Source organism: Lactuca virosa, chromosome 7 (assembly GCF_052849685.1).
Source record: "Lactuca virosa cultivar CGN04683 chromosome 7, Lactuca_virosa_CGN04683_v6, whole genome shotgun sequence".
Lineage (NCBI taxonomy): Eukaryota > Viridiplantae > Streptophyta > Magnoliopsida > Asterales > Asteraceae > Lactuca > Lactuca virosa.
Window position 1 is genome coordinate 240,354,958 of NC_136432.1, and position 144,179 is coordinate 240,499,136.

The window sequence follows — 144,179 nt, forward strand, 5'->3', positions numbered from 1 at the left end:
TCCAGAATCTGGAAGTGAAACGCACATCTCGATCTGAGACGATCGAGATCGGCACTCCATGTCGTGATACCACCTCCCTCACGTACAACTCTGCCAACCTCTCAGCGGAAAAGCTCTCACTCATAGCAAGGAAGTGAGCGCTCTTCGTCAACCTGTCCACAATCACCCAAATTGCATCGACGCCCCTAGCAGTCCTCGGCAATTTGGTGATAAAATCCATGGTAATCTGTTCCCATTTCCATTCGGGAACCTCCAACGGCTGCAATTTACCATGCGGTCTCTGGTGCTCGGCCTTAACTCTGCGACAGGTCAAGCACCTCTCTACGAACCATGCAACATCCCTCTTCATACAGGGCCACCAATACTCTCTCTTCAGGTCCAAATACATCTTAGTGGCCCCGGGATGGATCGAGAACCTCGATCTATGCGCCTCCTCCATCAAGATGGTACGCGTTCCACCCACGAACGGTACCCAAATCCGACCCTGAAAGGTCATAAGTCCTCGACCATCGGTAACGAACTCCGATACCTGTCCGATAACCCGCTCTCTCTTCCGGTTCTCCGGCCTAATGTCCTCAGCCTGCGCCCCTCGAATGGTGTCCAACACCGGAGTCATCACTGTCAATCTCATATAAACATCTCGTATCGGGGCACTCTCCGCCCTGCGACTCAGGGCATCGGCTACAACATTAGCTTTTCCCGGGTGGTACAGGATCTCGCAATCATAGTCCTTCACCACATCCAACCATCTCCTCTGACGCATGTTCAGGTTGGGCTGATCCATCAAATACTTCAAGCTCTTATGGTCCGTGTATATGGTACACCGAACCCCGTACATGTAGTGACGCCAGATCTTGAGGGCGAACACTACTGCCCCCAGCTCCAGATCGTGGGTGGGATACCTCGCCTCGTGAGGCTTCAGCTGTCTCGATGCGTATTCTATCACATGCCCTCTCTACATTAGCACCGCTCCCAGCCCCGATATCGATGCGTCACAATACACCACAAAGTCCTCCATTCCCTCCGGAAGGGCTAACATCGGGGCTTCGCACAGTCTCTGGCGAAGTGTCTCGAAGGAGGCCTGCTGCTCTGGGCCCCATGAAAAAGCAACACCCTTCCGGGTCAATCTGGTGAGTGGCACGGCGATCTTGGAGAAATCCCTGATAAATCTCCTATAATAGCCGGCCAACCCGAGGAAACTCCTGATCTCGGTGGGGGATCTTGGCACCTCCCAACTCATCACTGCCTCAATCTTGGCCGGATCGACCAAAATCCCATTCTGGTTAACGAGGTGCCCTAGGAACCGGACCTCTCGTAACCAGAAATCACACTTGGAGAATTTGGCATAAAGCCTCTCCGATCTCAAAACTCCAAGTAACTCTCTCAAATGCTCCTCATGCTGCTCTCTGGATCTCGAATACACCAATATGTCATCGATGAACACGATCACCGAACGATCCAACATCGGTCTGCATACTCTGTTCATGAGATCCATGAATGCCGCCGGTGCATTGGTGAGCCCGAAAGGCATCGCCACGAAGTCGTAATGCCCGTAACGAGTCCTGAATGCTGTCTTCTGGATATCCTCATCTCGTACTCTCATCTGATGATATCCAGACCTCAAGTCGATCTTGGAAAACCAAGACGCTCCCTGCAACTGATCGAATAAATCGTCGATCCTCGGTAAGGGGTAACGGTTTTTGACCGTCAGTTTGTTCAGTTCCCGGTAATCAATGCACATCCGGTGTGAACCATCCTTTTTCTTGACAAAAAGGATCGGCGCTCCCCACGGCGAGCTACTCGGCCGTATAAACCCCTTCCCCAGCAGCTCCTGAAGCTGCGAGGATAACTCCTGCATCTCTGGTGGCGCAAGGCGATAGGGCGCCTTGGCGATAGGCGTTGCCCCCGGAACCAAGTCAATACGGAACTCTACCTGCCTCTCGGGAGGTACACCCGGCAACTCCTCGGGGAAAACATCCGGGAACTCACGCACTATCGGAACCTCATCGACCGACCTCGGTCTCTCTGCATCTACTCTCGTATCCACCACATAAGCCACAAACCCACTACAGCCCTGCTGTAGACTCTGCCTCGCTCTAGCGGCCGAACAAAATGCTGAGCCAGAACGGGTACCCTCGCCGTACACCGTAAGTACTCCCCCACTGGGGTCTCGTATCGTCACCAACTGTCGCTCGCAGTCTATCACAGCCCCAAATCGGCTCAACCAATCCATGCCTACTATGACACATACGTCCCCCATAGCAATCGGGACCAGATCTATCGGGAACTCGACACCGAAGATCTCGAGTACACATCCTCGAATCACATCAGTAGCATACACTGCTCGCTTGTCGGCTATAGAAACTCGTAGAGGTCGACTCAACGCCTCTCGCTGAACACTGATGTGTCGACTAAACGCTATCGACACAAATGACCGACTCGCACCCGAGTCAAACAACACCAAAGCAGGTACAGAACACACAAGAAATGTACCTATGCATACCTCAAAATAAGCATAATATCACAAACTCAATATAAACCGAGGAAAGAATACATACCAGCTACCACATCGGGTGCTGCGCGGACCTCCTCCGCTGTCAACTGGAAGGCTCTCCCGCGAGCCTTTGGCGCCTCGGCCTTCGCCGGCCGACTCTCTGTAGCTCGAACAGCAGGCGCAGATCCCTGCGCTGATCTCTTCAGTAGCTGTGGGCACTCGGCCTTCCGATGGCCGGTCTGGTTGCAATGAAAGCAAACCGTGAATCCCTTGGCGCAGTCCCTCGCATAATGCCCCTCCTTCCCACACTTATAACACACCCCAGCTCTGCATGTCCCCTCGTGGCTCTTGCCGCACTTTCCACAAGTGCGGCCCTTCGGACCCCCAGATCTCGAATCAGCGGGCTTTTCCCGCTTGGCTGCCGGCTGAGACTGTGCCGGTCGCCGATCCACCCTCTGAGACTCGGCCTCCTCCCTGGCCTGCGTCTCCAGCTCAATCTCCCTCTTCCGGGCATTTGCCTGGAGCTCAGCAAATTTCCGATAAGTCGAGTTCGACACGAACTCCCGTATATCCCTCCTCAAAACACCCAAGTACCGGCTCATACGTGCATGCTCAGTAGACACCTGCTCAGGGCAGAACATCGCCCTCTCATGAAACTTCCGGGTAACCACAGTAACCGAATCAGTACCCTGTTTGAGGGTCAAGAACTCCTGAGCCAATCGCTCCCTCTCCACCGGAGGAACATACTCATCTCGAAACATCATGGTGAACCTCTCCCAGGTCACCGCAGTCAGCTCTGCAGTAGTGAAGTCTGCCGTCACAAACTTCCACCAGTCCTTCGCTCCCAAGCGAAGCTGGTTCAGCGCAAACCGAACCCTCAGATGCTCTGGACACGAGCAGGTATAGAAACAACCCTCAACATCGGTAATCCATCTCATAGCAGCAATCGGATCATGCGTCCCATCAAACTCTGGTGGCTTCGTGTTGCTGAACTCTCTGTACAGCAACGAGTCACCCCCCTGCGGCCTGGCAGCAGCAACGGCTGCGGTGGCCGCAACAACAGCTGCATCAGTAAGAGCGGCGTACCGCTCATCAAAAGCCTCCATCATCGTGGTCTTGATAGACCCGAACATCTCTGGAATCTCAGTGCGGATGGCAGCAGCCACCTCATCATGAATCATCTGGCGGAGCTCCTCATCGCTCACAACCCCCTCGCTAGTCCATGGCCGGTGGCGCGTCCCAACCATGATGTCTCTCTGAAATACAACACAAGATATCAGAGACTCGTTCGAGTATACTCGCACTCGATAACTCAACCCTACTTGCTCCTTAGTACCCAATGGATTCTTACTTAGGGTGCACACTGCTCCGGTGTCTTCAGTAGTACGGGCCCTATACTACCGTCCACACCGCATCAGCATTCACTCTAAGTCCTCCTCCTTGGATTCCAGATCACAAGTACACTACATCTCACTGGCATAGGCTACCCTTCGGTTGGCCTCCCAACAGCTCCTCACTGCTACCTATTCGCTCTCAAGCATCATATAGCAGCAAAATCATTCCTAGGCTAAGGCATCACAGATCAGGCCACTCTAGTCCTAATATGATCACCTAGCCTACTCTAGCATGCATAATATCTCATAATATCTCATAACACATAAGGTAAGGGTATTTTGGGAAATCATCGTTCGGGCGCTGGCTGATCGTACACACTGCTTCCTTCTGCCTTTCTCAAAATCTTTTATTCTTTTAGAAAAATTGTTTATTTTATGAAAACTTTCTCATCTCCTCAGTTTGAGTTCGGATTCATCCGAAGATGCACCCGAATCCCTCAAACCAAGGCTCTGATACCAACTTGTAACACCCAAATTTTCAAAACAATTTTTCATTTCAAAACATACTTTCCACCACATAAAAATCACAAAATCATAATAAATCTCTGTATCATCACAAAACATGTCCCAAGATCTCATATAAATAAATCCTCTCTCGTGTGTACGAATCATGCCGGCGCCTTCCCGCGATCCTCACTAGTACCTGAAACACATCATACAACAACTGTAAGCATAAAAGCTTAGTGAGTTCCCCAATATACCACATACAACACATACGCCACTCGAGGCTACAATACGACCCTCCGGTCCGATGTGTCTCAGCGGGACCCTCCAGTCCCGTAGCTCGTTGGACCCTCTGGTCCGGTCATAGCTCGTTGGACCCTTCGGTCCGGTCTGTATCGTTGGACCCTTCGGTCCGGTCTATATCGTTGGACCCTTCGGTACGGTCTATATCGTTGGACCCTTCGGTCCGGTCTATATCGTTGGACCCTTCGGTCCGGTCTATACAAAACATAGCATACATATAACACAATGCACATAATCTCATACATACACATAGCATACAAGACCCTCTGGTCTACACATAAATACCACTCTAGGTAATGTATAGTGAGAAGACTCACCTCGGATGTCTCGGATAATATCCCGCCCGTGTATATACTGATCTAGCCTCTGCCTATACACATAACATAATCATCTCAATCAATCACGACTCTCTAGGCTAGACTAGACTCTCACATGTCCTCTAAGAAGGCTAAAAGGCTATTTTACCCTTCAAACAATCCACAAGTTCCATTGTTGACCAAACCCAAAAAGTCAACAAAAGTCAACGGTCAACCCTTGACCAGACTCGCCGAGTGCACAAATGTGACTCGGCGAGTTCAGTCGTGAACTCGAATCCTCTATCCCCCTTCTGACTCACTGAGTCATTCCCCCAATTCGGCAAGTCACTCAACGTGTGATTCACAGGAAACCCTAACCCTACTCGCCGAGTCTGCCCTTGGACTCGGCGAGTTCATGTCATGCACAAACTCAATTGACCTCCTGAGGTCAGATCTGTTCCTTAGAACCATAGATCTGACCTTCCCAAGCCTGATAATCACGTAAAGCTTGGATCTTGACACTCATGTGACGCCTAGGAGGCTTTACTTGGTGATTTAGCCCCAAAAACAACAACCTGAGCTCATTGCCTCCATAGCTTAACATAAAGCAAGCTGGAATAAGCTCTTTAGACCACTATGGGTCCAGATCCGAAGTCTCAAAGTGAATAGGGGCCATATTCTCACAACTGCTTCCAATAAAAGACATAAAAACTCTACATCTATGGATTCCTGCAACAAAACAGATAAAGGGGCGACATAATACCTCAAAGATGAAGTCTTTTGCTCGAAATCCCCAGATGCACAACCTCCTTGGTCCTCTCCAAGCTGGAATCACCTCCTTCTTGTAAGAATCAATCACAAAGATCAAGAAATGGCTCCTTTCCTCTCACAAACGCTCTAGCTCTTTTAGGGTCTATCTCTGGGGTTTGGTAGCCGCAAGTGACGGCCCTAAGGGCCTTTAAATAGGTCCCAAACCCAAGAAATTAGGGTTTCATTAAACAGCGTGGACTCGCCGAGTCCACGTATGGACTCGCCGAGTCCACGTATGGACTCGCCGAGTCCAGTCATTAATCCAGTCCAACAATGCGCGGCTCTACTCGGCGAGTCTAAGCGCCTACTCGCCGAGTCCCTCTCCAAAACTCAAAAATAATTAGATAAATACAGTACCTAGAAATCCGGATGTTACACCAATCACACGAAAAGCCTTCGTTTTTCATTGCTTTGATTCAATAGCAACAGTTCCTTCTCCTGATACGAAAGTCGATAAAGCCTTAATTGACTTTTATCTCGCTTATGCCAAGCCTCAATATCTGACCTGGAGTGCTCAGAAGTTAACAACAGTCAAAGTCACAGGACCGATCGCTACAGGAAGTTTTTTGAATGCGAAGTTCAAGGCAACAAGAGGCTCATCAAATGTTATGCATGAATTCACTCTTGCTGATTTGCCAAATCTTAATCCTCATGATTGAATTCTGTTGCTCAACCTCCTGCTGACTGAAGAGCAAAAGTATGAACCCATTCTGGCTCACCTAAAGCGAATGTTGGTTTCATATATATATATATATATATATATATATATATATATATATATATATATATATATATATATATATATATGACGTGGCGAAGCTCGATGTTGACATTGCTGGTGTGCTGAAACGAAAGCCTACTGTCAAACCGATTGGAAAAGCCAGCGATATGAGTGAAATTCGTATGGCTAAGATTGATACAGACCACATGACTGTGATGTTTCAGCGTGGGACTGATACTCCTGGAGCTTACCAAAACTACCTCTTTGCTTTACCAGACAAACACTTGTTCTCCACCATCTGCTTAGAACACATTTTGGAGATCGTTAACAAGTGTAGCTTAAATGATGTTGCTGCGAAGAAGAACTTCAACGATATGATTCGGTGGTATATCGCCTTTCGCAGAACTCTTCTCGCTGTGATACCCAAACTCTTCAAGACAATTAAGAAGAACCAGCAGTGAAGCATCCCTCGCCTCAATTGACGCAAAGGGGGAGATTGTTGGGTATTAGGTGTTGCGTCATTGGGCTTACAATATTTAGTCCAATATGTACACGGTTTTGGGCCTGTCCAGCCGTCTCATTTATTAGGGTTTATGTATATATAGTGCATGCATGCACCGTAGGTCGTTAACGCTTTTGATCTTAAGTAATAATTTGTAAACCCTAATCACGCCTCTACAGTAGAAGTTCTTTGTCGAGCTCTTCTGAGGCTGTGAAGCTTAATCATTCAACTCATTTGAATCATTGTCGTGTTCTTATTTACATATTGTTTTTGAATCTTGTCGATCTTAAAGGATTTAATCCTATCACCTTTGCATGGATCCGTAAGGCACAAATCCGAACCCTAAGTACAAAGAATACTCTAACTCCCAAAATCTTATGCATGGATGAATGGGGTGTCCAAGCTCCCATATTTATGACTTTATAAGCTCAAAATGATCAGAAAAGACACTCAAGACAATTTGGAAGAACCCAAGCCTCAAAAGTCCAAATCTTGGGACCAAAAGAATAACATAACATGGTCCAAATCTAGATCTTGAAAAAAGAAACATAAAGGTACATGCTTTATACCTCTAGAAGCTTGCAAGGATGATGAAAGTTCTAGATCTATGAGCTTGAGCTTCTCCAAGCATCAATGATGGACTTCTTCTTCTTCTAAGAGCACCAAAAACCCACAAAACAACTCAAAGATATCAAACTTCACTAATTATGGCTAGGGTTTCGAATATTAGCTTTGGGGTGAAAGGAGGCTGAGCATGAAGAGGCCACAAGGGGAATAAGGTGTTTAAATAAGGGCCAAACCCTAAAAATTAGGGTTTGAAGTTCACACGAGTACGTTCGATGTACCTCCACATACGCCCAGCGTACGAGCCAAGATCTACATCCAAAATAAAAGAGTTACGCAAGGCGTAGCTCCCACTTACACCATGCGTAGGGACTGAAAATGTAACCTTTTTGGATTTTAAGTTTAAACTGAAAAGTGCCTGAAAGTGAATGTTACAATGATTTTGGGACACTCTAATTCATGATTTTGATTTTGGATACTATATTATTGTATAACTTATGGATTTTGGGATGGGTTTAAAAATGAAAATTTTTGTCATGATTTTTGGGATGTTACAACAATTATGCTCCCACCAGCTTTGACATGTACCCAGAAATTAAATGGACTTCTAGAAACCAATACCCTTTGATTTTCGTACATAAGTGCATATTTCTGTTACGTGATGCTTCGTTAATTCTCTGATTAGACTTCGTAATCTTATACACCTTATTTGGATATTGTGTGTTTTTGTGTGTGTGTGTGTGTGTGTTTAAACCCTTCATGATTGATAAATATATCTCTTGAAAGTTCAAACAATTCTTTGCCATTCCACATAATCTGAAATATGATGAGGGATATCGTAAGCATATTGTAAATAAGAGAATTCCATTAATATAACCAATATCCGTATCGATCTTTATCAGATTTTTAAAATCTATTAGCGAAAATATTTCCTCATAATAATTTTCATGAATTAGAGAGAAAACTTTTGCCCCTTAAATTTGAAGGTGCATACGTTCCAATCCATGTGAACCTTTCATTTCCAACCTACAGTCATAAGACTACGTTTAGGACAAACCAAACTTAAACTTATTTTTCCTTCATGGACTGAACTTCGCTATTCTAAATTCCTTATTTTTTAGTAGCTCAAGGCCTACCAGTGCTTTCGTGTCGTTAGCAGCCCACCCATATTGATTAGTGTACTTTCACTAACCAACGCGCTTTGCTTCTGCAGTTAGATGAAAAACATAGAGCTCATAAGAGTTGTCAACTTAACTGGAAGTGCACAAAAATAAGAATATGTTAATTAAAACACAACAGGTCATTTAACCTCAGGTCGCGTGCTAGTGATAACTAAAATGATCATTGTCTGTTAACTCTTGCAACTCTCAAGATCAATATGACTACCACTGACTTCTTGAAATATGATTTTTATCTCAAGGAACATTTCTTGATGAGCTAAAACAAATATTCAAAAGTTTGTGCAGATTTCCAACAAGAAAATAGAATTGGGCTTAGTTTATCTTTTGTTTCTCAATCAATGAAAACATCGCAAGTCGAACTCTAAATGTGCTACAGTAAGGAAAGCATTCTTACTCCACATATTACGAGATGTTATCAACCTTCTTAGTTTGGAATGAGTTTCAAGATACAATTTATAGTAACTAGAGCACAGCTCTAAAATGTGATGTGGAATGAAACATGACTCCTCTATTATCGAACCATCTGCAACAATATTCGATTCCTCTTCTTAGTCATACAATTGCATTAAGATGTTCTTTGAGGATTAATTGTGATACAATTCCAGATGATCATAAAACATGATACTAAAGTAGTCTCATTTCCTTTTAGATTGGAGAATCTTTTATCTTTCTGCCTAATAGATTCTTTTCTTTGTTCTGATACTCTTTGAATCTTTTCAAAAGCATCAGAATTCTACTTAATCTTATAAACAAAATATATATACTAAAGCATCAGTAAATCATGACGAATAGAGTTATCATTCCTTGTGGTGGATCTAAAAGGTCTATATCAATATATACTAGATCAATCAATCCTTCACTTGTTTCACATAAACATATGAACAAGGATGTAGTCATGATTTTTCTAATGAACAAAATTCTCATGCATCATGCAATTTGAATCGTATGACTCCAAGTTTCTGTCCAGTTGAAACTTGGTGATGAGATTTCTTTTCACTTGGTTAAATATGATAGTAACACAAGCATGAACTCATAAGAATCAAATCTACAATTAATATTGCTATTATTAGAAACGTGATCAACACATTCATTAATGTCATTGCAAGGAAACTTGGACACGGGATTTAAATGATCTACGCAGGGCGTATATCAAGGTGCGCAGGCGGTAGGAGCCCAGAACCAAAACCCTAATTCTTGGGGTTGTGAGCCTTATTTAAAGGCTCTAACCCCTTAAGGCATCATCCATGCTCAGCCTCCCCCCCCCCCCCCTCCTCTTTAAGTAGCCACCTCGAAACCCTAACCTTCTTGTGTGAGTTTTGGTGACCTTTAAGTGTTTTGTGTGCATCTTTGAAGGAAGAACTCTATTGGAAAGCATTTGAGAAGCTCCAAGCTTTGTAGATCTGGAACTTGCATCACATAATCATCCTCCATGAGGTATAAAGTTCTTACCTTGATGATGTTCATGATTAGATCTAGTTACATTTGAGATTTCTATGCTTTTGTCCTCATAACCTTGGCCTTTGTGAGTATAAGCTACTCTAGGTCCTATTAAATGTCATTTCCAGTTGTTCTTGGGGTTGCCAAGTCATAAAAATGAGAGCTTGTTTACTCTCATTCATCCATGCAAAGGCCTTTGAGCAATAAAAGGCTTTTTGGACCTAGGGTTTGGATTAGTGCTCTTTGTATGCATGTAAATGGATAAAGTCAGAGACGTTATCCATTAAGACGTCCATCTAGTATAGATTTGGAAGTTTGGAGGGTTAACTTTCTTTATTAAGCACTTAATATGAAAAGTTAGACAACAAGGTACTATGCAATGCGCAGTTTTAGCTACGTTACGCATAGCTCCTTTTGTGCTCGTTTTACCTCCTTGAGCTCTACGTAATGCGTAGAGCTTCATGTACACGGGGCGTAAATTGTCTGGAAGTTGACCATTGACTTTTTGACTATTGACCATTGACTTTGACCAAGTTGCCCAACATTATTCATAATTACGATAAATATGGGTAAATCATGGCACTAATTGCACAACCGCTATTTCATAGATGACTGCTAAACACTATAGCATGCGATTAACCGCACAAATCATGTAATGTAAATTTTTTCGAGTCCTTTGAACCCCACACAATCATCTTGACAAATGCCCAACATTCAATCAACCCATTAAAGAAGTTGATATTAATTTCATTGTCAGACTTATTAATACCAGTTCTAATCAGTTTAAAACGATTAGACCATCCATACCAATACAATCTCACTAATCTTTCAAACTTGTCACATCATCATTTGCAATAATCTCTACATTAAGGCATAAACCAACTTTCAAAAATGGTCCCCACATCAACAAATATTTTTTATTTTTAACTAATATCTCTATTATTAAAAACTAATAATCATATAATAATAACTTAACATATACATGAATCATATTTACATATTTATTTTTATTGATTTGTACTAAAATTGTTTTATTTCTATTATAATAATTGAACATATATATATATATATATATATATATATATATATATATATATTTTTGTTATTTTAAAAAAGCCCGCCGATTAATATTTGCAAGCCTGCAATTGAAAGGGAAAATTGGCGTGGCTTTCAATAAGGGGGAAGAAAGTTGTAGCATGTTTATCATGTTGTCACACCACATAAGCTACATAAGCTAGGAAGAACGTTAGCATCCAAGTTGTAAAAAGATAGAGAGTGTTAGTGTCTAAGTTTAATAGGTTTAAAAAGAAAAAAAAAATAGGAAAACCAACATCCAAGTTTTTCTCTCCTCTCTTTCTCGTGCTGTGCCCATAGCGAGCATTCCTTGGCAGCACCTCTAGCGCCTTTGATGGGGGGTGGTGTGCAACGCTAGAAGCGCTCTAGTGCTGCCTTGGCGAGTGCACCACGAAGCCCACTTTCCAAAGCTTAATATCCAATTGCAATATCCACATGGCAATTTTATTTGAAAGAACCATTGTAGGTGGTCTTACAATGTTAATCAAATACATTCCTTGGTAACTCTAGTTCGCTTTTGAGATCATCGAAAAGCAATACAAAGAACTTGAAACAAAAGTAAACTGATCAATAAATCAAACATAAATTTCAATGAAACAAAACGAATAACAAAAATAAGCAAATCATATCATTGTTAGCTCTGATACCAATTTGATATTCCCACAATTAATCAATGACAAGAAACGAGGAACGAAATAGAATTATCAAGAATAGATATGAACACAAAACTAAACAAATACAAGTTGAACACAATAATATACCAAAAAATATGCTATTCAATATTATATCTCCCATTTTATCAAAAGTCAAAATCAAAAAATATATATATCATATTCATATATGCCAGCCTACTAGCCCAGCTGTATGTTACTTACTCATGAACTTTTCATTTTTCTTTTTTGTTTTTTTTTTCTTCCACGCAACATTAAACTAAAAAATATGCAGGAAATTGTGCCACCAAACTGAGTTATAATTTTTTTTTTCTACAAGTCTTGACCTGGCATTGCAAATTGGATTGCAAAGTTCTCAACTTGAGCTCCAAGATCGATAATATCTTTGTTGTTTTCAAGTCCTTTGATGAAAGATTTCACCATTTTTCCATGTTCCCTTTGAACTGAACTTGTGATTTGAGCTGCTCTACATAGAAAGTCTGCCATTGTCTCAAAATCTGGTTCCAAACAACCTCGTGATGTCATTGCAGGAGTACCTGAACATGTTTGATAATTAATATCACTTTCAATCTACTTTTCTTATTATTATTATATAATTTTTTTTAACTTACCAATCCTCACTCCACCAGGAATTAGAGTCCCATTATCATCAAATATGGCAATTTTGTTAACAGTGATATGACACATCTCACATACTTTCTCTAAGTTTTTACCTGAAATAAAAACCATGAGTATTAGTGTATTACTATTTCTATAAACCACCAAATTCATATTAAAAATAAAATTTATACCTGTTAATCCAAGATTTCTAAGATCCCAAAGTAACAAATGATTATCAGTGCCTCCAGTAACAAGTCTGCAATTTCTTCTCAACAAAGCAGAAGCTAATGCTTGAGCATTTTTCTTCACTTGTTGCATGTAATCTTTGTACTCTGGAGTGGCTAATTGTTTCAGGGCAATTGCAAGGGCAGCAATGTGATTATTGTGGGGCCCACCTTGAAGTGCGGGACATACAGCAAAATTTATCTTTTCCTCAAACTCATATTTGTCACTTCCATCAACTTGATTCAGAAGCATTCCTCTTTTCCTAGGTTTTGGACCTTTTTTGTAAAATATTATACCCCCTCGTGGGCCTCTAAGACTTTTGTGAGTAGTTGAAGTCACAATGTCACAAAATTCAAAAGGGCTAGCACATTCCTGTTAATCATTCACCATAAAGATAAATTTAGATGAAAATTAAAAGAAACAATTAAAGTTATTGTTGAAAAACGATAACTTTTTCAAAAAAAGACTACAAGCAAGATGATAACAATAATAAATCGAATTAAAGTTATGAGAATAGTCGGTTTTAGAAAAGCCCTCACATGTTGTTTTAAAAGAAGCCCCTAAAATCGGCTAATGTTTCTTTACATGATAAATTACAAAAGTTTCTTTATTCACAAAAAAGTAAGACTTTTTTTAGGAAAAAAGGGTCTAAAGCTAAAAGCTTTTCAAACAATAACTCAAAAAGCTAATGCCAATTTTTCATAAGTAATAGCTGTCACATAAACAAGATATTATGGCAAACTTAAAGCACAAAATGAATCTCAAATAGTGATCAAAAGCACAATTTGGCAATTAGCAAAAGAATGTACCTTGGCAGCAATAAGACCACTGATTTGAGCCATGTCACACATCAAGACTGCACCACATTTGTCAGCAATCTGTCTAAATTTAGAATAATCCCATTCACGAGGATATGAACTCCCACCACAAATAAGAATCTTTGGGCGAAAATCCAGGGCCCTTTCTTCAAGCTTCTCAAAATCTATAATACCCGTTTGTGGATTAACCTTGTAAGAAAGACTTTCAAAGAAAATTGAAGCCCCTGAAACTTTCTTTCCATTAGGTGTATAGTACCCATGACTTGTATTCCCTCCAGAAGGGGTATCCAACCCCATAATTCTATCACCAGGCGACAGCAAACCAGTATACACTGCAAAATTGGCAGATGTACAAGAATAGGGTTGAACATTTACTCCCCAGCTCTCTGAATCAAGACCAAATGCAACTAAAGCTCGTTGGCAACAAAGAGTTTCAATCTCATCTATGTATTGGTTTCCAGTATAGTATCTAGCTCCTGGCATGCCTTCAGAATACTTGTTTGTGACATGACTCCCCAAAGCTTCCATAACTGCTTTACAAACAAAATTTTCAGAGGCTATTAGTTCAATCCCTTTGTATTGTCTATGCTTCTCTTTTTCCAATATGTCAAATATATCAGGGTCAGCAGCTTGAAGGGACTGGTTCCCCCATGCTCGAACAGCTTGTCTACGCGACTCAAGACTTTGAGGATGCCTGTTTTGCTCTGTATGACACCGTTTTGACAACGTCTGAGATGAAGCTGAATCAGTGGTGGCGCAGCTGGGGGTATTGTTATCCCTTCGCCTTTTTAAACACATAGAATGCCCCAAAATCCGAAACTCCTCAACATCTCTCTCGCCGTCGTCTTCACCTCCATCTTTGCTCTCCTCATTCAAATCCATGCTCCCCGTGTTCGTTTGCTGGTGCTTCTCATTCAAATCGACGTTTTTGCTCTCGGTTGTGGTCTGTTGCTCCATCAATTGAAGAGGAACACCGGAAACAAGGTGGTTGGAAGGATTTTGAAAACTCGTATCGATCTGGAAGGATACAGTGTCGTTGGCTATTTGATTACTATGCGAAGAGTGAGGTACAAACCCTAACGATAGGTTTGATTGGTGAGCTCGGGTCAAATCCATTGATTTGTAACAAGACAACGTGGAAATGAAGTTTGTTTACCAAATCCTAACAGTGACAACAAGAAGAGCGGCAACAAGAGTCAAGACCTAAGAAGCGATTGCAGTAATGGAGAAAGTAACCAGTGATTGTGTGTTCCATCAAATTACAATCAAAAACCCTAATCCCCAATGATTTGAAATCGACGTTGCGTACGGCGTACCTTCCGGAGACCAATCGAAGCGTGATGATGATGGACGAAAATGAAACGGTTTCGATGAATTTTGCTTGCACACGGCGAAGGGTTGAGAGAGAGAGAGAGAGAGAAGATGAGGGAGGATTGATGGAATGGCGTTGGTTTGACGAAGCAGGCACAGAGGGGATGTATCTGGACACGTCGCACGCTGCAGTTGGGTTTGTCGAATCGGGTGTAGGTGGATATATGAACCTTGGAATACCCTTTGTGGTTTATTTCATTTATTAAAAGATCAAATTAGAAGAAATATAAAAATGGAAATCGAGTACCCATACCATATAAGGTAAACCGGTATTTTAATAATAATAATCAATCTTATTTTATTTTTGAATCATTTTGTTCGGAATATAGCATTCCACGGCAAAGGTAATCATTCCAGAGCTTAGGTCTGTTCGTACATTCCGGACTAACATTTTGGAGTATCCCTTGAAACAGGAATCTTTGTACAATTGTCAGGTTATTACTTTAAAGTGATAATACGTTGTCACAGACACGCTCGGAACAGTTGTTCCAGATTATAAAACATCAATTTTCATCTCGTATATATAATTGTTACCGCATGTAGTTAGACGTTTACTTGTGATCATCCGTAATTATCTCGTATAACTCCTTCAAGATGAGTTTCTCAGAAAGTGAACACGAAAAAAGTTTTACCAACCTATCTGTTTACCTACACAACATTAGTCGGACCAACCCTCATAGTTACGTGAACATCAAAACTAATGTCATGGATCGTTTCCAAGTCTATTTTGCGGCTATTGGATGTGTGGTAAATTTTGTTGTTCCATACTTATAGTATTTCTTTAAAATTTATATCGTTTGTATACTTAAAGCATCGTGGTTTGTTTTTCCAAAAAAAATATAGCTATAGGCATTCATAGATTGCTTGTTGTTTGTCATCTTTATAGGTAGTGTGCGTCTAAGAGGCGACTACCTAAACACAATGTGCGTAGCGGTTGCTATGGACGGGAACAAACAGACCCTACCTATAGCGCTTGGTCTGGGCGTGGCAAATAATGTCGACCCTTGTACCTGGTTCCTGATGAGGTTGAAGGAAGCTCTCAAAAAGGGTAGGGAAGTATCGTTCATAACCAATATAAACAACATCATTAGTTCTTGCATATGTCAGGTATTCCCTGATCCTTATCATGGGTATACTTGTAAAAGTGTGTTCAAGTATATGCGCAGAAGAGTTAGTGGAAACGGAACATTGGAACCTTTGTTCTGGATGACATCCAACTCATATAGTATGTATGATTTTGAGCAAAACTTAAGTTGGCTAACCTATGATGCACATGAAGTGCTTGTAGGGATGGCAAAAAAATCCGAACCCGACGGGGAAACCCGATTCCCGAATATTTCGGGTCGATTCGGGTCGCTCTTATCGGGTATCGGGTATTTTTTTCGGGTTCGGGGCAGGGAGTGGGATGTGTCTGCCCCACCCCGCCCCGAATATATATATATATATATATATATATATATATATATATATATATATATATATATATATATATATATATAGGGGCGGAACACAAGCGCAATAAATAGGGGGGCCGTAATCAAAATTTCAAAATATATATAACAATATTGACAAGAAAATTTTGTTCAAAATTATGCACTCTAAAAAATAAAACTTATATCTATAGCGTAGTATTCCTTATTGATGTGGAACTCGTCGATTTAAAATCTTACAAAAAAAAATTTCTAAACTAATTTTTTCAACAAATTGTCTTTCAAAATACCAAAAACCAAAAAATCATCCCAAGGCTAGCTATTATATTTTATTCTTTAACCTTTTTGAAATTATAAGACTCATACTAAAACTAAATAACATATACATATTCTGATTTTAAATAAGATATACATAACCCATACATAGATACATATTATGATGATTCTAACTTTTTATTTCACTTACGGATATAATATATAATTTCAAAGTAAACAATAAATAAATTTAAATTATAGATAATAGTTCTCCTTCTACAAGTCTAACCTACTACCTACATCACACTCTACTACCTACATCACACTTCACGAGTCTGCATTCACGAGTCTGCAAGTTACGGTCTAAAGATATTTCATATCTATTAACTCAAAGATAAAACTTTTGGTGGGAGAAGAGAAAGAGAAAAGATAGTACCCTCTTTGGTCTCATATGGAGAGGAGAGAAGGAGACGAAAAGATGGAAATAAGATCTTCTTAACCTCAGGTTTTCTTAAACTCCGGCAGAGGGCACTGATCAATGGAAATCAGGCGAAAAGCTGTAATCGGCGGGGATTTTTTTAAACTCAAGGTTTGAGTCAAGAATTGTATAAATATGGTTAGAATTTTGATTAGTTTTTATAGGGTTTTAGTTTCCTAATTTTCTTTTTCCTAATGAAACAATATCTCTTTTAAATTTAGCAGTGATTTTCGGATCTTTTTGCGTATATCATGGTTATTTTGTTTACACTTTTTGATAATAATTAAGTTTTTTCATTGATTGAAAAACAGGGGCCAAATTAATAATTTTTTTTACTGTTGGATAACTTTATAAATATATTATACATATCTGGGTATTAAGAAGCTCAAAACCGGGGGGGCCATGGCCTCCCCCAGCCCCTCTTACAATCCGCCACTGTGTGTATATATATATATATATATATATATATATATATATATATATATATATAACACTTCAGCCCCTGGAAGACTAACCCTAAAATCACGCTTCTCTTCCAGCCGTCATTGACTCATTTCCTCTATACTCAAATGAATATTCTAAATTGACAAAATCAAATTTTCGAGTACACCATCGTCCATCAATAGCAAGTTGCGACCATCGTCCAGCAAGCAGCGACTAGCAAGGCAGTAACCATGTTTGGCCCATCGCATCGATTGATCGATACAGCTTCTGTTGATTCTTTCGTCGGTTCTTGTTTGGTCCATCAATAGTACCAGCGACCCTTGCGTCCTATCGTCGGTTCTTCCTTCTATTGTTTCAAAAAATCACAGGCCCAAAAATTAAATTGATACAGCTCTTCTTTCTCTTCGATCGACGCCACACACAAGAAAAAATCACAAGTAATGGTATCAATATTAAACTCGAAATTGGACCTCTTATCTTCTTTAATCGATCGCATCCTTCTTTCTTTCTTGAAAATGACCATAGGTTCTGTTGATAAAGAGTGAAATAACAAGCCACTAGTTGACTTTTCACCCTTTAAATGCATTGTTGAAACTGATTTCTTATTTTCTGATTTTGAATTTGAGCTTGTTTGAACTGTTAATCTGATTTTGTACTAATTTGTACTCTTGAAACCGATTTTTGATTTTCTGATTTCGAATTTCAGCTTATTTGAACTGTTAGAATCTGACTTTTTGCTAATTTGTACTCTTGAAACCGATTTTAGATTTTCTGATTTAGAATTTGTGCTTATATGAACTGTTGAATCTGATTTTTGTGTTGTTGAAACCTGATCTGTTTAGAATTATTGAATGTAATACTACATTGGTTTTTATTTTTCAGGAAATATGAATTCAAACAATCAAAATAATGCTCCAACTGCAAGTAGTCAAGATGTGAGAGGTTCGGGTTCTAATCAACAAAATATTGATTATGTGGATCAACAAGATGGGACAAATATTAATGATACATTTTTTGATGAGGATGGAGATGAAGTGGTTGGTTCGAAAAGGGCAACACTTTCACCAGCATGGCCCCATTTTAAAAAATTTAAATTGAATGATGAGGTTAAAGCAAAATGTAAATATTGCTCTAAAGTATTGGGTGCAGATAGCAATAATGGCACAAAACATTTACTTGCACATTATAAATGTTGTATACACAAACCTTTTACAGATATTCGCCAATCTATCTTGGTGTAAGAAAAAAAGGTAGATGGTACTACAATGCATGTCTCAAATTATACATTTAATATTGATACTTCAACGAAGGATTTGGCTGAAATGATTATTGTGCACGAGTATCTGCTTTCGATTGTAGAGCGTCGTGGATTTAGGAAGTTTGTGGGAGGTCTTCAACCTTTGTATAAGGTTCCTTGTCGAAACACCATCAAGGGCGACATCAAAAGTATTTATGATTACGAAAGGGATAAAACTATGAGTTTGTTCGCAAAGAACAAAAGCAGAATTGCAGTTACTACCGATATGTGGACATCTAATCATAAAAAAAGGGTTTATGGCAATCACAGCACATTTTGTAGATCAAAATTGGAACTTGCAAAGCAGAATTATGAGGTATATTATACTTATTTAACTACAATTTATACATACTTATTATTTATATGTTAATATTAACATATATATATATATATATATATATATATATATATATATATATATATATATATATATATTCTTAAACAGGTTTATTTACGTGCCTTGTCCGCATACATCTGATGTTCTTGCAGACATACTTTATGTTACTTTGTGTGATTGGAATCTTGATAGGAAAGTGTCAACTCTTAGTGTGGATACCTGCACCACAAATGATGCAATTATCAGGATATTATTATTAGAAGCTTCCTCTAAAATCACTAATGATGAACGGTGATTTGTTTCATATGCGTTGTTGTACACATATTCTAAATCTTATTGTCCAAGATGGCTTATCTCTCATTAAATTTGAGATTGAGATAATTAGAGAGAGTGTTGCATTTTGTTCTGCATCACCAAAGACGGAGCAAAATTTTCAGACAGCAGCAGAACAGTTGGGAATACCATACTCAAAGAAGTTGATACTTGACTGCAAGATGCGGTGGAAATCTACATTCTTGATGTTGAGTGTTGCTATAAGTTACAAAGAGGTTTCGATCGGGTAAAGACAATAGACCCGAAGTATACATGTTTTCCTACAGACCAGGATTGGGAGTTGGCTAGTGAGATTTGTGAAAGATTACAACTTTTTTATGAGGTGACTGTTATGTTCACTGGTTCAAAGTATCCTACAACTAATGTTTTTTTTCCTTTGATATGTGAGATTGGGTATTCTTTGCATGAGTGGACGAAATATCCTATTAAGGAGATTAGGGAGATGGCTAACCAAATGGTTTCTAAGTTCAATAGGTATTGGTCTGTAGTTCATGGGATAATGGGAATGGCAGTGTAGTGGTGTTGATTATGATGGCATGTGCGGAATAAGAAAAGATCTAGTGAATCATCATACAAACTCAAGAACACATGGAGTAAATAAATCTTTTTAAGCTCATATTAGATCTAGAAAGAATATACAAAGTGAGTCTTGTACAAACTCTCTCTCTAGTCTAACACTCCAAATGATTCATTACATAATGGGAGTCACTCACTTCCTATTTATAGGAAAGACTCAACCCATTTACACATACAAGAGGGTAAGCCTAACAATCCACATCCAAGCGTGACTTTGCACCCTAACATTCTCCCCCTTAAAGTTAGGATTGGATGTCCCGACTTTAATATCCAACGAGCTCGCACGATCAAGACCAAACTCCCCCTCGAAGTAACACCGGTCTTCAAATCCGCAAATGAATATCCAAAAAACCCAAGAAGCTTCGAATACCCACTCTTCATTCTCCCCCTTTTATTATCAAAAAATGATTATAAAACCCATTAAGGGTGAGAAGCTCCCGATGATTATTCTTAACAATACTCCCCATTGATGTGTACCAAAAATGAAACACCGAAAAACTTGCACGGAAAAACAATCACGAAAAAGCCTAAAAAATTTTCCAATTTGTGAAAAAAATTTACTTTTGGGTGTGAGTTGCAAGATTTTCCAAAATCCGGGTAAAAACTGTCAATAACAGAATTCTACAAGGATCCGTTGCGCCAAAAACAGCTTAAGATGTGAAACACTCCCCCATTTGCGAAACTGGGCATAAAGTGTAAGTTCGCACCAACTGCAGGGACTGAACATGAAACTTCTTCAATTTCTCAGCTTTGTTAGCCCATGTTCGAAATTGGATCTTTTCTGCCAAAAATTTTGAAACTGCAGGGACCAACTTCGAAACTTCTTCCCATTCCTTTTAATTATCGAAATTATACCCAAAAATCGAAACTGAGTATAATGCGTAACATTCGATAAAAGTGCAGGGACTGATTGCGAAAATCTATTTTCACTTCACAAACATAGCGAAAACACCCATTCTGTCGAAACTGGTTGAAAGATGCAACTTTGTAGAATTAACAGGAACCAATGTCGAAATATTCTATCATCTTCCCCGTTTTAACGAAAGTAAACACAGATAGCGAAACATCACCCCTTCACTACTCAACCTCAAATTTTCGTTAACAAAACCCATCGATTATTTGTTAATCAAACCTTTATTAGTCACTATTCGTTTTTTGTTTTACAACCCTTAGACCATCCACACTTCGTTAACAAAACCCAGCAAGCCTTCGCGTTTTGATTGAAACCAAAATTGATATTACTTCACAGTCCAACCTTTCGAAATCAAAACATCGACCCTTTTCCCAAATTGAGTTCAATTCCAAGCACAGGGACCCTTCGCTTTATCTATCACAAGTACCCCAAAAGCAAATACCCTCATTCGTTACTTATCAGACCTTCGATTCTTAAGGTCTTCCCAAACAATCAACAACCAACATCAACAAACTTAAACCCATCTTCGACCATCGATCCTTCATTTTTCATTCACCAAAAACACATCAACCGCAAACTTCCAAAATCGAATAACCCCAGTCGATATTAGTTCATCTCCAAACCATCGACTTCGCTTGTTATCAGTTTCTTCTTCCCAACACAATCCAAAACATTCGATTCCCAGAATTCTTAATCGATTCAAACATCTTCGCTAACAGAAGACGGAAATCCAATCAAATTTCGATTTTGTTGTCAATTTCCCAATTCCTTGTATCGACATCAAGTCGTTATCGAATCTGACCATCGAACTACTTTAGTCAATTTCAATACTCGATCCTAATTCATCTTCCTGATACTTCGATCTCTCAATCCTAATTCATTTTTCGTTCCATTCCATTCACTGACCCACACTCGCAAATCCGAAATCAATAATCAAATCAACCCAAACCTTCGAAATCTTCCATTAACAGATTGTCATAAACCATTTATCAGTCTTTTGAATAAAAATCAATTTCCCATCTATTCTCATCAAAATCGAACCTTTGACCAGCAACTGCTTTCGTGACCATAGCATCAACTACAAATCGATTATCATCCTTCGATTATTTGACCGGTGATGCCCAAGATCGAACTCATACTCCATAAAACTTCAATTTCGATTAATAATTTTGACCCTCGATTTTAACTTAGACCAATCGACATCCAAAATCGATTCCTAACTCCTTCAATTCAAAATCAATCATTCCTGATGTCCAAAAGTGAACCTTCCAAAGAATTACAAATACAAAATCGAGATCTGAAACAGAAATTCAATATCCAAGCTACGAGAATTTCAGTTGCGAAACCTCCAAAAAAAATAAAACGACTTCCATGCTGCAGTAAGAAGCGAAAACTTGTTCAGTGACTTTCCAATTTTGACTTTCAACGGATTTGTATTGTTGAACAATAAGGAGTTAATAGATTGGGCTCGAATTGATGAATAGTAAATGATTTAATTGGTTGGGCTCAATCTCATAAAAATATGAACAATAACAATTCCAATTGTGAACAAAAAATTTTGATTTCAAATGTAAAAAGAAATTGTAAGAGTATGATTTTGATTTTGGTTTGATTTTGATCTAAACAAAAATAATTGTATCAATCAATGGGGTTGAAAAGAATTTGATCCAATGAGGCAAATTGATCAAAAATGAAAAACGAAAATCACGAATAGAAATCATGGACGTTTTGGAATCCATTTGAGAATTTGTGATACCTTTTTGACGAATCGAGATCCATTTTCAACGAACGAATCAAATTTAGAAGATCTTGGTTCTTTTGTTGGAACGAGAAAATCTCCAATTTGAACATTATACCACCCACGATGCATGATGTACAACTCATTCTTCGTGTTCTTCAACGATCCAAGAACATCTTCATAAGAACCACCAACACTTTTGGGTTTTGACTTCAAATTCAATGCAACTTTTGGAGATTGTTGCTTTGGAACCCAAATTTGCTTCACAGATTTCGGCTTCACAACATTTGATGATTTTTGTGAGTAAACCCGCTTGTTTTTGATATTTTTTCTTCTTCTTCTTTTTCTTTCTCATCTTTTTTGCATCTTGAAGATTTGATTTCATTAACAAACCCACTTTCCACAGCTTCAACTTTGTGAGTTTGAATCAAATCTTTTGGAGTTTGATACTTGTGAATTTCTTGAATCGTCGGCTTCCGATAAGGAATCATTCCTTCAAATGAATCACAAGAACACAAAATATCATCGGTTTGAACTGCAATGAGCAAAAAACTTTTTCATCTTCATGAGAATCAACTTGAATCTTATTGTCATGAACTTCAAGAACATCAAGAACACGATGATCATCATCAAGAACATGTTCCCGAGCTTCATGATAATTTGCATAAATTCAAGTTTATTGCTTCCATATTTACATTCAGCAAGAGAAATTCCTTTTATGACTTCACCTTCTTTCCTATTTCTTCGTCTCTCTTGATACGTTGTAACCAATCAATCAAACAAATCTTTGGTTTGATGAATTAGACAACTAATTAATTCTCCAACTTCATTCTTTTCTCCATTTAAAACGAGTTCATCTTCACTTTTCAATCCAACAGCCAAGCAATAAAGAAGAGATTCAAAAGTGTATTCACCTAGAAAGGTTTCATTATGTATCAACCATTTCTCCATAATTGCTTATTTCCTTTCGAATCAAACAATTTGAACTTGGGTTTTCTAGAGAGAGAAAGTGAAAATCTAGGAGATCTCTAGAGAAAGAAAGTGAATATGAACCAAATTCTAGTGAGAGAAAGTGGTACAAACAAGTATTCTAGAGAGAGAAAATTGAATTATGGATCAAATCAAGGAAAAATTCGATTTCTAGAACAGAAAACACTCTCTAATCATGAAGATCAATAAGAACATGAAGAATCACCAAATCTAGAATGTCATCATGGATAAATTCTTGATCGAATCAAGAACACCCGCTCTGATACCAATTGTAGTGGTGTTGATTATGATGACATGTGCGAAATAAGAAAAGATCTAGTGAATCATCATACAAACTCAAGAACACATGGAGTAAATAAATCTTTTTAAGTTCATATTAGATCTAGAAAGAGTATACAAAGTGGGTCTTGTATAAATTCTCTCTCTAGTCTAACACTCCAAATGATTCCTTACATAATGGGAGTCACTCACTTCCTATTTGTAGGAAAGACTCAACCCATTTACACATACAAGAGGGTAATCCTATCAATCCACATCCAAGCGTGACTTTGCACCCTAACAGGCAGCAGTTTTAGATCCACGATACAAGTTAAAGTTTGTGGAGTTACTTTTTTCTGTGCTTTATGGAGAAGAAAAGGAAAAGATTGAATTTCAAAATCTAGAGGGGTTTGTCAAAACTTTGTTTCAAGAGTACGAGTCAAGTAATGCATCTAAAAAAGCAACAGTCAAGGTATTGTATTCTTCTTATTGTTTATATAATAAGTAGAACATTATCTTAAGTTATTAACATTTTTATACTAAACATTAGGTGTTTATGGTGTTTCAGTTCCTAGTTCATCTTCATTTGGTTCTAGTATGTCTTCCGGTCATCGTGTTGGATTCAAAAAGCTCTTATCGGATATTGCTTCTATTACTAGAGATGATGATGAATCAGGAGGTATGAGTGAGTTGGATAACTAGTTGAAGGATAAATTCTTTCCTAAAGACATGGAGCTTGATTTGTTGGCACGATGGAAAACAAATGGGATTAAGTACCGACACTACAAAGGATAGCTAAAGATATATTAGCTATTCCTGTTTCCACTGTTGCCTCGGAATCAGCTTTCAACACTAGTGGAAGATTAGTAAGTCCTCATCATAGTCGACTTCATCCGAAGACATTGGAGGCTTTAATGTGTGCTCAAAGTTGGTTGTTGAATGAAATTTGAGGTTGTATACTATTTTATATTAATTATATGAAATTATGAATCTTTTTTGCATATTAATAATATTTTTGTTAAATTGCTTTTATATTTTCTTATATACAACAACTTGTTCTGAAGAGACCGAGGCATATTGTTGTTCTATTGAATTTGATTATGATGTGGAAGAGATAAAACGATACTTCTAAGAATATTAATTTTATATAGTTTCTATGATTTGGTTTGATTTTGAGTTTCTTTAATATTTTGTAGGAAAACACTAAAGAAAGCGGGACAACAAGTTTGGATGATTTTTTTTTATTTTGAGTTTGTTTTAATGCTAAGTGGTAATGTATTATAGTGATGCATTAGTTTTTCATATTTTGTACTTTGGTGTTTTGGTTGGTTGGTTGTTGTTACAATATTAGACTATTAGTAATTTCTATTTGGTTAAATGATTTAAGAACTTATTTGGTATTTTAAGCTTATGCAACGTCTTAATTTCTCATTCTGTAATTGTAGTTTTTCCATTTTTTTCTAACATATTTCGGGTTTTTGGGTCGGGTTTCGGGTTTAGGGTCGGGTTCGGGGAAAGTTTTATCCCCGACGGGGCGCCCCGATAAGAAACCCATTGGGTATCGGGTCGGGGTCGGGGACACATTTAGAAATCGGGTTTGGGTTTGGGAAACCATGCCTCGCCCCGATGCCATTTCTAGGTGCTTGTCAACATCATTCATGCGAAATGGGCAAGAGCCTATACTCAACATTGATATTCCAGAATTTATGTTGGCATTATCGGTTAATCAACGTAATGTACCGATAATAACGTTTAGTAAGGCAATTCGTGACTATATTCAATAGATCTTTGTTGAATGCGGTTTCATGGGAGGTAAAATACCGTAAAGTATTGAATTTTTTTTACCTATACAATAACTATAATTGTTAATATTTACTTTTAGCATACTAACCCAGTATGTAGAGATGGTGCTTTAGATGAGGATGCAAAAGTCTGTCTGGTGGCAAGCAACAAAGATCTGACCCAAGATCCCGTCTCCATTCCAGTCCGACATTTTCTGTGTTTTTTATTTTAAAACAACTTGTGTTGTAGATTTGAACCGTCATACCTGTTTATGTAGGAAATGGCGAAGTCTGGGTATATCATGCGGTCATGCTATTACAGCATCACATTATTCAAACATCACTGAATTATCTAATATGGTTCACATATATTGTTGGGTTGATGTGTTTCGAACTACCTACCACCCAAAATGTGCAACCCCCCCCCCCTCTGAATGGTAAATACCAGACCCATTTGTAACATCCCAAAATTCAAGACCAAAAATTTCAAAATTTGAATTTAATAATTCAAAAAACAGATTATTGAAAACATCATTAAGTTATCTCATATCATAAAAACCCATAAGTCATATGTCTCAAAAACATGTCATAATATAATAATGTCAGAGTACAAATGCCAAGAACATCATAGTGTGGAAAATCGTGGTGTGATGCGCTGCAGTCATGCCGACTCCTTTCCCTGCGAAGAAGAAGTACCTGAAACCAAAACTGTAAACTGTAAGCACGAAGCTTAGTGAGTTACCCCATCATACCACAAAAACACATACTATCAGGCATATCTGCGTGCCCGATCTACCCTGCTGAGCATACCTGAGTGCTCAACCTACCCATGTTAGGCATACCGGGGTGCCCAACCTACGCCTATCAGACATACCGGGGTGTTCGACCTACCCCTGTCAGGCATATCTGGGTGCCCGACCTACCCTTCAGTTTATCTCAACTGGTTATGGGGACTATTTCACCCCTACCACTACCACATAATAACATATCATGAACATACTGCTAGGCATATATTGGTACTATCTACCCCTTCGGTCTCTTTCAACCGGTAACCGGGGACTATTTCACCCATCCTACCACTATCACATAATATCATAGCATCCTAGCACATAAAGCATAACAGATAGTGACATACTAGACAATTATCATGAAGACAATCATACCTACTATAAACACCTACTAGTGGGCCGATATTGGTTCCTTAGACCCACTTCTACTGGAAGGTAACTCACCTCGCAAAGCTGAATCTCACGGATAATCCCCTGGCTGCTAGCTGGAAAATTCCCAAACTGTTGATCCTTCGTCTCCCCGAGCTGCCAGTCATCATATAAACTAATTAAGTTCGGGACTCTCTTAACTTAACCATAAGTCCTCACTGGGCAAAAAGACCATTCTACCCCTCACATACTCTTGTCCAAAGATGGACTCTACTCAACCCTTGGCATAAAAAAGTAACACTCTTACAAGGCCCAATATATGGCCCAATTTCCAATTGGGCCCAATCCCTTCACATGGGCCTTAGCCAAAGGCCCACTAATGCTTCTCTAGTCCAACTGTTCAATTCCAGATGGCCCACTAAGGGCCAAGGTAGCAAAGTCTAAAGAATGGCCCAAACCGAGGCCCACTAGCTCAAAACCCACTCTGACTGAGTACGCGTGGAGTACTCAGCTGTACGCAGGGTGTACTGGGCCCGTGACATGTACGATGCGCGTACCAACTTGTACGCCAACGTACTCCTTTGTTAAGCTCTTTTTGCTATTAAGCACTTAATGCTTCTAGTCAATGGTCCAAATCACAGATCTGAGTTCCTCTTAACATATAAATCAATAAAGTCACGGACTTGGTGACTTTGCATGTCCCACATAAGCTCAAACTCCAAAAAGGGTAATCTACTTCCATGAAAATGGTCTTCACTCTTGCATGAACCCATTAAGACCTTAAAGATGACAACTTTCTGTCTTAGGGACTCATTTAGCACTGAGAGTGGCAACTCTAAGCCGAGGAATCGGATTTGAACCATAAAGCTCCATCCTTGGGACCAAAAAGGTCTAAAAACCTCAACATAATAGATCTAAGCATGCAAGAGGCAAGTTCAAGACTTTATACCTCAAGATGGTCTGAAATGAAGCAACAATCTCGGATCTACAACTTCTCCTTTGAACCACCACCTTGCTTTGCTCTTCGCTTGCTTGGAAAATGGATCAGCAACACCAAAATGATCTCTAATGGCCTTCTAAGGTCCAAGAACACTCAAATAAGGATTAGGGTTTCGTGGTGGTTGTCTAAGGGTGAGAGGGATGCTAATATCTAGGGAATTATGTTCTTTATATAGTGCTTAGCCCTAAAATTAGGGTTTAGGGACTCTGAACGTACGTTGGGCGTACTTCTCGTATGTTGGGCGTACGCCTTCAACACCCGCGTCCATTTACTCATCTACATTGGGCGTACCACCATCTTACGGTGGTCGTACTTCTGCGCTGGCCACCTTGCATGCATGGTATCTCCTTGCCACTTTTCTCCATTAAGGACTAATATTGCCAATAATTTCAAAGTGTCATATCTTCCTCATCTGAAGTCCGTTCCCAACGAACCTTATATCCACGAAAAGGTGGCGAGAAGCCCTACTCCCCTAACAACACGCCCAAGCCTTACAAACTTCCGAATAAAACCCAAAACCCATAAATAACTCGAACTGCCACTTTACCGATATACCCTTTGGCTTCAAGACACAACCCAGCTCCCGGATCACCTCATTTACTTTATCCATACTTAAATGGGTTTAGATATCTCTTTTCTAAAGGCCCCAAGCCTTATGATAACCTATCCTCATGCCACATTCCCAAATTAGGAAAGCGATTCGGAAGATGACGTTACAACTCTCACCTACTTAAATTAGATTTCATCCTCGAAATCATTCCTTACCATTCCTTACAAGCCATACAACTTGAACGACATGGCCACAATCCCGAGCATAACCCCAGCCTTCCCAAGGCAATCAAAACAAGCCCTCACAGGGTTCTATAACCCGAAGAAACGAACTCCTAGCTTCGGTAAACCACTTTTGCCTTCCCAAAGTCTTAATTCCATAATGGTCTGTCTCCCTGACCGACCGCCTACACTGCAATGTTACATGCTCAAACCTCATCGAACAACTGATCAACCACAGAACTTCCAACTCTGATGACTTTGATGCAACCTTCGAAAACAAAGTCCTTAACCATAACCCTGCTGTAGAATTCTTATACTTGACAGAAGGCTCAGATAATCCTTCGAGTAGAAGATTCATCCCTGCAACGGTTAGACTCATACGAGAGCTGCACAACAGGATCAATTCAACAACTCTGAGATTATTTAATCCCACTGCGAGTGACTCATCACTTCCCAATCAATTAGTCGCTCCGTCCGTACATGACATCCTATAACACAATTACCGCTTGAGACACTGAAGCTGCCCGAAGCACCGAACTGCCTGTAACACTGAACTGCCTGAAACAACATGCTGCCTCCCGGCTACTTTCCAAACTCCACCAAGACCTCCCTGGTCTCAATTCGTCTGTCAGTCATCTGAAATACTGGGTTCCGACCCAGTTGCTGAGCCAAAAGACTCCCACACAATCGCCCCACATGACTTCCGAACGAAATCCTCGTCTGATAATAGTTGCCACTAGTTATCTTGTCACTTTGGCTCTAACGACCTCCTGATCCAACCGATCGGGTCCATACGTCGAATCCTGACGTCACCAAACCCAAAGCTAAAAGTGAATGCATCATGACTAAAATAACATTATATCACAAACGACCTTATGCGGTTCATCGCCTCCTTGATCCCATGACTGTCGTGGTGTTCCCACGGTTTTATCACTGGCTCAACCAGATCTAACCCATCTGGGTAATTCCGTAACCAAATATGTGGATTTTCCATTTCCTCACTACTGCACCCGAACTGGTGGGTACTACTGTTCCTTCCGTGTTCTAACAACACTACCATGCCATCTACCAACCTAGTGAATGTTACGGCTACACCCGCAGTCTTACAACACTCTAACACTATCTTCCAACCTTGTGAAGGCTACGGCTACACCCGCAGACTTATAACACTCTAGCACCATCTGACAACCTCGTGAATGCTACGGCTTCACCCACAGACTTACAACACTCTAGCACTATCTACAAACCTCGTGAATGCTACGACTACACCCGCGGACTTACAACACTCTAGCACTATCTGCCAGCCTTGTGAATGCTACGGCTACACCCACAGACTTATAATACTCTAACACTATTTTCTAACCTTGGTCCTACCACCAATCCATCTATACCCATCCTAAGTCAAACACGCACTCGACCTAACACTCAACTGGACCCGGGTCCTCACTGGACGCCTAACCTGTTTTTTGAAGCCTGCTATCCGATGCTAAGGGAAAGTGTGGACCAAATGTTGGAACATTTTACGAACTCCCAACTCTCATAATTCTCAACCTAGACGGCACTTGACTGCCTCCTTCCTGATGGGGATGCGAAACTCATCCTAGATTCATTCCCATTTCTGCTCCTGAATACTTGATCGATTCTCCTCCACTTAGATTCTACTAAGCCTTAACGGTACGTGAGAATTGAAGGATTCCCAATCCTTCTTACTTTCTGAAATCCAATTTTATCGGATGTCCCCGAAGGGACATTGTGACAACCCAAAATTTCTATCTTGTAAAGCCATTCAATTCAATCAGAAGTCAGACTTGTTTCTGCTATCTTCTAGCATTGTTAAGGGCCTGTTTGAGTGTTATAAGCCTAGTACATTCAAGGTTTAAGTGTTAGGAAGTATCTACTAGAGTTCGTTGTGCAACATTCAAGCCGGAAAACTCCATTACTTGGAGTTTACGGCCGTAAACTAGAGATTACGACCGTAATCTCTTGGTTGGCCATGAACTCCACCCTTAAGGGTGATATTCCTTTTTCTTTTCATCACTTTTCACACTTCTAAGTCAAGAACACTCATTTTCTCTCTCAAGTATCATCAAGAACGCTTCTATTTCTCATCAAAATTATAAGTGATTTTTACGTATTAGTTGATATCCGTGAATACAACCCCTTGATTTCATCCGTGAATACATCTCTTTGGGTTAGATCTTCAAGAACACCAAGAACACACACTAGTTCTTTGGACCGTATTCACCTCTATTAGCTTCCAAATCATAAGTATCATTTCCTATACGTGATATTCATTAGAAGTTCTTGATTAACATCTTAAAATCAACCATTTCATCAAGAACATCAAGAGTTTACGGCCATTGATCCTCCCTTGGCCATAAACCCTTTCATGGCCGTGAACTTCTTCAGGTCTTGGCCATAAACTCAATCCATTTCATGTGTTGGCCATGAACATTTTGGGCCGTGAACACCCATGGCCGTAAACACATTAGCCATAAACACCATTGGTCGTAAACACACCCTTGTGTGTGGCCGTAAACACCTTCAGTGCAATCATGTGTGATTGTAACACTTCATTCCAAGTGTTTCCTAGTCCCTAAGGTTGTTCCCTATCAAGATTAGTTGTTATATACACTAATTATATCCATATATGTGTCATTATATGCTTATTAGGATCTGTTTGTGCTCAGGACTTCACCTGACACTTAGCATCCTATATCGATCTTACATTCGAATCACTCACTACAGGTGAGTTCATACCCCTAACTTACCTTTAAAATGATTTTAAATGCTTTTATGGGGGGAATACAAGTAGAAAACATTATAGTTATTGTATCAATCACATGTGATTAATAACTATCAAACAAGTGGATTCCTTATATTTCAAAACTGTGTTATCAAACAAACTACTTCAAATCGTTTTATAAACTCTTTTATATGTTAAACTCTTTATCATTTTACAAAAATCTTTTTAAACTTATATATTGTCACAATCATGTCTATATAGATATAGTTATATAAATAAGGTTGAAAGGGCTTAGGACTGATAACTCGCCTTATTTCCTGTTCCTTGTTTGGTTGTGGACTTAGGGTACCGGTTGTTTATCCGATTGTCATTTGAATATTAGTTATATATTATGTATATGTGTACAGATATAAAAGTTCTTACATCAGTTCAATAGCTTTGGTTAGCAAAGGTGTACAACCATGATTCAGTCATACAAACAACATCACTAGTAAACTATAATAGGTATAGTTTAGAGGATTACTACACACTATTTCTAGAACAATGAAACATACAAGAGTCAGTTCATACATGAGTCAATTCAAACATACTATAATGAGAAACAGAGAGAACATACTATACAGTAGAACAGAGAGAACATACTATACACTAGAGAACATAGTATACACTATAACAGAGAGAACATACTACACTAATACAATAACAAAGATAACATTAATGTGAGCCACTACTTCATGGCACGACAATATACTGTTGTGTCACGTTTTGTAACCAGAGTCTCCAGGAGGGAGAGCGTGAATTTGTGTATAGATCTATACGGTATTGACCATCCTACACCTTGCTGCTAGCTACAGTGGGACCTGTAGGTCTACGGGTGTAACGCCCGTAGATCCGGGCTAGTCAATTTAGAGACGATAAGCATCAAAAATGACTTTTTGATGGAAGATTATTTAGAAGGATTAATCTCAACTAAGTTGTATTATATTTTACAAGGATTCCGTACATATAAGGAACGCCGAAATCCGAGTTATAATGAAGAATATGACCTGTCGAAGTTTCGCGACAGAACCGGCACGACACAGCGCGACGTAAAGAGTGAATTTACGATAGAGCGATATTTTGATTTAGCGATCTAAACGAAAGTCGTAGAATACGTTAAACCGAGAGCGTGCATGAAAAGAACGCCCAAATCTGACATCGTATGAGGAAGTTATGATTTTTCGAAGTTTCGGCTTAGCAGTGTACGACCCGAAGTTCGAATATGAGATCGAGCGATGTTTAGCCGAAACAATCTAAACGAGAATTGAAGATCTCGGCGATAGTAGTCCAACGGTGAAAAGACAGACGAAAACGGACGTCAGACGAAGGAGTTATGGCCTACTAAAAATAATATAATAAAAATAAATTCAAAATTAGCCGACGAAGTCTAAACAAGAGTTGTAGAGCATAATCTGACCTTCGCGTCGATATAAAGAACGTCGAAAACGGAGTTTGTATGCAAAATTCTGAAGTTCGGGGCGCGAAACCCCAAAACTGTCAGAGACCACGACGTGAAATGTCTTCTGACGCCTCCTGGAGTCTGCCAGACCCAACTTGCGATGACGCATGCAGTGACGATCAAGCCCACGACATGAAATAAGGGTTCACGACGTGAAAATCGAAAAATCAGCCCTATAAATAGAAATCGAAGGCAGCCGGTTTTGGTTGCTAATTTCTCAACCTCTCTCCTACTCTACTCATCTTTAGGCCATATTTTAGCCCCCCGAAGCCCCGGTATCATCCCCGATACCCGAAGCGAGTCCCGACACTCCGAAGATCCCGAGAAAAAGAGTTTCAAGCCGAAGCTCTGCCCACAAGAAGCCTAGTGTGTGAAGATATCCCGGTTTCATAGAAGAACTTCTATTTGAAGAGCCGTAGTGCTGTCCGACAATCATCTTAACAAGTGAGTGTATAGTTACTTTCTTCTAACACATAGATATGAAGTATTTGCTATGAAATACGTGTTATGTGTTTATATATTGTTTGTTTATTTGAGATGGATGTTGGATGAATGTTTTATACAGGTTTGTATATGATTTAAACTATATATGTAATTTATATCTACAAATATGTTGGGTAGAACACGGGTAGATGAAATAAGTTGGTGAGTGATGAAAGATTTGTTTGAGGGTGAGACGAAAGGTGATATAGATCATGAGATGAGGGTGACAGGTGAAAAATGAGTGAAACCTTTACCCAAACGATGGCCCCCATCATTCAGCAGAGTAGGGATGACAACCACGAACTATTCTAGACAGTCCTGTGGAACACTAGCAAGCTCGCAACTTGTAGGTGTTGTGAACGATGTGTTCACCGGTGTACTCTTAAAACCCTGGCAGATATGGACTTAGTGCCTTATATAAATACAATGGTAGCTATGGATTTAGTACTGTGTAGATGAACCTTTGTAGCTATGGATTTAGTACTGTGTAGATGAACCTTGGTAGCTATGGATTTAGTACTGTGTAGATGAACCTCGGGCAACAATGGACTTTGTGCCAATTCCTTAGGTCAATCCTTAGGAACGAATGAATGAAGGATAGTGGATTCTTAGGGTAAGACCTTAAGAAATAAAGAAGATAATGGGGATGGGTAATTGGATTGATTGTTTGATGATTAAATATAATAATTATATTATTGTGGGTTAAAAACCCTATATGCTCACTAGGCTCCCAAGTCTGACCCAATCAGTTTTCTTTGTATCACAGGTAGTGGCACAAGAGCATAAGTTAGTTGACATGACGAGAGATTTTGGATTATAGATCAGTAGTTATAAATAACTGTTGTAAGGTCTATTTTATATTGTTTATGCTTTTGGTCTGTATCGGAACATGACATCCCGAGATTTTATTATTTAATGAAAAGTACATTCTCTTTGAGAAATGATTTGATAAAGTTTTATCATATCTTGTTTGGGAACAAATTCCGCAACCGTTTTTCTTTAAAAGATTACTCTGATTTTTTTTTTTTAAAAAGCATAAACGAAATCGGTGTTTTCTGGCCGTGAAATTGGGGATGTCACAGTTGGTATCAGAGCATTAGTTTAAGCGAACTAGGAATTTGTAGGATTTCTAGACTTAAACTTAGAATGCTAAGTGATGATCGTGAGATGAGTGTCTACCATATTTTAGACACGAGCACTAGTATATTTTAGGAAAGATGCCTAAAATGCTTTTATGTGCTAAATGTTATATGATTGCCATATATGATATTATTTGTTCGGATCTATGGTCTGTTGCCGATCGGATCTGGAAATTTTATGTGCTCAGGTTTCTAAACGTTTAATTACGATATTAGAACTGGCATGTAATTTTTCGAAGTAATGAGGAGGAATATGCGTCTAAACCTTCCTCTATCTATATTCTAGTCTCGATACATCGAACGACTGCTTTGGTGTGCAGAACATTATGGTGAAGACTCGTAGATGATTGAGAAAATGGAGGAAATGAAAAGGCTTATGATGGTGAACGACACCTATCGGAAGATATCGTAAGAGTGGTATCTTGCCTTTAGAATATGTATTATAAAATAACAGTACGTTTAGAGGAGTACGGTACATCTGAAGTACACCTTCGATTGGCAGGATGAAGGAACGATTGGTGTAATTCTTGAAGTTGTCTCATCATCTGGTATTTCCATCACCAATCGAGTTGAAGTAGAATTGATGATTGAAGATACGCAATGAAGAAGTCCTAGTAGAGTCTAGGGAAATTTTTATGATTATTTGGACACATTCGTATGTGTTAAATTGTTTTGTGAATTTAGGACTTGGGGACTGCGAGACAATACTTGGGACGAGTATGAGTAGGTGTGAAAGGTAGTAGATGCATATACTACCGGAAGCACAGGACTCGCACTTGGATCAGGGAAAGTCACAAGGTTACCAAGAAACTAGTAATTGATTTCGTTTTATTCAGGTATGTCATTACCTATGTTTTGGTAATGACTAGTAGGATGATTGTTATTCCGACCCTAGTGGTCATATCAAATTGAGTCCGACTACGATGAGTTTGTTATGTGGTTCCGAGAACCGAGTTCGATGTAGCATTTGACTGAATTCAGAAGATTGAAATCAATGTGATCATTGGTAACGCGCTCATTATTATTGAAGTTTGTAGCTGGAAATGCTACATGTTAAAATGTGGTTATATCGCATTAGAATATGAAGGAAGGTATATTCCATTCTGGAATTTAACTCTAAAAAAGACCTGAGTCTAAGCGTTGCATCATGCGATGAGAGGTCATTAGAGCATGGCCCATCGGTCTGTTACAATAGATAAAGGAAAGTATTTATCCTAAGAAGAAGAAGGAGTCCACAATAAGGACTTATTTTGTAACTCGAATGTTGCGATTGAAAGTCCAACATAATACGAAAAGCGATGCAAGATTGGGCATCGTCTGCAGTCAGGAAGCCCTAGAGTTACATACTCTTTCGAGGAAACATAGAAGCTACGATTATTACCTAGGATGAAGAGATAACGTATGGAATCATTATGCAAGCCCTATTTCGTTGATGATTCTGGGACGTAATCATCCTAAGGAGGAGATAATTGTAACGCCCGTAGATCCGGGCTAGTCAATTTAGAGACGATAAGCATCAAAAATGACTTTTTGATGGAAGATTATTTAGAAGGATTAATCTCAACTAAGTTGTAGTATATGTTACAAGGATTCCGTACATATAAGGAACGCCGAAATCTGAGTTATAACGAAGAAGTTATGACTTGTCGAAGTTTCGCGACAGAACCGGCACGACACAACGCGACGTAAATAGTGAATTTACGATAGAGCGATATTTGGATTTAGCGATCTAAACAAAAGTCGTAGAATACGTTAAACCGAGAGCGTGCATGAAAAGAACGCCCAAATCTGACTTCGTATGAGGAAGTTATGATTTTTCGAAGTTTTGGCTTAGCAGTGTACAGCCCGAAGTTCGAATATGAGATCGAGCGATATTTAGCCGAAACAATCTAAACGAGAATTGAACATCTCGTCGATAGTAGTCCAACGGTGAAAAGGCAGACGGAAACGGACGTCAGACGAAGGAGTTATGATTTTCTAACGGAGTTTTCCTGTCCCGGCCTACAAAAAATAATATAAGTAAAATATAAGTAAAATAAAGTCAAAATTAGCCGACGAATTCTAAACGAGAGTTGCAGAGCATAATCTGACCTTCGCGTCGATATAAAGAACGTCGAAAACGGAGTTCGTATGCGAAAGTTATGAATTTTTGAAGTTCGGGGCGCGAAACCCCAAAACTGTCAGAGACCACGACGTGAAATCAGTGTTCACGACGTGAAATGTCTTCTGACGCCTCCTGGAGTCTGCCAGACCCAACTTGCGATGACGCATGCAGTAACGATCCAGCCCACGACGTGAAATAAGGGTTCACGACGTGAAAATCGAAAAATCAGCCCTATAAATAGAAATCGAAGGCAGCCGGTTTTGGTTGCTAATTTCTCAACCTCTCTCCTACTCTACTCATCTTTAAGCCATCTTTTAGCCCCCCGAAGCCCCGGTATCATCCCCGATAGCCGAAGCGATTCCCGACGCTCCGAAGATCCCGAGAAAAAGAGTTTCAAGCCGAAGCTCTGCCCACAAGAAGCCCAGTGTGTGAAGAGATCCCGGTTTCATAGAAGAACTTCTATTTGAAGAGCTGTAGTGTTGTCCGGCAATCATCTTAACAAGTGAGTGTATAGTTACTTTCTTCTAACACATAGATATGAAGTATTTGCTATGAAATACGTGTTATGTGTTTATATATTGTTTGTTTATTTGAGATGGATGTTGGATGAATGTTTTATTCAGGTTTGTATATGATTTAAACTATATATATGTAATTTATATCTAGAAATATGTTGGGTAGAACATGGCTAGATGAAATAGTTAGTGAGTGATGAAAGATTTGTTTGAGGGTGAGACGAAAGGTGATATAGATCATGAGATGAGGGTGACAGGTGAAAAATGAGTGAAACCTTTACCCAAACGATGGCCCCCGTCATTCAACAGAGTAGGGATGACAACCACGGACTATTCTAGACAGTCATGTGGAACACTAACAAGCTCGCAACTTGTAGGTGTTGTGAACGATGTGTTCACCGGTGTACTCTTAAAACCCTGGCAGATATGGACTTAGTGCCTTATATAAATACAATGGTAGCTATGGATTTAGTACTGTGTAGATGAACCTTGGTAGCTATGGATTTAGTACTGTGTAGATGAACCTTGGTAGCTATGGATTTAGTACTGTGTAGATGAACCTCAGGCAGCAATGGACTTTGTGCCAATTCCTTAGGTCAATCCTTAGGAACGAATGAATGAAGGATAGTGGATTCTTAGGGTAAGACCTTAAGAAATAAAGAAGATAATGGGGATGGGTAATTGGATTGATTGTTTGATGATTAAATATAATAATTATATTATTGTGGGTTAAAAACCCTATATGCTCTATAAATAAAAACCCTATATGCTCTATAAATAGAAATCAGTGTTCACGACGTGAAATGTCTTCTGACGCCTCCTGGAGTCTGCCAGACCCAACTTGCGATGACGCATGCAGTAACGATCCAGCCCACGACGTGAAATAAGGGTTCACGACGTGAAAATCGAAAAATCAGCCCTATAAATAGAAATCGAAGGCAGCCGGTTTTGGTTGCTAATTTCTCAACCTCTCTCCTACTCTACTCATCTTTAAGCCATCTTTTAGCCCCCCGAAGCCCCGGTATCATCCCCGATACCCGAAGCAATTCCCGACGCTCCGAAGATCCCGAGAAAAAGAGTTTCAAGCCGAAGCTCTGCCCACAAGAAGCCCAATGTGTGAAGATATCCCGGTTTCATAGAAGAACTTCTATTTGAAGAGTCGTAGTGCTGTCCGACAATCATCTTAACAAGTGAGTGTATAGTTACTTTCTTCTAACACATAGATATGAAGTATTTGCTATGAAATACGTGTTATGTGTTTATATATTGTTTGTTTATTTGAGATGGATGTTGGATTAATGTTTTATTCAGGTTTGTATATGATTTAAACTATATATATGTAATTTATATCTACAAATATGTTGGGTAGAACATGGCTAGATGAAATAGTTGGTGAGTGATGAAAGATTTGTTTGAGGGTGAGACCAAAAGGTGATATAGATCATGAGATGAGGGTGACAGGTGAAAAATGAGTGAAACCTTTACCCAAACGATGACCCCCGTCATTCAGCAGAGTAGGGATGACAACCACGGACTATTCTAGACAGTCCTGTGGAACACTAGCAAGCTCGCAACTTGTAGGTGTTGTGAACGATGTGTTCACCGGTGTACTCTGAAAACCCTGGCATATATGGACTTAGTGCCTTATATAAATACAATGGTAGCTATGGATTTAGTACTGTGTAGATGAACCTTGGTAGCTATGGATTTAGTACTGTGTAGATGAACCTTGGTAGCTATGGATTTAGTACTGTGTAGATGAACCTCAGGCAGCAATGGACTTTGTGCCAATTCCTTAGGTCAATCCTTAGGAACGAATGAATGAAGGATAGTGGATTCTTAGGGTAAGACCTTAAGAAATAAAGAAGATAATGGGGATGGGTAATTGGATTGATTGTTTGATGATTAAATATAATAATTATATTATTGTGGGTTAAAAACCTTATATGCTCACTAGGCTCCCAAGTCTGACCCAATCAGTTTTCTTTGTATCACAGGTAGTGGCACAAGAGCATAAGTTGGTTGACATGACGAGAGATTTTGGATTATAGATCAGTAGTTATAAATAACTGTTGTAAGGTCTATTTTATATTGTTTATGCTTTTGGTCTGTATCGGAACATGACATCCCGAGATTTTATTATTTAATGAAAAGTACATTCTCTTTGAGAAATGATTTGATAAAGTTTTATCATATCTTGTTTGGGAACAAATTCGGCAACCGTTTTCTTTAAAAGATTACTCTGATTTTTTTTTTTTTAAAAAGCATAAACGAAATCGGTCTTTTCTGGCCGTGAAATTGGGGATGTCACAACGGGTGACGAATGTGATACCATTTCAACGTCTCCGAACGTCGTGTTTTACTAGTCAATCGAGTATGGTTACAATCTTATCACATTGTACCACAATTAAACAAACTGGTTTAAGGTAGTTAGTACATTGGTAGTTACTTATATATAAAACTACATTACTTCTTTATTTTCACATTTCATTCACATTGTGATCTTCTCACATAAACGGTAATGAAAATGATATTTTGGTAACGATAGTCATACTTGGGAAAAACACTCACGTTTACAAAAGAACAAACATACAAAACAGTCGAGTCTTGGTAGAAGGCTACTTTAGTAGAAAATATAGGATTTTCTAGGAAGTATACAAACATTTACATTCAAACACTTACAAATATTTACATTAAACATTTACAAACACTTTCACCAAACTTATACAAACAATGACACTAAAATACTTATGAACTCACCAGCTTTAATGCTGATCTACGCTTTCAAAATAACTTGTATTCTCAGGTCACCAGTAGACAGGTACCGATGACCAGGTTTTAAGAAGACGGAGCACGTTCAAGACTCGTCTTTTATTTTGATTCTTATTTTTGGTGTCTTTCAAACTATACAGAACACACTTGTATTAAAATTATATTATTAATGTAATGGATGATGTTGTTACTTGTTTTACTATTATGCATTGTTATGATACTGTACATGACGTCCTCTGCCCCCGAACGTTTCCACCGTTCTGGTTTGGGGGTGTGACAGATTGGTATCAGAGCATTATTTATAGTGAATTGAGTATATCAACCCATAAAAGATATACAACTATAAACACATCGGGATTAAAACACTCTGACCAAGAGTTAATACTTTTAAATAATAAAATATTTAACTAAAGTATTCATACAAGCATTCATACTAGGATCAGTGTCATACTAGAACAGAACAAAAGTATTGCGGTTGTTGGACAACACAATTAGGCTTGGGAAAATATGATCAGTTATGGGAGTGATATAGCCTGATCAACTATATATTTCCGAGAAGTGATTAGCATGTGCCTGGGAATGACTGTAGTGTTGCAGCAAGTCTAAAAACTTACCAACACTACTACAATGAGAACTTTAGAACAAAACATAAACATAAAATACTATAGGAGTATTTTGTGTTACTATAATTACTTATGTGCAAACTGAAAAGGTCTTTACTAGTATGTCAATAGTTGTTGAGTGGATACGCTAAGGTTATATGTGACTAGGGTGTCATAGACTTAGAATCTGTGATCTTTGCTTTACTTCCTGTTCCTTGTTTGGTTGTGGACTTAGAGTTAGGGTCACTTATTCGAAGGTCTATTCTATCTTGGTTACATATGATTGGTATGCACTACACAAATATTGGAGAAACTGGTAAGAATCATCTTATAATTATCTATAGCAGTACGTCTATTAACTATCTCTTTTACCCCTATTCTCGCGTAGATATCATGGCGGGATTTCATCCTCATGGAGATCCTTACTTTCCCTACCAAGGAAATGGTGGATGGCTCGATTCAGAGCTAGAAGAGAATCAGGCAATTCCTTTAGATGATGACTTCGCAGAGAACTTCCCGGAGGATTCTGACTCCGAGCCGGAAGTCAATGATCTACCCCTGGTAGCTCCAATCCCAAATCCTAACCCTCGTCTGGCTTTTCAAGGCCCGACGCCTCTGTGGGCGGAAAACTTGGAAACATGGAGTCAAGAGTAGGGTCAACCCATGCCATACAACGGAGACAAAAGCTTCTATAACCTGATCGAGGGAGGCTCAGCAGACAGAGTCCTGCCAATTCTGGTCCGCAGGGTTGCTCAAAATGAAGTGCAGGGTAGGACAACCATCAACCGAATCATGGAAGTTGATGCCAATGCGGGAATTAATACAGTCCGCATTCGCCGTCTTGAAGATGCTCGCGAGAGAGCTACGAGAGACAATGAGGCTCTGCTGCAAGAATTAGCTGCAACTCGGGCTGAAGTCATAGAGCTCCAAGCACGCCAAAGAGTATACGAGCGACACCTTCTTGATGTGGAGTGTCAGCTGGTTGATTTAAGGGTTCGTCCGAGGGGTGCCCGTCGCCAGTAGGAGATGCTCTGCTCATCCTTTCTTTTGATTAAAGGAATAGCCTTCTTATCTATGCTCTAAGTAGCACTTTTCCCTGTAATTTCCTGTTTATCTTAAGGCCTTGAACTTTCAGTCTATTAGGTCTTTATGCTCTAAGTAGCACTTTTCCCTGTAATTTCCTGTTTATCTTAAGGCCTTGAACTTTCAGTCTATTAGGTCTTTATGCTGTCAAAATTTTCTTATTCTGGTTTGATGTAAGACCTACTCCTAGGTCATTTTCCTGAACTTGTTACATCTTTAGTACCAGTATTATTGACAGATATCTAATCTCATGGGAAATCTTTATCCAATTGCTTTCATCTTTCTATTACTAGATATCTATTTCAATCATACTGTCATCTGTTTTGTTGGGCTATGGAGAGTTAGTCCATGATTCTCTCTCATTGTACTTACTATTGAATTCTTACTGGTATCTTCATCCTTGTGATCTTATAGCTACAAGATACCTCCACGTCGATCAGCGAGACGCACTACTTCGATAACTCCAAATCAAACACAACCACTTCCTCCACAATACAATCCAACAGCTATCCAAGCTGCAGTAAATGCGGCTGTTAAGGTAGCCCTAGCTCAATTCAACTCCTTTGGTACTAGCGGGAGTGGAACAAATGTGCATTCCACTCAAGGTGATGCTCCAGTACGCTCTAGAGAGTGCTCGTATAAGGACTTCACTAACTGCAAGCCACAGGACCTTCAACGGGACTGGCGAAATCATTGCCCTCTCGCAATGGTTCAAGAAAACAGAGTCGATCTTCGAGATCTGCTCCAGTTCGGAAGGGAGCAAAGTTAAATTTGTTGCATGCACCTTCGCGGACAGAGCCCTGACGTGGTGGAATAGCCATGTCAAGTCACTAACTCTAAAAAAGGCTAATGATATAGGCTGGGAAGCTCTGAAGGAGCTCATGATTGAGGAATACTGCCCGAGGGGTGAGGTTCAGAAACTTGAACAGGAACTCTGGAGCCTAACCATGAAGGGCTCCGACATAGTCTCCTACACTGCCAGATTCAGCGATCTGGTGGAACTATGTCCAGGAATGGTGCCTACTGAGGGAAAGAAGATAGAGAGGTATATATAGGGACTGGTGCCTCCATTTCAGGGGAATGTATTAGCTTCAAACCCCACTACCTTCGACAGTGCCAAGCGATTGGCACATCGGATCATTGATCATGGAGTCCGTGCCCCGACAACGACAACAACCTTGGCCATCCCAGAACCCTCCAAAGCCACTGACAACAAGCGGAAGTTCTGGGATAACAAGAAGAAGAACACGGCACAGAACGCTGCCAAAAAGCAACAGGTTGTAGCTGTTCATGCTGCAATAATACCTATTGCTACTGCGCCGATGAAGCAGCATGCTGGGAGCTTGACCAAGTGCAACAAGTGCAGCTTCCACCATAACGGACCCTGCCGGGAAATACAGTGCTCTAACTGCAACAGGAAAGTGATGGGTTTCGAGCAATACATCATTCCTATGGTGTACATGCAAACCCTAATACCTTTTGGATCTAGTTTGTCTAATGAACATGAAATTGAATATCCAAAGTTATAAACCCTAGATCTAATAAACTATAACTGAAATTTGGGTTTAGATCTTACCTTTGATTGTTATATAGCAATAACAATCAATCCTTGCTTTGATTGGCTTCAGAAAGCTTAGTGCCTCAAGTGTTGCACCTCTAATGGAGTCACAAACACCACTAAGCAATTTGGATGAAGAGGGAGGAGAAAGGAGAGGCACAAAACGGCTGGAAACCCTAATACAAGTGTTAGCCACGTTTTTGGTGCCCAAGGGTTCCTTATATACTTAGGCTATTAGGGTTATCCAACAAGGAAACCCTAATTTGACTGCTTAAGCCCTAAGCAGCCCATGGACCCCTTCTGGAACATGCCTTGGACGATTTCTAATGGGCTTCCCCATAAAATTCGTCCAACCTATTATTCCAAAGTGATCCATAGCCCAATTGCAATTATCCTATAATTACAATTCCAGTCCCCTAAGTTTAATTAATCTCTTTTAGTCACAAAATTAATTCTTAATTAATTCTTGACTAATATTAATTAAACAATATGATTTCTCCTTTAATATATTATTCTTATAATATATTAATAAATCATAATTAAACCTTTCTCTCCTTAATTCATCCTACATATTGCTATGGTGAAGGCAACCCAAAAGGACCATGCTCATAATCGGGTCAAGTACATACCAAAATAATTATGGACTTAGACACTAATCCAACAGTCTCCCACTTGGATAAGTCTAATAACTATTTTGCATAACTTCAGAACCTGATCAGCAATCGTAGCTTTCAAAATCCGCTGTCAACTCTGATCTTATCAGATACGCGTGTCCTTTAGATAAGGGATCATATATTCCTCCATTCTCAAGATATCGTATAGACACGAGACATGGATTTAAATCATTCTCTCTGTCTATGTATTGTTTCCCGACATCTGATTTATGACGACTGACAACAGACTACAATTGAACACATCAACTTAGTACCGGCTTGGCCAAGCGCTTAGGGTGTCATCACTAAATCATCGAGGGGCCCACAGATATCGCTTTTATCCCACTTTGGGTAAAAGGAATGGATAAACTTCGACTCAAATTCTTGCTTGCACCTACTAATCGAATCACACACAACAATAAATTTTATAACACCAAGTTACTGGTGCGTTTACTTATCATCAATGTGTAACCGACCATCAAATAACAACTCACACATCTCGGTTTCAAGAATATACAATGTTATCGTCTCACTAATCACCCGTGATAAATCCATGAAGTGATTCAAGTGAGCATGGGTTTAATCCAATACTTTAATCTTATCAAAGCACTCATGAACTCTACAGCAAAGTAGTGCTATGTCTAAACACTTTAGACAATCTACAGACAGATTCATGACAGTCTTCCTTCATACCTACTTCCAACGTATGACTGACTGTGGAGGTTTGAATAACCCAGTTATTCTGGAAGTCAAAACATGCAAAGTGAAACGCAATAATAATATTAATCCTATATGGCCCCAAAACTTTTGAGCGTAAATAAAAACACTTCTATTTAAACACCATATTGATTACTCATTATTCATTGCTTATTGTTTCAGAAAATCAACTTATTACTCGAATTATAACCACAATTGTCCCATGCTCCAAGCATGCGCACTTTGGTTTCCTATGATTCATACTTTGTGAAATAGATCAATTGAAAACTTTTCCAATGAAACTCATTTCACAATCCCCAATCCTTATTATTAGTATAAGAATACCAAATTCTTGCCACTTTTAGAATATGTCAGATTCTAACATTTTATGCAATGATTCTTTCGTAATGTCATAGCACAAAAGTCACCAAGACCCGGCTAATGAAATTACAAGGTATTCTATCGGAAATTGTTACAAGACAATTCCATAGACGTGAAGTCTCACATTCAAAGTACATTCCTTTGAACATCCTTCTCGCATAAAAGTTTCTAATCTAGACATATTTCTTAATATCCAACTACCATTAATGGAAACATTTCCATATTTGCCATATGACAACTCATTCTTAATAGAATCTTATCTATTCATAATAATGTCAATATGGTCCATCCAGTACTATACTTCTAACTATTCACAAGCGACTAATCCTCAGTGAACCTCAGATCATTCTTTGATAGTTGTTTAATTATTTTAGTCAAAACTAGTTCTAGACCTTTTCCCTCTTAATGCCCTAGACATTTGGAAAATTTTAGAATGGTCAAATATTATAGCATATGCAATCGATCCTATACCCGAAGCGTATTGGACACGATGCATAATGTCTCACATAAAGACGTGATACTTTATCATCCTTCTGCCATAATATTTTATGTGCCATGTTCCCACTATTCGAACTATGAAGAGGGATGCCGTAATCATAATCGAATTTTGAGAATGCACTATGTATCCTTGACTAAATTTATTAACATTTCTCGATCTAAGCTTTAGAATTTTGAAACAAAGTATAATATTCTCTCCCTTAATTATAGCAAAACAACTTTTCAACCCTTGCAACTTTGCAAGGTGAATCTTTGTTTTCTATAATTAATATTGCTAACTTGCAATACTTACCATAATAATCATGCTCCCACTAACATGATGATTATTTTCTTACCAGCATAACACTTATGCTCCCACTAGCTTTGACATGTATTCAGAAAACAATTGAACTTCCAGAAAACAATGCTTATTGAATTCCTTAAGTTCATATTTCTAATACCTAATGCTTTGATAAGCCTTTATCTAAGCTTTTTAAGCTCATACACCTTTGCCTCAGATAGCTCACATGTGTGTCTAGACAATTCAGAATTTATGTTACTAAGTCCCAAATGTTCAGACCAATTGCCAAATCTCACAATTCGAACTATGAAAAGGGATGCCGTAATCATAATCAAATTTGAGAATACAATTTTCACAATTGCTATCTTCTTAAAAACTCTCTTAGTGAAAGCATTTCCTCACAATCATTTTCGTGAAGGAGGGAAACCTTATGTCACTTAGACTTTATGGTGTATGTGTTCCTATCCATGTGAATTTGTCAAAACGAAGGTTTGCGACAAATCCAAAACCATATGGACTGAACTTGTTCAATCTTGATTTCTTGCCTCATGGTAACATGAGTGCCCATCATGTCTTCCAAACAACTCACCCCTACATATCAATGTACTTTTCATTGATCAAGGTGCTTTGTCTTTGTGCATTCAAATGAGAACTCATAGAACTCACATGCACATTTAACTCAACTGGAATGGTACAGAAACAAGATAACGTCAACACGATAGGTTATATACCTCAAGTCATGTGCTAGTGATGATCAATTAGGTTTATTCTTGATTTGTTCTTGAAACTTTTCAAGTCCATTAAGACTCCCATTGACTCCTTGACATATGAGGTTCTCTTGTCAAGAAACATTTCTTGACAAACAAATATTCAAGAGTTAGTGTAGCCTTTTAACACTTCACACAATTGGTCTTGGTTGGTCTTTGTCTTATCCAAGACATCACAACTAACCAATTTCAAATGTGCAAGAATAAGAAAACTTTTCCAAATTCCACATTTGACGAGTGTTATAAACCTACTTAAGACTTGTCACTCAAGTCACAATCTTGGAGTATGACTCTTAAGACTTGATATTGGAACGAAGTATGATTGACTTATTGATTTAACTATTTCCATAATTCTCGATTCCTCTTCTTAGACATGCAAATGCACTAAGACTCACTTAGAGGACCAATTGAGAAATAGTTCTTAATGATTAAGACCTATCATAAAACACAATAAAAGGTACTCTCCCTTCTTCTTAGAATAGAGAAACTTTTATCTTTCTGCCTACTCGATTCTTCTTATTCGTTCTGCTATTGATTGAAACTCTTTCGATCAACTCAGAATTATACTTAATCTTATAAGTATAACCATATTTACTAAACTTTAGTAAATCATGACAAATATCTTTATCACTCTTGTGGTGGACTTGATCAACGCACAACCTAGTGTACTCGATCTCCTAGTCCTTCTCTTGACACTTTGTCAAAGATTTACTCTAATTTACAAATATGAAGTTTCTCATTCATCACGCAACCAAGTTGTATGATTCCAAGTTTCTGTCCAATTGAAACTTGGGCGATGAGAATCTTCCCTTATTTGGCAAATTCTCGACATTTCCACAAATAACATAATTAAGAATCAAATCCATTATTGCTAATAATAGAAAAAATTAAACATCAATTTTTCATTCACACCATTGCAAGGATAAATAAATAAGACAAAATCAAAATTTATTTTATTGCGGAAAAATTTGTCCTTACAATGCAATTCAACTGAAAAGCTATGCTATTACATATTTCTAATCAATCTATCCTAGCTCTAGAGCAGCAGCTCAAAAATCTGATCTTCAAATCCATGCGATCGAAATCCATTTCTTCATGATCAGATTCAGCACACTTCTTCCTTAAGCTTCCTCTCTTTTCTTCGATCCTGCAAAACATCAAAATGTAATCTTATCACATCATGTATCAAGAATCAAAAAATAGGAACTTACAGAGTTAGATAATGGATTTTACCTGAAGTAGAGCCATATTCCTTGAATCTCCCATCTCTTAGATCTCTCAGGTAGTTTGGGCAGCTTCGTCTCCAATGCCCCTTCTCTAGGCAATAAAAGCAAATGGACTCCTTTGGCAGAGCACATGGGACAATCTCATGCTTAGTCCTTTCTGGACTTCCAATGTTGCTCGTGTCCATTGAAGTTTGGGAGTTTGATTCACCAGACAAATTTGCTGGACCAGCATGCCAAATCATTGCTGATTCAGCAGCTATAAGCAAATAGGTGAGATCAATGAGGGTCACGTCGTGGTCCATCATATGGTACTCTCTAACGAACTCACTATATGATTCAGGAAGCGACTGAAGAACCCAGTCAACAGCCAACATCTCTGAGATATCGACACCCATCATCCTTAACCTATCAATGTGTGACTTTATCTCCATGACGTGTGCACACACAGGTTTCCCATCTTCGTGTTTACTTGCCAATAGGGCTTGAGTGAGCTTGAACTTTTCAAGCCTTTGAACTTGTGGGTTAGGGAGAATAATTGGAGGAGGTGGAGGAAGTGAAGCATGACTCTCATTTCCTTGATCGTATCGTGGAACGTCATCTTCATTTGGAAAGCTTGTTCCAAGGGACTTGGGAAGACCATTGTAAGATTTAGACATCTTCAAAACGGGAGAAAATTCAAGTTAGTTGATAAGAATCCTTGATGTAACACCCAAAAGAAACATCAAGGCTAGGATCCAACACAATACTCTACAACCTAGAAGAGGGATGCCGTAATCTAGTTGCAGAATATTTGAAGGTAGGTAAATGACGATTTACCAATTTCCACCATGAAAAACGAAAAAGAAATTTAAGTTTTAAATGAATTGAAACCCCTAGATCTTTTGAGATTCATTGAACTTTTCAATGGCGTGTTTAATCTCGATTATGCCCTTCAGGTTTGCGACTGGGATGCCGAGGATCACAAACAAGGTGTGAATAACCGTGCGAATCACGTGGTGCACCCAATGTTACTATCACCTAATCAATGTGTCGGTTAGCCACACACGCTCCATTGATCTACGATAAACACTGAGCCACCCTTCGCCACCAATGTCAATCCCAAATTAGTGTGCCGGTTAACCACACACGCTCCACTAACGTTTGACAAGGGTACGAAGTGTAATTCCATGGATTAGCATACAATTTCACATTTTGCCTAAAGTAACTAGAATTTTGGGAATTTGTAACAACATGTAGTTACTTTGTACTTCATTATACTTATAATGGAAGGTTTCGTCCTATCCTACCCGTTTGGCTAACGACCCTCCACCAGTCAAGAGTGCGGTGGGTAAGAGTGGATACCTATTCAATCGCCATTTTATAGGCAATTTCCTTAAACACCCCTTATAGACCAGCTTCGTGAATGAGGCCTACTAACGGTAAGACTGACTGTTTACTCATACATATATAATATTAGACTTTTAATGTCATATATACATAGTATAGGGTGTATTTTAAACTTTTAAAATACTAGATGGTCTAATTTAATTAATTATACTTTTAATTTAATTAAATGTAAACCAAAAACTTTATGGATTTATTAACTCTCTTTTAATTATACACTTTAATTAATTAACAAAACCATAAGGGTGTAATTTGAACTTTTTCAAAATACGAGGGTTCTAGAATTTAACATTTCAAAATTAAACTTTTAATCAACTTTTAAATTCCAAAACTTGAGGGCAAGTTTTTGAAACTTTTCAAAACATTTGGGATTAGAATTTAAATATTTCAAAATTAACTTTTAATCAAAAATTTAAATTCCAAAACTTGAGGGCAAGTTTTGAAACTTTTCAAAACATTAGGGTTTAACTATTCAAATTTCAAAAACAAAACTTTTTAGTTCAAATTTAAATTATAAAACCTAAAGGGGAAAATTGAAACTTTTTCACAAGATAATCCAAATCTAAATTACAAATAATCAATCTTTATCTAATAAAACAAAAGATTATCTAAATTTTGACAATTATCTTCTATTTTGGCAAGGATAATCTCCAAATATTGATAAAAATCGGATTTTATTAATAAAAAACGTTTTAGGCAATTATACATAGCCAAAACAGGTCAAAATCCCGAAATCTGCTCCATCTGCGACTCTGACTCGTCGAGTCTAGCTTGGACTCGACGAGTTCACTATGGACTCGGCGAGTTCAGCCATGGACTCGGCGATTCCAGCCCCCATAAACCAAAAAAAATCGATTTTAAGCATGAATAATCAACTATAGCATCAAATACATCAAACAAACAGTCCTAGGCTCTGATACCACTGATGGGTTTCGAGCAATACATCATTCCTATGGTGTACATGCAAACCCTAATAGCTTTTGGATCTAGTTTGTGTCATGAACATGCAATTGAATATCCAAAGCTATAAACCCTAGATCTAATAAACTATAACTAAAATTTGGGTTTAGATCTTACCTTTGATTGTTATATAGCAATAACAATCAATCCTTGCTTTGATTGGCTTCAGAAAGCTTAGTGCCTCAAGTGTTGCACCTCTAATGGAGTCACAAACACCACTAAGCAATTTGGATGAAGAGGGAGGAGAGAGGAGAGGCACAAAACGGCTGGAAACCCTAATCCAAGTGTTAGCCACGTTTTTGGTGCCCAAGGGTTCCTTATATACTTAGGCTATTAGGGTTATCCAACAAGGAAACCCTAATTTGACTGCTTAAGCCCTAAGCAGCCCATGGACCCCTTCTGGAACATGCCTTGGACGATTTCTAATGGGCTTCCCCATAGAATTCGTCCAACCTATTATTCCAAGGTGATCCATAGCCCAATTGCAATTATCCTATAATTACAATTCCAGTCCCCTAAGTTTAATTAATCTCTTTTAGTCACAAAATTAATTCTTAATTAATTCTTGACTAATATTAATTAAACAATATGATTTCTCCTTTAATATATTATTCTTATAATATATTAATAAATCATAATTAAACCTTTCTCTCCTTAATTCATCCTATATATTGCTATGGTGAAGGCAACCCAAAAGGACCATGCTCATAATCGGGTCAAGTACATACCAAAATAGTTATGGACTTAGACACTAATCCAACAGAAATGACACACTACCCGATTCTGCAAGGCTCCGAAGAGGCCAATCACCCAGGTCCCCGACGTTGGTGTGGGCCAGGCTTGCTACGGATGTGGCGAGGTGGGCCACTACAAGAGAAACTTCCGGAAGGCAGGAAACGCGGGCGGAGTGGGAAGAGTTTTGGCTATAGGTTACGAGGAAGCAGTAGCCGACCCTACAGTGGTAACTAGTACGTTTCTCCTCGATAACTCTTACGCATGCATACTGTTTGATAGTGGAGCGGAGAGGAGTTTTGTGAACCAGAAATTTGCTCACTTACTTAAACAAAAACCACGTGCACTTAAAGAACCGTTCACTGTAGAAATGGCTAATGGAAAGACAGAGATCACTAGCTGCATATACATAGGATGTACACTAACTATAGATAGCCATTCATTTCCAATCGACCTCATTCCGGTCTCAATTAAAAGTTTCGACGTCATTATCGGCATGGATTGGTTGAGTTCTCATCGTGCCGACATCATGTGTTATGAGAAAGTCGTTCGTCTAAATCTACCGTCTAACGAAACCCTAGTGATCTACGGCGAAAAACCAGGCACGAACCTTCGTATCATCTCGAGCATACAAGCCCAGAAGTACTTACAAAAGGAATGTCATGCATTCCTGGCTCATGTTGTCGATATGAGCCAAGAGATGAAAGACATAAAGAACATCCCAGAAGTACGCGACTTTCCCGACATCTTTCCAGAAGAATTACCAGAATTACCTCCACAATGTCAAGTCGAGTTCAGGATCGACTTAGTTCCAGGGGCTACCCCAGTAGCCAAATCGCCCAATCGTCTAGCACCAGCTGAGATGCAGGAGCTATCTGGTCAACTTAACGAACTGCTCAGCAAGGGCTTTATTAGGCCAAGCTTCTCACCCTGGGGAGCACCGATCTTGTTCATCAAGAAGAAAGACGGATCGTTCCGTATGTGCATCGACTACCGGGAACTAAACAAACTGATCGTCAAGAATCGTTACCTTCTACCTCGCATAGACGACTTGTTCGACCAACTGCAAGGGGCGAATTATTTTTCAAAGATAGACCTGAGATCCGGGTATCACAATTTACGAGTGTTAGAGGAGGATGTTCCGAAGACAGCCTTCCGAACTCGTTATGGACACTACGAGTTTGTAGTGATGCTGTTCGGATTGACCAATGCGCCCACAGTATTCATGGACTTAATGAATAGGGTGTGCCGTCTTTACTTGGATCAGTTCGTCATTGTATTCATCGATGACATACTTATCTACTCTCGTAGTAAGGAGGAGCATAGTCAACATCTGCGTCAGGTCTTAGAAACACTGCGATTAGAGAAACTTTATGTGAAGTTATCTAAATGCGAATTTTGGATTCGAAGAGTCAAATTCTTGGGTCACGTGGTTAGCGAAAAGGGAATTCACATGGACCCTTCCAAAATAAAGGCCATTGAGAACTGGTCAGCACTGAAGACGCCTACAGAAATTCGTTAATTTCTAGGCCTCGCTGGCTACTATCGCAGGTTCATTCAAAACTTCTCTCGGATTGCGAAACCGCTTACAACATTGACCCAGAAGAGCGTGGCCTTTGACAGGAAGAGAAACAAGAAAAGGTGTTCCAAACGCTAAAGCGAGCCTTATGCAGCGCACCGATACTATCCCTCCCCGAAGGGATAGAAGACTTCGTGGTTTATTGCGATGCATCCAACCAAGGGCTTGGTTGTGTTCTGATACAACGAGGTAAGGTCATCGCCTATGCCTCAAGACAGCTAAAGACACACGAAGTCAACTACACCACATATGATTTTGAGTTAGGAGCAGTGGTATTTGCTCTGAAGATCTGGAGACACTACCTATATGATACGAAAAGCACTATCTTTACATACCACAAAAGCCTTCAACATATATTCGACCAGAAGGAACTCAACATGAGGCAACGACGGTGGGTCGAGCTACTCAGTGATTACGAATGTGAAGTTCGTTATTATCCCGGTAAAGCCAACGTAGTAGCTGACGCCCTAAGTCGGAAAGAATACTCTGGTCGTAGAGTCAAATCATTGACTATGACTATCCATTCATATCTGTCCACACAAATAAAGGAGGCTCAGCGGGAAGCCTTGAAACCTGAAAATATGGTGGGTGAATCCCTGAGAGGGATGGATAAAAACTTGGAAGTGAAGGGTGGCGGAGCCTTATATCTCATGGATCGGATATGGACACCGAGGCACGGTGGTTTCAGAGACTTGGTCATGACCGAAGCGCATAACACTCGATATTCCGTCCACCCAGGTTCAGATAAAATGTATCTAGATCTTAAAAAGTTATACTGGTGCCCTAACATGAAAGCAGAGATTGCTACCTTCGTGAACAAGTGTCTTACTTGCGCCAAGGTTAAGGTCGAATACCAGAAACACTCAGGTTTACTTCAACAACCAGAGATACCTGAATGGAAGTGGGAGCGGATTAAGATGGACTTCATAACCAAGTTGCCCAAGACATCAGGTGGTCTCGATACCATTTGGGTGATCGTAGACAGGTTAACAAAGTCCGCACACTTCCTGCCTATCAAAGAGACTGACAAGATGGAGAGGCTAACAAGAACCTAAATTAGGGAGATTGTACGACTGCATGGTGTTCCCATATCCATTATCTCTGATAAAGATAGAATATTCACTTCAAGGTTTTGGCAGTCGCTACAAAGTTCCCTGGGAACTAGGCTGGACATGAGTACAACCTACCATCCGCAAACCGACGGACAAAGTGAGAGGACTATTCAAACTTTGGAAGATATGTTGCGATCCTGTGTGATAGACTTTGGGAAGGCATGGGATACTCATTTACTCCTTGTCGAGTTCTCCTACAATAACAGTTATCACACGAGCATAAAGGCTGCTCCATTTGAAGCCCTCTCTGGCCGAAAGTGCAGATCCCCTCTGTGCTGGGCTGAGGTGGGTGACACACAGTTAGATAAAGGATGAGTTCCTGACCGCACTCTCACAGGTTCGGAAATCATTCGGGAAACGACAGAGAAGATAGTTCAGATTCGTGAACGATTGAATGCCTCTAGAGACCGACAGAAAAGCTACGCAGACAAGAGAAGGAAACCTTTGGAATTCCAGGTTGGCGACCGTGTTCTATTGAAGGTCTCACCCTGGAAGGGCTTGATATGCTTCGGAAAGCGTGGAAAGCTAAATCTAAGATACGTAGGGCCTTCCGAGATTCTTGCTAGAATCGTCCATGTAGCTTACAAACTCAAACTACCTCACGAGCTTAGTAACGTACACCCTACTTTCCACATTCCGAACTTGAAAAAGTGTCTGTCCGACGAGACTCTTGTAATACCACTCGATGAGATCGAGATCAATGAGAGCCTCAACTTCGTGGAAGAACCAGTAGAGATCATGGACCGAGAGGTCAAGCAAACGAAGAAAAGTCGTATCCTGATAGTGAAGGTTCGCTGGAATGCCAAGCGAGGACCTGAATTCACTTGGGAGCGCGAAGATCAAATGAAACTAAAATATCCTCATATTTTTACTTAGTTATTTGTAATTGCTTAAACTCTAATTCTGGGACGAAATTCTCTCTAATGGGGGGATGATGTGACAACCCGAAATTTCTATCTTGTAAAGCCATTCAATTCAATCAAAAGTCAGACTTGTTTCTGCTATCTTCTAGCATTGTTAAGGGCCTGTTTGAGTGTTCTAAGCCTAGTACATTCAAGGTTTAAGTGTTAGGAAGTATCTACTAGAGTTCTTTGTGCTACATTCAAGCCGGAAAACTCCATTACTTGGAGTTTACGGCCGTAAACTAGAGATTACGGTCGTAATCTCTTCTTTGGCCGTGAACTCCACCCTTAAGGGTGATATTCCTTCACTTTTCATCACTTTTCACACTTCCAAGTCAAGAACACTCATTTTCTCTCTCAAGTATCATCAAGAACGCTTCTATTTCTCGTCAAAATTGTAAGTGGTTCTTTCGTATTAGTTGATATCCTTCTTAATCTAGTACAACCCCTTGATTTCATCCGTGAATTCATCTCTTTAGGTTAGATCTTCAAGAACACCAAGAACACACACTAGTTCTTTGGACCGTATTCACCTCTTTTAGCTTCCAAATCGTAAGTATCATTTCCTATACTTGATATTCATTAGAAGTTCTTGATTAACATCTTAAAATCAACCATTTCATCAAGAACATCAAGAGTTTACGACCATTGATTCTCCCTTGGCTGTAAACCCTTGCATGGCCATGAACTTATTCAAGTCTTGGCCGTAAACTCAAGCCATTTCATGTGTTGGCCGTGAACATTTTGGGTCGTGAACACCCATGGCCGTAAACACACCCTTGTGTGTGTCCGTAAACACCTTAAGTGCAATCATGTGTGATTGTAACACTTCATTCCAAGTGTTTCCTAGTCCCTAAGGTTGTTCCCTATCAAGATTAGTTGTTATATACACTAATTATATCCATATATGTGTCATTATATGCTTATTAGGATCTGTTTGTGCTCGGGACTTCACCTGACACTTAGCATCCTATATCGATCTTACATTCGAATCACTCACTACAGGTGAGTTCATACCCCTAACTTACCTTTTAAATGATTTTAAATGCTTTTATGGGGGGGGGGGATACAAGTAAAAAACATTATATTTATAGTATCAATCACATGTGATTAATAACTATCAAACAAGTGGATTCCTTATATTTCAAAATTGTGTTATCAAACAAACTGCTTCAAATCGTTTTATAAACTCTTTTATATGTTAAAATCTTTATCATTTTCCAAAACTCTTTTTAAACTTATATATTGTCACAATCATGTCTATATAGATATAGTTATATAAATAAGGTTGAAAGGGCTTAGGACTGAGAACTCGCCTTATTTCCTGTTCCTTGTTGGTTGTGGACTTAGGGTACCGGTTGTTTGTTCGAGTGTCGTTTGAATCTTAGTTATTTATTATGTATATGTGTATAGATATAAAAGTTCTTACATCAGTTCAATACCTTTGGTTAGCAAAGGTGTACAAGCATGATTCAGTCATACAAACAACATCACTAGTAAACTATAATAGGTATAGTTTAGAGGATTACTACACACTATTTCTAGAACAATGAAACATACAAGAGTCAGTTCATACATGAGTCAGTTCAAACATACTATAATGAGAAACAGAGAGAACATGCTATACACTAGAACAGAGAGAACATACTATACACCAGAGAACATACTATACACTAGAACAGAGAGAACATACTACACTAATACAATAATAAAGATAACATTAATGTAAGCCACTACTTCATGGCACAACAATATACTGTTGTGTCACGTTTTGTAGCCAGAGTCTCATGGAAGGAGAGCGTTAATTTGTGTATAGATCTATACGGGATTGACTCCTACACCTTGCTGCTAGCTACAGTGGGACTTGCAGGTCTACGGGTGACGAATGTCATACCATTTCGACGTCTCCGAACGTCGTGTTTTACTAGTCAATCGAGTATGGTTACAATCTTATCACATTTTACCTTAATTAAACAAACTAGTTTAAGGTAGTTAGTACATTGGTAGTTACTTATATATAAAACTACAGTACTTCTTTATTTTCCCATTTCATTCACATTGTGATCTTCTCACATAAACGGTAATGAAAACGATATTTTGGTAACGATAGTCATACTTGGGAAAAACACTCAAATTTACAAAAGAACAAACATACAAAACAGTCGAGTCTTGGTAGAAGGCTACTTTAGTAGAAAATATAGAATTTTCTAGGAAGTATTCAAACATTTACATTCAAACACTTACAAACATTTACATTAAACATTTACAAACACTTTCATCAAACTTATACAAACAATGACACTAAAATACTTATGAACTCACCAGCTTTAATGCTGATCTACGCTTTCAAAATAACTTGTATTCTCAGGTCACCAGTAGACAGGCACCGATGACCAGGTTTTAAGAAGACGGAGCACGTTCAAGACTCGTCTTTTATTTTGATTCTTATTTTTGGTGTCTTTCAAACTATACACAACACACTTGTATTAAAATTATATTATTAATGTAATGGATGATGTTGTTGCTTTTTTTACTATTATGCATTGTTATGATACTATACATGACGTCCTCCGCCCCCAAACGTTTCCGTCGTTGTGGTTTCGGGGTGTGACTGACATGAGCGCTTACCAGTGCTAACGATCGATTACCAGTCAGCCCTAAGATCGCCCATCCTCTGAAATCTTGAAGAGTACTCTTGAAATCTGGTCCAGTCTGATGCCTCAATCCTCCTTCCATGATACTATACCACTCCTTGAGTTCCCATGCTGGCGACTAGAAACCTTAAACTTTACTCTGGATGACGAATCCTCGCAGAACCACTGACCTTTAATCAAACGCGACCCATGCGAAAAATACAATTCCCTTGGAACATCCAATGGTCAAACAACCCATGCGACTAACACTCGATCCTTCTGCTACCACTCCTCTCCTAGTGACGGTAGTGCTGGAATCCAGAAGCTCTCCCATATGCCTCCACCGCTCATACCAGAACAGATGATGAAATCACTATATCCCATCGATACAGGTGGACTAGGTCGATGAAGCAAACCACAGGCCTTCCACATAATACCCCTGACCGATTTCTATTACGAACCGAGAGAACACTAAACACCTTGATCTAGCCAAAGGGAAATGACATTTCTCTAACTACTAGTAATTCACGGTATGCAATTCGCATATGAAATTTCTTAAAAATATAATCCAAACACAAGCAGGATACACTTACTCAAATCCGATGCAAGAAAACAACCACAAAAAACGGATAGAACTGATAAGAGAAAAAGGTACATACCCGCAATGTCGCCTATTGTAATCCTGATTTCTCCTGCATGTCACTGAAAAGTACGAATCCTCTTTGCTGGGGCTCCTGCTCTACCCTCTCGTTCTTCAGTGATCCTCAAGGTGTCTGGGGCAGGCGTGCTCACTAATCCTCCCCTCGTTGTCGGACAGTTGGCCTTCTAGTGACCCACCCGATTGCAGTGAAAGCATAATGGGCTTGTCCCCTGAGGACAATCCCTACTGACGTGACCAACCCTGCCACACTTGTAGCAGCCCAAACCCTTGGAGCGACACACTCCCATGTGTACCTTACCGCATGTGCTGCACTGACTCCGACCCTGTTGGCCTTTCACCCGATGATCAGAAGTCTTGGGTCTCTTCTCTGGGCCCTCTACTATATGCACTTGCCATGACCCTCTCTTCCCAATGTGCTCCAAATCGATCTCGCACCCTCAGACTCTGGAAGTCATATCCTTCAAGGTCTGACACCTTGTCATGCTCACTAACTCACTTGCTAACGGATGAACTGCAACAGCTGGAACATCCTCTGCCCCAAACCAGGTCACAAACTCCTCCCAATACTTTTTATCCAATTCAGAAAGCATAACAAATCGCGCAATCAATTCCCTGCAGCTCCTTGCCGCCCGATACAAGACATCCAAGGCGAACCAAACCTTGGCTCCTACAGGGCAGGGACTAGTGCGGAAAACACCTTCCATCTCCTCAATCCAATGAGAACTCAAAATCTTGGCATTCCTTCCCTCAACTGGCTCACCACCTGAGCCGAGACCTAATCCTGAACCAGAATCGCCTCCCTGAGTGCTCATCTCCAAACTGGAAAACCACAGATCAAAACATACTCAATGATTCTCCTGCCCGAAGCTTCTCAGATTCTCCAAGAATCTCACCGATTCGAGTATAGATCATGCGCTTTTAATAGTATGGGCCCAATACTACCTTCCACACCTATCCATACTTTCCTCAGCAATCCTCCCAAATCCTCCAAGTCACTTCCTCAACTGATGCACCCAAGTCTCACTAAACTTCACTACTAACCCACTGAAGCATATCCTAGGATTTCCTAGGTTCCCAAGCCCACCTAGTCCTCAACTGCTAAAAGATTCCCAGCAATGTCAACTAGCTACCTTATGAATATAGCCACATGCAACAGAGATTAGATAATCCTTCGAGTAAAAGACTCAATCCTAGAACGGTTAGACTCAGACAAGAGCTGTGTAATAGGGACAAGTCCATCACTCTAAGATTACCCGGCCTGTGCCACATGTGACTTAGCATATTCACTTAGTAGCTAGCTCACATTGCTAAGAGTCCCACAAAGCACAAAGCAAGCAACATTCAGACAATGGAAATTCTAACCAACATACTCCAATCAGACCATTCTATCCTCTTATCAGGAATCTATACTGGCATGAGATTCTAAGGCTCATGTAATCAGGTATAAACTAAACAGGCCATCCTATCACTAACTGATCCGTACTAGAACGCATGTCTACAAGCACATACAATAGGCATATAAGGCATCCTTCCTAGATCCTTAGCCCTAATCTAGCATGTAGTTCCCATACTCATACAGTAGGCATATAAGGCATCCTTCCTAGATCCTTAGCCCTAATCTAGCATAAAGTGCTCATAATCATATCATATATCATAACAACATATATGGGTATATTGGAGAAAAATTACTTGAGCTCGGACGATTGCACGCATCACACTCCTTGTTCTTTCTCAAAAACCTTAATTTTTAATTTTAGAAAAATTATTTTCTTGTAAAAATCTTTCAAACCCTCGATTTGAGTCTAGACACCCCCGAAGGTGTGTCCGAATCCCTCAAACCAAGGCTCTGATACCAACTTGTAACATCCCAAAATCCAAGACCAAAAATTTCATTTTGAATTTAATAATTCATAAAACAGATTATTGAAAACATCATTAAGTTATATCATATCATAAAAACCCATAAGTCATATGTCTCAAAAACATGTCATAAGATAATAATGTCAGAGTATAAATCCCAAGAACATCATAGTGCGGAAAATCATGGTGTGATGCGCTGCAGTCATGCCGACTCCTTTCCCTCCGAAGAAGAAGTACCTGAAACCAAAACTGTAAACCGTAAGCACGAAGCTTAGTGAGTTACCCCATCATACCACATAAACACATACTGTCAGGCATATCTGGGTGCCCGCCCTACCCTGCTGAGCATACTTGGGTGCTCAACCTACCCATGTTAGGAATACCGGGGTGCCCAACCTACCCCTGTCAGACATACCGGGGTGTCCGACCTACCCATGTCAGGCATATCTGGGTGCCCGACCTACCCTTCGGTTTATCTCAACCGGTTATGGGGACTATTTCACCCCTACCACTACCACATAATAACATATCATGAACATACTTCTAGGCATATATTGGTACTGTCTACCCCTTCGGTCTCTTTCAACCGGTAACCGGGGACTATTGCACCCCTCCTACCACTATCACATAATATCATAGTATCCTAGCACATAAAGCATAACAGATAGTGACATACCAGACAATTATCATGAAGACAATCATCCCTACTATAAACACCTACTAGTGGGCATGCATTAGTGCCTTAAACCCACTTCTACTGGAAGGTAACTCACCTCGCAAAGCTGAATCTCACGGATAATCCCCTGGCTGCTAGCTGGCAAATTCCCGAACTGCTGATCCTTCGGCTCCCCGAGCTGTCAGTCATCATATAAACTAATTAAGTTCGGGACTCTCTTAACTTAACCATAAGGCCTCACTGGGCAAAAAAACCATTCTACCCCTCACATACTCTTGTCTAAAGATGGACTATACTCAACCCTTGGCCTAAAAAGGTAACACTCTTACAAGGCCCAATATATGGCCTAATTTCCAATTGGGCCCAATTCCTTTCACATGGGCCTTAGCCAAAGGCCCACTAATGCTTCTCTAGTCCAACTGTTCAGTTCCAGATGGCCCACTAAGGGCCAAGGTAGCAAAGTCCAAACAATGGTCCAAACCGAGGCCCACTAGCTTAAAACCCACTCTGACTGAGTACGTGGTGCATACTCAACTATACGCAGGGCGTACTGGGCTCGTGACATGTACGATGTGCGTACCAACTTGTACGCCCAACGTACTCCCTTGTTAAGCTCTTTTTGCTATTAAGCACTTAATGCTTACAGTCAATGGTCCAAATCACAGATCTGAGTTCCTCTTAATGTATAAATCAATAAAGTCACGGACTTGGTGACTTTGCATGTCCCACATAAGCTTAAACTCCAAAAATGGTAATCTACTTCCATGAAAATGGTCTTAACTCTTGCATGAACCCATTAAGACCTTAAAGATGACAACTTTCTGTCTTAGGGACTCATTTAGCACTGAGAGTGGCAACTCTATGCCTAGGAATCGGATTTGAACCATAAAGCTCCATCCTTGGGACCAAAAAGGTCTAAAAACCTCAACATAATAGATCTAAGCATGCAAGAGGCAAGTTCAAGACTTTATACCTTAAGATGGTCTGAAATGAAGCAACAATCTCGGATCTACAACTTCTTCTTTGAACCACCACCTTTCTTTGCTCTTCACTTGCTTGGAAAATGGATCAACAACACCAAAAGGCTCTCTAATTGCCTTCTAAGCTCCAAGAACACTCAAATAAGGATTAGGGTTTCGTGGTGGCTGTCTAAGGGTGAGAGGGAGGCTGATATCTAGGGAATTATATTCTTTATATATGTTGGTTCAAAAATATTGGTTTATACTTTACTTTTCTAGGCTTTAATATTTTACAGTCCATGTAGTGTTTGCGGCTGGGTGTGTTCATGGCCAGGTGGTGTTCACGGCCGTGAACCTGTTCACGGCTGGTTGTTCCATATAAATAGATGTTAGGTGGGTGAGGAGTGTACGACTAGAAAAGGAGAGCATATTGTAGAGAGAGAAAGTTAGAGAGAAGAAGAGTGTGTGTGAGAGAATCTTATGTGTTGGAGCATCAATATTATTGAATACATCATAGATTCATCATCTTCTTCTTCTCCTTCTTCTCTATTTTGATCTAGCATCATCCAATTGATTGGGATTCCGCACCATCAATTGGATCTGATTGATACACAAGCAGATTTGGGACTTACAAGTGGTATCAGAGCTTGGATTGTGTCAATCAATTTTTGCAGATCTGGAGCGTATTTGATCTTATTTTTGAAGGATTTTTGCATTTTTGGATAGATCTTGGCAAAATAGGGGGGTTTGTTCTTCGTGTTTTTGATAAAAACGAGTTTTTGATCGAGTTTTGGAGCTACAAAGTCGAAAAAACGATGTTTTTGGTCGTAACCAGCGAGGGGGTGGTGGCGTGTACGGCCAGCAGCTAGGGTTTCCGAAGCATTTGCGGCCGGAAACGATTTGCGGTCTGAGGGTTTACGGTCCGAGGTCTCACGAGTTTACGGTCTGAAGACACGTGTTCGATCAGGCGGGTTTACGGCTTAGGAGTTCACGACCTTCGGAGTTTACGGCAGAGTTCACGGCTTAGCCTCGTTTGCGGTTGATCCTCGTCCTCGCATCACAATCTCGGCCAGCAGGAGTCTTCGCATCAACTTCTTATTATTTTTTTTTAGGGTGCCGGGGATCGAACCCGGGTCTTCTACTTCTTCAACTCAGCGCCTTACCAGTTGAACTACCAACCCACTTTTAATTTAACACTTTTAACCCAAAAATCAAATTCCTTTTATTTTTAAATTCCATTTTCAACCCAAAAATTTTAGTTTTTAATTTTTTACTTTTTACTTAAAATTTTGACTTTGACTTTCAAGTTTGACTTTTGACTTTAAACTTTGACTTTTTCGTTTAACTTTCAAAGTTTCAAATTTAATTTTGCGGTTTGACTTTTAAGTTTGACTCTTCAAGTTTGACTTTTAAGTTTGACTTTTTAAACTTGATTTTTAAGGTTGACTTTTGAGGTTTCAAGTCAAAGGGTATTTTTGGTAAACAATGAGTTCTTCAAACACCAAAGTCAATAAAATTTCTTGTTCTCAAACATGCATTGATAATGTTAAAAATTTACTTGAGCATATCGAATTATTATGTAGAGAGAACGAGGACCTAAAATACGAAGGATATCAACTCAGGAAAGGACAGAAACCTCTAAAAGCACAACTAGAAGCCAAAACAAAAGATTTTAGGAAACTTCAGGAAGAGTATAGCAATAAATGTGCAAACTATAGATTTGTGACAGAACAACTTGCTGAGTTAACTGCTGAACTTGACACATTGAAAAATAAGTTTAAAAATGCAGATTTTAATTTCAGAAAATTTGATGTGTCAAGTGAAGTAGTTGCGTCCATGATAGAACATAGTTTAAAATTCAAAGATAACCAGCAAAAGGGTCTAGGGTATGATAAAGTGCTTCCTCCTTTTAATCACACCTATCAGTATAACCCTTTGACCACAGAAGAAATGGACAGAGAGGCACATCTCAAATATGGCAAACCTGTTGTATTTGTGTCGGCAAGTGGTCCTCAGATTGAAAATACTAATGCTTCTACTTCCTATGCAGATCCACCACTAAGTCATTGCAAGCAAGCAGCTGAAGAGAGTGTGTCTGACAATAAAATTGTTTCAGAATCTGAGGTTTTTGTTTCAAACGATGCTACTCTTGTTTCTAACTCTAAAACTAATGGTTTGTCTTGTGCTGATTCTGTGTCAAAGTCTAATGACTCAAATTTTTTCGATATATTTGATGATATCTTTGATAATTCTGCCGTGGTTGTGCCAGAAAGTGTTGAGCTGAATGATTTTAATGCTTCTACTTCTTGTACAGGTAAATTAGTGGAAGATGAGAATAAGGAGAACACTATTAAACAAACAAATGACTCCTTGAACTTTGAATCTGTTGCTTCCAACTCAGTTACTTCTGACAAACCTGTTGTTGGAAAATACATGCCACCAAAAAAATCAAATCAGAGTGCCCGTCGCAAGTGTGCTTGTGGGAACAATAAGAGACAAGGCATGGACACGCCACCAGGGGCAGGAAGAAACAACTCCTTAGTGAAGAAAAGGACATGTTTTCACTGTGGAACACCTGGACACATTGCCCGAAATTGTCCTAATAGCGCATATGTTCCCTACTACGCACATGGCTGGCAGAACGCACCAAGAGGGAGATTTTCCAAAATAAATCCCTCAAGGTCACGTTCAGACATTGGCGACTGGAATGCCACGAAGGGCAAGAGTTTAACTCATAAGGCCAAGAATCCAAATCCCAAAGTCAAGAAGGGAATGTTAGCCAAGAAGTCCAATCCAAGAGATGCTCCAGTGAAACAAAGACCGGTTAGGTCAAAGTCATCTCGGCGGCCGACTTCAAGTTCCAAAGCCAATGCTAAGGCACCCAACCGAGCGAGCAACAAATGGGTTAAACCCGACTACAGATGGTTTCCGAAGGTTTACTCTCCCAAATCACCCAATGACTCTAATATTTCTTCATCTTCTGTTTGTGATAAACAGGATATGTCATGGGAGAGAGTACCGTGCAAGGATGACAAAGGTCAACCCAGTTTCAAAATGGATTGGGTTCCAAAGACCAACTGATCCCGCTCTGTGCTGGAGCAGCTATGGAGGCATATCATCAGACTTCACTTTGTTGATAGTGGCTGTTCCAGGCACATGATAGGAGGCATCTCTCAACTGTACAACACTCATAACTTTGTTTGAGAGTATGTGTCATTTGCAGGAAAGGAAGAAAGGAGAGGATCACATGGGGTTTTGTGCTTAACGATGTGAAGAAATTTCGGATCTGTTCTGAGATTATGCATGTTGTTCTCAGACCTTCTGGATGCAAATTCAATCGGTGACTTACGGTTTGCGCTTTCTTCTATATACTCCTGAGTTTATCTTAAACTGATTCGTTTTGAAGACAAATTTTATTTTCTTATAGTTTTTCGTTAGAAGGTATTGTTTGGGAAATGATATCAAGAAAGTGATGACAAACAGTCTAAACATGTGTAAGGGACTGAATTTGAATTGTCTAGACTCTGTGTTCAATGTGCTAGTAGGCACGAAGGATTTGACAGTGTGGATTTAGATAGGATTCTTTGGACTGACCATACGGCGCTCAGGTAGATTGAGCAGTGATATAAACACGGGAACCTGCGGGATACACTAAATTAATACACATCTAGAACTGTGGTTCAACTTTTCCTTGATGTACAGACTTATGTCCTTAATTCTGGTTCTGATGGGGCAACTGAGGGGTTCTGATAAAGTAGGTCTGTAGGAAATTATTTTCTTGCTTTCTATCTGTCAGTCATATGTTGCTTCCTCTGCGTGATTGGAAGAGATCCGACCTGGAATGCAACATATGCAACTCTAATTCTACGCACCTCCTTATCTATGAAATTCTTTCTATCCTTTAGCCATATGCTGTCCCCTCTGCGTGATCGGAAGATCCGACCTGGGACATAGCATATGCAACATTCTACCTCTCAATCCCTCTATCTCTGTTAGTCATATGTTGTCCCCTCTGCGTGATTGAATGAGATCCGACCTAGGACACAACATATGCACCTATTTCTAAATCTGACTTCCTCCTTAATAATTGTTTACTCACCTAAAGTAAGAAGTTCTTTGGAAGTTCTTGATAACCAGGGTATATCGGGAAGTGGGGAACATGTTCTAGTGCAACTAAAATTGAACCATTTAATAGGTTGTTTGTAGATCTCGCTGCTTAATTTAAGTGGACAATAATACCTGTAGTCGTCGTCAGCTAAATGGTTTATTTAGAAAAGTTTGTAAATATTCTTCGTGTTTAAGTGGATCACAATATCGGCAATTGACCAGATCTATTCATGAAGGTGAAGGTACTGATAAACAAAGTTAAGACTGTCTAAAAACTTTGATCCCAAATATTTTTGTTTTTGTTAAATTTGTTCATGGTTTTCCTCTATGCACAAATTTAGGGGGAGAATTAAAAAAATTTCAAAAATCAAACAAAAATCAGAAAATTAAAAATCCAAAAATAGTGTTATTTCTGTTTTATTTCTTGTTCAGAAAAAATCAAAATTCCAAAAAATATTTTTGTTTCTGTTTTAATTTTCAGAAAATATGAAAAATACAAAAATATTGTGTGCTAAGTTTTTCTTTTAGTTTTGTTTTGTCTTGCAAAATGAATTCAGATGTAGATGAAACTCATGGAGTCTGTATCGAGATTTTCTGAGCCAAGGATTCGTCCGTAATCATCGAAGAATTCTCATTCGAAGGAGCAAGAAATGAAGACTATTCTTTCAACTTTCAATCTTTCAACCCTAGAAGCAAGGTGAAGCTGACTTGAAGATTATGTGACAAGTTGCATTGAAGCCTCCTCAATCAATTTCCTGCTATCTTGTACCTGCTGAAGTGATCCAGAAGATTAGTTCTCTCTGATATTCTCTCTGAAGATTCTCAAGCTGAAAGCACCATCTTTCAAGAATCTTTTCAAGAAGTCTCCTCACCCAACGTGCGTTCAAAGCCAAATTCTGAAGAAAAGCCCAAGTGCTCAAGATGAAGTCATTTATTGAATATTCATCAAGTTCATCTTGAAGCTGTGAAGAATTTGAAGATTAATGCTGAAGCCAAGCTCCCGATGAAGATTAACAAGAAAAGCCAGCTACCTTTTTAGGGGGAGTTTGTTGGGTCAGTTAGAAAAGAAAGCTATAAACCAAGGGGGAGATTGTTGGGTCAAAAATATTGGTTTATACTTTACCTTTCTAGGCTTTAATATTTTACAATCCATGTAGTGTTTGGGGCTGGGTGTGTTCACGGCCGTGAACTTGTTCACGGCTGGTTGTTCCATATAAATAGATGTTAGGTAGGTGAGGAGTGTACGGCTAGAAAAGGAGAGCATATTGCAGAGAGAGAAAGTTAGAGAGAAGAAGAGTGTGTGTGTGAGAATCTTATATGTTGGAGCATCAATCTTATTGAATACATCATAGATTCACCATCATCTTCTTCTCCTTCTTCTCTATTTTGATCTAGCATCATCCAATTGATTGGGATTCCGCACCATCAATTGGATCTGATTGATACAGAAGCAGATTTGGGACTTACAATATAGTGCGTAGCCCTAAAATTAGGATTTAGGGACTCTGAACGTACGCTGGGCATACTTCTCGTATGTTGGGCGTACGCCTTCAACACCCGCGTCCATTTACTCATCTACGTTGGGCATACCCCCATCTTACGGTGGGCGTACTTCCGCGCTGGCCACCTTGCATGCATGGTATCTCCTTGCCACTTTTCTCCATTAAGGACTAATATTTCCAATAATTTAAAAGTGTCATATCTTCCTCATCTGAAGTCTGTTCCCAACGAACCTTATATCTACGAAAAGGTGGCGAGAAGCCCTACGCCCCTAACAACATGCCCAAGCCTTACAGCCTTCCGAATAAAACCTAAAACCCATAAAGAACTCGAACTGCCACTTTACCGATATACCCTTTGGCTTCAAGACACAACCCAGCTCCCGGATCACCTCATTTACTTTATCCATACTCAAATGGGTTTAGATCTCTCTTTTACAAAGGCCCCAAGCCTTATGATAACCTATCCTCAGGCCACAGTCCCGAACTAGGAAAGCGATTCGGAACAGGGTGTTACACCATTGATGGTCGTTTTATTGTCTATGTAATCTCAATTAATTATGTTTGTAATCCATTTGGAGTGATTAAATGAAAAATATTATTATTGTCGTAAAATTCGTTAGATAATACGAAGTTAGAAAAAAAAACATAATCTAGAACTACCATAACCTTATTAAACATAAAAGTAACAAAATACATAATTTAAAAATACGATACATCTTTTAAGATATCCCAAGCATGTTCGTATGGAAAATCAACCCTGTTATTTTTCTATCTGTATTCCACCCGTGACAGCTGCAAAATTACTTATTCATCTTCATCAAATAATTCGTTGTCGATCTTGTGATACATTTTGATAAAATTCTTCACCTTTGACCGTATGTCTAGAAACTTAGCCTTTACTTATTCTTCACTTCGATAATGTGCAACAAATAACTCAAAGTGAAGCATATTCTTCAAGCGTTTCCATCGTGATTCATATATTAGATGTGACAGCATGAGGACAAGCAAATCATCCTCAATTATTATCCAAGACTAAACAAGTGTGATCTCTTCTTGTATAGTCAACGGTCAGGGTTAATTTACTGTCATTCCAGAGTTCTAAAGGTTCTACCATTACAGATATCTAAAGTTTCTAGAATTCCACTCTCTTATTTTTAGTGGTTCATTCCGAATTCCCTAGAATTTCGGAGTTCAAATGTAACATCCAGATTCTTGGAGGTTTTAGATTCTAATTTTCATTTGAACTTTGGAAGTGACCACGCCGTGGTGAAGGCATCCCACAACGTGGCAATGCTGAAAGATTCGCATATCATTTAATGATCACCAAGACGTGGCATCTATTGGCCACGGTGTGGCGACCCAGTGTCGTTATAACCCTATTTTTGGATATTTAAAGGAAAGTGGGGAGGCTAGGGTTGTCCATCTTCAGCCTCCATCACTCTCAAACCCAGAAACCCTAACATTAACTCTCGTTTAGATTGTTTTGGCTAAAATTCAACTGATCTGAAATTCGATATTTGGGTTGTCTACTGTTATGTTGAATCTTAGAAAAATTATAACTTCCTCTATTGAAGTCAGATTTGGACGTTCTCTATATGTACTCTCTCGGTTTAACGACTACTATGACTTTTGTTTAGACCACTAAGGCTAATAAGTAATCAAATAAAAATTTACAATTTACGATACACGTTGTCGAATCGGGTCGAATTGCGAAACTTCAACTGACCATAATTTCTTCGTTATAAGTCTGAGATAATCGCTACTTATATCCCCGTAATCCTTGTCACGACTACTTCAACTTTCATTAATGGTATTCGGCCTAATTTTTATTCTATTTTAGACGTGTATTTTATTCTTATTTTATTATATTGCCGTAAGTATGTATACTACAAATAAATAAACATAAACCACATAATGATCAAATAATTTCCCTTTATCATATCACATAAGTTACAATTGTTGACCCTAATTATTTTGTTAATGCCTAGCAAGAAATGTGGGCGTTACAACATTGGTGTGCCCAAACGGTCTCACCACAAACTCGTAATGACCATAATGAGTCCGAAACGTTGTCTTGTAACGCCCCGATTCTCAGGTATTGATTTTGTTATAAGATCTCTTTGAATTCAAGGTCTACTCGACGAGTCGGTTGCCTTGACTCGTCGAGTAGCAGCGGGTTGGTCCACGTGTTTAAGTGACCTACTCGCCGAGTCCGAGGAGGGACTCGACGAGTAGGAGCTGGAGGATGAAACCCTAATTTCCGGGGTTTTTCACCCTATTTAAAGGATCATTTGGCCTCCTCATCCTCCCCTCTACAGTCCCTTGTCATCTCAAACCCTAACTTCGTGTGAGTGTGCTTTCTTGGTGTGATAAGCTTAAAGAAGGATTTTGGTGGGAAAACACTTGACGAAAACAAGTAAGCTGAAGCAAGGAATTCGTGGACAATCAGAGAACTACTTCTGTGAGTACTCTTTTGAAGATATCCAACTGTTCTATGGCTCATTTCTTCTTAGATCCCTTTTGGATGTTTATTAGGAAGCTATCCGGGCGTTGGAGCTAAGATCTGAAGTTGCAAACTTCAGATCTGAACTTTCTTTGGTCTCTAAGGCCATAAAGTTGCCAGCTTTGACAAGTATGGACCTCCCCTCAAGTGTTAGACCTCATTGCAAACTTAGTTTTGTCATTTTAGAGCTTTAAAGCTTTGCATGCACGTAAAGTTTGCAACTTTACGTGATAATCATGCCTTAGGAGCTTAGATCTGCAATATGGAGCCTTTGCATGACTTAAAAAGCATCTGTATGGTTGAAGGATTAAAGGGACTCGGCGAGTCATATGAAGATATTCATGTACTCGACGAGTTGGATGAACAACTCGGCGAGTCAGATGAAGATTGCCTTGGGCTCGGCGAGTCAGCCGCATGACTCGACGAGTCGGCTAGGGTTTTTCCCCAACCCTTTGATACGCGTGAACTCGGCGAGTTGTGAGGAAATTCGACGAGTCAACCAATAACTTCACGACACCTCGAGTTCAGGAAGGACTCGACGAGTCGGTAAACTGCACTCGACGAGTCGGGTCAACATGGACTGTTGACCTTGACTGTTGGCTTTAGTATTGACCAGGGATTGACCAGTTGACCTCTGGGGGGTATTTTGGTAATTGGAAATTTATGAAAAAGGGTTTTATGGTAACAATTGGTGGTGGAGTTCGTTTCGGTGATCCGAGAGGTTGAGCTTATCTTCCGAATCGACAGTTGCGAGGTGAGTTCTCCTCACTATATCAACAGGGTCTAAGGCACCAAGGCCGGCCCTTTATGGAATTGTATCCGGATTATTGCATGATATGTTTATTGATTTACATCCTGGTAGTTAGGATGGTGTTATGTTTATGCTTAGTGACCTGGTTAGGTCGGTATCCTGGTATATAGGATAATGCTATATTAGTGACCGGTTAGGTCGGTATCCTGGTTATAGGATGTTGCTATGCTATTTGATCTGTTAGATCGGTTGACTGTTATATATGCTAGCGTATGATATCTATGTGCACGTGTTTGATTAATTGGGGGTTTGGGTTGAGGCGGTCCTACTTTGTGCTGAAGGCCAACATATCTAGGGCGGTCCGGATAGACTACAGACCCAGTAGGGTATAACAGTCAGACCGAAGGACCGGAGAGCGGTCTGGATAGGCTGAAGGCCCTGCGAGGCGGTCCAGACGTGCCGAAGGCTCGGAGAGCGGTCCAGATAGACTGAAGGCCTGCGAGGCGGTCCAGTCAGGCTGAAGGCCCATTATGCATATTGTTCTGTATTTTTTTATATGATATGATTATGGTTATGAGGTTGGTATTTTGGGGGTAACTCACTAAGCCTTCGAGCGTACATCTATTGATTATTGTCTCAGGTACTTCTGGCGACCGCGGGAAGGTGAAGGCATGATCGTACCGCTCCTCCTGTCATTATGATTTCATGATTTGATACTGGGATACTCTGATATTTTTTATTTTGAAAACAAATTTGGTAAATGTTAAATGTTTAAATGTTTTGAAAAAGTTTAAATTGGTTATGATTTTTATGGATGTTACAAGTTGGTATCAGAGCCTTGGTTTGAGTGAATTGGAGGAACATTCGTGTGAATCCAGTCTCAAATCAAGGAAAGGTTTTCAAAATAGTTTTAGGTGGTTTTCAAAATAAGTGAAGGAGGATGCAGGGGGTACGATCAGCCGGAGCCAGTAAGTAGACCCCAAAAATACCATACAATATGTTATTATGTGATATGTTAGAACAACATGCTAGTGCTAGGCTAGGGATCTTCAGGAATTGCATGATAGATTTGCCTGATTTCATGATGCCTGCTAGCCTAGGGATTTCTTTTATATGAGATTGACATTATTACTATAGCTGCTTAGTGTACGCACCACAATTATACATAATTAAGATCTTATAGCCTGAGAATGTTTGATTTGGCCTTATGTTCTGTACTTGTTTGATTGGGAGCTTAGGGTAGGATTGGATATTCGAAAGTCTATAGGGTCCAGCGTTATGTATGGCCAGCATACTTTAGTGTTGCAGGGTTGGTGGAAGTTTCATGGATGGGTGGGTTGTGAGAGGTCGTAAGGCCAAGCATGAGATATCCAGTATTCCTCTAGGAGTGAGGATTGAGCGCTCGCTATGTTTATGCATGTTGTTAGGGCGTTGTGGTGATACTTGAGACAAATATGGGTAGGTGTGGAAGGTAGTATGATCCCGTACTACTGAAAGAACAGGACCCATACGCGTACCAAGGAAGTCACAACCCCTAGGGTTAGTCGGGAGTTGGCTCCCAGTTATTTATGTGAATTATCTGATGTCTTGTGGTATGTTTTAGAATGGTGATGACGAGACGCTTTGTGGCTGGATCCGGTTCGGAATCAAGATCAGGAGACAAAGGCCAGGAGAGGCCAACAACACCTGAGCCGGTGGCGCAGATGGGTACGGACGAGTTGGATGCTAGGATTCGAGTGATCCTGCATGATGAGGTTGCCGCTATGTTCCGGGCACAACTACCGGAGATGTTTGGGTCGATTAAGACCGACATGGTTGAGTACTTTGATGAGCGCTACGCGGCTCTTGCAGAGACAGCTGCCGCAGCAGCTGCATCAGCTGTATTCGCGGCATGGGGAGGAGTCAATAGGGGCTTCCAGTACCGGGACTTCGATAACACGAAGCCCCCGACATTTGACGGTACCCAGGATCCTATTCGTGCCATGAGGTGGTTATCTGACGTGGAGGGTTGTTTCTTCACGTGTTCATGTCCTACTGACCAGAAGGTCAGATGCGCCCTGAACATGCTGAGGCTCGGGGACAAGGACTGGTGGAGGCTGACGACAGGGTCATACACGGATGAGCAGAGAGCTGCTGTTACTTGGGAGCAGTTACGGGACATGTTCCGCGCCCGTTACATTTCGCGGGTCGAGCGGGAACATTTGGCACAGGAGTTTTTGAGTCTGAGACAGGATGGAGAGTCGGTGACGGAGATCACCCGCATGTTCACTGAGAGGGCGATGTTCTGCCCGGAATTTGCGTCTGAGCAGGCCCAGATGACACGTTATCTGAGCATGCTAAAGACTGACATTCGACAGTTTGTTGCCACACAGCGATGTGATACTCTACTGGAGTTACAGGAGGCCGCTAGGCGGCGTGAGTTGGAGATTGAGCTGCAGTTGAGGGAGTAGCGGCCGGCCCCGACACAGTCGCAGTCGGCGCCGAAGCGGTCTAAGACCGCTGATTCTAGGACCGGGGGTCATCAGAGCCGCACTTGTGGAAAGTGCGGCAAGGGTCATTCTGGGGCTTGTCGAGCTAGTAGCGGGTGCCACAGGTGTGGAAAGGAGGGGCATTTTGCTAGGGATTGTCGTCAGTCTGCCCATGCCTCGGGTATGAGGATATGCTATCATTGTCATCAGGTTGGTCACGTGAAGACCAACTGTCCACAGCTCACGGCCAAGCCGACACAGGCTCCAGCGCTGACTGGGGGAGGCAGGGTAGGGTAGAGCCTCCGAAGGCTCAGGGACGTGCCTTTCAGCTTACGGCCGAGGAGGCCAAGGCAGCGCCAGATGTGGTTGCTGGTATGTTTCTATTCATTACCTCATTTATTAATTGTGTTATACTTATCTGTTGTACCTGTATTTAGGTACGTTTTTAGTGAACTCCTTGCCTGCATTGGTTTTATTTGACTCTGGGGCGAGTCGGTCATTTGTATCTCAGACATTTAGTAGGGAGTTCAGAGTGCCAGTAGGCAAGCTAGAGTGTCCGTTGCAAGTTTCTATCGCCAACGAACACAAGTTTTCTGCTTCTTCGATCTACCGAAGGTGCGAGATGGAGATCTTCGGGGTACCTTTTCCGATAGACTTGATTCTGATCCCTATGGGGGATGTATACGTGATTGTGGGGATGGACTGGCTCAGTCGTTTCGGTGCCATGATTAATTGTGAGGGTCAGCGGGTAGTGGTTCGAACCCCAAGTGGGGGAGAGTTGATTATATATGGCGGGCACCAGAGCGGGATCAGGGTTTTGTTTGGCTGCCAGGGCTCAACAGTACATTCAGCACGGGTGTGCTGGTTATTTAGCATATGTGATGGATATGCGGGACAGGGATCAAACTCCAGTTTCAGAGATCCCCATGGTTAGAGAGTTTGCTGATGTGTTCCCGGAGGAATTACCCAGAGTACCTCCGGAGAGGCAGGTCGAGTTCAGGATCGACCTGGTGCCAGGTGCGGCCCCTATCGCTAAGGCGTCGTACCGATTGGCACCACCACAGATGCAGGAGCTGTCGTCACAGCTAGAGGAACTGCTGGGCAAGCAGTTCATTCGACCTAGCAGTTCTCCATGGGGAGCACCGATTCTTTTTGTCCAGAAGAAGGACGGTTCGCACCAGATGTGCATTGATTACCGGGAGTTGAATAAGTTAACGGTGTGTGGGAGTTGCATTGATTATAGGGCGCATCATGGTTTTCCAAGATCGATTTGAGGTCTGGGTATCATCAGGTCAGGGTCAGAGAGGAGGACGTGGAGAAGACCGCGTTTCGAACCCGTTATGGACATTACGAGTTTGTGGTGATGCCGTTTGGGCTCACTAACGCGCCAGCGGTATTCATGGTTACCCACTCCCGAGGATAGATGATCTCTTCGATCAGTTACAGGGCGCATCTTGGTTTGCCAAGATCGATTTGAGGTCTAGGTATCATCAGGTCAGGGTCAGAGAGGAGGACGTGGAGAAGACCGCGTTTCGAACCCGTTATGGACATTACGAGTTCGTGGTGATGCCGTTTGGGCTCACCAACGCGCCAGCGGTATTCATGGACCTGATAAATCGGGTCTGTAGACCGATGCTGGATCGCTCGGTCATCATGTTTATAGATGATATCTTGGTGTATTCCAAGACCCGAGAGCAGCATGAGGAGCATCTACGGGATTTATTAGGACTTTTGAGATGAGAACGGCTGTATGCCAAGTTCTCAAAGTGTGAGTTTTGGCTACGAGAGGTCCAGTTCCTCGGACATCTCGTTAACCAGGAGGGGATTTTGGTCGATCCGGCCAAAATCGAGGCGGTTATGCTGTGGGAGGTTCCGAAATCTCCCTCAGACATCAGGAGCTTTTTGGGATTGGCAGGGTACTACCAGAGATTCATACAGGATTTCTCCAAGAAGGCAGTACCCCTCACTCATCTGATGAGGAAGGGGGTGGATTTCTGGTGGGGCTCTGAGCAGCAGAGGGCGTTCGAGACCCTCTGACAGTGGTTGTGTGAGGCTCCAGTTTTAACACTCGCGGAAGGAGTTGAGAACTTTGTGGTGTTCTGTGATGCATCCATCACAGGTCTAGGGGTACTCCTCATGCAGAGGGGACGAGTGATAGCTTATGCGTCGCGGCAGTTGAAGTCGCATGAGACGCGATACCCTACACACGATTTGGAGCTGGGAGCGGTGGTGTTCGCCCTCAAGATATGGAGGCATTACCTTTATGGGGTCCGTTGTACCATATACACGGATCACAAGAGCTCGAGACATATCATGGATCAGCCGAACCTGAACATGAGGCAGCGCAGGTGGCTGGATGTAGTCAAGGACTACGATTGCGAGATCCTTTACCACCATGGTAAAGCGAATGTGGTTGTGGATGTTTTGAGCCGCAAGTCAGCTGGTTCTTCCACCCCAACGGTATATATGAGGATAACGGTGGATTCTCCGCTTGTGAGTTTGATCAGAGATTTCCAGGTTGAGGGCATGCGACCGCAGAATTGGAAGCTGGAGAGGATCAAGGGTGAGAATACCCGGTTTGTGCAGGATAGTCGGGGATTATTGACCTGATGCGGTCGGGTCTGGGTTCCGATGTTTGGTGGGGTCAGGCAGACGGTCATGGAGGAGGCTCATAAGTCTCATTTTTCTATTCACCTGGGGCCACCAAGATGTATATAGACTTGAGTTTGAGTTACTGGTGGCCATGTATGAAGCGAGAAATCGCTTGGTATGTCGAGAGGTGCTTGACCTGCAGGATGGTCAAGGCCGAACATCAGAGGCCGCATGGTAAGCAGCAGCCTCTAGAGATTCCCATGTAGAAATGGGAACAGATCACGATGGATTTCATTACCAAGTTGCCGAGGACGGCGAAGGTATTTGATGCTATATTGGTCATCGTGGATCGATTGACCAAGAGTTCCCATTTCTTGGCTATTCGGGAGAGTTCGTCGGCCGAGAAGTTGGCCGAAATGTATGTTCGAGAGATCGTGTCTCGCCATGGGGTTCCCGTCTCCATTGTCTCCGACCGAGATGTTAGGCTTACCTCCTGTTTCTGGCAGAAGTTTCACGAGGAGCTGGGCACGCGGTTGCACTTCAGCACAGCCTTCCATCCGCAGACTGAAGGTCAGAGCGAGCGGAGCATTCAGACCCTCGAGGACATGTTGAGGGTGTGTGTCATTGACTTTGGTGGGAGCTGGTATTCCCACCTACCGCTTGCAGAGTTCGCCTACAACAACAGCTATCATTCCAGCATTGGCGCCCCGCCTTTCGAGCTGTTGTATGGACGGAGATGTCGCACCCCGGTTTGTTGAGGTGAGGTGGGACAAAAGGTGATGGGGCAGACGGAGGTAGTCTTGCAGACTACTGAGAAGATTCAGCAGATTAGACAGCGGCTGCAGACCGCTCAGAGTCGGCAGAGGAGTTACACCGACCGGCGCCGATCCGAGATAGAATTTCAGGTCGGTGATATGGTACTCCTGAAGGTCTCACCCTGGAAGGGTGTGATCCGCTTCAGGAAGAGGGGAAAATTGGGCCCCCGGTATATTGGGCCATTCAGGATCATCGCCAGGGTTGGCAAGGTGGCATATAGGCTAGAGCTACCGGAGGAGCTTAGTCGGATTCACAGCACTTTCCATGTCTCGTAGTTGCGAAAGTGCATTATGGATTAGGAGGCAATGGTGTCATTGGATGATATTCAGGTCGATGAGCGCCTGAATTACGTGGAGAGGCCTGTGGCCACACTGGAAAAGAAGATAAAGATTCTTCGGAACAAGGAGATACCTTTGGTAAAGGTACAGTGGGAGCACCTAATAGGGTCCGAGTGGACGTGGGAGCCGGAGGTAGACATGCGGGAGCACTATCCGGAGATGTTCACCGCGACAGACTTCGAGGACGAAGTCTAGTTCAAGTGGGGGAGAATGGTAATGCCCCGATTCTCAGGTATTGATTTTGTTATAAGATCTCTTTGAATTCAAGGTCTACTCGACGAGTCGGTTGCCTTGACTCGTCGAGTAGCAGCGGGTTGGTCCACGTGTTTAAGTGACCTACTCGCCGAGTCCGAGGAGGGACTCCATGTGTTTAAGCGGGTTGGTCCACGTGTTTAAGTGAACTACTTCTGTGAGTACTCTTTTGAAGATATCCAACTGTTCTATGGGTCATTTCTTCTTAGATCCCTTTTGGATGTTTATTAGGAAGCTATCCGGGCGTTGGAGCTAAGATCTGAAGTTGCAAACTTCAGATCTGAACTTTCTTTGGTCTCTAAGGCCATAAAGTTGCCAGCTTTGACAAGTATGGACCTCCCCTCAAGTGTTAGACCTCATTGCAAACTTGGTTTTGTCATTTTAGAGCTTTAAAGCTTTGCATGCACGTAAAGTTTGCAACTTTACGTGATAATCATGCCTTAGGAGCTTAGATCTGCAATATGGAGCTTTTGCATGACTTAAAAAGCATCTGTATGGTTGAAGGATTAAAGGTACTCGGCGAGTCATATGAAGATATTCATGTACTCGACGAGTTGGATGAACAACTCGGCGAGTCAGATGAAGATTGCCTTGGGCTCGGCGAGTCAGCCGCATGACTCGGCGAGTCGGCTAGGGTTTTTCCCCAACCCTTTGATACGCGTGAACTCGGCGAGTTGTGAGGAAATTCGACGAGTCAACCAAGAATTTCACGACATCTCGAGTTCAGGAAGGACTCGACGAGTCGGTAAACTGCACTCGACGAGTCGGGTCAACATGGACTGTTGACCTTGATTGTTGGCTTTAGTATTGACCAGGGATTGACCAGTTGACCTCTGGGGGGTATTTTGGTAATTGGAAATTTATGAAAAAAGGTTTTATGGTAACTATAGGTGGTGGAGTTCGTGTCGGTGATCCGAGAGGTTGAGCTTATCTTCCGAATCGACAGTTGCGAGGTGAGTTCTCCTCACTATATCAAGAGGGTCTAAGGCACCAAGGTCGGCCCTTTATGGAATTGTATCCAGATTATTGCATGATATGTTTATTGATTTACATCCTGGTAGTTAGGATGGTGATATGCTTATGCTTAGTGACCTGGTTAGGTCAGTATCCTGGTATATAGGATAATGCTATATTAGTGACCGGTTAGGTCGGTATCCTGGTTATAGAATGTTGTTATGCTATTTGATCTGTTAGATCGGTTGACTGTTATATATGCTAGCGTATGATATGTATGTGCACATGTTTGATTGATTGGGGGTTTGGGTTGAGGCGGTCCTGCTTTGTGCTGAAGGCCAACATACCCAGGGCGGTCCGGATAGACTACAGACCCAGTAGGGTATAATAGTCAGACCGAAGGCCCGACGAGCGGTCCGGATAGGGTGAAGGCCCTGCGGGGCGGTCCAGATGTGCTGAAGGCTCAGAGAGCGGTCCAGATAGACTAAAGGCCTACGAGGCAGTCCAGTCAAGTTGAAGGCCCATTATGCATATTGTTCTGTGTTTTTTTATGTAATATGATTATGGTTATGAGGTTGGTATTTTGGGGGTAACTCACTAAGCCTTCGAGCTTACATCTATCGATTATTGTTTCAGGTACTTCTAGCGACCGCGGGAAGGCGAAGGCATGATCGTACCGCTCCTTCTGTCATTATGATTTCATGATTTGATACTGGGATACTCTGATATTTATTATTTTGAAAACAAATTTGGTAAATTTTAAATGTTTAAATGTTTTGAAAAAGTTTAAATTGGGTATGATTTTTATGGATGTTACATGTCTTCTCCACATCCTCCTCTCTAACTCTCATCTGATGATACCTTGACCTCAAATCGATCTTGGAGAACCAAGATACACCCTGCAGCTTATCGAAAAGGTCATTAATCCACGGAACTGGGTGACAGTTCTTCATCGTTAACATGTTTAAATCCTGATAATCAATACACATGCGGTGAGACCCATCCTTCTTCTTCACAAACAAGATCGGTGCTCCCCAAGGTGAAATGCTCGGTATGATATTGTAACATCTCAAAAATCACAGCAAATTTAAACTATTCAAAACAACCCATTTACTAAAAAGAAGTGTTTACATAACAATTGTTTCCAAAAACATTATTCAAAATCAGAGTCTCTCAAGATCAACAACATAAAACCAAGGATGTGTACGGTCACGCCTTCGCCTTGTCACGGTCCTTAGAAGTACCTGAAACAAAACTAAAATTGTAAGCCAACGCTTAGTGAGTTCCCACAATGTACCATCACATAAACATAACAAACAACAACATGCATACAGAGCCTTCAGCATGACTGGACCACCTCACCAGGCCTACAACCTATCTGGACCGCTCTTAGCGCCTTCGGCCTGACTGGTCCGCCTCGTAGGCCTTCAGTCTATCCGAACCGCCCTGGGTATCTTGGCCTTCAGTCTATCCACTGGTCCACCTCAACCCAGTAAACCATAACATATCAATGCATAACATTATCAATCAATAGTAGATAACACATGTAATCCTACAGATCTACCAGTCTAATCACATAACCAGTACCACATAACTTCGCATAACAACATACAACAAATCAGGATATCTAATCCAATGGGTCGGCCTTGATGCCTTCGACCCATACGTATAGTGAGGAAAACTCACCTCACAGTCTGACGAAAGTTGAACAATACACTGCTCCAAATACCGGCTTTACATGTCACCTATTCAATAGATATAGACCAAGACTTAACTATAGCTCAAAATACCCAAAATACCCTTAAGTCAAACTTGGTCAACCATGGTCAAAGTCAAAGTCAACGGGTCAAGGAGTCAACTTGCTCCATTCAGCCAAGTACACGAGGCATACTCGAGCTTTAACCAGATTCGAGGGATTGAGCACGTACATGTAACGTATGCTCAGAACCTCATTTCCTCAATAAGAGCTTAATGCATTAAGCTCTCACGTCCAACTTTCAGATCCAAGGCCAAAATACCACTAAGAAGCATAAATTTTCCAACTTTATGACTTTGCATGTCCATTAAGTGCCTAATACACAAAATCTCAACATCTTAATGCCTTAAGACCTTCTATAGCATGAATGGAGCAAAAATAATCATCAAAACCACAATTTTATGACTCAAGACCCCTCATAAGGTCTGAAAGGATGAATTATTTGGTTAAGAGCATGCCATGCTCATATTTGGGACCAAAAACGCCCTAAATGAAGAAATAGCTAGATCTACAAGATATGATGATCAATCAAGTATCTTTTTACCTTTTAGAGGTAGCTAACAAGTGAAGAATCCCATATCCAAGCTTCTCCCCAAGCTCCAAGTCCTTGTACCGAATTCTTCTTCTTCAAGAATACCACCAAAGCACACAAATGAGCTCAAAATGCACTCTTCTCACTTAGGGTTTGCTAGAGGGACGTTTTCTCAGATGGAGGTTGATGAGGGAATCATAAATGAGGTTATAATGATGCTTATATATGGACCAAACACTACAAATTAGGGTTTGAGGTTTCTCCACGTACGCCCTGCATACGCGGTGTACGCTTAGCGTACTAAGGTCCGCCCTAGTACGCTCCGCGTACACAACTTACGCCCAGCGTACTAGGCCTTTGGCCAAAATCACCAAAATGCCACTATAGGCCATTCTTGCAAAATTTTCAAGTCCAAGGGGTCTAAATAGGATATTTCTTTATACATAGGGATAAAATTGAAAATACCTCATCATCGGGATGTTACAGATAAACTGCTTGCCCAACAGCTCCTGAAGCTGAGAGGACAACTCTTGCATCTCTGGCGGTGCTAATCGGTACGATGCCTTAGCATTTGGGGCCGCACCGGGGACCAAATCAATCCTGAACTCCACCTGCATCTCAAGAGGCACACCAGGTAATTCCCCCGGAAACACATCTGGGAACTCCCTAACTACGGGCACATCCAAAAAAGAGACTTCCCTCTCACCCCAAGTGTTAACCACATATGCGAGGTAGCCCATTTACCCATGTTGTTAATATTGTCGATCCCTGGCAGTAGAACAAAAGGCAGATCCAACTCTGGTACCTCTCCATAGATAACAATTTCTCCCCCACTTGGGGTTCGAACTACCATCCGCTGACCCTCACAGTCAATCATCACACCAAACCTGATCAACCAGTCCATCCCTACTATCACGCACACATCCCTTATATTTATAGGGATCAAATCGATCGGGTAAGACACCCTGAATATATCCAACAACCAATCCCGAAAAATTCTCGAAGCAGAAACCTCGTGCTCGTTGGCGATGGAAACTCGCTACGGGCACTCCACATCTTCAAGAGACATGTCAAAACTCATACTTAAAGACTGAGACACAAAGCACCGACTCGCACCCGATTGAAAAAGTACAAGAGCAGTCAATGAGTTCACTAAGACGGTACCTAGCATAATCATAATCATAAGCATACAATAAAATAATCTGATGGAATAATAAATGAAAACATACCAGTAACGACGTCTGACGCCGTCCTGGCCTCCTTTGTTGTGAGCTGGAACGCACGACCTCGAGCCTTCGGGGGCCCCGTCCTTCCCTCGTGCCGATCCGTGATTCTCAAAGTAGTTGGTGCTAGAGCATGCACCAGTATCGTTGGGAGCAAGGGGTAGTTGGCCTTCACATGGCCAACCTGATCACATTGATAGCAAATCCTGGTGTTCGGTACTGGGGTCTGCTCACGATAATCCCTAGCAATATGGACCTCCCTACCACATTTGAGGCACTCCGAAGAAAACCGACAAGCACCCGCATGAACCTTTCCGTACTTGCCACAAGTATGACCTCTCTGTCCCCCAAATCGTGAATCAGTGGGCTTGAACCGCTTCGCTGCAGGCTGTGACTAAACGAGATCCTGACACTGCTCCCTCGTCTAGGTCTCTATGTCAATCTATTGCCTCCTCACGACATCCTGAAGCTCGGTGAGGGTACTTTAAAACTAGGTAGACACAAACTGTTGAATATCAGTCTTGAGCATGATTAAGCATCGATTCATATGGGCTTGCTCCGATGCAACAAACTCGGGACATAATAGAGCCCTATCAGTAAACATCTTGGTGATCTCCGTCATCGTCTCTGTCGTCTGCCTCAAATCCTAATACTCATAGGCCAACCTCTCCCTCTCCACCAGGGGGCATACCTCGGGCGAAACATCTCAAAGAACTGCTCCCACGTAACAACAATCCTCTGTTCAGGAGTATAGGAACCGGTCACCAGGTTTCACTAATCCTTTGTGCCCAATCGAAGGAGGTATGGGCACCTGACCTTCCAGTCCTCCGGACAAGAATAGGTAAAGAAGCAGCCCTCCATGTCAGAAATTCATCTCATAGCCACAATCGGGTCCTTGACCCCAGGGGCTTCGTATTGCTGAAGTCTTGGTAGTGAAATAAACCTCCTCCTCGGCCTCTCGCAGCAGCGACGACTGCAGCAGCAGCCTCAGCCACGGCGGCGTACCGCTCATCAATAACTCAATCATAGAGGTCTTGATAGACGCAAAAACCTCAAGGATCGCACCCGGACAGCAGCAGCTACCTCAGTAGCGATTAACTCACGGATGTCATCATCTATCAATCTCGCCCTATCCTGGCCACCAACTCCAGAACTAGATCCTATCGTGAACACCATACTAAAAATGAACCAAAATATATCAGAAATGCCACAATTCATACTATGACAATCATCACAGAGAACTAAACCCTCGAGGTTTGAGACTTACTTGCTACACGTACGGGTCCTATGCTTTCAGTAATATGGGCCCATACTACCTTCCACACCTACCCATATTCGTCTCAATGGATCATCACAAACTACCCGAATATAAACCCATAACTAGGATACAAATACATCATATACTCACTCTCTCGAGAGTGGCTAATCATTCCTCATCTGACCGGCTACTCACATACTCACTCATGAAACTTCCACCAACCCTGCAGCCGCTCGTGCATGCTAATCATATATAACGTTGGATTCCATAGACAGTCGAATACTTGATTCTACCCTAAGCCTACAACCAAACAAGGAATAAGAAATAAGGCTAAACCAAACATTCTCAAACTATAGAATCTTAGTCATGTACAACTATGATGCACACACTAAGCAACTACAATAATCATGTCAATTGCATCTAATCTATAAGAAGTCTCCTAGGCTATCAGGCATCATACATCAGACAATTCTATCATGCAATTCATGAAGATCCCTAGCCTATAACTAGCATGTAGTTCTATCATTATCATCATAAACAAATAATAGTATGGGTAATTTACGATATACTTTCTTGCTCAGGCTGATCGTACACATCTCATCCTTCCTTCGTTACTTTTAAAGACAATTTATTTTTGAAAACCATTTTTGGGAAAATCATTTTGAAAATTCTAACAGATCCTTAGTTTGAGTCTGGATTCACACGAATGATTTGTTGGGTTATGAGCATAACATCAATCCTATGGTGTTCATGCAGCCCTAATTGCTTTGATCTAGGTTTTCTACTATGAAAATAACAACATTGAATACCAAAGCAATGATCCTAAGAACCGGCATACAACAATCAAATTGACATATAAACTAGGGTTTAGATCTTACCTTTCTTGTTATGTAGTAATAACAAGTTCTCCTTAAATATCCTTGACCTTTAAAAGCTTAGTGCCTCAAACGTTGCACCTCTAATGCAGTTACAAACACCACTAGCAACAAGATGACTTGGGAGAGGGAGGAGGAGGGACAAAATTCGTCCAAGGTACTCTTGGGAAGCATATGGTCGAATTTTGGGAGCCTTAGGGTTCCTTTTATAGGTGAGCTGTTAGGGTTTCAGTCAAAACCCTAATTGGATTACTTAGCCACCAAGAAGCCCTTTAGATCCTTCCAGAATCAAGGCCTGGATGATTTCTAAGTGGGGCTTCCACCTTGAATTCATCCACCTTATTCCTAAGGGATCTACAGCCCAAAATCCAATTATCTTATAATTGCAATTCCAGTCCCCTAAGTTTAATTAATCTCTTTTGACCACAAAATTAATTCTAAATTAATTCTTGATCAATATTAATTAAACAATATGATTTCTCTTTTAATATATTATTAACATAATATATTAATAAATCATAATTAATCCTTTTTCTCCTTAATTCATCCTATCAGTTGCTATGGTGAAGGCAACCCAAAAGGACCATGCTCATAATCGGGTCAAGTACATACCAAAATAGTTATGGGCTTAGACACCTAATCCAACAGTCTCCCACTTGGATAAGTCTAATAACTATTTTGCAAGTACGACTTCAAAACCTGATTAGCAATCGTAGCTTTCAAAAGCCGCTGTCAACTCTAATCTTATCAGAAGCGCGTCCTTTAGATAAGGGATCATATATTCCTCCATTCTAGATATTGCATGAACTGAGACATGGATTTTAATCATACTCTTTGTTGATGTTTTGTTTCCCGATTTCCGATTTATGACGACTGACAACAGACTACAATTGAACACATCAACTTAGTCCAGGATTGGCCAAGCGCTTAGGGTGTCATCACTAAATCATCGAGGGGCCCACATATATCGCTTTTATCCCACATTGGGTAAAAGGAACAGATAAACTTCGACTCAAATGCTCGCTTGTATTTACTCATCAAATCACACACAACAATATGTTTTATAACACCAAGTTACTGGTGTTGGGTTTTGAGCATTCTAACACTCCTATGGTGTACATGCAACCCTACAAACCTTAGATCTATGTTTTCTCTATTATACATGCAAATATTAACTATTCCAAGGTTTCATCCTAACTAGCATATTATGAAGTACCTATACTACAAAGTTCTAGTTAGATGCCATACCTTTTGATGTAGCTTGATGTCTTCAAGCTTTAAGAGCTTAGCCCAAATAGTGTGGAAGCCTCAAATGGAATCACAAATCACCAAAACACCTTGGAAGAACTTGAGAGAATATGTATGCACACTAAAATCGGCCCACTCTTATTTTCACACACTTGTTCCAATTTTGTGAGCCAAGGACCCCTTTATATATTATGGAGGATTAGGGTTACATCCATGTAAACCCTAATACCCATGACCTTTCATTTACATAGGATCCATGGGTTAAAAGCTCCATGGACCATCCATGAAAGCTTAGCCCAACCTAAATGAACTTGGCCCATTCCATATATATATAAGAGTCCATATTTAATTAGTTCTTTTTTATCACTTAATTAATTCTAAATTAATTCTTGATCAATACTAATTAAATAATATGATTCCATATTAATATATTAGAACTTATAATATATTAATATAAATTATAAATATACTATTCTCAAAAGACTATCCATATAAATTGTGCCGGTGAAGTGCAACCTAAATGGACCATGCCGGGTCGGGTCAAGTACATACCAAATATAGTTATGGACTTAGACATTAATCCAACAGTCTCCCACTTGGATAAGTCTAAAACTATTATTGAGTATGACTTCAAAACCTAACTGGCAATCGTAGCTCTTAAAGCCGCTGTCGAACTCTGACCTTGTCAATGACTTGTCCATTAGATAAGGGATCATATATTCCTCCATTCTAGATATCATATGGACTGAGACATGGATTATAATCATTCTCTCTGTCCATTTGTTGTTTCCCGATTTTCGATTTATGATGACTGACTGATTGAACAAATCAAATCAGTCCTGGCTTGGCCAAGCACTCACATGTGTCATCGCAAAATCATCGAGGGGCCCACAGATATTGCTTTTATCCCGAAGGTAAAAGGAATGGATAAACTTCGACTCATATGGCTTGTTCTACTACTTGTTAAATCATACACAAAGGCACGTTTTATAACATCGAGTTACCAATGCGTTTTCGTGCAATCAATGTATAACCAACTCATAGTAACAACTCATATCTCTAGGTTTTAAGAATATAAGATATTATCGTCTCATGATCACTCGTGATAAAATCCATGAAGTGATTCAAATGAGCGTGGGTTGAATCCAATACTCAGAACTTATGAGCACTCATGAGTGTTGTAGCACCACTTTGTCCACCAACTTGGACCTCTACAAACCAACCCATGACAGTCTTGATTCATATCTACTTCCAACATATGACCGACTGTGGATGGTTTGAATAACTTAATCATTCAGGAAGAGCGACTTAGTTATTCTGGAAGTCAAAACATGCAAAGTGAAACACAAGAATAAATGAATCAAATATGGTATCAAACCCTATGAATATAAATAAACACTTTTATTTATCACCATACTAATTACTTATTATTCATTGTTTCGGTTTTATCAACTTTATACTTGAATTAAAAACACTAGTTGTCCCATGCTCCAAGCATGTACACTATGTTTTTCTTAAACAATAGCTTTGCCATACACCAAGTATGCACTCTATGTTTGTCTATGATCCTTACTTTGTGAAATAAACCAATTGAACATAATTTCAATGATTCTAATTTCACACTCCCAAATCCTTATCAAAAAATGTGAGAATTTTCAAATTCTTATCATTTATCGAAATCTGTTTAGATTTTAAACTTATATGCACTGACCCTCCTGTAATGAATATGTATAAAGTCACAAAGACTTGTCAACAGTCATTATAAGGTATTCCAATGGAGATCAACTCCATGGAAACTAAGTCTCATATTCAAAGTACGTTGCTTTGGACATGCTTCTTGCATTAAGTTTTCTAATCTTACACAGATAACTTCCACCTATGGAGACAACTCCATATTCTCATTTTGACTATCACTTCTGAATAAGAGATGCCTCTTTTCAGAATATGTCAATATGGTCCTTCCAAAATTAGCATTATACTTCCAACTGTCCCTGAGCAACCAATCTTTGGTAAACCTCATATTGTCCTCGACAATTGCTTAATCATTTTAGTCATATCCAATTCTAGACCTTTTCCCTTCTTAATGCCTCTGGGCATTTGGAAAAATTTAGAAATGACAAATATTATAGCACATGCAATCGATCCTGTACCCAAAGCAAATGGTACACGATTCATGATGTCTCACATAAAGACATGATTCTAGACCAGTCTTTTGCTACAACATTTTTATTTGCCATGTTTTCAAAATTTGACTATGAAGAGGGATGCCGTAATCATAATCGAATTTTGAGAACGCAATATATAGAATTTCCTTAAGTTGAACCAATCCAACATGAAATTCATATATATATTCTTGACTAAAGATGATTAAGGTCTCAATCTAATCCTTTAGAACTGAAATGAAGTATATCCTCTCCCTTAATTATAGCAAAACAACTTTTTCAATCCCTGCAGCCTCACGAATTGAAACTTTTGTTTTCTATAATTAACATTGCTAACTTGCAACACTAACAATAATTATCATGCTCCCACTTACATGATGATTATTAGCATAACACTTATGCTCCCACTAGCTTTGACATGTACTCATAAATCAGTTGGACTTCTAGAAATCAATACTTTATTGACTTTCTTACCAAAGTTCAGATTTCTGATACGAGATGCTTTGATAAAACTTTATCAAAATCATACACCTTTCCTTAGATAGCATGCATGTGTGTCTAAACAATTTCAGAACTATGAAAAGGGATGCCGTAATCATAGTCTCAATTGTTTAGACCTTTTGCCATCTGCTTCAAATCTACTTGGTGGAAGTGTTTCCTCACCATCATTTTCATGAATCGGAGAGAAACCTTATGACCCTTAGATTTTATGGTGTATGTGTTCTTATCCATGTGAATCGTCAAAACCATAGTCACAAGACAAGGATAATGACAAATCCAAACTCATATGGACTGAACTTATGCAATCTTAACTTCTTGCCACCTGGCAGTACAGGGTCTGCCATTGCTTCCAAGTTGTTATGCAACCAATTGAGAACTTTCAGAACTCCTATGCAAAGCCAACTTTAACTGGAATGGGCACAGAATATGTCAACACGATAGGTTATAAACCTCAAGTCATGTGCTAGTGAAGAACCTCAGGTTTTATTCTTGATTATTTCTTGAAATTCTTTTTAGGATCTTTAAGACTCCCACAATCCTCTTGACATATAAGACTATCTTGCCAAATATTCAAGAGATAGTGTGGATTCTTTATCAAGACAAACACTTCACACAATTGGCCTTAGTTGGTCTTTGTTTTATCCAAAACATCACAACTTACCAATTTCAAATGTACAAGAGTAGGACACTTTTACTCTTACATTTGACAAGTGTTTTAAACCTTTATTTAAGATATGTCACTCAAGTTACAATCTTGGAGTATGACTCTAAGAATTGTTTTGGAACGAAGTATGACTCATCTACCTGATCTAACCATTTCAACAATTCATGACTCCTCTTCTTAGTCATAAGAATGCACTAAGAAGACCTTTAGAGGACTAATTGTGATATGATTTCTAAATCGTTAAGATGATCACCAACATGATACTAAAGTACTCTCCCATCTTTTCAAATTTTAGAAACTTTTATCTTTCTGCCTAATTTGATTCTTCCCATTCGTTCTGCCATACATTGAGACTTTTCCAATGTTTCAGAATTATACTTAAACTTGTAAGTATAACCATATTTACTAAACTTTAGTAAATCAAATAGTCTTAACGAGCTTTGTGGTGGACATGACCAATGCACAAGAATGTGTACTCGATACCTTTAGTCCTTCACTTGACTCACACATCCATGTGAACAAGTAATTAGTCTTGATTTTCCAATGCTTGAAAGTTCTCATTCATCATACTATTCAACTTGCATGATTCCAAGTTTCGGTCCAATTGAAACTTGGGTGATGAGGAACTTTCCTGATTTGGTAAATTTAGACACTACCACAAATGAAAGAATCAAATCCATTTTCCAATATTGCTGTCAGTGGAATTATATAAGCAACAATTTTCCACAAATGTCATTGTAAGGATACTTCAAATAAATAAAATTAAACAATTTTCTTTTATTTTAAAACTTTGCGGAAAAACTTATCCTTACAATCCACATGGAAAATTGTTGTTATCTATTCCTTAGCAATATATCATAACTTCTTAAGCAACTGCTCAAAATTCTGATGCGATCGAAATCCACCTTCGCGATCAGAATCAGCATATACTTCCTTTAAGATTTCTCTCTATTCTTTGATTCTTAAAACATCAACATGTGACCCAGTCACATCATGTAATGAGGATCTCAGAATAGAACTTAACAGAGTTAGATAATGGGCTCTACCTGATGTAGAGTCAAACTTATTGACTTTAACATCCTTAGGTAAATTTGGCAGCTTTGCAATCAACGCCCCTTCCTTTGGTAAAATAAACATATGGACCCTTTGGTAATGGGACTATCTCAGACTTAGCCTTTCTCTTTACCATTTGGTCAACCGAGTTGACTATGGCCAATCCCTTTCCATTGGGAAGAGAATGCTTTTTCTGGATTTCCAGTGTCACCATTGTCACTGTCCATAAGGTTTTTGGGAAGTTGATCTTCTAATCAAATTTGCTTCACTATCGTTCCAAATCATTGCTGATTCAGCAGCACCAAACAAATAGATATGATCATTAAGGTTCATGTCATAGTCTGTTTCATAGTAGTCCCAAAGGAACTCACTATGTGACTTAGAAAGTGATTGAACATCCAACTTTCTCAAGACTTTGACACCCAACTCTCCCGGCTTGTCAATATGTGACTTCATCTCTAAGATGTGATCACACATAGACCTTGCTTGCCATTAGGGCTTGAGTGACCTTGAACTTGTGGGTTAGGGAGAATAATTGGAGGAGGTGGAGGAAGAGAAGTATGACTTCCATGAGCCAAACTCGGGAAGTCATATTCATTAGGAAAGCTTGGTTTGGGAAGATCATTGTTGTCTAAACCAGACATCAACAATGGGAGAAATTCACGCAAAGTTGATTTAAGTCCTTAATCTAACACCCAATATGATATATTAAGGCTAGGACCCAACAAACTATTTTATAACTTGGAAGAGGGATGTCGTAATCCAAGCTATAAAATATTTGAAGGTAGGTGAATGACGATTCACCAATTTCCACCAAGATAAACGAAATGTATTATTAGGTTTTAATTGGTTTTGAAACTCCTAGATTCTTTTGAGATTCATTGAACTTTTCAATGGCATGTTTCAATCTCGAGTGTGCCCTTCAGGTTTTGTGACTGGGATGCCGAGGATCACAAAACAAGGTGTGAAGTAACCATGCAAATATACTTGGTACCCTTAATATTTACCCCTCAATCGATGTGCCGGTTAACCACACACGCTCCAACGATACTATGATAAACATTAAGTTACCCTTTTCCTACCTTGTTAAGTCCAGGTTAGTGTGCCGGTTAACCACACACGCTCCACTAACTTACTTAAGCAAAGTGCAAAGTGTAATTTCATGGGTTAGCACCAAATTCACATTTTCCTAAGTAACTAAGACTGGATATTATTAAGAGTTTAGTTACTTAGTATTTATCATTAATACTTTTAATAAAGGGAGAATTATAGTCCTTGTCCTACCCGTTCGGCTAACGACCCTCCACCGGTCAAGGAAGCGGTGGGTGAGAGTAGACACCCATTAAACTGCCATTTTATAGGCAGTAACCTTATACCCCCCTTATAGACCGGCTTCGTGAATGAGGCCTACTAATGGTAAGACGACTTGCTCTTATACATATAATATATTAAACTTTTAATATTATAATAGTATAAGGGTGTATTTTAGACATTTAAAATACTTGGTGGTTTAATCTATTAATTAAACTAGACTTTTAATTTAATTAAACTCAAACCATATATTTATGGATTAATAATACTCTTTTAATTAAACGTTTTAATTAACTATTAATAAAGTCCATAAGAGTTAATTTGAACTATTCAACAAAACATCATAATTCCAATTATTAAACTCAAAATTAAAACCATTTAATTAATTGTTTAAGTTATGAACCCAAGAGTTTTAGAATTCAATTCTTTTTTTCATAAAAAACTTTTCTCAAATTCCAAAACTTGAGGGCAAGTTTTGTAATTCTTGAAAACCTTTGGATTCCATAACTTATAGAATTAATTGTGTTTTATGATGAAACTTTCCATGTTCCATAACTTAAGAACAAGTGATGGAATTCTTTAAAACATTAACACCAAATTTTGTAACTCCATAAAAACTTTGAATCAAATTTTTTTTTAAAAAAAAACTTTCATATCCATAACTTATGGAGGTTTCAAAAACCCTTAAGATCACAACTTTAAAAAAAACTTTTGAGCTCCAAAATTTTATGACAAAATATGTAACTCCTTAAAACATTTAGATCAAACTTTTAAAACTAATAAAATAATCATATCATTTTATCTTTTACTAAATTTGACCTAATTCAACTATTGTAGTAAAGTGACTCAAATTTTATAAATAATTAGTTTTTCATAAAATCAAGTAATTATCATAAAATTTGACAAACTTCATGTTTTTTTTTCTTTTTTTTTCCTTCAACTTGAAAAAAAATACATTTACATCAATATAACAGAAAACAACCTGGCTCTGATACCACTGTTGGGTTTTGAGCATTCTAACACTCCTATGGTGTACATGCAACCCTATAAACCTTGGATCTATGTTTTCTCTATTATACATGCAAATATTAACTATTCCAAGGTTTCATCCTAACTAGCATATTATGAACCACCTATACTACAAAGTTCTAGTTAGATGACATACCTTTTGATGTAGCTTGATGTCTTCAAGCTTTAAGAGCTTAGCCCCAATAGTGTGGAAGCCTCAAATGGAATCACAAATCACCAAAACACCTTGGAAGAACTTGAGAGAATATGTATGCACACTAAAATCGGCCCACTCTTATTTTCACACACTTGTTCCAATTTTGTGAGCCAAGGACCCCTTTATATATTATGGAGGATTAGGGTTACATCCATGTAAACCCTAATACCCATGACCTTTCATTTACATAGGATCCATGGGTTAAAAGCTCCATGGACCATCCATGAAAGCTTAGCCCAACCTAAATGAACTTGGTCCATTCCATATATATATAAGAGTCCATATTTAATTAGTTCTTTTTGATCACTTAATTAATTCTAAATTAATTCTTGATCAATACTAATTAAATAATATGATTCCATATTAATATATTAGAACTTATAATATATTAATATAAATCATAAATATAGTATTCTCAAAAGACTATCCATATAAATTGTGCCGGTGAAGTGCAACCCAAATGGACCATGCCGGGTCGGGTCAAGTACATACCAAATATAGTTATGGACTTAGACATTAATCCAACAACTGGTGCATTTACATATGATCAATGTGCAACCGACTTGTAAATTACAACTCACACGTCTTGGTTTCAAGAATATAAGATATTACCGTCTCACTAATCACCCGTGATAAAATCCATGAAGTGATTCAAGTGAGCGTGGGTTTAATCCAATACTCAAATCTTATTTCAGGAGTACTCATGAACACTGCAGCAGACTTTTGCTAGTTCTAAACGCTTTAGACAATCTACAGTCGGATTCATGACAGTCTAGCTTCAATACCTACTTCCAAAGTATTTATCGACTGTGGATGGTTTAAATAATCTTATTATTTTGGAATTCAAAACATGCAAAGTGAAACACAAGAATAATCGAATCCAATATGGCCCCAAACTTTTGAGTATAAATAAAACACATTTTATTTAGTCACCATATTGATTACACATTATTCATTGTATAATGTTTCGGATAATCAACTTATTACTTAAATTATAACAACAGTTGTCCCATGCTCCAAGCATGCATACAATGTTTACCTATGGTCCTTACTTTGTGAAATAGATCAATTGAACACATTTCCAACGATACTCATTTCACAACTCCTAATCCTTATCATTAGTGTAAGAATACCAAATTCTTGCCATTATTAGAATTTGTTGGATTCTAACATTTTATGCAACGATCCTTTCGTAATGTCACAACACCAAAGCCACCAAGACTTTGCCAATGATATTACAAAGTGTTGTATTTGAGATTGTTACAAGGCAATTCCATAGATATGAAGTCTCACATTCAAAGTACATTCCTTTGAACATCCTTTTTGCATAAAAGTTTCTAATCTAGACATAGATTCTTGATATCCAACTCCCATTTATGGAAACATTTCCATATTTGCCATATAACAACACATTCTAAATATAATCCTATCTATTCATAATAATGTCAATATGGTCCATCCATTACTATACTTCCAACTACCACAAGGACCAACCCTTAGCGAACCTTAGATTGTCCTTGATAGTTGTTTAATTATTTTAGTCATTCCGGTTCCAGTCATTTTTCCCTCTTAATGCCCTAGGCATTTGGAAAATCAAAACGGACGAATATTACAGCATATGCAATCGATCCTATACCCAAAGCATATGGAATATGATACGCAATGGAAACGTGATACTTTACCAGTCTCTTGCCATAATATTGTCATATATAGAATTTCCTTATGTTGAATCTTTTCAACATATCATTCATATATGTCTTTTGACTAAATTTGATTAAAAATTTTGCGTTCTAAGCTTTTAGATTTTTGAAATGAAGTATAATATTCTCTCCCTTAATTATAGCAAAACAACTTTTCAACCCCTGCAACTTTGCGAATTGAAACTTTTGTTTTCTATAATTAATATTGCTAACTTGCAACACTTAAAATAATAATCATGCTCCCACTAACATGATGATTATATCCATGCCAGCATAACTTTTATGCTCCCACTAGCTTTGACATGTATCCATAAATTAGCTGAACTTCAAGAAAACAATACTTATTGAATTTCTTAACGAAAGTTCATATTTCTGATACGAGATACTTTGATAAGCTTTTATCTAAGCTTCTCAAACTCATACACCTTTCCTTAGATAGCTCATATGTGTATCTAAACAATTTCAGCACCTATAGCAATAAGTCTTAAATGTTTACACTAATTGTCAAATCTCACAATTCGAACCATGAAGAGGGATTCCGTAATCATGATCAGATTTGAGAATGCAATTATCACAATTGCTATCTCCTTAAAATCTTCCTAGTGAAAGCGTTTCCTCACAATCATTTTCATGAAGGAGAGAAACCTTATGACACTTAGATTTTATGGTGTATGTACTCCTATCTGTGTGAATTTGTCATAACCATAATCATAACATAATTTTTGTGCCAAATCCAAACACTTATGGACAAAAGTTGTTCATTCTTAATTTCTTGCCATCAAGGGTCCCACCATTGCTTCCAGGTCTTTGAGCAGCTCACCCCTACCTATCAATGTACTTTCCATTGATCAGGGTGCCTTGCCTCTATGCAATCAATTGAGAACTCATATGCATAGTTGATTTAACTGGAATGGCACAGAAACAAAACTATGTCAACACGATAGGTTGCAAACCTCAAGTCGTGTGCTAGTGATTAACAATAGGTCTACTCTTGATTAGTTCTTGAAACATTTTCAATATCTTTAAGACTCCTAATGACCTCTTGACATATAAGATTCTCTTGTCAAGAAACATTTCTTGACAAACAAATACTCAAGAGTTAGTGTGTGTCCTTATCAAGACAAAACCTACACACAATTGGTATTGGTTGGTCTTTGTCTTATCCAATACATCACAACTTACCAAAATGTGCAATCGTAAGAACATTCCTACTAAAGATCATGTCACTCAAGTCACAATCTTGGAGTATGACTCTAAGACTCGATTTTGGAACGAAGTATGATTCACTTTTTGATTAAACCATTTCAACAATTTCTGATTCCTCTTCTTAGCCATACTAGTGCACTAAGGTATCCTTAGAGGATCAATTGTGACGCGGTTTCATAATCACTAAGTTAATCATAAAAACACGATACTTAAGTACTCTCCCATCTTTTCAGATTGGAGAAACTTTTATCTTTCTGCCTAATTGATTCTTCCTATTCGTTCTGCTATTCATTGAAACTTTTCCAATGATTCAGAATCATACTTAATCTTTTAAGCATAACCACATTTACTAAACTTTTAGCAAATCATGACGAATAGTCTTATCGTTCTTTGTGGTGGATCTGACCAGTGCACAACATTGTGTACTAGATCCTTAAGTCCTTCACTTGACTCTCATGCTTGTGAGAACAAGGAATTAGTCTTAATTTTCCAAAGTACCAAGATTTCCATACATCACATGACGCAAATCATATGATTCCAAGCTTCTGTCCAATTGAAACTTGGGCGATGGGAATCTTTCCTTACGTAACACTACCACAAATAACATAACTAAGAATCACATCCATTTCAACATTGCTATCAATAGAAACATTCAAACATCAATTTTCACAAATGCCATTGCAAGGATATATAAATAAAACAAAACAAAATTTTATTTTATTTTTAAAACGCCAAAAAACATGTCCTTACAACACAATTACAAATGAAAACTATGTTACTAAACATTTATAAGCAATCTATCCTAACTCTTAAACAACAGTTCAAAAATCCGATCTTCAAATCATGCGATCGAAATCCATTTCTTCGTGATCAGACTCAGCTCACTCTTTCTTTAAGCTTCCTTTCTTTTCTTTGATCCCACAAAACATCAAAATGCAATCTTATCACATCATGTATCAAGAATCTACAAACAGGAACTTAATAGAGTTAGATAGTGGATTTTACCTGCAGCAGAGCCATACATCTTGACTCTCCCATCTTTTAGATCTCTCAGGTAAATAGGGCAGCTTCATAACCAATGTCCCTTATCTTGGAAGTAGAAACAAATGGACTCTTTGGCATGGAACTATTCCAGAATTTGTTTTTCTCTTATGATCAAAACTTTTGACCATACCCAATTTCTTTCGCTTAGGAGAAGAAATCATTTCTAGGATATCCATGTCATTGCCTATGTCCATGTCAGCTTGGGAAGTTAATTTGATTGTCAATTTTGCTTTACAGTGCGCCAAATCATTTCTGATTCAACAGCAATCAACAAATAAGTCAAATCTATGAGGGTCACGTCGTGGTCCATCATATAGTACTCTCTAATGAACTTACTATATGATTCAGGAAGTGATTGAAGAACCCAGTCAACAGCCAACTTCCTGGAGATGTCGACACCCAACATTCCCAGTCTATCCATGTGTGACTTCATCTTCAAGACATGTGCACACACAAACTTTCCATCTTCATGTCTGCTAGCCAACAGGGCTTGAGTGACTATGAACTTTTCAAGTCTTCGAACTTGTGGGGCAGGGAGAATAACTGGAGGAGGTGGAGGAAGTGAAGCATGATATCCATTTCCATGATCCAATCGTGGAACATCATCTTCAAGTGGAAAGCTTTTTCCAAATGATTTAGGAAGACCATGGTTAGATTTTGACATCTACAAAGGGAGAAATTCAAGTTAGTTGATAAAATCCTCAATATAGCACCCAAATGAAATATTGAGGCTAGGATCCAACACAATATTCTACAATTTGGAAGAGGGGTGCCATAATCCAAATTGCAGAACATTTGAAGGTAAGTAAATGACGATTTACCAATTTCCACCATGAAAAACAAAAATGAAAATTAGGTATTAAATGAATTGAAACTCCTAGATCTTTTGAGATTCATTGAACTTTTCAATGGCATGTTTAATCTCGATTATGCCCTTCAAGTTTGTGACTGGGATGCCGAGGATCACAAACAAGTTGTGGATAACCATGCAAATTAGCTTGGTACTCTTGAAGATGTCCATCACCTAATCAATGTGTCGGTTAACCACACACGCTCTATTGATCTATGATAATATACGAGCTACCCATTTCCATCCTTCATTGGTCCCATATTAGTGTGCCGGTTAACCACACACGCTCCACTAACGACCAACAAGGTGCAATGTGCAATTTCATGGATTAGCACCAACTCCACATTTTTCCTAAAGTAACTAAGATTTGGTAATTTATAAAAGTGTTTAGTTACTTCGTATTTCATTATATTTATAATGGAAGGTTGTGTCCTATCCTACCCGTTCGGATAATGACCCTCCACTAGTCAAGGGTGCGGTGGGTAAGAGTGGATACCCAATGGCGGTCATTTTACATGTCGCTTCCTTAAACACCCCTATAGACCAGCTTCGTGAATGAGGCCTACTAACGGTAAGACTGACATTTACTTATACATATATAATATTAAACTTTTAATTCTATATAGTATAAGGGTGTATTTTACACTTTTAGAATACTAAGTGGTTTAAACTATTAATGAATTAGACTTATAATTGATTAATCTCAAACAATATAATTATGGATTTATTAATTATCTCTTTCAATTAAACACTTAATTAACTTAATAAAACCATAAGGGTGTAATTTGAATTTTTCAAAATACTAGGGTTTTAGAACTTAATATTTCAAAATTAATACTTTTTAATTAAATTATAAATTCCAAAACTTGAGGACAAATTTTGAAACCTTTCAAAACATTAGGGTTTAACTATTTAAGTTTCAAAAACTAAAACTTTTAAGTTCAAATGTAAACTATAAAACCTAGAGGGTGTAATTTGAAACTTTTCGAAATTGCTAGGTCAAATATTTGACTTATAACAATCCTATATTATCCATATTTAACCAAATCCATCAATTTTGATGATGATAACTATTCCAAACATAAAAAATTGATTTTAGGCAAGAAAAACGAGTTTTTGAAGTAATCCTCAACAAAATCTGGTAAGAAAATCGAAATTCCTGGCACCAGACCCTTGGACTCGTCGAGTCCACTATGGAACTCGTTGAGTAGGACCTACTCGTCGAGTCCATACATGGACTCGGCGAGTCAGCCAGTCAGAAGGCAAAAAGTTTGATTTTCTTGAACTTTGACAATTCACTTTTGCATCTATTCACTTGAAAAACAACCTAGGCTCTGATACCACTGTTGGGTTATGAGTATAACATCAATCCTATGGTGTTCATGCAACCCTAATTGCTTTGATCTAGGTTTTTTACTATGAAAATAACAACATTGAATACCAAAGCAATGATCCTAAGAACCGGCATACAACAATCAAATTGACATATAAACTAGGGTTTAGATCTTACCTTTCTTGTTATGTAGTAATAACAAGTTCTCCTTAAATATCCTTGACCTTTAAAAGCTTAGTGCCTCAAACGTTGCACCTCTAATGCAGTTACAAACACCACTAGCAACAAGATGACTTGGGAGAGGGAGGAGGAGGCACAAAATTCGTCCAAGGTACTCTTGGGAAGCATATGGCCGAATTTTGGGAGCCTTAGGGTTCCTTTTATAGGTGAGCTGTTAGGGTTTCAGTCAAAACCCTAATTGGATTACTTAGCCACCAAGAAGCCCTTTAGATCCTTCCAGAATCAAGGCCTGGATGATTTCTAAGTGGGGCTTCCACCTTGAATTCATCCACCTTATTCCTAAGGGATCTACAGCCCAAAATCCAATTATCTTATAATTGCAATTCCAGTCCCCTAAGTTTAATTAATCTCTTTTGACCACAAAATTAATTCTAAATTAATTCTTGATCAATATTAATTAAACAATATGATTTCTCTTTTAATATATTATTAACATAATATATTAATAAATCATAATTAATCCTTTTTCTCCTTAATTCATCCTATCAGTTGCTATGGTGAAGGCAACCTAAAAGGACCATGCTCATAATTGGGTCAAGTACATACCAAAATAGTTATGGGCTTAGACACCTAATCCAACATGATTATCCAATTCCCTCAAACTAGGGCTCTGATACCAACTTGTAACATCCCAAAATCACAATAAAAATTTTCATTTTTAATTAAAGAGAAATTATTGTTTTCAATAAAACCCAATTAATAAAAAACCCAAGATCAAGTACATGTTCCAAAATCAATGTATCATAACATCTCCAAAACATATCACCAAAGGATGTGTACGATCACACATTTGCTTTCCCCCGATCATCTGAAGTACCTGAAACATAAAACTTAAACAGTTTGCCAAAGCTTAGTGAGTTCCCCCAAAGTACCACCACACAAACATATAACAACATGCATACTAGGTCCACAACCATCGGGCTGGATTACCCATGAGTCCACAACATAAGTCTATCTTGCCTTTTTGGCGCACAACCCATGTCTGGATTGCTCCCGAACCTACAACATAAGTCTGGTTTGCCTTTCCGGCCCTCAGCTTGTGTCTAGGTTGCTCCCGAACCCACAACATAAGTCTGGCTTGCCTTTCCGGCCCACATCTTATGTTTGGATTGCTCCTGAGTTTTTTGGCTTCTGCACAGAGCAAGTATTGCCTCAACATAACCACACTATGTCGACATATGCAACAGATAAACATATAACCAGGAAACAGAAAATCATACAGATCTAACAGATCACTACAGCATAACAAAATCCAATATACCAGGATATATAACCAAATGGACCGATATTGGTGCCTTCGACCCACGAGTATAGTGAGGAAACTCACTTCGCAGTCTGAAAAAATATCATAAAAGAACGCTGCTCCAAAAGTCAACTCTACAGGTCACCTAAACAACAAACAGTGATCTAAACTCAAACTATAACTCAAAATACCCAAAATACCCCTAGGTTAAACTTGGTCAAAATTATGGTAAAAGGTCAAAAAGTCAAAAAGTCAACGAGTCAACTCAGACTAAGTACGCTCGACGTACTCAGCCACTACGCCCAGCGTAGTGCACCCTTGGTTCGGTTACGGGGTCTCGACCAAGTACGCTTAGCGTATCATGACGTATGCCCAACGTACTTGGCTGCCACCTTTTCTTTTCTATTAAGTGCTTAATCTATTAAGATACCACGTCCAAAACTCATATCTAGTTCAAAATAATGTTCTAAGTCAGAAAGTTTCCAACTTTATGACTTTCCAAGGCTAGAAAGGGTCCAACAACTAAACCCTAATTTAATACACAAACCAAAACCTCATATCTCATGCATGAAGAAAGGAAAGGGACCAAGATCACATTTGTGTGGTCCTAAGCATCTAAAAACGTCTGGAAGGACAGCCCTTATAGGTTAGAGTAAGCCATACTCATGAAGACCAAACTTATGGGACCAAAAAAAACACAAACTCCAAGCTAACAAGATCTAAGCAAATACTCATCAAGTTTTAGACTTTATACCTCCAAACGATGCTTGAGGGTGAAACAGTGGATCCAAAGTGCCTTAAGCTTCCAAGATGGTTTCCTTTCCTTCTCCTTCCTTCAAGAACACCACAAATGCACTCTTAAGCTCAAAAGGGATTATGGTTTGCTAGGGACGAAAATGAGGATGAAGGTTGATGAATGAATGGTTCTCAATGAGATAATGATGCTTAAATAAGGTTCAAACTCTAAAAATTAGGGTTTAGGGCATCAGCCACGTACCCCCTACGTTAATAAGTGTACGCCCAACGTACTTGGCAAAACACACGACCTCATTAACATAGACAAGAGACCAAATTTGCAATGAAATTTTATTCTAAGAGGAACAAACAGAAAATACCTGGATCAAGGGTGTTACCCTCATAGAACCTAGGGGTGACAATTGATGACACGACACGACAAAAATACATGACACGAAACGAAATTGAGACGAAACTGAAATTCGAATTCGTGTTCGTGTCGTATTCGTGTCAAGTGTAAAAAACACGATGTCGTGTCGTGTCGTGTCGTGTTCGTGTTCAAATTTTGACACGAAACTGACACAATTTAGCATTTTTCTGTCATGTTTTTCGTGTTATGTATGAATAAAAATTAATTGAATATATTAATTGTTATTTCATGTTATCTTTTCGTGTCATGTCGTGTTTGTTGTTTTTTAATCGGTTCGTTTTCGTGTTAGTTAAAAAAAATACGAGATCGTGTTCGTGTTACATAAAACATTGTCGTGTCGTGTTGTGTCAGACAAAAACACGACACGATGGCCTGATTTGCCATCCCCTATGCGAACCTCATCGGAGCGGATGTGTTTGTGTTTGAAGAAGTGTTTGGGTCTTGATCCATAGCTTAGTTGAAATAAAATATGGTTGATTTTTGTATAAAATAGGAGAAAGAGAAAAATAGAGTAGGTAAAAAAAATGGGTATATGTGTGTATTTATATGTAGAGTAAATAGGTAAGTTTTTTTTTTTTACTTTTTGTGATTTTTGCCGACGGTTATTTGATCGTTCCTTCGATTTTGAGCCCATTGCCACCACCACGGACGACCCCATAACGACCCTTAATGTCGCGTCATAACGCCAATGTCGGAAATCAACGTTGACAACAACTGTCGATAATTGGCTCCAAGGGCGTAGTATTATTGGGGCCAGGAGGGGCAGTGCCCCCCCTGATTTTGGGCTAGAAGTAGGAATTGTAGTTCAAAAAAAATTAGTTATAGGCCTGCTATCTTCAAACTTGGGCTTTGGCCCCTCCCGATTCCTAATCAGACTAGCCCAATAGTCCAAATTCTCCAAGCGGTATCAAGAAATCAAAATCGGTTCATCCCCATTTGCCCAATTCGCTGCCTATCTCGCCTGCTGTTCAGGGGGTAGTATTATTGGGGCCAGGAGGGGCAGTGGCCGCCCCTGATTTTTGGGCTAGAAGTAGGAATTGTAGTTAAAAAAAATTAGTTATAGGCCTGCTATCTTCAAACTTGGGCTTTGGCCCCTCCCGATTCCTAATCAGACTAGTCCAATAGTCCAAATTCTCCAAGCAGTATCAAGAAATCAAAATCGGTTCATCCCTATTTGCCCAATTCGCTGGCTATCTCGCCTGCTGTTCGCTGTGTTGCTGTCTTGCTAGTCGCTTGTGCCTTGCGTCGTTGTCTCGCCAAGTCGCCTTGTCTCACTCTCCCCAATCGCCATCGCCAAGTACCCAAGTCGCCATTCACAGAAATCGGGTATGTAATCCACTAATCCTGTCATGGCGTCGTCCTGAGACCCGAATCCTGTTCAGCTGTTCTTTCTCAACTGATTGTCAGATTGTTGATTGTTGCCTTGTTGGTGTTGGCGTGTTGCACTGCTGCTGTTTTCTGTCAATCTGTTATCTATTTATGCGCTACTGTCTTATTGAGTTTCTTTTTTAACTTGGCTGTCATTTGCGATTTGCCAATTTGATTTATAAGTTATGAACTTATAGATTTGGTTATTGTTGGTGTTGGCGTGTTGCACTGCTGCTGCTGTTTTCAGTTTGATTTTTTATTTTTAGATTTGGTTATACTTAACAGCTTGTCAGCTTCAAACAAAACTGAAAAGTGAAAACAAAGATTGATTTGGTTATTATTAAATGAGTTATTTGTAATGTCCACAGATCTGTGCTAGTCAATTTAGAGACAATGAGCATTAAAAATAAGTTTTTTTGATGGAGATTATTTAGAAGGATTAATCTTAACCAAGTTATAGTATATGTTACAAGGGTTCCGTACATAAAAAGAACGCCGAAATCCGAGTTATAACGAAGAAGTTATGGCCCGTCAAAGTTTTACGGCGAAATCGGCACGACACCGCGTAACGTAAAAACTGAATTTTTGATAAACTAATTTTTAGACTTAGATATCTAAATGAAAGTTGTGATATACGTTAAACCAAGAGTGTGCATAAAAAGAACGTCAAAATCTGACTTCGTATGAGGAAGTTATGATTTTTCTAAGATTTGACATAACAGTGCACAGCCCGAAATTCGAATTTCAGATCGATCGATTTTTGGCCAACGCAACCTAAATGAGAATTTAAGATCTCATTAATAGTAGCGCAACGGTAAAAAGACAGACGAAAACGGACGTCGGAGGAAGAAGTTATGAATTTTTAACGGACTTTTCCTGTCCCGGCCTGTTAAAAATATAACTTTAAAAATAAAGTCAAAATTAGCCGACGGAGTCTAAATGAAAGTTGTAGAGTACATCCCCACCTACGTGTGGATATAAAGAGCGTCAAAAACGGAGTTCGTATAAACAAGTTACAAATTATAATAGCATATTTACGTATTAAAATAAAGTATAAATTATATATACATACACATATATATACATATGTATATATCATTAGAAAGGTATCGACGATGCGGTCATTATAAGACTAGTGTTGAATACTTTCGACATTAGTTTAGTACAAATATCGTTAAATCTATTTAAAATAGTATTATAAAGGGATGTTTAGTTGTTTATATAACTATAAGGTCATTAAGTAACTATGAGGGTAGTTTTTGAAAATTCAATTACTATAAATACGAGTCTTGGACTCTCATATTTCTTGTACCATTCTCTTGATTCAAGAGTCTTTCTCTTCTTATCCCCCGAGCATTTCGGTCCCTCGTGATTCGACTTCTCTTTCTGTAGTTTTTGTATAGTAAGGTGAGCGCTGAAGCGCAGCACAAATCTTTCTTAGAAAGATTCACCGACGAAGTTCTACCCCTGCAGAGCCCGACTCCTAGCCAAAACCCCCTTGTAAGTAAGTTATGCTTACCCTATTTTAATATAGCTTATATTTAAAATTAGTATTGTTATTATGAACTTATAATAAATATTTGGGCTATTATTATGACTTATAATAAATATCGGTCTTTTCTGGCCGTGAAAATGGGGATGTCACAGTTGGTATCAGAGCATTAGTTTAAGCGAACTTGGAATATGGATTTATTTCTAGACTTAAACTTAGAATGCTAAGCGATGATTTTGAGGAGTGTGTCTAATAAAATTTAGGTAATACACCTGAATAGACACAAGCACTAGCTTATTTAGGGAAAATGCCTAACATGCTTTTATGTGCTAAATGATTTGTGATGCTTTATGCTATCGTTTGATCGGATCTGTGGTCTGTTGCCGACCAGATCTGGAAATTTTATGTGCTCAGGTTTCTAAACGTTTAATTACGATATTAGAACTGACATGTAACTTTTTGGAGTAATAAGGAGGAATACGCGTCTAAATCTTCCTCTATCTATATTCTCGTCTCAATACACCGAACGCCTGCTTTGGTGTATATAATGTCATGATAAGGACTCACAGCAGACTGAGCAAATGGAGGAAATGAGAAGGCTTACGATATTGAATGATGCCTATCGGAAGATATTTTAAGAGGGATATCTTGCCTTTAGAACGCGTCTAAGAAATAATACGTCTAGTACGGGATAAGTACACTTTCGATTAGCAGAAAGAAAGATTTTTTGTATAATCCATGAAGTTATCCCATCGTCTGACATTTCCATCACCAACCGAGTTGAAGCAGAATTGATGATTGAAGATACGCGTGGAAGAAGTCCAAGTAGAGTCTAGGGAAAATTATATGATTGTTTGGACACATTTGTATGTGTTAAAATTGTTTTTGTGATAATGACTTGGAGAACTGCGAGACAATACTTGGGACGAGTATGAGTAGGTGTGAATGGTAGTAGAGGCCTATACTACCGGAAGCACAGGACTCACACTTGGATCAGGGAAAGTCACAAGGTTACCAAGAAGCTAGTAATTGATTTTGTTTTGTTCATGTATGTCATTATCATCGTTTCGGTAATGACTAAGAATATTGTTGTTATTCCGACCCTAGTGGTCATATCATATCGAGTCCGACTAAGATGAGTATGTTACGTGGTTCAGAGAACCAAGTTTGATGTAGCATCCGACTTAAGCCAGAAGATTAAAGTGAAAGATAATCAAAGCGATCAATAGAAGTATCGTGATCGTTGTTAAAGAAGCTAGTAGCTAGAAATGCTACATGTTAAAATGTGATTATATCACATTAGAACATGAAGGAAAGTATATTCCATTATGGAATTTGACTCTAAAAGACTTGAGTATGAGCGTTGCATCATACGATGAGAGGTCATTAGAACATGACTCATTGGTCCATGGTGGTAATCAAAGAACTTATCTTAAGTTTTTTAAGAAGGAGTATCTAATAAGGAATCTAGATTGTGATTCGAAGTTCATGACTGGAAGACTAACGTGAGATAGAGAGTGAGTGCACGATCGAGTACTGCTTGCAGTCAATAAGTCTAAGAGATAGATACTGATTCGAATGAATATAGAAGTTACGATTATTACCTAGGATGAAGAGATAACGTATGGAGTCGTTATACAAGCCATGTTTTGTTAATGATTCCGGGACGTAATCATCCTAAGGGGGGAGATAATTGTAACGCCTGCAGATCTGGGCTAGTCAATTTAGAGACAATGAGCATCAAAAATAAGTTTTTTTGATGGAATATTATTTAGAAGAATTAATCTTAACCAAGTTATAGTATATGTTACAAGAGTTCCGTACATATAAAGAACGCCGAAATCCGAGTTATAACGAAGAAGTTATGGTCCGTCGAAGTTTTACGGCGAAACCGGCACGACGCCGCATAACGAAAAAAGTGAATTTTTGATAAACTAATTTTTAGCCTTAGATATCTAAATGAAAGTTTTAATATACGTTAAACCAAGAGTGTGCATAAAAAGTACGTCAAAATCTGACTTCGTATTAGGAAGTTATGATTTTTCTAAGATTTGGCATAGCAGTACACAGCCCGAAATTCGAATTTTAGATCGATCGATTTTTGGCCAACGCAACATAAATGAGAATTGAAGATCTCATTAATAGTAGCGCAACGGTAAAAAGACAGACGAAAACAGACGTCGGATGAAGAAGTTATGAATTTTTAACGCACTTTTCTTGTCCCGGCCTGTTAAAAATATAACTTTAAAAATAAAGTCAAAATTAGTCGACGGAGTCTAAATGAAAGTTGTAAAGTACGTCTCCACATACACGTGGATATAAAGAGCGTCGAAAACGGAGTTCGTATGAACAAGTTACAAATTATAATAGCATATTTACGTATTAAAATAAAGTATAAATCATATATACGTACACATATATATACATATGTATATATCATTAGAAAGGTATCGACGATGCGGTCATTATAAGACTAGTGTTGAATACTTTTGACATTAGTTTAGTATAAATATCGTTAAATCTATTTAAAATAGTATTATAAATGGATGTTTAGTTGTTTATATAACTATAAGGTCATTAAGTAACTATGAGGGTAGTTTTGGAAAATTCAGTTACTATAAATAAGAGCATTGGGCTCTCATATTTCTTGCACCATTCTCTTGATTCAAGAGTCTTTCTCTTCTTATCCCCCGTGCATTTCGGTCCCCCGTGATTCGACTTCTATTTCTGTAGTTTTTGTATAGTAAGGTGAGCGCTGCAGCGCAGCACGAATCTTTCTTAGAAAGATTCAGCAACGAAGTTCTACCCCTGCAGAGCCCGACTCCTAGCTAAAACCCCCTTGTAAGTAAGTTATGCTTACCCTATTTTAATATAGCTTATATTTAAAATTAGTATTGTTATTATGAACTTATAATAAATATTTGGGCTATTATTATGACTTATATAAGTGTCGTTATAATATCTTTTTAACTACTCGCGGTACTGGGAATTTGGTTTAAAGGGCCGCATAGGGTTGTTAGATTTCAGAAGTGCTATATGCCAAAATGGTCTTGCCCTCCGTTGTTTTATGTCTGCCCCTGTCTGTACATAGTGATTGGAAAATATTGTTTAAACGTTTATATAATAATAATAATAATAATAATAATAATAATAATAATAATAATTAGTCACGGTAAATATTACACTAAAATATAGTGGTAATAATACTAGGTTTCGTCGAAGGAAATTATTTTTAAGAAGCGAAGCGCTATCAGAGTTCGGAATCACCACCTTAACAGGTGAGTGCATAGTCCCTTTCATGAACATGATTTTAATACAAGTATTGATTGAAATATTAAATATATGTTTATGTGCGAGTTATTTGATGTTGCCTGAAATACGTGTTAAAGAACATACCTGATTATATATGATGATTTAGGATAAAGAGTAAACCTAAATTAATTATGGGGAATATTGGGTAGTATCTTCTTATGAGTACGAGTGAGTTATACTCAGAGAATAGAACTTTAATATATGTCATTGATCCGGGAGCATGGATTAGACATAGTCATTGTCCCTAGTCCGAGAGTATGGATTGGACATAGTCAAATGTCATTAATCCGGGAGTATGGATTAAGACATAGTCAGTTGTCCTTAGTCCGGGAGTATGGACATGACATAGTTATCCGTCATTAATCCGGGAGTATGGATTTAGACGTAGACACTTGTCCCTAATCCGAGAGTATGGAATGGGCACAATTATTGATCCGAGAACATGGATTAAATCTGGGAGTAAGAGGTAAAATTTAAGGTCAGAGAGTATGGATAGTCTCGTTGTGAGGATTGACGGGGTGGGGTAAGAGTTGATTATAAATATGGGGAAATTGTATATTTTGTGAGTTCTAAATTATATATATATATATATATATATATATATATATATATATATATATATATATATATATATATATATATATATATATATATAACATTGTGGGATTGAAATCCCTATGTACTCACCAGGTTTCCCAACCTGACCCATTCAAGCTTATTTGTATCACTGGTGTCGATATGAAGTTACATTACACTAAGAGATTAAAGAGATGTAGATCACTAGTGTAAATAAATGTAAGTTCTGTTTATGCTTATGTTTCTGTATTGACGATGACATCCCAAATGTTTTAAAATGAATAAAATACATTTCTTAGGAAATGCTTTGATAACTTATTTATCATGTTTTTCTGGGAACAAATTCCGCAACATTTTTATTAAAAGAGGTACTCTGATTTTTATAAAGCATAAACAAAATCGGTCTTTTCTGGCCGTGAAAATGGGGATGTCACATTATTGGTTATTGTTCTAATTTTGATTTTGAATTTTTGATTGAATCAATTGTTCCTTCATTTTGATTTTTCTAGATATAATCATGGGAAAGATGAAAACCTTAGATTATTTTTTCAAAAGAAAGGTAGATGATAAAGAAACTAATGATGAAAGTGAAGAGAGTAAACGTCACAAAGCTTCAACAAGTGAGCCACAACCACAAGAAACGGAAAATCAACAAGAGAATGAGCCACAACCGCAAGGAAAGGAAAATCTACAAGAGAATGAGCCACAACCACAAGAAAAGGAAAATCCTAATGAAGTTGATTTGAAGAATCTAGAAAGAGATCCCGCTAAACGCAAGCAAATGTGGGATTTTCCGGTCAATTTAAGGGAACAAGTGAGACGAGCTTATATGAATTTAGGACCTTTCCAAATACGTCTTAAGGAGTATCAAGCTAAAGGTTCAACTAAACATCCTCGTAGATTCCAATATTCTTGGTTCAATATTTTCCCTGATTGGCTAGAGTATTCTCCAACAACACACGCTTCTTATTGTTTTATTTGTTATATATTTAATGATAAACCAAGTGTGTGTCATGGTTGCGATGCATTTACTGTTAAAGGATTTGATAACTGGAAAAAAGTTAATGACGGAAAAAATTGTGCATTCTTGAAACATATTGGTTGCTCACAACATAGAAATACTGTTGCATTTGCTGAAAACTTGATGAACCAAGCAGCACACATTGAAAATATCATAGTGAAGCAAAATGAAGCGCAAATATTGAAAAACCGTTTACGATTAAAAGTTTCAATTGACACGGTTCGTTGGTTGACCTTCCAAGCTTGTGCTTTACGAGGACATGATGAAACTCCTAATTCCAAAAATCGTGGTAATTTTCTCCAACTACTAAAACTTCTAGCATCTTATAATGATGAAGTTGCAAACGTTATATTAGAGAAAGCTCCTTATAATTCAAAGTATACGTCTGGGGAAATTCAAAAAGAAATTCTTAGTATTATTGCAAATAAAGTTCGAAAGCATATTCGTAGCGCAGTGGGAGATTCATACTTTTGTGTCGTGGTTGATGAGTCACGGGATGAGTCTAAAAAAGAGCAAGTGGCGATAGTTTTGAGATTTGTTGATGCAGAAGGAATCATACGGGAAAGGTTCTTGGATTTGGTTCGAGTTAGGGATACCTTATCATTAACCTTGAAAATAAATATGTGGAGACAACTTTTACACTATCAGTTTGATGTTAGTAAAATCTGTGGCCAAGGTTATGATGGTGCTAGTAATATAAGAGGGGAATAGAATGGATTCCAAGCACTTGTTCTTAAGGATTGCCCTTATGCATATTATGTTCACTGCTTTGCTCACAGATTGCAACTAGCCTTGGTGGCTGCTTCAAGGGAAATTATTCTGGTACACCAATTTTTCACAAACTTAATTTTTACAATTAACGTAGTTTGTGCTTCCAGTAAGCGTCATGATGACTTACAAAAGGCAAAGGCAACTGAGATTGAACAATTATTGGAACTAGGTCAGGTAAAGGATTGAATCAAGTTGGGACATTAAGAAGAGCTGGTGATACACGTTGGGGTTCTCATTTTCGTTCCGTTTGCAGTTTGATTGACATGTTTGCTTGTACTCGTGTTGTTCTCCAAGGAATAATTGATGACGTATCTGCTACTTATTCTCAACGCGGAGATGCTGATGCAGCTTACTGTTATCTGAAATCATTTGAGTTTGTGTTTATTCTTTACCTGATAAAGGAAGTAATGGGAAAGACTGATATACTTTCTCAAGCTCTACAAAAGAAATCCCAAGATATTCTTAATGCTATGGAGTTAGTTTCAGCAACAAAGGAGGTTCTAAATGATTTCAGAAACAAAGGATGGGAGTCTTTACTTACACAAGTAAAGTTTTTTTTTTGTGAAAAACATGAAATAAATATGCCAGATATGAATGCTCCTTATACTTCTACTCGATATCGGCCTCGAAAAACAGATAATCATGTTACTTTTGAACATTTTTATCGAGTGGATTTGTTTACAGCCACATTGGACAAACAACTACATGAGTTGAATAGTAGATTCAATGATCAGGCGATGGAGTTGTTAAGTCTTAGTTCTACTTTAGTTTCTAAAGTGATTAACGTTGATCAAATTTGTCTTCTTGTTGAGAAGTATTATCCTGAAGATTTTACGGAGCAAGAGAGGATTCAATTACGATATCAATTGGAGATTTTTAATATTGATATGACAAAGAATTCAAGGCTAAGTGGTGTATCAACTATTGCTGACCTATGCAAGCGTCTTGTGGAAACTCAGAAACGTGAGACATATTATTTGCTTGATAAAGTGGTTAGGTTAATTTTGACACTTCCAGTTTCTACTGCAACAACAGAGAGGGGATTTTCAGCAATGAAAATATTCAAGAACCGTCTTCGCAATAAGATGTCGGATGATTTTCTCGCAAACAACTTGGTGATTTACATAGAAAGAGAAATTGTTGAAAACATTGATTCGAAGTCTGTGATTGATGAATTTAAAGACATTAAAGGTCGTCGGGCTGAGTTGTAATTCTTTTTCTAGGTGTTTTTTGTGTTTATTTGTTGAAAACAATCTGTTTTTTTTTTTTAAATGTTAATTTCAATTTGTAATGTTTTCGGCCTCCAAGTTAATTGTTCAAGCTCCGCCACTGATTGTTCATACCAATCTGTCTAAAAGAACTTGTAACTATTGGTTGATTGTAATATATGAAATGTTTAGTGTGTATCATCTTAAAATGAAAAGTCGCCGGGAAAGAAGTCTAAATTTGGGAAAATCTTTAATCATCGATTGGCCTTGAACAACGTATGTAAGCTTATTGCTCAAATATGTACAAGAAAAATGACTCAATGTAATCTTAAAACCCTATAATTGACAGTAATAATATTATATTTTAACATTTTATATAAATTTATTGGTCGAATATGTAAAAAAACAACCAATTATATAAAATTGCAAAAGTTGAGTACCAACACGTCATTATCCGTTTAAACTAAATCGGTTCAACTATGTTTAATTTTTCGTTCCGATAAGAACAATATACCTCTATTGGTATATTTATATAATTATGGAAGTAAAAGAAGAGACATATAACAATTCTTCCACTTATTACACTCAACAAATGCAATTAATCCTAAATTGTTGTTACCATATTATTTACGAAGCAACATTTACCTTGGAGAAAAAGAAATAGCAACTTTCTCAAGATATTGCGAGTATATATACATATAAACTATAAAGCCTATGCACCATACTAGACAAAGGATTTGTGGTTTAGGGTTTAGGGTTTAGAAGTGAGTGCATGAAGTTGATGTGTGAATTCAGAATCAGTGTTGTTACATATCTATGTCAAAACGTGGGACCTGTGCCAGCTGGCGTAAATGTCTTAGTCGTCTTCTTCGTGTGTAAAGACCAACAAAGTACAAGCTAAACGATAGTACAATAGCAGAGCAATCAAACAAGTCTATAGCATCAAGGTACCTCCCTGCACCACAGTTGCATAAACTAGTAAAAAAAAAAAAAAAAAAAAAAAAAAGGGAAACATTGTTGCATTTAACAACCATTGAATAGATAACTTACATCTTGGGAGGAAGTCAAAAGGGCTAAGTGTATAAAGAGCACCAAGAAACACCTGCAAACAAGAAATAAGATTCAGCAATTCCTTCAAAACTTTGCTCCTAAATGCATGTAATCATAATGTTGCTATTTCTTGCATTTAAGTCTAAAACAAAGGAAGTCTGAAGTCTTAACTGCAACTAAACGCAATCTGCTAAGATAAGCAACAGGTCTATCAGGATCCATCATTGCTTGAAGCAATCTCTTGACAAATAAAGGCAACTGAAGCACTTGCTGTCACAAGAAACTCACAATCATCAGAATTGCTTCAAGAAGAAAAAAAAATTAGGGAAAAGACGAAACTACCCCCTTCAATATTAGAGAAGGGTGTCTGGTTGGTGTCAACTGTCAACCTACCAGAATGAAACCGCAAGCACCACCAGCAAAAAGGCAATTGTACTGTTTAACATTCTTGAGAACATCACGGATCCTTGCATCCTGCTGTTGGGATAATGTTGCTTCTGGGGTCAATTTGGTAATTGGACTGGAGCACATAGGGCACTTGCAAGGCTGAAATGCAGCAACGTGGTTCCAATACTCCATGATACAACCACCTGTAGAAAGGTAAGATATGATCCATAGCTGCTTGATTTGAAACACACTTATAATGTATAACTAATGAAAGACTCGATAGATTCTAACACCCAAGGGAAGAAGGAAGATTATTGCAATTTCCTTAATCCAATGAAAAACTTAAGCCACTGTGGAATTCACATAAAAAGGCAAGATATGATGCAAAGGTTGAAGATAATCACATCCAAGGAGAACCAACAGAATTTATAGCACAAGTTTGTTGTGATCAAATGGATTGTGTCGTTGCAAACCAGATTTTTCACTGAAACTCCCCAAAAACGAATGTAATCAAGATCATTGTACAGCTGTGTCAACAAACATAGTCGCATTTCTAAGCTACCAACAATGAATTCCTTGAGGTCTAAATTCAGGCATAATTTCCTTCATTGTTAGACGAATTAATCAATCAGAAAGCAAATGCTATACTGCGATTACTTACCTGATCAATCAAAACCATCCAATTGTACGCGTAATTCCTCATAAAAGTAAGCAAATGAACAAGCAAGTTTGTAATTTACCAACAAATTGAAAACATAAAGGAATTTTCACATACCGCAGTACCAGTGGCCACAAGGACCACGGCATGGAGCGGAGAAGGAGCCGAAGCAGATAGGGCAACAGTCGTCGGTCGGTGGTCCATCGCGTACGGTCAAACTGTTTCCTTCCTTATCTGAAACTAACAAGTTGCCTGTTGTTGATGCTGAGTGTGTTCCAGATTCTTCCATTTCAGTTTCACAAGTAGATGAACCGACGATGAAATTGCCTCCTGATGATGAAAACGGCGACGAATCTTGAACATGTAACATATACGCGTATGATTCGTATCAGAAAATTAGTTAGGGTTACGATTTTTGTCTATCAATCGCTCTCAACGAAGATATCAGTGTCCTCTGTGTATACACCGACAAAAGAAAACATCAAAGTTATCTTACTGCTACCAATACTTTATTAGTTTTCTTTGCTCATACTCGTGGCCGCCGAGATCAAAAATGGCGGTCTATGCCGATACTTCTACCGTTCTACGTGGAATCTTGTCCCTCAACTTCACACCTTATTGAATTTATTAACATTTTATATAAATGTTTGAACATTTGTCAAGTACATAAAAAAAACTACCAACTATTTTGACTTTCAAATTGAGAATAAACTAATTGACACAAAATATGAAAGATGGAATAACAAGATCACAAAAAAATTATTAATTCTTATAAAAATACGATAAATGAGGTAAGATATATGTAGTAATTCAAACTTGTACCGATCTGAAGGTAAAGAGAATATTTTCATAGATGACATCCAACATATGAAACATGCACCACCATGATGGATATAATTATGTAGCACATAACAGAAAAATTATAAAAAATAAAGTTGAAGTAACAAGATGAAAAACAATACGTATATTGTTAGGAAGTAAAGCAAATAAAACACGAAACTACAAGCACACAAGACACATTATTTACGTGGTGCGGTCAAGTTGACATACGTTCACATGTAGGAGGGAATAATTCTTTATTTATGAGGTCTCAAACATAGGTTACAAGTACGCTTCAACAAAGATTCGCCTACTCACTAGAACTCAAGACACTAACAAATGATTAGCAGACATCCCTATTTAAAGACTATGGATCAGCCGTAAAATCCTAATGAGCCAAGCTCATTAATCTATAGGCCCATGAAAGGTGTCAACCAATCATAATCCGCCATGCAGCCGCTTCCAGAACCTTCATCCTTGAGATACATTGCATGAGCATCAGCCACACACATGATGGAGCATCTTGAGCCAATATGGTTCATTAGGAATGACCATGGCACATCATAATGGAGCATCCTCCATAATGATAGCGAAATCTCCACCAAAGTGGCACATCATGCCATTTAGGGTATTCACCTTGAGCATCTTCAACTTCTGAACATCCTTGGACAATCTTGAGCATCGTAATGTACATCACATCATAAGTGTCACATCAAGGGATATCATGGCTCATCAAGGACATGTGTGGCGCACCAAGCATCATAAATGGAACACCCTTGCACCAAGATGACGCATCTTGTATAAAAGTGGTGCATTCTCTTCAAGTGTGGCACATCAAGCTTCCTAAGTGGCGTATATTCTCCTCAAGTGGCGCATCTGCTACCCAGGTGGCATGTATACTTATCAAATGGAAAATCTCATTCTCAAAGTGGCGTATCTACTTGAGGAGTCATGCATAGTAACAAGCTTTTCTATATAAAGATTAAAGAAATAAAAGTTATTTATTCAACTTGATAATTTCACATTTCTTTTTTAGTTTGTGTAACGAGTCATGCATAGTAATGTTATGATCCCATTATATATATATATATATATATATATATCATTTAAAAAGAAAATAGTTTTGTCATCCAAAAAGCGTTAGTGGCGCAGCTTGTTGGCAGTTTATCTTAAATTTCCATGTTACGTTTCCATGTAAACTCTTTTCATCTAGAAAGCAACCAATGTGAAGGTTTTGTTCAGTTGATAGAGTCAGTCACTTTATCCAATAGCAATGATAGGTGGGTTTGTTCTCTTTCTGGAGTGAGCGATTTCTCGGTTACGTCTGCTAGATCTTTCATTAATGATAAGTTGTTTCCGGCTTCTTCTTCTGAGACTAATTGGTGTAAGTTGGTGCCCATCAAGGTTAACATGTTTGCTAAACTCTCTACTCGACATAATCTTGTTACTAGGGGTTTGGATGTTCCGTCAGTGTAGTCCCCTTTATGTACTTTTGCCACTGAAAATAGAGATCATCTATTTTTCAATTGTCATTTATCTAGGGATCTTAGTTTGTAGGTATTTAGATGGTGGAACATTGATGATTATATGATCGATTCTTTTGAAGACAGGGTGGGTTGGTTTGCTTCGCTTCGGTCACTAGTGAGGCTAAAAGTTGGTTGGAGGGCGTTTTATATTCTCTTTGGTGGCATATTTGGAATTTCAGGAGTACTCGGATTTTTGCTCCTCATGGTCCGAGGGCGGTTGTTTTGTTTGATAATTTTGTTTCTCAAACTTTCTTTTGGTATAAGGCTAGGTCTAAGAAAAACATAAATTGGGTAGGTTGGCTCCAAAACCCCCAGCTAGCTATTTGCTCTTGATGTGTTGCTTGGTTGGCTAGCTTCTTGCTAGTCTCTTTTGGTTTTTCTTATTAATATCATGTCGTTCTAAAAAAACTCTTATATCTTTTGTTTTTGAGTAAATTACACGAATTGTCCCTCATACAAGTGCCAAAAGGCACGTTTAGTCCCTATTTCAAATTTTAACTAGGACCGTTCCTCGTTTGTGTAAAACTTACACGCTTCGTCCCTGATATGCGATTTTATTGCGGATTTAGTCTATCTCATATCTGAAATGACCATAAATCCCTTTGTGTATTTATTTTCCAATCAAATTAATGTTGTTGTCATTATTATTATTATTATTACTATTATTATTATTATTATTATTAATTTTTTTTAAAAAAATATATGACCCCAATCCTTTACTGATCTCTCTCTCTTCCTCCCTCTTCTCTAAAATAACACCTCCTTAAACCACCATTTCTTCTCTGGTCTATCACCATCTCCAGTCTAATGCCACCATATTCTTCGGAAATTCGTGCAACCACCATCAGAAATCTGTACAACCACTGGAAATCTACACACACCTCACCCTACCCAATCACCGGTTCAAAGCTCAAGACCACCAATATCCTTCCATTGAGACACATGTTTCACCTCCTCCTTATACCACTCGTTTCCCGAAAATAACTACAAACTACTACATCCTTCAACATCGCCACCCTCCTATACAAAAACTAGCCGAAAACCTCCATTTCCTTGACGTCTAAATATATCGTCGTCGCCTAGGATTTTGAACCGCCACATGGCGTTTCGAACTACTGTTAGGGTTTCATATTGAGCTCCACCATCGCCAACGTCCTGTATGCTGCCATCGTCACGTATGTACCATCTAGTGTCGAATTCGAAATCCTAGATATGAGGTAGTGGTATTTTGTGAGAGTTTAGCCATTAAAGTGTGTTTTAGTGTTCTTGAAGGAGGAAGAAAGAAGAGCAGACCATCTTAGAAGAGTTAAGCACCTTGGATCCAAAATTACATCATCATTGGACATCTTTTGGAGGTAAAAAGCTCTGAACTTGATGAAGTTATGCTTAGATCTTGTTTAGCCATGGTTTTGTGTTCAGCTTGGTCCCATAAGCTTAGTATTATGAGTATGGGTTACTCTAATTCATATAAGTTCTCCTTTCAGACGTTTTAGGGTGTTTAGAAGCATAAAATATAGTCTTGGTCATTAGTTTCCTTCCATGCATGAACTAGGATGTCTTAATGAGTTAAGAAGTTAGGGTTTTTGGTATTAAGCACTTAATAGCCATGTTAGACCATAAAGTTGGAAACTTTATGGTTAAGGACGTCATTTGAGGACTAGACATGGAATTTGGATGAAAGCACTTTAGAATTAAGCTCTTAATAGAAGAAAAAGGATGCAGTTGAGAACGCTACGCGTCCGTGGTCAGTATTGCATTATGGTCAAAGGTCTGAGTACGTTATGCGTCCATTCTAAATGCTATGTGTACTCAGCTGAGTTGACTTGGGTTGACTTTTTGACTGTTTAACTTTTTGACTTTGACCATGATTTGACCAAGTTTGACATAAGGGTATTTTGGGTATTCTGAGTTATAGTTGAGATTTGTACTATTGATGTATATGTGACTAGTTGAGCTGATATTCGGAGCAGTGCCCTATTCAACTATTTGTTCAGACTGAGATGTGAGTTTTCCTCACTGGACTTATGGGTCGAAGGCATCAAGACTCGCCCATTGGATTAGATATCCTGTTTTGTTTTGTGTTGTTATGCTAAGATATGTGTTCATTGGTTATGTGATTAGACGGGTAGATTTGTTGTGTTTGCTAATTATTGAGTAATATTGTATATGTCGACATGTTATGGTTTGATGGGTTGAAGCGGACCAGCTGGTGCTGAAGGCCAAGACACCCAGGGCGGCCCATATAAACTGAAGGTCTGCGAGGTGGTCCAGTCAAGCCGAAGGCCCTAAGAGCGGTCCAGATAGTCTGTAGGCTTGCGAGGCGGTCCATTCATGCTGAAGGCTCATGTATGCATGCTATTGTTTATTATGTTGTGTGGTGGTACTTTGGGGGAACTCACTAAGCTTTGGCTTACGGTTTAGTTTGTTGTTTCAAGTACATTCGAGGATCGGGGAAAAGCAAAGGCATGATCGTGCACATTCCTTCCGATTTTATGTTATTGGATTTTGGGATACTTTGATTTATAACTTATACTTTTGAAACAATGATTTGCAAACAATTATGGTGTTGGGTTGTTTTTGAAAAATGAAAATTTCACTCTGATTTTTGGGATGTTACATTTGCACTCGCTGAAGCAACGGGTGACCAATGGAACTACTGGAAGCTATTATTCGTATCATACATTGTCATGTCTAACTGTTAAGGCACTAATTGTGTAACATTCTGTTTATTAAATAAATAAATAGATAAAATTGATGAACGAAAGGTCGCCCTAAATCCATATTATTTAGTGAGGTGTTGGTTTTGGGGAGCCAAATGTTATAAATTGGATTATTCGGGGGTTAAAGAGTAATTTTGGGATTTATTTTGAAAAGGATTTTAGAAGTCAGAGGGGTGATTGGTAATTATTGGACTTAGAGTGAAAGGGTTTTTGGAATGTGAGGGTTAAATGGTAACTTCTGGGACTAGGATTGTAAGGAATTGTTAAAGATAGGGGCCATTTGGTAAATATTGTACTTAGTTTGAAAGAAGAAGGGGAAGGGAGGTACCAAAGATGGTATTATGGAATAAAGTTTGAAATGTGACGGGGGTATATAACTCGTCACCACTCGTTAGACCTTAGCCCTAAAGGATATGCAGCCACACCACCCTTATACCTCCTTCCTCCATCGTCCAGCCGCCACCACCCCATTCTTTGTGGTTCCGACCAACCAAGACCCCCGGCGACACCTACACGACCGAAGATGCTGAAGACTGACGTCGGGGCAAGTGTTTCTGCCTTTCCCGGAAGCACCTCGTTTCTGTTCTGCCGCCGCTTCAATCGTCGACAAAGACCATCGGGTTTCCGCCTTACCATTCGATTGCCACCATTCTCCATTTCATTCCGACGTGGCGTCCGCTGCTACCACCTTTCCAGAGCCTTCTCAGCCGCCTCCTTTCCAGTAGACGACCGGATCCGCCACCCCCGCTGTAGAGGCTGTAAACCACCAGCCATTGCCGCCTGCCTCCCAAGCGGTTGAGAGTGGATGCATTTTTCCGGTTGCTCGCGTGTTGATGACATTACTCCGACTGCCAGAAGCCGCCACGAGAGTGGCTGAGATCGGAGTGCATTACAGTGTCGAGCTCACGACGATTTGGTGTTCTGTGGACGTGTGTTGCTTGACGGGAACTCAAGAAAACTCTCCACCACCGTGAGGTGGTGGCTGTCATCACGACCGCCGATGATGCCGCCTCAAGATATCCGATGAGGTGTGTTTTGCATGTCCAGCTCGTGTTTGTGTGTGTTTTAGGTTGTGTTTGATGGCCGAAAGACGGAGAAGATAACCACCATGGCCGCCAGCCATGGTGGCTGCCACCATGTGCCACCGTCGGCCACCACTAGGGTGGTTGTGTGTGTGTGTTGTATTAGTGTGTGTGTGTGTGTGTTCATTGGGTTTTTGCTTTGTAATATTGTAACCGATGCTAGAATAATAAAAGAAACTCGTAACCACCACCGTGAGGTGGTGGCCGCCGTTAACCACCACTACCCAAGGTGGTAGTGGGTGGTGCCCAACTAGCGAAACCCTAATGGGCCTAATGAAACCCTAATGGGCCTAATGTAACACTCGTGTTTCTAGCCTACGCATTAATATTAAGGTGATAGTCTAGGTTAACCTTTGTAACTCATTTTGAAGAAATGAAAAAGGAATTATGTGAATTCTATGTGTTTTATGTGTTTTATGCTTAATTACTAGGAGTTAATTAATTAAGAATAAAAATGAGAGTCGAAAATAAATTTTAGATAAATTCGATATCTATTAAGAAAGTTGTAGTGGTCGTGACAAGGATTACGGATATTTAAAGAATGCCAAAATCCGAGTTATAACGAAAAAGTTGTGACCTGTCGAAGTTTCACGACAAAACCGGCTCGGTGCTGAATGTCGTAAAAAGTGAGTTTTTGATAAACTACTTTTTAGCCTTAGTGATCTAAACAAAACTCGTAGTGTTCGTTAAAACGAGAGTAGGTATAAAAAGAACACCCAAATCTGACTTCGTATGAGGAAGTTATGATTTTTTGAAGTTTCGGCTTAGCAGTAGACAGCTAAAAACTCGAATTTTAGATCGAGTGATTTTTAGCCGACACAACCTAAACGAGAATCGAAGGTCTCGTAAATAGTAGCACAACGGTAAAAAGTCTGACGAAAACGGACGTCGGATGAAGAAGTTATGAATTTTTAACGGATTTCTTGTCCCGATCTGTTAAAAATAATAATATAAAAATTAAAGTCAAAATTAGCCGACGAAGTCTAAAGGAAAGTTGTAGAGCGTAATTTTACCTACGCGTGCATATAAAGAACGTCAAAAACGGAGCTCGTATGCGAAAGTTATGGATTTTAGAAGTTTTTGCACAAAAATCGAGAAAATTCGCATAGTCACGTTTTTGCCACGTCACCCTCGCCTAGAACGTGCCACGTGTCCGAAATTGGTGAGTCATGCGAGCCACGTGTCCGAGCTGCTGAGTCATCCGAGCTCCTGACCTAATCCGAAGTGGTCCAGTAGAGATGCGACACGTACCCTCTTAGCACATGGCCGAACCCTCGCAAGGCTGCCACGGATGCCCTACTTCGGACCTAGGCTTCGGTCCAATCACAAGAAGCCAGCAGCCCCTTCGCACATGCAGCCCTTGTGCGAGCCATCCCCTGCGAGCTTCGGATCTGCGACACCTGGAGGCTTCTCAGCCGTTGGATCAGGAGGCTCGCCCCTATAAATAGGAGGGTGCGAGACCTCCCGGGTATACTTTGAAATTTTGTCATTTTTAGCCCTTTTTTCAATATTTCTTTCATTTCAACTTCCCTCGAAGCCCCGGTATCAATTATAACCCCCGGAATACGCCACGAAGTGCCTGAGAAGCCCAGAAAATTTATCTTTTCGGTTTCGAAGCCCGACCCTTCGCAGAGCCCGGTTTCTCAATAAAACTCCCGGTTTTATTAGAAACGATCGTTTTAGGAAACGAATTGCTGCCCGATTTTCATTAAATCAGGTGAGTGTGTAGTTACTTTCACCTTACACATAGATATGAAGTATTTTATATAAAATACGTGTTGTGTGAATATTTATTGTTTGTTTATTTGAGTTGGATGTTAAAGGTGTGATTTATACATGTTTTTAAATAATTTAAACTGTATATGTATTTTTATCTACAAAAATGTTGGGTAAAACATGGGTAGATGAAATAATGGGTGTGTGATGAAAGGTGAGTTGGATAAAGGAGATGATCAGTAATATTGATCATAAGTTGAGGGTGAGTGGTGAAAAGAGATCATAAGTTGAGGGTGAGTGGTGAAATATGAGAAAAGCCCTTACCCAAACGGTGACCCCCGTCATTCAACAGAGTATGGATGACAACCATGGACTATTCTAGATGGTCTGTGGAACACTAGCAGGGTTGCAACCTGTAGGTAGGTGAACTATATGTTCATAAGGTGTACTCTAAAAAACCCATTGACATGTATGACAGGGGTGAATACTGTCAATAATACTGTCAATAAATAAGAGCTATGAATTTAGCCCCTATTGTATAAACCCTGGTGATGGTGTGACCTTGTGCCTATTCCTTAGGATGAATCCTTAGGAAGGAGTGATAGTTGAATCTTAGGGTAAACCCTTAAGAAATTAATAAGATAATGGGGTTGGGGTAATTTGGTTGATTGATTGATGTTTAAGTACAATAAATTTATTTATTGTGGGTTGAAAACCCTATATGCTCACCAGGCTTCCAAGCCTGACCCACTCAGCCTTTTATGATTACAGGTAGTGGACCCCAAGCATAGTCGGATGATGATGATGAGTGATTTATGGATTATAGGCGAGTAGTTATAAATAATTGTTGTAAGGCTTATAATGTCTTGTTTATGCTTTTGATCTGTATCGGAACATGACATCCCGAGGTTTTAATATAAAAGGAAATTATATATTTCTTAAAGAAAGGTTTTGACAAACTTTTATCATGTTTTGTTTTTGGGGGCCAATTCCGCAACATCTTCTAAAAAGATTCTCTGATTTTATTTTAAAAAGCATAAATTAAATCGGTCTTTTCTGGCCGAGAAATTAGGGGATGTTACAGTTGGTATCAGAGCATTAGTTTAAGCGAACTAAGAAATTGTAGGATTTCTAGACTTAAACTTAGAATGCTAAGTGATGATTGTGAGATGAGTGTCTACCATAATTTAGACACGAGCACTAGTTTATTTTAGGAAAGATGCCTAAAATGCTTTTATGTGCTAAATGCTATATGTTTGTCATATATGCCATTATTTGTTCGGATCTATGGTCTGTTGCCGACCGGATCTAGAAACCTTATGTGTGTAGGATTCTAAACGTATGACTACGATATTAGAACTAACATATAAACGTTTCGGAGTAATAACGAAGATTTAACGCCTATCGAAAATAAAGATCTAAATTCACCTACGATTGGTGTATAGATCGAAATGGCGAGTACTCAAACTGGATTCGGAAACGATAATCCACAGCCTGAGCCAATCACGATGGCTGGGGTGCAGGAAATGGTGCGTACGATGTTGGATCAACAGATGGAAGAAACAAAACGTTTAGTTCAACAAAGTAAGGATGAACTTACTGTGCCAGTACGTCAGGCACTTACTTTGGAGGCAGCTATCTGGGCTGCCAAGTCTGTTGAAGATATGATTAAGGGGAGAGCCGCCAGCAAGGTTGAAGTTGGCGAGAAAAGAAAGTTTAAAAGGACTTCAGGGTCCAACGAGAAAATAAAATTCTCGAAGTATGGAGGAGGAGAAGGCGAAGCAAAATGGTGCGAGAATTGCAAAAAGAAGCACTTCGGGAAATGTAGCGAAGAGGTGACCTGCTACAAGTGTGGAAAGACTGGGCATTATGCCAACGAGTGTCCGTCCAACAAGAGGATGTGCTATCGATGTAACGAGGAAGGGCACATTTCGAAAGACTACCCAAAGAAGAAAGAGGTAGCAATGCCCAATGTTCCACCAAAACCAAAACCAAAGGCATACCAAATGATCCTTAATGAAGCAGATGGAGATATAAGGGATCAGGAGTAAGGACCTTATATTCCCAAAACTAAGACATAAAGTAACAATGCAGTTAGTAACTTGTAGTGCAGCCTATTAGAGGCGTAGTATAGGGTAAACTTGAACCTCTGTGTAATCGTTTCAAGGAAATAATATAAACCCTGGTTTTGTCATCTGATGAATGGAATGGTTGGTGTAATTCTTGAAGTTGTCCCATCATCTGGAATTTCCATCACCAACCAAGTTGAAGTAGAATTGATGACTGAAGATACGCATGGAAGAAGTCCTAGTAGAGTCTAGGAAAATTTTATGATTAATTGGACACATTCGTATGTGTTAAATTGTTTTGTGATTTTAGGACTTGGGGACTGGGAGACCGTACTTGGGACGAGTATGAGTAGGTGTGAATAGTAGTAGAGATCTATACTACTGGAAGCACAGGACTCACACTTGGATCACGGAAAGTCACAAGGTTACCAAGGAACTCGTAATTGATTTCGTCTTATTCTAGTCTGTCGTTACCATCGTTCTGGTAATGACTAAGAAGATGATTGTTATTCTGACCCTAGTGGTCATATCAAAGTGAGTCCGACTAAGGTGAGTTTATTATGTGGTTCAGAGAACCAAGTTCGATGTAGCATTTGACTTAAGCCAGAAGATTGAAGTGAAAGATGATCAAAGCGATCAATAGAAGTATCGCACTCATTGTTAAAGAAGTTGGTAGTTAGAAACGATACATGTTGAATTGTGATTGTATCACATTAGAACATGAAGGAAGGTATAGTTTGCTCCGAAATTTGTCCCTAGGAGATCTGAGTCTAAGTAGTGCAGTATACAATGAGAGATCATTAGAACATGACCCATCGGTCTGTTACAATAAACGAAGGAAAATACTTATTCTAAGAAGAAGAAGGAGTCCTCAATAAGGATTTATTTTGTAACTCGAAGGTTACGATTGAAAGTCCTATGGAGATCTGAAGCTTTTTAGGATTAGCTGGATATTATCGCTGATTTAGCCAAGGCTTTTCCTCGATCGCGACTCCATTGACAACTTTGACCCACAAAGGAGCTGTCTATACTTGGAATAAGAAGCATAGGAAGCTTTGAGAAGTTAAAGAAGAAGTTGTGTGAAGCACCGATTCTTTCATTACCTGAAGGAGTTGATGACTTCACATTTTATAGTAATGCCTCTGGAGTTGGGTTAGGTTGTGTTCTGACCCAAAGGAATAAAGTGATAGCGTATGCATCGAGGCAATTGAAAGAGCATGAAAAGAACTACCCCACTCATGGTCTGGAGTTGGCAGCGGTAGTATTCGCCTTAAAGGTATGGAGAAGGAATTGAACATGAGGCAACGGCGCTGGCTAGAGTTACTCAAGAACTACGACTGTGAGATACTTTACCACCCTGGTAAAGCAAATGTTGTTGCTGATGCTCTCAGTCGGAAGGTAAATCTTGAAAAGAAAAGGCCAAGAGCATTGAGAATTGAAGTTGTCTCGATAATTGTGAAAGCACAAGAGGAAGCTTTAGAGAGAAATGACCGAAAGGAGGAACGTATGGGCAAAACATTGGTGTTTGATACAAACGGTCAAGGACTGAAGGTATTCAAAGATAGGATTTAGGTACATAAGGCGGGAGGAGTAAGAGATCTTCTGATGGAAGAAGCTCACAAAACCATGTACTCGATTCATCCCGACAGTACGAAAATGTATAGGGATCTAAAACCCTATTACTAGTGGCCGACGATGAAGCTCGATGTTGCTAAGTATGTGGCCGAGTGTGTAACTTGTGCTAGGGTTAAGGCACAACATCAGAAACCGTATGGGAGTTTAGAACCTTTACTTGTACACATGGGTAAATGGGAAGATATCACTATGGATTTTGTGACTAAACTGCCCAGAACAAGGAACGGTCACGACATGATTTAGGTGGTCGTTGATCGCTTCACTAAGAGTGCGCATTTCATAGCAGCCAACGAGAAAAGGTCTATGGATAAACTTGCGAATTCTTATGTGAAGGAAATTATGAGGTTTCACGGTGTTCCGTTAACGATTGTATCCGATCGTGACAGCCGTTTTACCTCAAGGTGTTGGAGGAGTCTGTAAGAGGAATTGGGTACCAAGTTGTGTTTGAATACAGCTTACCATCCGCGAACCAATGGTCAGAGCGAATAAACGATTCAAACGTTGAAGGATATGCTGAGAACATGTACCCTGGAATTCCAAGGTAACTGGGATGAACATTTACCTTTAGTAGAATTTTTCTAGGGTAATAGTTTCCACTCAAGCATCAAGATGACACCTTATCACGCTTTGTATGGGGAAAAGTGTTGAATGTCGTCATGGTGACTGGAAGCTGGGGAAAAGCAGCTTATGGGACTTGAAATAGTCCATCAGACTGCTGAAAAGTTGAAAGTGATTAGGGAAAGGATGTTAGCTGCTCAAAAGAGCTATGTTGACAAGAAAAGACAACCGATATCATTCGAAGTTGGAGATTCGGTTTTACTTAAAGTCTCGTCGTGGAAGGGACTTATAAGGTTTGGTAGAAGGGGAAAGTTGAGTCCAAGGTTTATTGGACCATTTAAAGTTCTTCGGAGGATCGAGAATCAAGCTTACAAGCTAGAATTACCGGAATAACTGGAGGGTATTCATAACATGTGACAACCATCAAATTTCGGTCAAGTCAAAGTCAAACAAAGTCAACAAGTTAAACCGGTCAACTCCATTAACCCTTGTATATTAGGGTTTACGTTATGTAATCACTGTACAATTCGCTATTTTAATGAGAAAACATCATTTGGAAAGTTCATGTGTTTGATATTCCTTAGCCTTAACAGTGCTAAACAACGAACCAAAGCGATAAAACACTATTGCACAATCATCGGGATTGTGTAGGATACTAAATCATGGCTTAACGGGGTCTATGGACCTTGGGTTGCGAAGCCGGACACTCAAAAAGATCACAAACGAAACCTCTCTCAATCTCATTCAAACCCTACTCAAGATTACTTGACGCTAATAGGATCAAAACTCATACACTACGATATAAATTGACGTTAATAGCAACATAGTATAGTACAACGTTATAACTATAATCAAATTAAATTATGATACCATATTAAAATCAAATCAAAGTATAATGCTCTAATTAAATTTAAAAGAATCAAACTTGAATGCTATAATTAAACTTCAAATCAAAGTAGATTGTTATAACCAAATAATAACTCATCTTTTATAAAACTCCATTTTTATAAACTTTACATTAAATTTTATAAAACTCTATTTTTATAAACTTTACATTAAATTTTATAAAACTCTTATATTAATTATGTAAAAGATGCTTGTGTTAGTGGGAAATTATGAAGACCACCAAAAGCAAAAAGATTATTCCCATGGTCTCCCACTCACACCTCCCATCCACTTTCCTTTCCTTTTTCTCCCAACACATTATTCTCTTCACCACTTAAACCTTCTCTATTCTTTCTCTCACTCTCAATCTCGAAATTCATCCAAGAAATACTCATATTCCAGCCAAGAACAATCTATTATACTCAAATCTTCATCCCTCTTGAAGCATTCATCAAGGTATGTTGTTAAAAGTTTCAAATTTATACAAGAAACAAATTAAATCCACCAAAATATCTAAAACTCATTTTATGCATAAACCTGATTTTTCTCAGAATCCCATCAATAAAATAAGAAGTTCTGGAAATTTTCAGAAAATAACTTATTTTTATTGAATTACTACAATTATTGTAATAAAGTAGGGCAATAATTCACATAAAATACTTTTTGCATTCAATAAATTCTGAGAAAATTCTGGGATGACCAATATATTGATTAAACATAATTTATGAAGTTTCATGCATTTATATTACTGTTTACTATTATTTATGATTTTATTGATTAATTAATAATGAAATATATAAAAACTACTTCCCATAGTCATAAATATCCGAAACTTATACACTGGGCTCTATATCATGTTATAAAACTATGGTTAATTTTACAGAATTTTTGGGAATCATTTATTATTTTTCCCGAATTTTGTTGTTGTTTAATCATTAAAGTATTAAATAAATACTAAAACAGTTCAGAAAAATATAAAATTTTTACAGTAATTAATATTGTATGAAATAATGATTTCCTAATAATTGCATAATTTTTCAATACTGTGTACTATTTAAAACCATTTTCCTAAGTATTTAAGCATGTAAAAATGCATTTTTATGATTATTTCATATAAATAATTGTTAAAATCTGTAAATAATTATAATTGGGCAAGTTATTATTTTAATAAGAAATTATTAAAATCTGGCCTAAATTGAAAATATAAATTAATTATGCAAAGTAATTAATTCAATTTAAAATTCATTTAACAAATGAATACCTTAATATTATAATCAAAATGAATTATTGTTAATTCATCTAATATAAGAATATGTGTCTAATTATTTGTATTAGTACTCTATTCTCGTTTAGCAGTTCCTAAACCAAAACTATTAATTATATTAGGTTCTACGCCATTTTGACCCGAACCGTCTATCGTACGACACACGCATTTCGTTTTGGGATTAATGTGAGTAATCTACCCCATATTTTATAATTTTCAGTACTTTTGGGGTGTATCATGTGGTTCTAATATGTTCCAACTTCATTTTATTGTTTTATCACAATTGAGACATTGTTGGGATATTTATACGTGAGTCATTAATTGTATAACTATTGTTTGTTTACGCTACATGTACTTGTAGTGCATTATCATTTTTAGTCTAATCTCCATGACTATGTCCGTATTCTTGAGGTACGTTATGGACAGTAATAGCGCTATTGGGTTGACCACCCCGCCTTGGGACGCTAAGGTGATTGATCGCACGTGGTTGAGTGTGTATGATGATTAGATGCTCCATCCTATATATATATATATATATATATATATATATATATATATATATATATATATATATATATAGGGTGAGGACTTATTGTTGTTGTTATCATTTGTTAATCAATTTTTGATTTATAAATCGTTATCTCAAATACAATTGTTTGCCGACTTCAAAAGAAAACAAATTTCCAATTATAAAGGTTTCGACTTCACAATTTTCTCTACTAAAATTAGATTACTCACCAACTCTCGTAGTTGACCTGTTTTTACCCATGATGCAGATTTGAAGAATGAAGTTGATGAAAAATAGGTTGTGCCTTAGAAATCCACAAGACTATTTAAATTTGATGTAATAAATGTTGTTCGTATTTGGATTTGTATTTGTATGTTGTGGATCTTGTTTGAATACTTAGTACTTAATTGAATCTAATCATATTATAACATAGTTGTCATGAGACTTTGAACAATATATCACGCCTCGATCGATTCCGACAAGGATCGGGGTGTGACATAACAGATTTCATGTGTGTTATTTGAGGAAGTTCACGGGAGATGTGCCCGACATAATTCTGATTTCTGAGTTAAGGTTGGATGAAAACAAGAGGTTGATTGAAGAACCTGAGGCAATCGTTGACCGTAAGACTATGAAGTTGCGACGCAAGATGGTTGATTTAGTGCATGTGCGCTGGAAACATACGAATGGACCAAATCTCACCTGGGAAACGGAGAGTGACATGATGAGTCGCTACCCGCAGTTGTTTGGTGATATGTGATTCCGGGGACGGAATCATCCTAAGGGGGAGAGAATTGTAACACTCGTGTTTCTAGCCTAGGCATTAATATTAAGGTGATAGTCTAGGTTAACCTTTGTAACTCATTTTGAAGAAATGAAAAAGGAATTACGTGAATTCTATGTGTTTTATGTGTTTTATGCTTAATTACTAGGAGTTAATTAATTAAGAATAAAAATGAGCGTCGAAATTTTTTTTTAGATAAATTCGATATCTATTAAGAAAGTTGTAGTGGTCGTGACAAGGATTACGGATATATAAAGAATGCCGAAATCCGAGTTATAACGAAGAAGTTATGACCTGTCGAAGTTTCACGACAAAACCGGCTCGGTGCTGAATGTCGTAAAAAGTGAGTTTTTGATAAACTACTTTTTAGCCTTAGTGATCTAAACGAAACTCGTAGTGTTCGTTAAACCGAGAGTAGGTATAAAAAGAACACCCAAATCTGACTTCGTATGAGGAAGTTATGATTTTTCGAAGTTTCGGCTTAGCAGTAGACAGCTAAAAACTCGAATTTTAGATCGAGTGATTTTTAGCCTACACAACCTAAACGAGAATCGAAGGTCTCGTAAATAGTAGCACAACGGTAAAAAGTCTGACGAAAACGGACGTCGGATGAAGAAGTTATGAATTTTTAACGGATTTCCTGTCCCGGTCTGTTAAAAATAATAATATAAAAATTAAATTCAAAATTAGCCGACGAAGTCTAAACGAAAGTTGTAGAGCGTAATTTTACCTACGCATGCATATAAAGAACGCCAAAAACGGAGCTCGTATGCAAAAGTTATGGATTTTAGAAGTGTTTGCACAAAAATCGAGAAAATTCGCATAGTCACGTTTTTGCCACGTCACCCTCGCCTAGAACGTGCCACGTGTCCGAAATTGGTGAGTCATGCGAGCCATCCGAGCTCCTGACCTGATCCGAAGTGGTCCAGTAGAGATGCGACACGTACCCTCTTAGCACATGGCCGAACCCTCGCAAGGCTGTCACGGATGCCCTACTTCGGACCTAGGCTTCGGTCCAATCACAAGAAGCCAGCAGCCCCTTCGCACATGCAGCCCTTGTGCGAGCCATCCCCTGCGAGCTTCGGATCTGCGACACCTGGAGGCTTCTCAGCCGATGGATCAGGAGGCTCGCCCCTATAAATAGGAGGGTGCGAGACCTCCCGGGTATACTTTGAAATTTTGTCATTTTTAGCCCTTTTTTCAATATTTCTTTCATTTCAACTTCCCTCGAAGCCCCGGTATCAATTATAACCCCCGGAATACGCCACGAAGTGCCTGAGAAGCCCGAAAAATTTATCTTTTCGGTTTCGAAGCCCGACCCTTCGCAGAGCCCGGTTTCGCAATAAAAGTTTCGGTTTTATTAGAAACGATCGTTTTAGGAAACGAATTGCTGCCCGATTTTCATTAAATCAGGTGAGTGTGTAGTTACTTTCACCTTACACATAGATATGAAGTATTTTATATAAAATACGTGCTGTGTGAATATTTATTGTTTGTTTATTTGAGTTGGATGTTAAAGGTGTGATTTATACATGTTTTTAAATAATTTAAACTGTATATGTATTTTTATCTACAAAAATGTTGGGTAAACATGGGTAGATGAAATAATGGGTGTGTGATGAAAGGTGAGTTGGATAAAGGAGATGATCAGTAATATTGATCATAAGTTGAGGGTGAGTGGTGAAAGGAGATCATAAGTTGAGGGTGAGTGGTGAAATATGAGAAAAGCCCTTACCCAAACGGTGACCCCCGTCATTCAACAGAGTATAGATGACAACCATGGACTATTCTAGATGGTCTGTGGAACACTAGCAGGCTTGCAACCTGTAGGTGGGTGAACTATATGTTCATAAGGTATACTCTAAAAAACCCATTGACATGTATGACATGGGTGGATACTGTCAATAATACTGTCAATAAATAAGAGCTATGAATTTAGCCCCTATTGTATAAATCCTGGTGATGGTGTGACCTTGTGCCTATTCCTTAGGATGAATCCTTAGGAAGGAGTGATAGTTGAATCTTAGGGTAAACCCTTAAGAAATTAATAAGATAATGGGGTTGGGGTAATTTGGTTGATTGATTGATGTTTAAGTACAATAAATTTATTTATTGTGGGTTGAAAACCCTATATGCTCACCAGGCTTCCAAGCCTGACCCACTCAGCTTTTTATGATTACAGGTAGTGGACCCCGAGCATAGTCGGATGATGATGATGAGTGATTTATGGATTATAGGCCAGTAGTTATAAATAACTGTTGTAAGGCTTATAATGTGTTGTTTATGCTTTTGATCTGTATCGGAACATGACATCCCGAGGTTTTAATATAAAAGGAAATTATATATTTCTTAAAGAAAGGTTTTGATAAACTTTTATCATGTTTTGTTTTTGGGGACCAATTCCGCAACATCTTCTAAAAAGATTCTCTGATTTTATTTTAAAAAGCATAAATTAAATCGGTCTTTTCTGGCCGAGAAATTAGGGGATGTCACACCTAAGGACTTACTTTTTGGGCCCAATTGGATTGTAATGGGTTGGAAACCCTAACTAGGGTTTAGAAAACCCTAATTTTGGAATTATTGGTTTGGACTTATCGGGACCCGCATTTTGGACCATTGGAGTGAAGATATGACTCAAGCCCGATTTCATTGTATGTTTGGACTTAATGGATTAAGTCCTTAATGGATTAAGTCCTTAATGGGTTAAGTAAGAACACTTAACCCTAATCGTCATTTTATGTGAAAAATCCTAATTGGGTTTGGGTTCTTATTGGGCCATTTATTGGACTAAGCTGTTGTGGGCCTTTGTGAGCCAATTGGGAACATATTTATGGACTAAGGAAGTTATTGGGATTTAGGATAAGGCCCATTAGAGAGGCTTGGGCCCAATTTGGAAAATTGGGCCATAAGTGGGCCTTAAAGATTATTAGCTATTAGCCCATCAGAATGACAAGCGTTTGGACTAAAATAAATGGTTGGGCCTTAAGATAAGCCCATGTAGAGGTTTGGGCCCAATTTGGAAAATTGGGCCATATGTTGGCCTTAGTTGATTATTGGGCTTTTTAGCCTTCCGAGTGTGAGTTTGGGCCTTGGTTTTGAACCAAGCTAGGTTAGGGGTAAAATGGTCCATTTACCCCAAGTGTAAATTATGGTTATGTATTGGAACCTAATTATTAATTGGGTGTCGTTTTGATGATTGACAGTTCGGGAACCTGTCAACCAGCAGCTAGAGTTTTATCCGCGGACTTCAACAGTGTCAGGTGAGTCTCCTCACCATACCAATGGGTCTAAGGCACCAAGGCCGACCCATTCAATTAGTTGTAGTGTTTATTGTAGATTCACTACTGATATGTATGGTATGCATGTATATGTGGTATGCTAGTGATTATGTGGTATGCTATTGACTATGTGGTATGTGATATGCTAGCTATCTTTGTGATACTTGCATGGAAGACCATGGGGGAGCCCATGGCACCGGATGTAAGACCATGTGGAGAGCCCATGGCTTTCCTATTAAAGACCATGGGGGGAGCCTATGACACTTGGATGTAAGACCATGTGGAGAGCCCATGGCTTTCCTATTGAAGACCATGGAGGAGCCCATGGCACTTAGGTGTAAGACCATGGGGAAGCCCATGGCATCATGGAGTAAGACCCTGGGGGAGCCCACGGCATCCGTATATGTTCATATGCATGGTTATGTGATTGATATGGTTATCTGATTGATATGGTTTATGTGGCTGTTATAGCTAATGTGGATTGTGTGGGGTATGCTCTGGGGAACTCACTAAGCTTTATGCTTACAGTTTACAGTTTTAGTTTCAGGTATCATCGATTTGGAAAAGAAGGGCTCGGATTGATCGCAGTGCACACACCTATGATTTCCGCAATGAATGATTTTGGGATGAACTCTGATAAATGTTTTACTTAATGATGATTTGAAATGTTTGAAATAAATGGTATCAATGTTTTAGCTATATTAAAAATGAAATTTTTACCCTTGATTTTTAGGTCGTTACAAATTGTATTAGAAATTCTAGTACTTCAAAACATTTTCCGATGTAATATTTAATTTATAAAGGAAGTAATATTTATGTTATATATTGTTTTGTACTGTTCAATGTATGTTCAATATTTGTGATCCGATGTTGAACGCCGCGCAGCCCAACATTTTCGCCGCCAGTCGGGGGTGTGACAAAAAAAATTTAGGGCTTTTTCCAAACAAGTGTGTAAAACTTGGGTTTGTTTTGGTATTTTGCCCTTCTTTTCCTCAAGCGGATTTACATACACAAATGATATTCATATATATCTATAAAAAAAACTTATTTAATGTTTAAACATATAAATATCGTAATATAAGTATATAATATGTATTGTATGTACTTTATATGTATAAAATGTGTTTTTTACTTATTTTTATATGTAAAAAAAATTTATGTATAAAAAATGTATTTTTATGTATTTGTGTTTGTATAAAAATCGTATTATACATAAAAATATTATTTTTATACCTATATTTTAGAAAACATAAAATACATACAAAAGACAATATATATATATATATATATATATATATATATATATATATATATATATATAAAATACGATTTTTATACATACACAAATACATTAAAATACATTTTTTATACATAGAATACGTTTTTTAACATATAAAAATAAATAAAATATGTATTTTAAACATATAAAGTACATACAATATGTATTTTATACTTATATTATTATGATATTTATATGTTTAAACATTAAATAAGTTTTTTTTATAGATATATAAATACCATTTGTGTATATAAATCCTTTTGATGAAAGGAATGACAAATACAAAAAAACTATAAAGTTTTACACACTTGGTTGAAAAAAACCCTAACTTTTTTTTAAGTAAAAACCATAAGTTTTCTAAAAACCTTTCATTTTAATAAAAAAATAGGGATGACACGATAATAATTTAAAAATGAAAGATCATCCGAAAAATTGTGGTTTTAACCAATTAAGAAGAAAGTTAGGACTTTTCCCAACTACACGTGTAAAACTTAAGACTTTTTGGTATTTGTTCTTTTTGAAAATAAAGAATAAACGTGCCTTTTGACACCTACACGAAGGATGATTCGTGTAATTTTACTCTTTGTTTTTTATTAATTTAAAAGAAAAAAATAGTTTATTCATAACAAAAATTGTATAACGAAGTGGGATTTATACAAAATATGCAATGTTTCATTTAAGATCCAAAGATGCAATATTCAACCACCAAGTTGTTTAATTGGATGAAATGTGCTTGTATAATTATAATTCATTCGGGTGCATAAATTGATTTAAAAAAAACTGTTAAAAAATTTGACAAACATATGAAATACTATCCATAGATAAACATTATAATTTATTTTGAAGTGTTTTTATACCAACGAGTCTGTACTTAAAGTGTTTGTGCCTTCCAAATTAAAGCAAAAAGTTCACAACAAGACATTGAAGTTTAGAATCAGGTCGTAAGATAGTGGTACAAAAGAACAACACATGAAGTTAAAAAAATAAAAAAACTATGGTGTTTTTTGTTTTTTGTCTGCAGATCTTTTTAATTCTTCTGTCTGCGCCACCACACGCATACATTAGCATTCGCAGACTGTGTGTTTTTTTGAAGACTACAGACCTAAAAATGTCTGTGCGTCCTCTTTCTGGCGCAGATGTGGATCAGAGTCTTCTAATCTTTTCAAACATCTTCTAGCCTTAAAAAACACATATATCTTTATTTTTTATTTTTAAATTTAGATTTATTCCAAATTTATTTATGATAAACAATTTGTTTAAAAAAAATACAATACTTCAAGAAAAAAGGTTTAATAACACAAACATGATCTTTGTGACAACTTTATAAATAAAAATTTAATTACAATAATAGTTGTTGAAGCTGTTTATATAGATATTAAAAAAATGAAAATATTATCTTATATTTTTTGTGCTAAATTTTATAAAACATTATTTAATACAGTATCATCCATTTCTTGGAAAAATATTTATAGTAAGTTTTTATATGATTTAATTGAAAAAGTAAAATGAAAATTTTTATTTTAAAATTGAAGTTTATTTTCATCTTATTTATGTGTCAAATTCTTTGATCCCTAATTACAATGTTTATGTGTAACAACCAAAACTTGTTGGCTTTTATCAAATATATATATATTAATTCGTACAATTTTATTTTCACTTTTTATATAATAATACATAAAAGTTGATCCAGATTTGTTAATCGTTTATAATAAAGTCATAAAAGTATTGAAAAATCTTTTAAGTTAAAAAAAATAGTTTATTCAGATTTTAGTAGTCTGCAGATGTTAAAAAACAAATAGTCTTCTTCTTTCAGACTGTAGACGTTTAGTCCATTTCTTCTATTGAAGAGCTCTGCAGATGTGGTCCGCAGACTGCAGACATTTTGCATCAAAAAATACAAACAACACCTGTATCAATCTCTTTATTAGCATCTAAACTCTAAACAATGGTTGTCAAGATCAGGATCTTATATATGATCGTTTTCAGGTTTGCAAGATTGAGATCGGAATCGAGATTTTAAGATCCCACAAAACATTACATAAAAAGGTAACTGATCATATATAAAACTTTTTTCCGTATATCATGATTAAATAGCTCCAAAAAGAAAAGTAATTGGTCATGTAATAGTTAATGACATGGTTAAATAGCTAAAAAGTATATTAATACTAATTATTTATTATACAACCTTCATGTTATTTGCTTTAACTATAAGGAGCAAATTGATAACAATTTCAACTTTTGAAACTCAATTAAAAACCGTAATCTCTTAAGCTCTCAAGAAAAAAATGTTTAAACAGTAAAAGAAAAGAAACTAGAAAAATGTTCACATTTATTGTTGAGCTTGAACTATTGAGTGAAGAAATTAATAACAAAGGAAAAAAAAGAATTATATGGTTATTGGCCATTTACTGTTAAAAAACAAAAAAAAATCGTACAAGAATACGGCTATTCTCGAATACGTATTGGATAAGAAGACCAAGTCAACCAGTAAATGGGTAAAGATAATAAAAACCGGATCAAAATTTTGCAATTTTCATGGAATGGTAGGATTGCATCCCGATCTTACAATCTTGATCTCGATCTTACGATCCTGATCCCGATCCTACGATCTTTTCTGTGATCCTACATATAAAACGATTCTATTACGATCCGGCGAGGTTTTTATAGGTAGGATCGTAGGATCTTACGATCAATATCCTGATCTTGGCAACCTTGTTTTGAACATCTTGTATGAAATTTCGCACCTCAACACTAAGCTTTGAGGACCACATGAATTAGTCTTCAATTCAAGGTTAATCTTGATGATTACTTACATGTTAATGTGATTTGTGCAATATAAGTTCAAGTGATCTTTAGTTATCATGTGTTGTTATTTAATATCTATGAAAATAAATTATTGGAAAAATATTTGTAAAATTTCCTTTTATAGTAAAATTTTCAAAAAAAAAATTACCTCGATTAATAATGTTCGAACCATCCATTCATGCACTTTTGAGCTTTTGTCGGAATATTCAGTTTTCGCAAGCAACACCTAGTACAACGCGTGGACTTCAACACCATGATCCATGGATGCATACAAGAAACTTTTATTGTTTTGCATTTTTTTTTATAAAATCATGATGCCCCATATGTTGCGTTGTTTTTATAAGCTTTGGTACACTATTTGTAACGACCCAAAAATCAATAGTAAAAATTTCATTTTCACTATAGTCAAAACACAGATACCATTAAATCCAACACTCCAAAAACGTTGCTAATTAAAATATTTATCAGAGTTAATCCCAAAATCACATATTGCGGAAAACACGGGTGTGTGCGCTGCGATCAAGTCGGGCCCTTCCTTTCCAAACCAATGATACCTGAAACCATAAACAAAACCGTAAGCACGAAGCTTAGTGAGTTCCCCAGAGCATACCCCACACAATCCACATAATCACATAATCCATACTAGCTATATCAGCTACATAAACCATATCAATCACATAAGCCATGCATATAAACATATAGGGATGCCATGGAAACCCTCCAAGGTCTTATACCTAGTGCCAATGGAACCCCCACGTGGTCTTAACTACCTGCCATGGGAACCCCTACATGGTCTTCCTGTCATGGAAACCCCACATGGTCTTCACTAACTGTCACACCCCCGAACCAGACGATGAAAACGTCCGGGGGCTGGTGTGACTATCAATTGAATAATCATTACAATGAATATACATGAAACATAACACATTTATCACCAACATTACATAATACAACCAGCATTGTTCACATCAAGTACATTGTTAAAATACATAAGTTCTAATTGTTCAAAGTACGATAAGTGATGTTACATAACAAAACCAGACACACTTGCATATCTTCCAGCTTAACGATTACCTGAGAATACAAATTATTTTGAAAACGGTCAACATATATAATGTTGGTGAGTTTATAAGTATATTTGAGTAAAAGTCTGTATCTTTTGTAAAAACCCAGAAAATCCGATATTTTCTGTAAAATGTTTTGAAAATGATGTGAAAATCGAGTATAAATGCATGTGTGAATTTAATAGATAAAACTTGTAAGAGTGTAGTTTAGGTTCGTTGTATTTTGAATAAATGATAATTGTATACGAATAACTTCCCCAGAAAATCCGATATTTTTTGTTTTATAATAACGTCTAAATTCTTGTATCGTTAAATAAGTCGTTTGCATTAACACAATTAAAGGGTTTATCTTCAAATGATTATCTTTTGGTATTGAATCCCTATATGAGCCGTTATAACCATGCATGATATGACTAGGTCGCCCGTCTTGGTATTTTTCCAAATGCCGGTCTTGCTAAGGATGTGGCCGCCCTAGACTGGCCTAGTCTAGCTGTAGCGAACAGCTAAGGCTTGGGGAGTCACCCCGTATAGATCTATACACAAACTATCGGTTTCCTACCAGGAAACTCTGATTATAACTACATGCTACGATAGTACACTCAGTGGTGCCAACCGACAAGTCTCACTAGATTCTTAACCTCTCTTTGTATTATGTTCAATGTTTACGTATTTGTGGGATGTTTTTGGTATTCGAAAGGTACTTGAATAAGTTTACGGATTTTAATGATTACATAAGGGTATCATTACAGTTTACTAACACATGAAATTACCATTCCAAGCCCTATTAATATGAAATTTGGCCACAAATGCCCAATCACATGTAAAAGGGTAATTTAGGCTCAATAGGCATGTAAATGGGCCACAAAAGCCCAATAAACATGTAATCCATAACTTATGCCCAAATTAACATGTAAGTGGGCCACAAGACCCAAATAACATGTCATGGAAAACATTGGGCTCAATACACACTTAATTGGACCCTTAGGGCCCAATGGCCAAGAAATGTGAATATTAGACCCAATAAATAGCTTTTGACGTAATTCGTTCGTTCTTTTGATTCGGTTGTTTGTTTTACTTCGAGGCTTAATAGATTGATGATAAAAGGCTTTCATTTTGTAAAAAATGACATTTTTGGCTAATGATACTCAAATCTTTAATTAAGGCCCAAAGTTTAGTAAAAATGACACTTTAGTCCATAATTTATAAAAGTTTGCAATTTTGTCCCAAATGTCGGTAAATTTACATTTTTGACCCAAAATGTTATGTTTTCACATTTAAAACCCTGTTTCGCAGAAAATTACATTTTCAGCCCCTTTTTGGTAAAAGTTTACATTTTCGGCCCGGTTTTGGAAAACTTTACATTTTTGGTCCAATTTGAAAATAAATGATATTTTTACCTCTAAATTTGGTTTATTTACATTTATGACTCAAACTTTTTCCAAAATAACATTTTTAAACCTTATAACCTCATTTTTTTCGCAAATTGGGATCAAATGCCGTGAGGCCCAAAAGTTTGGCCCAATAAGCTTAAATTTGCATTTTTGACCCTTGTAAAAGTATGTTTAGCATAAAAATACCTTTTTATACATGTAGGACCTGTTTGGCCCCTTTTAAAACAGAATTTTCGCTTTTTACCCTTATCTTTTGTTTTCTTGACAATTTTGACCTTTAACAAGGTTTTTGTTGAATTCTTTTGCATAATGTGTTCTCCTTTGGCTTGGTAATATGATATATATATATATATATATATATATATATATATAGTATTATAGTTCTTAGATCTTTGCTACACAATACTTAAAATTTCGAGATTCACTAAGATCTAACACATTTTTGTCAAATAAACTAAGAATTCACACCAAACATGCGTATAACACATAGATCTACACATTTTACTTGTATTCTCCCCCAAAAATCATATGAAAACCGAAAACAAGGGGGTATGAACTCACCTTTGCTTTGATGTTTCGGTTTTGAAGAAGAAATGAAGAAGATTTTGGTCCTGGCAAGCTTTCTTGAGTAGATTTCGAACTTAAGAAGTTCTAGGAAACAAAATCACCAAAAACTTTGCTTAAAAGAGTGATCTAACATGAGAATGGAGTTATAAACTTGGATGTGTAAAGACTTACCAAGAAGTGATGATTATCTTGTGAAATCCTTCTTGAAACACAAGAAAATTTTGAGATTTTTGATGGAAGGAGTAGGATGATTCTTGAGAGTGTTTGAGAGAATTTTGGTGGAGTGTGTGTCTGTGTGTTGCATTCGGTCGAGAGTAGAAGATGAGAGGGGAGAGAGATGGTGAAGTGACTAGTATGGATGTATGGTGGTTTATAGCCTAGATGTATGTTGGACTTTATGGAGATGACACTCCAAAGTCAACCCCCCCTTTAATCTCTTCTTTTCCCTTTTTTTGTTTTTGTTTTATACATGGGCCGAATTTTGGGCCAAGAAGAAAGAGTGGAGTAGATTGGGCCCATTAACTCTAGCTAGGACATTTGGATCCTAAACATAAGGTTTTTCGGCCCATTGATTTCTTGGAAGCATTCACGGCCCAATTTAGAGTAAAAGAATGGGCTTATGGCTCACTTAGGTTAATTGGATTAGTTATGGCCCAATAAGGCCCATTAGGGTTAGAATGAATCATTCTAGGCCCAAATGGTCCAAATTATTTTAAATTTGTGAATTGGGTCCAATTAGGGCTTTTAAGTCCAATAAAGTTGAATTGGGTGCTTATTGGTCCATTAGGCCCAATAAGGAACTCCTAGTCCAATATGAACTTAAACCATGGATCTTAGGGCTTCAGACTCTTTGATGAACATGAATGGTGAATCTAAATGTGCATTGAGTGAGATTTACTTAGAATATAAGTTTTACAATAGTTGAATGGTTACACAGGAATAGAATTTCCTAGCTAAAATGACAGTTGTAACATCATCCCCCCGTCAGAGGGAATTTCGTCCCGAAATTCTTTCGAAAACTAGGATTGTGAATAGGTGAGGGTATTTCTGCTTCATCTGATCTTCACGTTCCCACATGAATTCCGGTCCGCGTTTCGCGCTCCATCGAACCTTCACAATTGGGATGCGACTTTGCTTTGTACGCTTCACCTCTCTATCCATAATCTCGACTGGTTCTTCGACGAACAGGAGGTTCTTGTTTAGCTCAAACTCTTCCAAAGGGACGACAAGGGTTTCGTCTGATAGTTTCTTTTAGATTTGAGACGTGGAACACTGGGTGTACGTTGCTGAGCTCGACAGTAGCTGCAGCTTGTAAGCCACTGGACCAATTCGGGCGAGAATCTCGAACGGTCCAATGTACCGCGGGTTCAATTTTCCTCTTTTCCCAAATCGAATCATTCCCTTCCAAGGAGAGACTTTTAATAGCACGCGATCCCCGACTTGAAACTCTACTGGCTTTCGCCGCTTGTCAGCATAGCTCTTTTGTCGGTCTCGCGATGCTTGAAGTCGGGCTTTGATTTGGACTATCTTCTTGGTTGTTTCACGAATGATTTCGGGTCCTGTAAGAGCACTGGCTGGCGATTGCCCTTTTGCTAGTTGAATGTCACCCACCTCGGCCCATCATAGGGGCGATCTACATTTACGACCATAGAAAGCCTCGAAGGGAGCGACCTTGATGCTCGTATGGTAACTGTTGTTATAAGAGAATTCGATCAGAGGCAAGTGGGCATCCCATGATTTGCCGAAGTCAATCACGCAAGCTCGAAGCATATCCTCGAGTGTCTGGATGGTACGCTCACTCTGACCATCCGTCTGCGGGTGGTAGGCGGTGCTCATATCTAGCTGGGTTCCCATTGCCTTCTGAAGAGATTTCCAGAACCTTGAAGTAAATCTGCTATCTCGATCCGAGATAATAGATATTGGCACTCCATGGAGCTTCACGACCTCCTTGATGTAGATTCGGGTCAGCTTTTCCATCTTGTATGACTCTTTTATTGGCAGGAAATGAGCGGATGTTGTCAATCTATCGACGATTACCCAGATAGCATCCAATCCGTCCGCTGTCTTTGGCAATTTGGTCACAAAGTCCATAGTAATCCTTTCCCATTTCAACTCGGGTATCACTGGTTGTTGCAATAGTCCTGAGGGATTTTGATATTCTACTTTCACCTTGGTGCAAGTAAGGCACTTGCCCACGAAAGTAGCTATCTCTGCCTTCATATTAGGCCACCAATATTGCTGCTTGATATCCAAATACATTTTATCTGAACCCGGATGAATAGAATATCGTGTCTTGTGGGCTTTATGCATGACTATCTCTCTGAATCCTCCAATTTTGGGAACCCAGATTCTATTCATGAAGTAATGGGTTCCATCGTTTTTAACTTCAAGCTCCTTCTCCATTCCTCGTAGCGATTCACTAGCGACATTCTCTGGCTTCAATGCGTCCAATTGAGCTTCCTTGATCTGCGAAGCCAGATGAGATTGGATGGTGATCGACAGAGTCTTCACATGATGATTTGCATTCTCTTTTCTGCTCAGGGCATCGGCTACCACGTTAGCCTTGTCGGGATGATATTTGATCTCACATTCGTAATCGTTTAACAGCTCAACCCAGCTTCGCTGCCTCATGTTTAGCTCCTTTTGATTTAGAATGTGCTGGAGGCTCTTGTGGTCAGTAAAGATGGTGCACTTGGTACCATATAGGTAGTGCCTCCAAATTTTTAAGGCGAAGACCACCGCCCCCAGTTCTAGATCATGTGTGGTGTAATTTACTTCATGCGTTTTCAATTGTCTGGATGCATAAGCAATTACTTTCTCTCGTTGCATGAGGACACAACCTAAACCCTGATTTGAAGCATCACAGTAAACTATGAAGTCTTCGGTTCCCTCCGGTAAGGATAGAACTGGAGCACTACAGAGGGCTTGCTTCAAGGTTTGGAAGGCATGCTCTTCCTTTTCGGTCCAATTGAAGGGTACGCCTTTTTGGGTTAACGTGGTGAGGGGTTTGGCTATCTTGGAAAAGTTCTGAATGAATCTTCGGTAGTAGCCTGCGAGACCTAAGAATTGATGAATTTCCGTTGGCGTTGCCGGAGCTGCCCTGCTTTCGATTGCTTTGATTTTGGAGGGGTCCACATGTATTCCTTCCTGACTGACTACATGGCCCAGGAAGTTTACACTGCGGAGCCAGAACTCACACTTGGAGAGTTTCGCATACAACTTTTCAGCCCGCAGGGTTTCTAAAATCTGTCGAAGGTGTTGGCTATGATCCTCTTCACTTCGAGAATACACGAGAATATCGTCGATGAAAACGATGAAGAATTTGTCAAGGAATGGGCGGCATATTTGATTCATGAGGTCCATAAATGCAGCTAGGGCATTTGTTAGATTGAAGGGCATCACGACGAATTCGTAATGACCGTATCGAGTTCGGAAAGCAGTCTTAGGAATGTCCTCATTTCGGACTTTGAGTTGATGATAACCGGATCTCAGATCTATTTTTGAAAAGTAACTAGCTCCTTGAAGCTGGTCAAATAGATCATCAATTAGTGGAAGTGGATACCAGTTTTTGATGGTGAGTTTGTTAATTCCCTATAGTCGATGCACATCCTGAAGGATCCGTCTTTCTTTTTAATGAAAGGAACTGGAGCTCCCCACGGCGAGAAGTTGGGTCTGATGAATCCTTTCTCCAGTAATTCCCCCAGTTGGCTTGATAATTCTTGCATTTCAGCAGGGGCCAACCTATAGGGTGATTTGGCTATTGGAGTGGCTCCAGGTACTAGGTCGATTCGGAATTCGATTTGCCGCTCTGGGGGTATTCCCGGAAGATCTTCTGGAAATACGTCCGGGAAATCACACGCCACTGGGATGTTGCGAATGCTTGCTTCCTCTTTGGTTTTGTCCACCACGTGAGCAAGGAATGCGTAGTTCTTCTTTTGTAGACACTTTTTTGCCTTGACACATGAGATAAGGAGAAGATTTGCGTCGGGTTTATCTCCGTAGATTATTAGGGTTTCGTGGTTAGGAAGATGAAGGCGAACGGCCTTCTCGTGACACATAATATCGGCATGATGGGGGCTTAACCAATCCATGCCGATGATCACGTCAAAACTCCTAATATTTACAGGCATTAAGTCTATTTGGAAGGTGTGATTGTTTAGTGCTAACGTACATCCTATATAGATATCTTCTGTTGTTTCTGATTTCCCATAAGTCATTTCCACCGTAAAGGCTTCGTTGAGCTTCCGGGGTTGTTGATTTAGTAAGTGTTTGAATTTATTACTAACAAAACTTCGTTCCGCCCCACTATCAAATATGAAGCATGCATACGAGTTGTTAAGTAGGAACGTACCGGTGACAACGGCTAGGTCCTGCACTGCTTCACCCTGACCAATTGTCAGCACTCTCCCTGCTGCTCCTGCCCCTTAATTGTTTGCGTTGGGGCAGTTTTGCCTGAAATGCCCGGTCTTCCCACATCCGTAACAGGTATAGCTGGCTCCAGCATTGGTGTTGTTGTTATTGTTGTTGTTGTTCGTCATCTGGTTCTGTGGGAGCTGAGTCCTACAAAACTTTGCTGTATGGCCCTTCCGGTTGCACCTTGTGCAACTCATCTCTCTGCATTCTCCATGATGGTGGAAGTTGCATTTTCCACACTTGGGGAGATTTCCTGAGTACTGCTTAGAAGCATTCGGTGTGGATGAGGCTGGAGCATGTGGTGTGGTGGTAGCTTGTGTTGCAGCATGAACAGACACCGTTTATTGCTTCTTAGACGATTCCGAGTTTTTCCTTCCTTTTATCTTGTTGTTTTTCCCTTTCTTGTTCTCTTCTTCCTTCTTAACCTCCGCTTCCACTGTTTTAGCACCCTTCTTGTTGCCATGATCATATAGTTTCTTGGCCAGTCTCTTGGTGCTATCAAACGTCTCAGGGTTTGCCGCAACGACATGCCCTTGGATAAGTGCAGTCAATCCCCAGATAAACCTCTCAATCTTTTTCCCTAATGAGGTGATCATCCCAGGACACAGAAGAGATAGCTCGCTAAACCGGGATATGTATGCGTCGATGTTGGAGTTTTGAACCGTGAGGTTCCACAAATTTTGTTCCATCTTCTGATTCTCACCTCTAGGACAGTATTCCGCTAACAACATCTCCTTCAGCTCTTCCCAGGGCATCGCGTTTGCCACCGAGAGTGGCATGGCCTCTACGTGGCCGTTCCACCAGGAGAGAGCTTGGTCAATGAACGTGCAGGCTGCGAACTTGACCTTACACTCATCCGGACATCCGCAGATTTCGAAGACGGATTCTACCTTCTCGATCCATCTCTTCAGGGCTATTACGCCTCCTGTCCCGTTAAAGGTCCGAGGTTTGGCGTTGGCAAAATCTTTGTAGGTGCATGCTCGTGCGGCTCCATGGTTCGTCCCTTAATTGGTGCTTCTGGCTCCCTGCCCGTTGCCTTCTCCGTTGTTTCCATTGTGAATCTGTGCAAGAGCTGTAGTGACCGCAGCGGACACTGCTGCCTGGAACGCAACCGAGTTTATCTCAGGTGGGGTCGGTGTTGCGTTGTTTCCACGGTTGGGTCTTTGAGGCATTTTTCTGTCATGGAACGGAAAGATGTTGAGTGCCTATGGTTTTTGCTAGTTTGTGATCCTATAGACTATGGGTATAACATGTATTTAAGTATTTTCACACATTGACATAAAACAAGGAAGTAAAACACATAGCAGATAACAATGTCATGATAAAACATAAAGCATTTTAATTAATACTAATAGTTTTGATACATGAAAATTTGCCAGATGGCATACAGTGCATAAGGAAAATAAAAAAAAAATCTGGCAGCATAACGCCTCTATGAGTAGTGTGATCACCTAAACATAAAGTCGGTCGTACATAGCATAGAACGCCTAAGAGAAACCTAATACTAATGGTAGCTACTGCTGGTCCTAGTCATGGTGGGGTGCGCCAGGGGGAAAACATAATATTAGTAGGGGATACAGCTTATTCCTCAAACGGTGAGACCTTTATAGCAAGTAGTAAAACAAGTCCTATCAGAGGAGATGACAATGATACTCAATCGTCGAGCTGACGTATCAGGAGTTCAGCCAGTTCATCCGCCTCTTGGGTGATTACCTCTACCCTTTGCTCGGCTCGTACAGCCCTTGCTTCAGCCGTAAAAAGTTGAAGCTTGAGGCTGATAATTGCTTCCTCGAGGGAGCGTAGATAGTCTGTATTATCCTTCTGAACCGTGCGGGGATCTGATGGGGCTTTCGATAGGCGGGGTTCACTACGTGCCTCCTCTACGTCCTTCTCTTCATCTAACTCCTGGTCAGATTCGTCATGTTCGTAATCAGTTACCACATATTCTTCCTGCTCCACGTCGGGTCCAGCATCATGGGC

General features: G+C 38.9%; 3 protein-coding genes across 3 annotated transcripts; 1 reads left to right on the forward strand and 2 right to left on the reverse strand.

Moving 5' to 3' along the window:
• Positions 1-11,978: 11,978 nt before the first annotated feature.
• LOC145124010 (serine hydroxymethyltransferase 7-like) lies at positions 11,979-15,061 on the reverse strand. The gene is made up of 4 exons (XM_079059215.1): positions 13,526-15,061; positions 12,683-13,088; positions 12,503-12,604; positions 11,979-12,427 (listed from the first exon to the last, which is right to left on the reverse strand). The coding sequence occupies exons 1-4, from the start codon at positions 14,648-14,650 to the stop codon at positions 12,204-12,206; spliced, it is 1,857 nt and encodes a 618-aa protein (XP_078915341.1). The 5' UTR covers positions 14,651-15,061; the 3' UTR covers positions 11,979-12,203.
• Positions 15,062-40,915: 25,854 nt separating this feature from the next.
• Positions 40,916-110,012, forward strand: LOC145127662 (uncharacterized). The gene is made up of 4 exons (XM_079062815.1): positions 40,916-41,002; positions 107,301-108,328; positions 108,703-109,692; positions 109,934-110,012. Exons 1-4 carry the CDS (start codon positions 40,916-40,918, stop codon positions 110,010-110,012), a joined length of 2,184 nt encoding a protein of 727 aa, XP_078918941.1.
• Positions 110,013-110,387: 375 nt separating this feature from the next.
• Positions 110,388-112,331, reverse strand: LOC145123622 (uncharacterized). Its single transcript, XM_079058820.1, has 5 exons — positions 111,954-112,331; positions 111,185-111,381; positions 110,963-111,061; positions 110,792-110,843; positions 110,388-110,696 (listed from the first exon to the last, which is right to left on the reverse strand). Exons 1-5 carry the CDS (start codon positions 112,204-112,206, stop codon positions 110,548-110,550), a joined length of 750 nt encoding a protein of 249 aa, XP_078914946.1. The 5' UTR covers positions 112,207-112,331; the 3' UTR covers positions 110,388-110,547.
• Between the last annotated feature and the right edge of the window lie 31,848 nt (positions 112,332-144,179).

Excerpts from the sequence above, each read along its gene's own strand:
- LOC145127662 (XM_079062815.1), top strand. The coding sequence starts at position 40,916 with ATGGCGGGATTTCATCCTCATGGAGATCCTTACTTTCCCTACCAAGGA. Across the intron at positions 41,003-107,300 it reads CAGAGCTAGAAGAGAATCAG|GTAGATGATAAAGAAACTAA; the intron begins GCAATTCCTTTA and ends TTCAAAAGAAAG. Across the intron at positions 109,693-109,933 it reads GTTGAAAACATTGATTCGAA|TGTGTATCATCTTAAAATGA; the intron begins GTCTGTGATTGA and ends TGAAATGTTTAG.
- LOC145124010 (XM_079059215.1), bottom strand. The coding sequence starts at position 14,650 with ATGGATTTGACCCGAGCTCACCAATCAAACCTATCGTTAGGGTTTGTA. Across the intron at positions 12,605-12,682 it reads TAGAAATCTTGGATTAACAG|GTAAAAACTTAGAGAAAGTA; the intron begins GTATAAATTTTA and ends TTTTTATTTCAG. Across the intron at positions 12,428-12,502 it reads TCCTGGTGGAGTGAGGATTG|GTACTCCTGCAATGACATCA; the intron begins GTAAGTTAAAAA and ends AAACATGTTCAG.
- LOC145123622 (XM_079058820.1), bottom strand. The coding sequence starts at position 112,206 with ATGTTACATGTTCAAGATTCGTCGCCGTTTTCATCATCAGGAGGCAAT. Across the intron at positions 110,844-110,962 it reads GCAGATTGCGTTTAGTTGCA|GTGTTTCTTGGTGCTCTTTA; the intron begins GTTAAGACTTCA and ends TCTTGTTTGCAG. Across the intron at positions 110,697-110,791 it reads TTTTGACTTCCTCCCAAGAT|GGAGGTACCTTGATGCTATA; the intron begins GTAAGTTATCTA and ends ACTGTGGTGCAG.